At 39.0% G+C, this 144,179-nt stretch overlaps 7 protein-coding genes across 20 annotated transcripts; 4 read left to right on the forward strand and 3 right to left on the reverse strand.

Moving 5' to 3' along the window:
- Positions 1-555: 555 nt before the first annotated feature.
- Positions 556-4,130, forward strand: zgc:193505 (uncharacterized protein LOC559113 homolog). Its single transcript, XM_066679842.1, has 3 exons — positions 556-682; positions 2,032-2,337; positions 3,758-4,130. Exons 1-3 carry the CDS (start codon positions 640-642, stop codon positions 3,799-3,801), a joined length of 393 nt encoding a protein of 130 aa, XP_066535939.1. The 5' UTR covers positions 556-639; the 3' UTR covers positions 3,802-4,130.
- Positions 4,131-5,149: 1,019 nt separating this feature from the next.
- Positions 5,150-25,116, reverse strand: glud1a (glutamate dehydrogenase 1a). Its single transcript, XM_066678879.1, has 13 exons — positions 24,429-25,116; positions 20,160-20,240; positions 20,010-20,065; positions 18,904-18,967; positions 17,517-17,611; positions 15,453-15,632; positions 12,570-12,707; positions 11,813-11,950; positions 11,470-11,550; positions 10,513-10,636; positions 8,899-8,990; positions 6,711-6,773; positions 5,150-6,181 (listed from the first exon to the last, which is right to left on the reverse strand). The coding sequence occupies exons 1-13, from the start codon at positions 24,820-24,822 to the stop codon at positions 6,062-6,064; spliced, it is 1,626 nt and encodes a 541-aa protein (XP_066534976.1). The 5' UTR covers positions 24,823-25,116; the 3' UTR covers positions 5,150-6,061.
- Positions 25,117-29,829: 4,713 nt separating this feature from the next.
- On the forward strand, positions 29,830-37,389 carry shld2 (shieldin complex subunit 2). 2 transcript variants are annotated; one of them, XM_066678697.1, is made up of 9 exons: positions 29,830-30,023; positions 30,476-31,804; positions 32,424-32,531; positions 32,703-32,897; positions 33,516-33,662; positions 33,827-34,033; positions 34,128-34,365; positions 35,062-35,177; positions 35,493-37,389. In XM_066678697.1, the coding sequence occupies exons 2-9, from the start codon at positions 30,544-30,546 to the stop codon at positions 35,666-35,668; spliced, it is 2,448 nt and encodes an 815-aa protein (XP_066534794.1). In that variant the 5' UTR covers positions 29,830-30,023; positions 30,476-30,543; the 3' UTR covers positions 35,669-37,389. The 2 variants fall into 2 exon arrangements, with proteins under 2 accessions (XP_066534794.1, XP_066534795.1); XM_066678698.1 differs by lacking the exon at positions 32,703-32,897.
- Positions 37,390-38,882: 1,493 nt separating this feature from the next.
- Positions 38,883-51,394, forward strand: nfkb2 (nuclear factor of kappa light polypeptide gene enhancer in B-cells 2 (p49/p100)). 2 transcript variants are annotated; one of them, XM_066678695.1, is made up of 24 exons: positions 38,883-39,070; positions 40,158-40,223; positions 41,946-41,988; positions 42,397-42,472; positions 42,622-42,662; positions 43,489-43,587; positions 43,823-43,974; positions 44,133-44,245; positions 44,652-44,810; positions 44,912-45,016; positions 45,423-45,511; positions 45,741-45,879; positions 45,986-46,132; positions 46,431-46,607; positions 46,723-46,864; positions 47,232-47,346; positions 47,486-47,693; positions 47,909-48,078; positions 48,209-48,311; positions 48,683-48,906; positions 49,000-49,081; positions 49,174-49,337; positions 49,890-50,001; positions 50,756-51,394. In XM_066678695.1, the coding sequence occupies exons 2-24, from the start codon at positions 40,195-40,197 to the stop codon at positions 50,818-50,820; spliced, it is 2,754 nt and encodes a 917-aa protein (XP_066534792.1). In that variant the 5' UTR covers positions 38,883-39,070; positions 40,158-40,194; the 3' UTR covers positions 50,821-51,394. The 2 variants fall into 2 exon arrangements, with proteins under 2 accessions (XP_066534792.1, XP_066534793.1); XM_066678696.1 differs by lacking the exons at positions 38,883-39,070; positions 40,158-40,223 and adding an exon at positions 41,725-41,742.
- Positions 51,395-51,525: 131 nt separating this feature from the next.
- psda (pleckstrin and Sec7 domain containing a) lies at positions 51,526-108,560 on the reverse strand. Of its 5 annotated transcripts, none has more exons than XM_066678692.1 (17): positions 108,394-108,560; positions 99,080-101,530; positions 97,778-97,895; positions 95,834-96,377; positions 94,419-94,859; positions 84,587-84,772; positions 84,350-84,430; positions 82,873-82,985; positions 81,468-81,526; positions 81,252-81,341; positions 67,147-67,190; positions 61,891-62,081; positions 60,996-61,066; positions 60,730-60,887; positions 57,335-57,479; positions 56,879-57,022; positions 51,526-56,349 (listed from the first exon to the last, which is right to left on the reverse strand). In XM_066678692.1, the coding sequence occupies exons 2-17, from the start codon at positions 101,357-101,359 to the stop codon at positions 56,116-56,118; spliced, it is 4,899 nt and encodes a 1,632-aa protein (XP_066534789.1). In that variant the 5' UTR covers positions 101,360-101,530; positions 108,394-108,560; the 3' UTR covers positions 51,526-56,115. The 5 variants fall into 5 exon arrangements, 4 of the variants coding, with proteins under 4 accessions (XP_066534789.1, XP_066534788.1, XP_066534790.1 ...); XM_066678691.1 differs by having other exon boundaries at positions 57,305-57,479; XR_010804045.1 differs by lacking the exons at positions 51,526-56,349; positions 56,879-57,022; positions 57,335-57,479; positions 60,730-60,887; positions 60,996-61,066 and adding an exon at positions 66,046-66,139 and having other exon boundaries at positions 61,967-62,081.
- A 4,242-nt stretch (positions 108,561-112,802) lies between these two features.
- hnrnph3 (heterogeneous nuclear ribonucleoprotein H3 (2H9)) lies at positions 112,803-119,062 on the forward strand. Of its 2 annotated transcripts, none has more exons than XM_066678226.1 (10): positions 112,803-112,874; positions 114,487-114,600; positions 114,763-114,918; positions 115,030-115,173; positions 115,640-115,778; positions 116,254-116,444; positions 116,898-117,103; positions 117,193-117,328; positions 117,456-117,512; positions 117,632-119,061. In XM_066678226.1, exons 2-10 carry the CDS (start codon positions 114,513-114,515, stop codon positions 117,703-117,705), a joined length of 1,191 nt encoding a protein of 396 aa, XP_066534323.1. In that variant the 5' UTR covers positions 112,803-112,874; positions 114,487-114,512; the 3' UTR covers positions 117,706-119,061. The 2 variants fall into 2 exon arrangements, with proteins under 2 accessions (XP_066534323.1, XP_066534324.1); XM_066678227.1 differs by lacking the exon at positions 112,803-112,874 and adding an exon at positions 113,379-113,522 and having other exon boundaries at positions 117,632-119,062.
- A 434-nt stretch (positions 119,063-119,496) lies between these two features.
- On the reverse strand, positions 119,497-136,271 carry rufy2 (RUN and FYVE domain containing 2). Of its 7 annotated transcripts, none has more exons than XM_066678221.1 (19): positions 136,138-136,271; positions 134,926-135,088; positions 130,959-131,132; positions 130,282-130,399; positions 128,855-128,956; positions 128,130-128,253; positions 127,757-127,821; positions 127,536-127,601; positions 127,347-127,416; positions 127,156-127,257; positions 126,833-126,949; positions 126,400-126,567; positions 126,197-126,294; positions 123,062-123,181; positions 122,655-122,784; positions 121,906-122,000; positions 121,730-121,778; positions 121,555-121,635; positions 119,504-120,503 (listed from the first exon to the last, which is right to left on the reverse strand). In XM_066678221.1, the coding sequence occupies exons 2-19, from the start codon at positions 135,062-135,064 to the stop codon at positions 120,360-120,362; spliced, it is 1,962 nt and encodes a 653-aa protein (XP_066534318.1). In that variant the 5' UTR covers positions 135,065-135,088; positions 136,138-136,271; the 3' UTR covers positions 119,504-120,359. The 7 variants fall into 7 exon arrangements, with proteins under 7 accessions (XP_066534317.1, XP_066534316.1, XP_066534318.1 ...); XM_066678222.1 differs by lacking the exon at positions 136,138-136,271 and adding an exon at positions 135,210-135,371; XM_066678224.1 differs by lacking the exon at positions 136,138-136,271 and adding an exon at positions 135,235-135,364.
- Between the last annotated feature and the right edge of the window lie 7,908 nt (positions 136,272-144,179).

A 144,179-nucleotide genomic window follows, 5' to 3' on the forward strand; every position in this document is an offset into this window, starting at 1 on the left:
CAATGTCACGGCAGGAGAATAATGAACCAATCAAAAATATCCAGCAATGTCCTGTGACCTCTGATGAAGGACTAGAGTCTGACTAAAACAAACTCTGCAGCAGCAACACACAAGCTAATTTCTCTGAGAGTACCAAGAGGGTGTGTCTAACACAGCAGCCAGGGAGTGGCAGTGGCAAATGAGCTGAAGTCCAGACCAAGTGAAAAGGCAAAGTACAAATTTAGAACTCATGACAATGACATCACATCTTATAAAAACCCATTCTTGACTCCAATCCAGAGAATGAAACCTTTATAATCATAAAACAAGTTATTTTGTTATATTATATATTCTTTGTATTTTTCGTAAGGATTAAAAGTCTCCAGATGGGTGGACTGTTTATATACCCGCAGTTAGGGATACCAGTCTGTTGTTGTGATGACACTGTCCATGGCTTTAAACAAAACTTAACGTCACAAATAGTTTGATCCTGAGAGAGCTCTAACCTGTGAAACCAGTCCGGCTCGTCCCAGACAGTGAGGATAGTTTCTGCTCCACCCGCCAGCCATATATACCTGTATATACCTGAGCTCAGCTGAGCCTCCACACACTGAAACACACTCACACTCTGCTACTGGACTGAGGACTGAGTAGAGCATCATGTCTCTGAATAACTTTATTGATATGGCCGTGGACAAAGGCGGTAAGTGATTGAATGTGTGGGTTGATGGGTTGATGAATTTTATGGTAAGTTTTCTGATTTTTGAACACATCACAGAGAATTCTGTTGGTCCATACGTCATGAAATTAACACAATGTCAAGAGCAGTTAGGTTTTGCTTTAATATGGAGATATGATTATTTTATTCGACCGTGAAGGTTATTGAATTGGTAATTTTGGACCATTTTGTTTGGTACATTTATCATGACATTTTAACCCAATGTAGGGCAAAAAAATAATTCTGAAGATTAAATATCAAATGACAAAAATGGAGACACAAGCTTTTGTTCTGACATCCATTATTTGCATTTATGCCTTTGGCAGACGCTCTTATCAAAGCATCTTACATTTTAATGGTAATGATGTTACCATAGCTAGTGAGTGCAGAGGTAGAATATCACTGTCACTGTACAAGATCACTGCAAACTTTGTTTAAGCCTGTGTTTAATTGTATTCCATTGTTAAAGTTCTTATCCTTTTTTCTAAGAAAGTAATACTGCTGATAGTGATTTCAGATTCTGAGGTTAAAATTAAGCTTGGGTTGGGTTTGAGTGTCGCATGCCATTTAGCTACAGTCATAAAATAGCCAGTGTAGCAATACTTTATCAAATCAGACCATTTCTGTTGATTTCAGTTTGAATAATGTCTTTGAAAATCAGTGGGATGTCAAGCATTTAATTTTAGAGATGTCTCCAAATGGTCATTACTAATCTAGAGAAGACAGACGATTTTGGCTTTTGACGAAATGAGTCAACAGATAAACACAAGGTGGCTTAATCTCAGCAGAACATTATCTTTTAATTTGAATCAGAAGGATAAATATTCTCCACCCAATAATAAAACTTTGACTTTGACTTTGTTTTGTTAACCACACTGTCGCTGTCAGGACAAACTCTTGCAGCTTTACTGGACAAGGAAAACATTCTAATCTTATAATGAAAATGAAACAAGAATTAGATTGTATTTTCCCAGTGCTTACAATGTGTTTTCCGTGTACTTACAGTGTAGCATGCTGCATTTTAGAGTGCACTTTCCCAGTACTTATAGTGTAATTTTTCCATAAGAATCAGTAAATATTACTGAGTGGTTCCTACTTGTATTAAGATTTATGTACAGTGAGCCACAAGAGAGGAACAACTGGGGTCTTTTGATTGGTCTTTTGACCATTTGATTCCCTTACAATATAACTTCAGTTACATACAGAGAAAGAACAACCTAAATCATAAAAAGTGTTACTTGATTTTTTTCAAGTAATTTTCGTGCGGTTCTCTGGTATACTTCTCTGGTATTTACCAGAGATTCTTATGACTGACATTTTCTCTTTTCCTCCAGCTCAGGCTGCTAAAGCAAAGCTGAGGTCTGTTACATCAGGTGGAGATGCGAAGAAGCAAGGGAAGTCAGGTGGAGGTGGAGGTGGAGGTGGAATAGGAGGACTGTTTCCCTCTGCTTCTGGAGGAGACCAGAGCAAAGAAAAGAGCAAAGGAGGAGGACTGATCAATATGATCTCATCTACACTCAAAGAACAACCAGCAGGTGGAGCGGGTGGAGCAGGTGGAGGGGCTGCAGCAGGTGGAGCAGCTGGAGTGAGTGGAGCAGGGAGTGCAGGAGGACCAAGTACAAAAAATGAAGAACCACAAAGTATGTTATTTGTCTTATTCAAATATACATTTACACCTTAATCTCTAATTTCATGTACATACATGTGTATATGTGGACACTGAAGGATTACAATTATAGACAGTAGGCCATCTGTTGATGTGCCCCCTGTTCTTCAATGGTCAGGACCCCCAGGACAACCACAGAGCAAATATTATTTGTGTAGTTGGTATTTTTTTGTTGGCGCACTGTTCTCAGTCCAGCAGTGAAAGTGAGGGGTTTATAAACTCCAGCAACACTGCTGTGTCAGGTCCACTCATACCAACAGACTACCACATCAGTCTCACTGCAGTGCTTAGAATAATCCACCACCCAAATCATACCTGCCCTGTGATAATATGACCACAGAAAATCAGGGAGGATAGGAGCCAAAAATATGCAGAGCAACTGATGGACTGCGTTCTTTAACGGTTTAACTAGAAAAAGTGCTCTTGTATGGTCAGTGGAGCTGAGAGAATGGGCAGTGAGAGTAGAAACAAGAAGGTGGTCATAATATTATGGCTGATACCACACACACACACACACACACACACACACACACACATATATATATGTTTATAGGATCCGCCTGCAGCTGAAAGGGTTAACTACAGTAGTGCTCATTCCCAACGCCGTGTTGAGTTTGAATCCAGTGCCTTAGAGCAGGTAGAGCAAGAAAAGTCGGATTCTCAGATGTTATGAGAGGTATGGTTACTTTTACCTGAGTGCTGGAATTAAGATAACCTGAGTTTTATGACTGCTGCAGATTGTTACCAAACAATGTTTAACACGCTCCAGTTGCCTTATTTATGGCTGTATATCTTTTTGATTTCATCTTTAAAGCCATATGATCCCTATTTGTTTAATATAAAAATGTTCAGAACCATCTCTCTGTAATGAGGCCACTCACTGTGGAATGAAATATGGCTCAAAAATCAGATTTGAAAAATTCTTCATATCATGATGGGCAAAAATTAATTGATTACATATGGTGAGAGTCCAATGACATTTATCTGGCAGTTAACAAAGAGATTTATGCATGGAATGGATATACACTAATTTAAGATTTACAGCACTTGGCAGACATTTCACCCACAATATAATTTGAATCATGTTTCAGATGCTAAGGCAATGTTGGGAGTCTTGCCCAAGGATTCATTAATATAGTGTTGTATTCACTAGTTGATCCCTAGTCTGCCAGTTGGAGGACAGTGGTTGTATCCACTGTTACCCCGACTACAGAAAATTACTTTTTTGAAAAAGCCACATTAAAAATGTTTCTCCACTGACTGGTTCTTCTACAGCATGGGACAAAGAACCCTGTCAGGAACTATTATTTTTAAGTGTACTGTAAATATACATTTTCAATATTTGTGTATGTATTTATAGACTGCTGTTTTAAAACACTGTAATTTACCTCCAGGTGAAGACTTCAATTCTGCAATTGATGAGCTCAGTGGAATCTGAGTGGAAGAGGGGGGTGATTGAAGAGCCATCCATCCACATCACCAAGAATCAACTACTGTTTCATTCATTTATAGTAATATAATATTTATAATGTTAAAATTCAGTTTAACTTCTCACTGGAGATATAGACTTAATGCAACAAAAGCATTAAAGCATTTTCTGTAATGCAACATAAGTGAAACCAACCTGAAGGCTTACGAAATCAAGATGAAATTTATTTTTTATCTACTAATATTAATTTCAGTGTTAACAAGGAATAATAGAAACAGAGTTTGTATATAGTTTACACATTCAAACCATTAATAAAAAAGTAACATGAAATTCCCAAATGCCTTTGATATTTTTAAATATTGTTTGAATATTTTCTTGACCACTATTTTAAAGTTCTCACATTAAGACATTTGAGTTGACCATTTCTCTAACACATTTTTGATGTGATTAATACTGTTTATATATATATATATATCACAATAAATAACTTAGAACTCTAAGCTATGTAGAACTCTGTATTGTATCATGTAGGTAGCTTGGAGCTAAAGTTAGCTTTTGCCTAAAAAAAATGGAATTAAATATATTGTAAGGCATATTTTAGCCACTCTATTTTGTTTGATATGACTAATAATGTATTGACATATTTTCTGTTGGGAATCAAAGTAAATAGTGCCTTGCATTAAAACATTGTACTTATGAGACATGTTAGCTTATGAGCATAGCGTATTAGCCTGAGGCTGGTATAGCTTTCTATGAGAAATGGAAATATTAACATTAATATTAGGCACATTTTAGCTTCTCATATCTAATCTGTACTGTATCAGATTACTACTACATTGAATATGAGTAAATTATACATGGCATTTCCGTTGTTGGGCGGCACGGTGTCGCAGTCACTACTTCGATTCCCATGTTCGATTCCCACTCCGGGTGACTGTCTGTGAGGAGTTGGTGTGTTCTCCCCGTGTCCGCGTGGGTTTCCTCCGGGTGCTCCGGTTTCCTCCCACAGTCCAAAAACACATGTTGGTAGGTAGATTGGCGACTCCAAAGTGTCTGTAGGTGTGAGTGAATGTGTGTGTGTGTGTCTGTGTTGCCCTGTGAAGGACTGGCACCCCCTCCAGGGTGTATTCCCACCTTGCGCCCAATGATTCCAGGTAGGCTCTGGACCCACCGCGACCCTGACTTGGATAAGCGGTTACAGATAATGAATGAATTTCCGTTGTTGTATATTTTCCAATGGAGACATACAAACTATTTTAAACCAAATGTGTATGTACAAGTGTCCTGGATCAGTTCAGTATAAAACATATAAAACAAACAAACAAAAAACAAAACAAAACACAAGACCAGACACGTTTTTTACAGTTTATTTGGTTTTATCTTAAACAAGGCCATATAAATTCACTCTCCCCCTTTCCCTAAATTTCATTCTCAGTGCTGATATTCATTTATTTATTCATTCATGACACAGTAAATAAACGCTTCCTTAATATATTCCCTTCCATAGACATACAGGATGCATAAGTTCAGCACAGTATTCATTAAGACCAAGTTCATACCGTTTAGAACAGAAACATTTGCATAGAGCAGTGAAAGGGCTCCCTATTAGGCAAAAGAGCATCAGAAAACCATTTGGTTCTGATAATAAAGTGATAAGCCCTCAGGGCAAAGTGCTGCAAAAAAAGAATGCGTTTTCTGTGCAGTTTTTGTAAGACGTGAATTGCCTGAGTAATTCATGTCATTGCTTTCATTGTATCATCTGCATGCTGCATTTTGCTGAGTGTTTTTGGTGAAGATTAGGAGCACAGATGCACTGGTGCCTTACAGAGTGCTGCTGTGGAATTAAGGCTTTTTAGGTCTGTGTCGGATTTGCACGAAAAAACAGCTGGTGTTAAAACTCCCCTGAATACCACCTCCCAGAGTAGAGTGGAAATTTAACATGTGCAAGGTGCAAAGGCTAGCCATTTCTGGTGTGTTTGGTAAGGTACTAAGTCAGACTCGGGCAGTGGTGGCAGCATCGATGAGGGAGAGTAGCAGCTTTGGCTTAACGGCTTGTATAAAAAGCCGTGAGTAACTTTAGAGAGTAAAAATAATAAATGAGGTCAAAGCCATGTGCGTATACAAACAATACAGAGTAATATGATATGTAAACTCTTAAGATGTGAGGGTAGTATTTGGCCTAGGGGAAGGAGGAGGCAGGTGAGACGTACAGGGTCTGTAGAGATGGACGGACAGACGTACAGACACACACACGGACTGAGGCAACTGTTTATGTGAAGGTGAGGCCAGCCTCGTTGTAGACTTTAAAGACTTTCTCAATGGCGTTGACGTAGGCTGCTGTCCGCAGGTCCAGCCCCAGGTTGTACTTGTTGGCTGTGCGCATGATTTGCTGAAAAGAAAAATCAAAACAGAACAATGAAATAAATATGTTTTATAAGTTAATAATATCTTAATTTATTAAATTTTTTATATTCTTATATTAATGATATACATTATTACATTAAGAAGGACACAGCATTGTGTGAGTGTGTGACAGTGAGTCACAGCATTGTGTGGGTGAGGGAGTGAGTGAATGATTGTGAAGAAGTGATAGTGTCAGTGAGTGTATGTGAAGGACTGAGTGGGTGAATTTTTGAATGAATGTATAGGTTGTGTGTGTGTGTGTGTGTGTGTGTGTGAGAGAATGTATGGGTAAATACATGCATATGCCAGTGGGTGAGTGAGCTCCTGACTGAGTGAAAATGTGGGTATGTGAAAGTGGAGTTGCGGAGGCAGTTACATGCCAGTTCATGAGTTTCAACTCTACAAAAAATAAATAAGAAGCCTTTTGTGCCTGAAACTGGATACAGACTCATATCACTCCAGCCTTTGGAGTCTAAAGCCCAATAAATGACTAAGCGTCTTTCCTTTGTACTGACCCTGGCAGAGCGCTCCATGGTGTACGCCAGTCCAGAGTGCACAATGTCCTTCTCAGATGCTCCCTGTAAACCAATACAAAAGACACTGGTGAAAATGGACTGAAAAGACATAATTTTTACCTCCAAAAAGTAGCAAACAATGTATAATAAAGGAATTATTGGTGTCTTCATGTGTTTTCTACAAAGCTAAACCAAATTAATAATAATAATAATCCATTGCTTTGCAGTCCCTAAATGTACAGAGCCCCTAAAGTGACTGGGGGAAGGGGGGGAAAAGAAGAGGGGGAAAAAAAATAATAATAAAAAAACAAAAAAAAAAAACTATTGATTTTGCGTTCCCTCGCAAATAGTTTGTGGGCTCCGTAGTACTGTGCTTGCTGTTGATTATGTGCTTGCTGTGTGTGTCAGGTGAACTATGGAGCAGCTCATTGAATTTTACTTTGATCTTGGACTGAAAGACATAGCATCTCTTCTGAGCAGAACACATGGATATGTTATTGGGGAGCGCCAACTGAAATGTTTGTTGTTGTGTTGTTAACTGCTATGAAATGAGGATGAGAGAATTTAAAGTGCAAGCGCATGGACAAAGGTTACGTAAACAGTACAGAGATACACACAATGAACACAGTTTCCAAACTGTGGGAGAGAATGGAGATTGAACACCTGAATAAATGTGTAGCTATTGGTAGTGTATTGGACTAATGTGTGTATGTGTGTAAAAGTTTCTGGCAGAAAATGGTATCCTTTTTACTGCAGCTTTAAAAAAAAGAAATCCTCGATAAAACGAAATGCATGGTGTAGCGAACGGCTCGCGAGCTCCACAGCCGTGTCTGGAGTCATCGCGCTGAGCAACGTCTCTGTAAAAATCAGTCTGCAGCATGCCCTGAGATCTCTGTGTGTTAAGCTACTACCTTACACCCTCCATCTTGTTATTGAATGACCGGATTTTTAAGAGTCTTTGCTTGGTAAAGGTTTTTCGTTAAGATTCTTAGCTTGACCCCTACCCTAGTCAATTAAAAATAAATAAATAAAAAAAAAAAATAAAAAAAAAACCGCCGTCCACACTTTTACTTTATTTCACGAAGCCGCCTACGTCTCATACACCTGTTACTATGGAGATACGTGGAGCTACGGCGTTCTGACTTGCACATGTTGTTCACAACTTCCTCTGATGTTAGGCAGTTCCTTACAGATGTATGAATGATTCGCACTGGCAACAAAACTGTGTGTTAGTAGGGATAAATGAATACATATATAATCTCTGTTTCAAGTGGCTGAATTTCCCTGGAAACTGCAGTGTCCTGATGTGTTAACTGAGTCACGAAGACAATTGTGTATCAAAACATTTGCAAATGAGCGCAGTGCATTTTGCGAGGGAACGTAAAACGTTTTGCGAGGGAAAGCAAAATCAATAGTGTTTTTTTTATTTTTCCCCCCAGTCCCTTTAGGGGCTCCGTATAAAATGGACTAGTCCTTGAAAATTAAAAACATAGTGATTATGAATGTATCATATTAATATCTTTAAATGGAAGAAATCAATGCAAATCAAAGCACTTTTCCTTGATGGAATTCATAACGAATGCAGCGACTAATAAAATCTTTTCAATTCCCATTTTCAAAGGTTTTTTTTTTGCATTTTTAAATGGACAATTGTCATTTTTAATACCAAGCATCAATAATCATAAAATGGAAAAAAGAGCAGGAGATTGTTTACATTTTGTATTACAATTGTGTGTTACATATGGCAGCATGGTGGCGAGTGTGTTTTACACACACACAAGGTTTAAAATTTATTTGTATACATAATACGATGCAGGTGTGCTACACTGGTACTGGTTATGTAGCAGGCTTTGGTATAGTTCATTAATTTATCCCGGAATCACTGAACAAATGCGATTTGAAGAGCTGTATTATAAATTATATCCTAAGTTACTAAATGCTGTCAAAGCTGCATTGGAGTGAACAAAATATTAAACTACACAATGCTGGGTTTCAGCGCTCTTGTGTATATGCTTTCCGCATATCTGGTTCCTTCCCTAGCCCCAGGGAGAAGCAGATCCAATAGTTATTCACACTCTGCAGGTGAATGTGGAAAATCATAGGTCTTATTTGATTCATTTAAACTAAGGAGACCATATCTCTATCCCGAAAAGGTGCAGATGCAAATTATGTGTGAATATGCACTCACAGCAATCCTGGCCTGGAATTCAGAGGTGGGGACCACAGGGATGGCCCCTCCATGCTTCCCAAACTTCCTCTCCAGACTTTCCTGCACGGACACTGAGAAGGGGAAAAAAAAGTTACAATATTAGGCAGTCCTTTTAAAATGTAAAGACCAGTTCAATCTTTAGGCTGGGTAGTAAAAAATAAAAACAGACCCAAGTTTGAACCCCCCACATTTCATAACACATTCCTGAAAAGGCAAAAACAAGCCATATGAATGGAAGTCCATCCCATATATTCAGTATCATCTGATGCAAATTAAGCCACGAGTCTGAGGCATCAACAACTGCAGTTAAAAGCCTTTCATTGGAGACTGCTTAATGAACAGCAGGAGAGTTTCCCCAGAGTCAGAGCTTCAGCTTTTAAAAGCTCACACTTTCAGCACAGAGCAGTCAGATGAACTGGGAGAGAGCAAATAGGAAAATAAATAAATAAATGCAGCAGACACACAAAGGCAGAATGGCCAGACACAATGTAGACTGTCTCTGCCTAGACTTCCCGGAACAGCTCAGTCACGTGACCAGGGGTAGTACAGGAAAAATGTGTGTGAGAGATTACTTTTCAGCACTTCCAAAAATAAATAAATATATATATAAAAATATCAGGAAATACTGATATTATGTAAACCGAGATTACTTTACAGTAGCATGATATACAGTATTATATCTAGGAAAGGTTCCAATTGTGTCAGAGGGTGGCAACTCAAATTTAATGGGACACTGGGTAGAATTTTTACCTTAAAAATACAACTTCAAAATCATTTTGATGCTCCACTGACCTGTAATAGTGAGAATAGAGCCTATGTCATTGTCCTTGCTACGCACGGCATAAACTACACCATGTATATTTTGGTGGAGGGTAGGGTACAACCTTCCCTTTCCCCCTCCTCCTGATTTCAGCTATTAACCTGAATTTCACTCTTCAACTGTAGTGGGAGCCCAGGAGCAATAATACCAAGTTTATGATGAATCTATTCATAAAATGTATAAAGATCTGGTGATCTAGATGTTTTCTACACATTAACCATGGATGTCCAACTGAGGAAAATATGGGTGGTCTTGTTTCAGTTTGTGGGTTGGTAGGGTCCAGATAGACAAGTTAATGTGAGCGTGGACCAAAAATAATATTATTTATTTTCCTTTCCATATGCCCAGTTTATCAAAACAAAACCTACTTTTTATATACCACCCCCAGAATGGTTTGTGACTTTGAGACGGCATGAGACAACTTCACTGTGGTTAACACTCAATTTTTCCATCACATGTTTAAAAAGAAGTTGCAGTTTGTAAAAAACTTTTTCATCTGAAGAGATCCCATGATGACGATAAGTTGAATTAAATTAAGCTGAAAACAGTCCAGCTTCTGATGTGGTTATCTGTGTATCATCATAGCACTGTGAGTCACTGGCACAACAGGCCACTTTACTTTAGTGAAGTATGGATTGTTGAAATAGTCTACTGATATATCTAGTTCAAACATATAAAACAAACATGGAAAACATGCTTGACCTCATGTCTTGGCGAAACAAGGTAAAAACAAATGTGTGTTTGCACAATATATGTATATAATTTGGACTTACTGAGGAGGTGGTAATTGGAGTCTCTCTCGTATTTGAAGGTCAGTCTTCCATAGCTGACATGGTTCAGGTTCTTAAGCCACTCAAAGTAGGAAACGGTCACACCACCAGCGTTCAGGTACATGTCCTGTTCGGTATAACAAATTAACAACCACTATTCACTGTGCATAACCCAACCCAGCAGACACAGCATCATGAAGAGTACCTTAAAAACTTACACTAAAAGAGGTCTTCAGTGGGGGCAGGAAAAATAATCAATTCTTAAATGTAAAAAATAAAATTAAATAAATAAAAAAACTAGGTGCTGTTAGTAGTTTTGTTATATAAAGAGAATAAACATTCAAATTCTGTAACTGATTACTCTTGTTCAGACTCGGGGTAGGTCCATATCTCACCTGGGATCACTGAGCACACACATCAAAGAACACACCCTGGATAGGGCACCAGTCCATCACAGGGCACAACACACTCACCCAGTCACTAACATACTCACACTCAAGGATAACTTATTTGCATGGCCAATCAACATGTGTTTTTCAATAGTGAGAGGAAACCCACACAGACACAGGAAGAACACAACTCACTGACAGTGGGTTTGAACCCACAGCTCCAAAACTCTTCCTGTTGCACCCCCATATTGGCCAGATAAAGTTTTTTTTTTTTTTTTCAAAAATAGATAATAATTCAGTATTATATTACTTGACTTTGTTTCCATAAAATTCTTGTAAACCTGAATATATATTTTATTGTCTAAATTACTACATTATTATACACTGTCTATAAAAATCTTCACTAGATTTAAACAAAGGAAACTGCATCAAAACACAGGGCCCACGGAACTGAAAGCTAGACAATTCTGAGGTGATTAAAGATTCTTCTTCTACTCTTTGGTAGATGGTAGCTCTCCAGGACAGATTTTATTTTATATATATATGTTTCTCAAAAGTATGCTTAACTTACAGGAATCACCATGATGTTCCTTTCAAGGAATATCTTATCAGCTTGAGGGGTGGTGGGGCCATTGGCTCCTTCGGCAATGATCTATTATCAGAGCAGTAGCAACAGATATATTCATTATTCACAGTTCACACATTTTGTTTACATGTTAAGTTGTTGAAATAGTAACAAACTCAGGACAAACGCTGGCTACATAAATCAGCACAGATTTAAAGTATTATCTATGGAATGTTTCACACATCTACGCTAGAATTAGCAAGTATAGAGTTAATGAAAATCACTGGAAAGTGTAAGCATCATTAGCACATGACATGCAGGCACAACTGGTGAAGGTAATGAGGTGGACCTTAGCCTTGATCTTGTGAGCGTTGTTCTTGGTCAGCTGCTTCTCGCTGGCAGCAGGGATCAAAATATCACAGTCTGCCTCCAGGATGCTGCCTTCGTAGGGCGTGGCATTAGGAAAGCCCACAATAGTGCCATGAGCCTGTAAGAAGAGAGGGAGAGAAGTTTTTAATACTGTTATTTGTGCCCTGTAACTGTTTTTCTCTAAAGTGTCCTTGAGTATACTTAAAGGTGCATAATATATATATATATATATATATATATATATATATATATATATATATAAAAAATATAAATAAAATAATACACACACACACACAAAGACACTCTTGTCCTTATGAAGCTGTATGGAATATGTTGCTGCCTTAGGTCAAATCATGAGACGTTATCATATTCTCCACAGAAAACAAACTGAAATGTGATGCTTTTCTGAAATGTTTATTTTATCAGTTTATATATATTTTTTTAATTAAAAAAGGGGCCAGACATTTTCTACAGCCCATATATTGTGTTTTGAGTCTGTTCCCTTCAAGTTTAGTAAATACACACCAGTTGTCTGCATTTTGTCTAAGTTTACAAAACTAAGACCACTCACTAGATGGCAGTCTTTCATTTTGAAAAACTGTGACACTCTTTGAAACAGGACTGACTCACCGTTTAAGGTTTTTTCGAAGACAGATGCACAGAAGCTGCAGTAATATTCCGTTATTAATAGTTGAATTATTACAAATTTCAAACAACAAAGTTATTACAAGACTCACCAGCTTGTAGTCCTCCAGCTCTTTAGGGTCAATGCCTTTAGGGTTCCAGATGCTTCCATCCAGCTCACCCACTCCCACACACTTCGCCCCGAAACGATGCAGGTATCGCATAGAGTGCAGGCCCACGTTACCAAAGCCCTACACCACGAAACAAAAGACAAGATTTCAAAAAACAAAAGTTATTCCGCATTAAGAGCAGCGGTCCTCAATCTAAGTCTCAACACACACCATATTTTCCCATTCTGGTCTTACATTTGCCTCAGCACATAACAGGCTTGAGAAACATTTTTTCGAGGACGTTAGAGCGTGGACAAAGGGTCATGAAATGGCGTACTGAAATGACTGGGATCAGCATTGGGCCCATTTGAGCAGAAAATGCTGGAACTAAGAATTAATTCAGCCCAAGCCTGTCACAAATCTGTACCGAAGTAGCACACACACACTCTCAAACTGTGTGATGTGTTGTGGTTAGCTGTTTATTTCTGGCTGCGGGGTAGTAGACTGTGAGTCTTTTGAAAATGACTGCCCACATTTAATGTTTGTTTTGAATGACTCACTTAAATTTAGGTCGTTTAAATGCAAATATCATTATTATTTTAAGTTTTAATCCTAAAATCCATTAATAAAAAATGTGTCCAACCACAAACACGGAGAGGGATTTTCTGGGACAAAATTGTACCGAATAAATAAATAAATAGTATATAGCAACAAGCAAGTAATAGCTTAAAGTAATTTTTCTACAAAAATTCAGAGCATACATTAGTAGTACAAATATACATATTACACACACTGGGGCCATTCCCCCCCCAAACATAAATATGTTTACACGCAAATTTCAATAGGTTTTCTATTGCCACCTTGTGGTAAAGCTTGAAAAAAAAAATCATATATATTCTAAAACAACCACCAGATTGCTATTAAGAGTAAATTATAGTCACGTGGAACATTTTGGGCTATATTGAACTAGTAATTACACTTTAATTTATTTAACTATACTTACACTCCCAGGTGGGGCCACTTTAAAATATTGGAAATCTTAGCTAACTGTAAAAAAAAATAGAAGTACTTTACTCATTCAAATCAACATTTTTCAGGAGTCAAATATGTGTAGATTAATATCCAAGACTTGCTTGACTTTGAAAGAAAATATGTTTTTAGATAAAACGCTTTTGTTTAAGTAGGTGCCAATGCTACTAAGATTATTGGTGCCACCTAACTTCAGCCACCTCCCCTGCTTGTGACAGTCAAACGAGACAGTTGCTACCACATTCAGTGGTTTTGAGAGGTTCACAATGAGATTACGTTTGTCCTGTTTTGGTATCTGTACTCTACATGTAAGGATTACAATGGCAGTAGATTTTCCCCTCAGAGAAAAGGAAGCTAACCGGTAAGCTAACTTTTACACTGAGGGAAATATCTGTCGCGAAATGGAAATGTGTTGTGTTCCACATGCAGTTTTGCACACAAAGAATTACAACAATGTTAGAGATACTTAAATATTGTTTAGATGTGATTTTCTTGCAAGACTGGTGTTTAAATGCCCTACTAGAGCGTGAACTTGCGCTTTATTGTTTTACCCAATGTGATTGGCGAAGAGAGAGCGGAATTGCATCATATACAGCAGTGACCGGAATTAGGGGACAGCCGGAGTTAGGGGAAAGACTGCGTATAACACACACATACATTATATATATATATATATATATATAAAATTTTATATATATGAAAATTGAGTTGTATTTGGTTCTAATATGTTAAGCAAATAACCATTTATCACTATGTCATTCAATCGGGATCTCAAATATTTGCCCAGCAAACTACATCTTAAACGAGCTCTTAAAATTGTGAGATAAACTTGGATTCTCAAACTTTAGTCCCGGAGAGCTAGAGCACTGTTCAGTCTAGTGTTTGTCCTGCTTCAAGGCTTTGTTCAAGGCCATCATCCCTCAAGTGGATCCCACAAACACTGCATAAATTCCTATCAGCTATCATTTGGTCACATGGCCCCATCTCAGACACAAGATATGGCAAAATGCCTTTGGGCACTTGTTTCTCCTTTATTACTTTTGAAATGAAGGGTATCAATACGGAGCTAGTGTACCTTTTCACTAGAACAGTGGACCCCATAGAGCACCACCCCATATTTGTAATAATCCTACTGTTAAAGTAATTTGTTACTATTTTGTTGTGGTCAGTAAGAAGTTGCAGTTCTGTATGAATTACAATTTGTAAAACAATTTCCCGTACAGCCTGGAAGCAAAAGACGTTTACATGAGTGTCGGAACAGGATGAGTCTTGAAAACGATACTCATTTTACAAAAACGGGGAGCACAGCAAAAAAAATTGGGAACCATTGTTGGAACATTGCTGTCAGGATCTGATTATTATAAATCTCAAACATTAGTGAGGTGTCGGATTAGTATTTGATAATTAGCTCGGGATTAGGATTTCCATCACACCAGAGAACATAGTTCTTCAGCACCAGAGCCCAGCACTGGGGGCTTTATAACCTTCTAGCCCATGCTTAGCACTGGAAATTGTGATCGTATGCTCAAATGGCTGCTACAGATGAATGGACAGCATCAGAGTCAGCATTAGGGCATAAAATTGGCTCAGGTGTGGCATTATGCCAGTAACACATGGTTACTGCATATGCTTCCTTTTCCTTTAAAAACACGAGTCTATAATAACCAAGTTTTAATTAAAAAGAAGAGTTCTGTAACCAGCTTTTTAATGTACAAATAAAATAATAATAGAAATTTAATATAATTTGCATTAATAGACAATGCATAATCTTTCCTCACAAATGTAATTAAAATACTGCACATATCATACGATATATTTTACAGCAGCATTGAGAGTGTAAGGCACCTTCCCTCATACCTGAATGACAAAGGTCTTGTCTCCAAAGCCAGGAGTCAAACCCAGCAGACCCATGTAAGCAGATTCATTCACAAAATTCTCAATGCCGTGGAAGACTCCACGACCAGTGGCTGAGATCCTGCCGTGGATTCCCCCCTGGCTGATGGGCTTTCCCGTCACACAGGCGTGAGCATTGATGTCCTGAGAAGATATGTAAGCAAAATAGAAACAAAAAACAGAAAGAAAAAAAAAAAAATCACTAAAGGAAGGAGTGAGAGAGAAAGTGTGTCACAGAAAAGGGAGAAATGTGATGACAAAACTTTTCTGTGAGAGCAATGCATTTGAGAAATGTAAAGCACACTCACATAAAAAGGCAGGCTCTTAGTCCAACAAGGTCATTCATAGTAAATAAGAGAGACCCAAACCACAAGGTGGTCAAAAAAACACCTCTTCATAACCATAACTTCAACTGGCTTGTATTTGCTTTTTAAAAATTTTCCACAGTATGAAAACCTCAAATGTTTATGACGAGTAAACCATTATCAAAAATTAAACATTTAAAAATGTAAACTGCACATGGACAACATTTTCTTGTTAAAATCTTCTTTAAAAAAAATAAATAAAAAACAACAGGTTCAGCTAATATTCTGAAAGCTTTCACTACGGGTGTGAGATATGACCCTAAAATATTATCAAAATATGTCTGCCATAATATTCTTAGCGTTATGACAAACAGTATTTTTTAAATTAATTTTAAAAACATAATATTGCAACAAAATAAATGCTTAAATTATATTTTTATATACAGTATATGTAATGGTTTAAAACTTTTAGTAGAAATTTGTAAATGTTATTTTGTAAACAGTAAGTTAAAGATATTTGTATAAAATAATGTAACAAATAAATCTACCACTAGATGCAGAAAATTTAGTACATGCATATAAAACAGAAAACTTAAAGAATTGTGTGAAAAAAAAAATACCCTTAAAACGGCACAGTAAATAAACAAATACACAATAGATGTTAGGCTAGGGTCAACGTCTTTTGTCCAATTGGGTTAGAGCTAACACTAACCGTTTAGTTCTCCTCACTGCATTTTTTATTTTCCTCAAACTGAATTTGATGTTTCTGCCTGAGGTGGTGAAACAGATTAGCTGCGTTTCTCCATTTTGTTGGTACATGCTTTATGTACAGGTTACATATTGCCATGTGTTTTTTTTATATATTTTACATCTATGCCCTTTGTAAAGAAATGACTTGTAAACATATTGCTGAATATGTGCATGTACAACTAACACAGTTCTTTTCCCAATATGGCAATATTTGCCTTTGAATTGTCATCTTAATATGAAACCCAATTATACAGAAGAAAATGTTTAAAATCTGTTAATTTACAGTAAAGCAATAATGTAAGATTTGGTATTTTGCTTCTGTGCTCCTTCTACAGTTTCAGAGTGTAATTCACTTTTACAGCACTGTTCTGAAATCGAGGGGGAGGGTGAAGGGAGGGAGTAGCCCCACACAATTTTAATTATAATTAATATATTATATACATAAAATGTATATATTAATATACAATATATTTATTAATACATATAAAAATGTAATATATTAAATACAATGTATATATGCATATGTTCATTGCTGGGAAAGAGTACACAGGAAGCCAACATTTTTTTGGGTGGTTTTTGTTCCATAACAAGAAAAAAAAAAAAAAAAAAAAAAATACACTCAAAACACCTGCAATAGACTTTCTACACCTACGTTTGGGTTTTATTGATTTGAGCTGTAATTTTTCATGTTTCCCCACAGATTTACTCCACTTAAAGAGCAAATGAGAAAAAAACGGAATCCGCAGAGTTCAAACAGAGTTACAACCACAGCTCTAGAACAGGAGCAGACATTTAGCAAGCCAGAAAACATCATTAAGATACTCATACTGAACAAAATGAGCAACAAGAATTAGATATGATATATAATCCTAAGTTATAGCTGATGTTAGCTTTTGTATAACTTATTATCAGCAGCCAACCCAACAGCCATCAGAAGCTGAATCTACTCTAATTAGCATCTTTGTGCACTTACGTGGTGGCCCATGGTGTTGGCGTATGTGTCAGCAATCCAAGACATCTCCCTCTCTCCAGTGCTCATGTCAGGAGCAGGGACATCAATACCAGGCCCTAAGACAGGAGACAGGAACTGAAAATGTGCCTTCAATGCACTCTTCCACTCATCGATAAAATAAGCAGCACAAAAGTGCAAATGGTTCAGCTTCTACAGCTTAAACATATCAACAACTGTAACCATTCACAAATACATTGTTTGTAAGGGATGGGCTTTCACTAAAAATGAACATATTTCTCTAAATTGTACAGTAATCAGAAATTTAGATTTCTGATCATACCAAATTAACAATCTGTTTGCTGCAAACATACACACATATACATACATATCATTTGCAAGTTTCGCATTTTGACCAATAAAAACAGGGATAGGTGTGACAGTCATTAGTTTGAAAGGGATTTTTTGTTCAGTAAGTCGTCTTCAACCTAGAAACGGAAGTAACTTGAGTTAAATAAAGCCATGCTAAGTCTCCCACACCAGTACAACTTTTAACACAAAGACAGCTACACTGCTACTTATAAGACTTTGGTATGAAATATCTAGACTTATATGGTAAAAATGTGGGCAGGACAGTTCAACAAAAGCTCACTCAGAGCCACATTGCATGGTAATGTATAAAACCACAGTGTTGGGTTGGTACTGTTGCCAGGGTTACAGACATGACACAAATGAGTGGCCCACAATACTCCATATTACTTTCTCAGTAGAAATTATGATACAGCAATTAAAGGACATGAAGGTCCAGCTAAAAATTGCTCACTTTTAGATCAAACACTGAGCAGTCTTCCTAATAACTCAGATTTACATGTTCCCTTCATGATGAAGCTGATATTTCAGGTAGTCACCTTATCCCCAGTGGGGTCAAGAGGGACACCTGTCCCTGTGCATGATGCGTGTTCTAACGTCCAAGTGCAGTGATGGGGACAATGTATTGAATAAATGATGCCTTTTATCCAATGGATAAGATATAAAGCCTAGGTTCTGAATTACTGAAGACATAAAAGATCCTGAGAATTTCCTTGAAAAGAGTTGGGGTGTGTTAGCCCAGTGTGCTGGACCAGTCTACAATTGTGACCACTTCTAACCTCCTAATCTCCCTGGTCCTCAAATTAAACTCTAATGTCCTCTCTAGGGGAGAGGGTTCTGGTGTCAATTGTTGGCCATCACATCTATCAGGCAGTTGCTGCACACTGGTGGTGGCTGATGCGACCTCCTAATTTTCCAAATAATTTAAAGCACCGGGATTGTCTAGAAAAATGCTAAAGAAATGTAACTAACTACCAAACAGATCAATGTCTTTTCCACATTTAACTTTTCTAAGTACAAGCACCCTGATGAATTTCCTCACCAATGAATCCCTTCTTAGCCAGCTCAATGGTGAACCGTCTTGTGATTTTCTCCAGCTCATTGTCCTAGTAGGAAAAAAAACCCAAAGAGATTAAAGATGCCAGCTTCATTATTGTTTACAAAAATTTCTAGTCAAGCAGATTCACCAGAAGATACCTTAAATCAAAGTATATAATTTTAAATACACTTTATGAATAAATAAACTATATATATTCATTCATTCATTGTCTGTAACTGCTTATCCAGTTCAGGCTCGCGGTGGGTCTGGAGCCTACCCGAAATCAAGGCAGGAACATACCCTGTAGGGGGTGTGAGTCCTTCACAGGGCCACACACACTCACACCTACAGACACTTTTTGAGTTGCCAATCCACCTACCAACGTATGTCTTTGGACTATGGACGGAAACCTGAGCTCCCGGAGGAAACCCACGGGGTCACGGGGAGAACACACCAAACTCACAGGCAGTCACCTGGAGTGGGCCTTGAACCCACAACCTTAGGATCCTGGAGCTGTGTGACTGCTGCTCCAATGTGCCCCCCTAATCTAAAAATATTTAGGAATACACTCTATGTTTTAAAAGGTTTGAGACTCATTTAATAACAGTGGATTACTGATCTTTTCTGACCCCTTTTGTAAACCCTGATCTTTTAGAACTCAGGTTGTGTTCTTGTCTGACCATCAAAATTAAGATTTGACTAACGTGGTAATTACATTTGGGTCATAAGTCCTGGACCAAAACGGCCAAAACCTTGTTCCGATCCTCTTTTCCAGATACGAGTCAGGGGTGGGAGTTTCTCAGCTGCAGAAAGTGCCCGCTGATGACTCCACGACTGTAATCTAAACACTTTCTGCCAAGACTAATAGACCAGGCTACTATATGCACCACTGCGGCAATTGGAAGAGAAACTAGTCTTAGCCGTCTAAACATAACAGGAAACAAGGTCTAAGTGGCTAATCTACAAGGCATTGATACTGACACGAAGCATATGATTATCTCTGACATTAAGCCTAGCGTCATTTTACAATACTAATTGCAGTCTCCATTGCCAATACAACAAATACTTTTCTAATTTGAAACTCAAAGAACTCCATAAAATCAACTCACTGAATAATTCTTGGTATTGATCTTCACTCCAGCTTTCGCTCCTCCAAAAGGCACATCTATATAAGGGACAGTTCATTTATAACATGGGGATTCACACTGAAAGTTTCAGATTTAAGCATGAAGAAAATAAAAGTACAGAGAAACACTCACCGACAACGGCACATTTGTATGTCATCAATGAAGCCAAAGCTTTTACTTCATCCACAGATACCTCTGTGCTGTAACGGATGCCTGAAAGAAAATGCAAAATAAGAATACATGGTAAATTTGCATTTAAACTTACTATACATATTATTCTAACACAAAAAAGCAATTTTAATAAAAGCATAGCACACATCAGTCATTTCAGGTAACACATATCAAATGCAAGAAGAAGAATTCCAAGGCTCAACATTATCGTTTGTCTGCTTGTCCAGGGCAAGTGAAAGATTGTGTCAGAGAAGAGGAGGATGTGTGTTTACTTGTCTGAACTGGCTGGAGCTAGAGGAGATGGATAAAATGGAGGACTGAGTCATTCTCTTTTTTATCTCTCTCTCAAGTCAAAGAAGTATGAAGAAATGGAACACAGTTATTTTCTCACGCTTTTTCACTTTCTGTCTCTCACTCAATACAGCGTTTAGTGCCAATTGTGTCAGTTTTACTTATTTTTATTTGAAATTAAACTTTAATATCAAGCTCTTATGTTCATTCTGAAAACAAAGGGCAATGCCAACGTACACTCTCTCCAGCAGCCTCTCCAAAGGTGATAAAAACACACTGGATCTGCTCAAGTCTGATGCATCAAAGCTTTAGGAGACTAGGTCTGCAGGACATGTTCAATAAGTGTTTTAAAATCATTCAAATATTTTTCCATTGTTATAAATGTGCCTAAACTGTGCACAAAATGAAAATATCATCTGTTTAGGCTCTGGGTTGCTTGGTAACACTTTAATGCTTTAAACAGTTTCAGCTGTACAATGTTAGAGATACCACAAAAGCAGAGCAGGCGGACAACCAACCGACATCATGACTCACTCTCTCCACTATTTGGGAAAAAAGAGAAAAAGCAAGGAAGGCTTGAAACTAGGTGTGGCTGAAGAAAAGGCAAACCTTTTGGCTAAAAACTGGTTAAACAATGTTCCAGCATAATGAAAACTATTTTAGTATTTGAAAATCTTGTTACAAACTGAGAGGAATTGTGAAGAATTAAAAAACACAAATAGTATTAATACCCTTCAATTCCCGAATACACTCATTCATAAAAGAATGAAAATGTTTGTAAAAATACTTAATCTGTAAAAAAAAACATTAAACACCACTGAAAATCCAAAGGCTACAAATAGCTTTTTTTTTTATGAATACATATACATACATATTATATATTTATTTAATTTACAAATATATAGTCTCCATTCATGGGTGAGGTTGATTTAGCATCATCAAATACAGAACAAACACAGCAAAAGGGAGGAAAAGAGACTCAGAAAAACTTGCTGAGGTGCATAAGGAAATGTTGTTACCCTTCAACAATTAATCAGGGTGTGATAACACCAGACAGGTCACGCAACCAGAGAGAAACACAACATTAGTGTGGCTCAATGTCTGTGTCTGCCGGGAATGCATCAGTACAGTACAGTAGAGCTCCAACAACATGGCAGACATCCAGTCTTTCCTACCGTTCTGTTGCTGAATCGCCACTTCAGCTACTGCTCTGTAACCGTTTTATAATTGCAACAACTAAAGTAATATAAATACTGCTGTACACCAGTAACAGCAACAAGGCCTTTCACAAGAGTTAGTGTGCAAAGACCTTTGCACAAGATTTTCCAAGTTAAGCTAGAATAGGCTTTCATTTATGTCAAGCATAAGGCAGCCTTTGTATTTAAATGTGAAGACATGTGGGGAGGTAACAAGCATCTGATGGCATTAATGCCCTGCACCCATCAACTCTTCATGAAAGCATGAATCAGAAAATGAATTTTGAAAAGTTAAAAAGCTGGAGTTATAACATCGTACAGCGCTTTAAAGAAAATATGAACTGATTTAATATTAAAAGTGTTGTTGGAAAAACTGGTAGAGAAAAAAAGAATGATAAAAGCTGAGAAATACACAAAGGTAAAAGACCAATGGCCCTCTTTAAATCCTTTGCAGTTAGAACATCTTTCCAACCAACCAATGAAAACAAGAGCAGCATAAACATAATTAGGCCACATCATTCGGATTTAAATAAGAAACCAAAAACAACTTTGCACAGAAATAAATGCAGGGCCGACAGGAAGGCCCAACTGAACTCTCATTCATTCATTCATGTACCGTAACTGTTTAGTCCTGATGAGGGTCGCGTGGGTCTGGACCCTACTCAGAATCATTGGGTGCAAGATAGTAACACACCCTGGATGGGGCACCAGTCCATCACAGGGCATCTCACAAATATACACTAACATCTGTGGGCAATTCTGCATGGCCAAACCACCTACCAACATGTGGCTTTTGGACTGTAGGAGGAAAGAAGAACATGTGAATGAAACCCACGCAGACAGAGGGAAAACACCCAGTTTACAATAAAATAAATAGATCCGGCAGAGAGCTGGCACACATGAACATGGCCACCAACTTATTTATTAGCTACATATTTAACTTATGGGCAGCATGGTGACACAATGGGTAGTTTCGCTGTCACACAGCTCCAGGGTTCTGGTTGTGGGTTTGTGGCCTGCTCCGGGTCACTGTCTGTGAGGAGTTTGGTGTGTTCTCCTGGTGTCTGCGTGGGTTTCCTCCTACAGTCTAAAAACACATTTTGGTAGGTGTGTGTTTGTGTGTTGCCCTGCGATGGACTGGCATCCATTCCAGGTTATTTTCTCACCTTGTGCCCAGTGATTCCGTGTAGGCTTTGAACACACTGTGAACCTGAACTGTTTAAGCAGTTACAAACAATGAATAAATTAATACTGAACTTATATACAGTAAGAAATTTATGGAAACAACCGTAATTTTTGTATTAATAGCTATAACAGATACAGTTGGACTTTGGCAATATACAAATATTTTGAATAAATATAAAAAAATTTATTGTTATATTGATGCATTTTGTTAGTGTTAAACTATATATTTTTCCTGAGAATATCATTAGATTCAAGAACAATGATCAACTGCACATTATTTTACGGAGAGCATAACTCATCCTGCTCACTGGATTTAATGCCACAGAAAATGTTAAATAAATAGTAGTAGGTAGTTTTATGTGTTTCCGCACTGCTGGTGCATTTTCCATATTGTCACTGTACAAATGATGTAGTAAACATAGTTTTCCTTTGAACACAGCAGCTGTCCTTCATATTATCTGAAATTTATGGACCAATAGAAGTGTTCCAAAGTGACTTGGAATACATTTTTTCCCTTTAAGTTTTTGTCATCTCCTATAAACCTATTAATATGGACATACATTCATTCACTCATTCATTCATTCATTATCTGTAACCGCTTATCCAATTCAGGGTCGCGGTGGGTCCAGAGCCTACCTGGAATCATTGGGCGCAGGGCGGGGAATACACCCTGGAGGGGGCTATGGACATGTAAAGTATTTAAAAGGTACACTATGCAGTTTTACCAGAGTATCTGTCCGTTATTGTACTTCCCCTACCAAACCACCAGTAGTCACAGATCCTGATTCCCAACTAGTGCAGTGTTTCTCAGCTTCGGTCTGCACATTTATTGCTTTCCCCTCACCCAACACATCTGATTCAACTAATCAGGTAACTTACATGTAATTTCAGGTTTTGTGGGGTGTGTGCATGTTAATGAAACCACAAGGATGCGTCCAGGAAAAGAGTTAAGAAACACTGCACTAGGGCATTAGTAAAGATTCAGGACATGGCCCCAGCGGTCAAGCAGGTGAACTGCAAAAACACACCAAATAAAAGTCCTTAGTGGGTTTTCCACACAGGTTTTCTCAGGCAGGGAATACACTGTTGATGCTTTTTTTTAAATATAAGTACTTTTAAAATAATATTTATTCATATTTTCGTTTATTTGAGCTAGCTATAAAATGAAACCACATCGCCTTTTGCACCTTTAATTATCACGATGTGCCGTACTAGTCCACATTGCCCACCCTCTCTAGCACAAACTGCACTGAATCCAATGTAACTTTACATGCTGTTGACAGGCTTTAGCTTTAAACTTAGTATGGAGGTTGGCAGAGAGGGTAAACCCTAAAAAAAATATTGGGTATCTTTATAATTGGCTTAGACTTCTTTAGCAAACTTTTCTGGCGTTTTTTATTTTCACGTTAGTTTACGCCAGCCCCCTGAGCTTTACTCTCACTGTAGACTGTTTATGTTGTAGCTAGCTAGCCTGCTAGCACAGTGAAGTCAGGCTGTTCCCCGAAAATCATTCGCCTCCGCGGTTCTGCTGGTCACCGCGTTGTTTCTCTAAACTCACCTCCTTTGCAGGGCGTCCGGTGCTGACTATGCTGGGCCCTGTAGCCCTCGATAATCTCCCACTCTCCGTTATCGCGCTTCAGAGGGAATGAGACGGCCAGAACGTGGTTGCATGGTTTGATAATTTTCAGAATTCCCCGGACTCTGTGTCTTTTCTGCTCCGGAGACTCTCTGGTCTTTAGATCTTCCACCAACTTGTCCTCCACTATGGCCGCTCCCCGGTCGAAGAAGCCTTCCACCATCCTAAAAAAGTTGGGGTCGTCCTCCTTGTCCACGGCCTGGCTGTAGCGCCGGAGCAGAGTCACCGAGGCCGGGAGCGCCGCGTCCCCGCAGCCCGAGAGCAGAGCCCCGCTGCCTGCCGTCCTTGTGAGTAGTTCCCCCACATACCGGTACATGTCTCCGGCTTTAGAAAAGTCACACAGCCGCTGGGTTCTGAGCTGCTGGGCGTGTTCGTAGCAGGAGGATAGACGCAGGGAACTAACACACCATCAATAGAGTGAGTGGTTGGCTTTTAAAGCAGCGCATTGTCCCCACCTCACTCTGGGAGGTGGTCCCTGAGGTAAAATAACAACTCCATAGCAAACAACACTCCCTGGATCAGTAGGTTTGGTTTTGGAAAATAAAAAAAACTGAAGTAGTATGTTGTACTAAAGCAAATTTCTAATGCGAATTAATTAAGTTCTTAAGTTGAAAGCTTTCCTGTCATTTCGCAAATTTGAACATAAATACAGTACTCTGTAGCATAACGGTCAGAAAATTCCGTTTATTTCAGGTTCCCAGCAGATGTACACAGTAACCTCAACAACTTAATAATAATAACAATAATAATTTTAAAATTCCACAGTCCACCTTTTATTACATATTTTTCTTTTTTTTTTTCAGGAGACTTGTTTTTTTAGCATCTTAAAGAAACATACATAGCTTTTTGGCAGCTCCACATCCTTTGAGGTCCACAGTGCTGAGCTGTCTTTTTGTCTTTTTCACACTGAAAAGATGGAGAGTAACCACTGTGGATGTCTTCTATCCTGAAACATTCATGGAATTCGATTTCTCTTGTCTCTCCCAGATGAAAATAGCAGCTGTTTATCAAATTGTGATGGTGCTAGGAGTCAAAGATGGCACTCCGGTCTCCTTAATAACATTTAAAGTCCCTGTACAGTGGAAATCAAGTTCATAACCTTATTAACACACATATGAGGTTTTCTTTTACCTATAGCCTATCATGCAAGAAATAAGTAGTCGGTTCCTTGGCTGATATTTTCCACTTTGAAATCGTAAGCCAGTCTCAAACACGTGATTTCAGACAGGGAGGGTTTCTGATATCATAAACCTAAGGAGCAAATACCATCAGCTTTAGAGAAGGGTTTTCAAGCTGCAGGCAAGCAGAGGAGGGATAAGTGGATATAGAGGTGAGGAGTAATAGGATATGCATAGATCTGTGCATACTGAATGATGGCAAAAGTATAGAGTTAAGTCTAAGCCACTTATAAGGCATTAGGGGAATATTTATTCTTAAATAATAAATTATTAGTGTGTCATTTCATGAAATTTTGGGGTTTTAAATGATGACCGATTAGGGATTTTAACAATTTTTATCTCCAGATTTGGAAACTCCAGGTTTCATTTATATTTTGCTTATGTTTTTGTTGTTCCTTAGAGTGGAATTTAAATTAACGAAATAAATATGATGGGTGCTCTGTGACATTTACATAGCTTTCTGTCATTGGCAAGTCAGTCATTCCTAAAGCATGTACTCTGAAGGTTAATGTGAAGGTAGGGCTTTAACAAACGGTGTTCCACTTAGTGTGAGTGTGTGTCACTCTGCAAAGGACAGGTGCCCCCTCCAGGGTGTGTTCCTGTCTTGCGCCCAATGATTCCGGGTAGGCTCCGGACCCACCCACACCCAGAACTGGATAAGCGGCTTTAGACAATGAATGAACAAATGTTTCACTTAAATATATTTGCAGAGCTATGGATTAGTAATTGCCAGGAAGTGTAAGCTTTGGAAGCAATTTTAGAACTGCTGAGTTTTCCAGAGAAATTAACCTTAATAAATAAAGCCTTGGGTAAATGTAAATAAATAGATAGACCAGACTCAAATTGGACAGACATTAGTATGTTCAGTGGATTTTTCAAGTTTTATTTTTCATTAGAAAATAGTGACCAGTAGTGTAAATATTATCACTCTAAACCACAAAATGCTGCAGAAATAAACAAGAATCGTTGCATCAGTGTAGTCTGTTATCTTTCAAGCCTGTGGTCAAGTACTCCCAGTGACATCAGTTGTCCACCTCTGTTTTTAACTCTTTGGCTTTGTGAGGTCATTTTGTCCTATAGGGCAAATATTGGGTTTTCCTTTGTTTTCACGCGGATGATCTGAATTGTCCTATATGGCAAGGTTGAAGCAGATCACTGACCCCTTGTTCTGTACACACTGTTGAAGACAGATAAGACTCTGACCAGATTATTCTTTGGTCAACAGGGTCCAGAAGTGTATCTGTTGCTTTTTCACAGATTTCATATAATGATCAACTCAAATTCTTCACACTTGAAGATGTAGCATGGGGTTTATCACGTTTTCTTGCATCTGCCTTGTTTGTAGAGTTATCCAAGTTACCTTTTGGTAAATTACAATGGAGATTGTCTGTTTCTACTGCTCTCAAACACTTTAAGTGATTGTGACATCTTGGCTCAGGGAGGCCAGTCCATATTTCCTGCAAAGATTCTATGTAGATTTGCAAAGTTGGTTGTTTTATTTATTTTCTTTTTCCCCAGCAATTCCTACTTGACAGCTTCGCACCCTTTCAGACCCATAGTATTGAGATATCTGAGGATACTGTGAAAAGACAGAAAAAGGCCTAATTCAAAAATGTCTATATATTTTCTCATTCCTCCCAAAAGTGAAATAATTTAAATATTATGCACTGAATGAACTCAAGCAGCACTGCTTTGTCTGATCTTCTTGTACCAGGGCAACACACCCCACAAAGTGCTCCTGTACAGCGCCCTCCATAATTATTGGCACCCCTAGTTAAAATGTGTTAAAAGCCTTAAAATAAATTATTTTTTTAAATTACAGAAGCATAATCTCACTCTGAACAAAATGAGGAAAAAAGCAACCTTCAACTCAAGTGAAAAAAAAAATAATAAAAAATATTAAAGAAAAAATCCTGACTAAGAAATAATTATTTCTTATAAAATGACCTGTTCCACAATTATTTGCACCCTTAACAATTTCTTGGAAATAAATGTATTTTAACCATTTATGTCATTTCTACTGTAGTGTATAAAGTGGATCAAAGTATCTAGGAACCTTTAATTAGTTATTCATCACTTCCTGTTTCCCTGGGGTATAAATATGGTGTTACACAGAGGCCTATCCCTCTTACTCACTCTTAAAGATGGGGAAGACAAGAGAACACACTATTCAAGTAAGGCAGATGTGTATCATAATTCAGGCAATGGCTACAAGAAAATAGCCACTCACCTGCAGATCTGGAACTGTGACAAACAAGCCCGGAAGAGGACGCAAGTGTATCTTGCCTCCGTGCACAGTGAGAAAGATGGTAAGAGAAGTAAAAAGTTCTCCAAAGCTCACTGTAAGTGAATTGAATCAAATGGTAGTATCTTGGGGTTATGAGATCTCCCAAACAACCACCAGGTGCTATCTACATGCCAACAAGCTGTTTGTGAGGCATGCACGGAGAAAGCCTTTTCTGAGTTATACTCATAAGCGTAAACGGGTGGAGTTTGCCAAGCGGTACTGGGATTTTAACTGGGACCGTGTGCTTTGGTCAGATGAGACCAAGATAGAGCTTTTTTGGCAACAAACACTCTTAAGTGGGTCTGGCGTAACACCAAGGATGAGTACACAGAAAAACAGCTCATGCCCACTGTTAAGTATGGGGGAGGATCGGTGATGCTGTGGGCCTGTTTCTCCTCCAAAGGACCTGGGAACCTTGTAAGGATACACAAGATCATAAATGCTTTGAAAGGAAGTTGTATAAAGTACAAACACCAGGGGTGCCAATAATTGTGGCACACATGATTTCATTCAACAGATTTATTTCTTAATGTGTGATTTCTCCGCCCCCCCCACCAAATAAAGGCACTTGAATTAAAGCTTAGATTTTCCTCTTTGCATTGTTGTCCTATATTAAAAATTATTATTAGAAGCCAAAGAACACTTCTTAACCAGGGGTGCCAATAAATATGGAGGGCGTTGTATGGGCAGTAAAATGGACAATGTGTTTAGATACAATATAGGTGTTCTTAATCCAGTGATCATTCAGTGTGTTATGTATAATATAATATTTTATGTATAGAGGAGGATATATTGTAAAAGAAGAGCTCTGTAGTACAAGTTCAAAGGTATAAAACTAGTGCAATCACTTTAATGGAAATTGTCACCATAAACCATGACTGACATGAAGGCCATCTGGCCAGTTACATGCATCACTGATTAGGTTTGAAGGGATTTGGAGGTGAACTTTACTATGTCCAGTCTCAGAGATGTCAGAATTATAAAATCGTAAAGCATAAATCAGTGGCTTTTTCTAATTAAATCAAAAGCCATACTTTGCTACTGCTAAGATTTTTATACAGTATATACACTAGGTGAATCCAGTGCAGAACTACTGTATCTGCATTGTTTCCCCTCCTTCCTCACTAAAAAAACAATCCCACAGTCCTCCACCCCACACTGGTGTTTCCTGTCTGCTGTAATACAGTAAATCAGCTGCCCTTTTAACACACACAGGCCTCTGTTTGTTCTGTCTCATTTGTGGCAACACATCATTGTGTGTTTGGTGAAATTATGGGATGTGACGTGTTTAACCACTTTTATTTTCCTGCTTCCTTCAAAGTCATTGCATATCAGAAGTCTGTAAATTAAAATGTTTTAGAGATTGTTCCCAACTGTGGGGTTCTGTTCTGGGGTTATTTACTAAAACATTCTCTGTCCTGTTTTTCTGGACACATAAAATCTGTATTAGAACTACAACACTGACACAGACACAGCAGTGCTGCTGGAGTTTTTCAACATTTTGCTCACTCACTGTTCACTGTATTTGACAAATCCTGTTGGTCCACCTTGTAAGACCACAATGTTGGTCATTATCTAGTCCTTCATCAGTGGTCACAGGACGCTACCATGTGTTGACACTCCAGCAGCACTGCTGTTCCTGATCCACTTGTATCAGTGCAACACACACAATCACAGCAGCACAACGCCACTGTCACTACAGCACTGAGAATGATCCACCACCTAAATAATACCTGCCCTGTGGGTGTCCTCACCATTGAAGGCCAGGGTGAAAGTGGGTAATAAAATAAGCAGAACAATGGATAGACTAAAGTCTTTATTTGTAGAACTAATATGTTATATGTATTGACAGTGTCGAAACAAGGAGGTACAGGCGGCACGGGTGGTGCAGCAGATAGTGTCAAAGTCACACAGCTCCAGGGACCTGGAGGTTGTGGGTTCAAGTACCGTCCCAGTTGACTGTCTGTGAGGAGTTTGGTGTGTTCTCCCCGTGTCCTTGCGGGTTTCCTCTGGGTGCTCCGGCTTCCTCCCACGGTCCAAAAACACACATTGGTAGGTGGATTAAAAAGTGTCCGTGTGTGTGAATGTGTGAGTGTCCTTGTCGCCCTGTGAAGGACTGGCGCCTCCTTCAGTCCTTTCTCCCAATGAATCCTGGTATCCCACCGCGACCCTGAACTGGATAAACGGTTACAGATAATGAATGAATGAAACAAGGAGGTCATTTTGATATTATGACTGATCTGTATGTTTTTTTCCTGTTATTCATGTTTGGTTTAAATCCAAATGTGTAACTTACTTAATATGTATTATATTCATTACAGCTGAAAAGAGGTGAGTTTTTTTTTTTAGTAATAACTAGAAAAAAAATAACTAGCCTAGTCATTGCTAAACAATGCTTATTGCTCCCTGTATTCTAGTAGAGAAATGAGGCTCGACTAGTTTCTGAACAACGTCTCATATGTTCTGAGATTATTTCATAACACGGATGTGATTTATTTCCACAGAAACATATCTCATTCACATGAATGTAGTGAATGAGGAGAACTGAACATTAGCACTTTGAAAAAACACCATGATGGCAAATAAACCAAAGATCCATGTGTTTATGGGTGCCCCTCATCCTTCATCAGTGTCTAACAAGGCCCTAGAAAAAGAGTCATTTCAGTGGAACACTCTAGAGCTTTGCTGGAGTCAGAAAGGTCTGAGGCCCAGGACAGAGGCCAGTGAAGACCAGTCACATTTTGAGTGTGATGGACACACCTCAGATGATCAAGGTGATTATGTTGAGAACATTGATAAGCTGAAACCCTCCACAGTTAATGAGAAGCAGAGTTTTTTAGGTTGTAATGACGCTAGCAAATCAGCATCTGAAAATGATTCTACACCTTCAATTTGCACATCCTCAAGGGCAGAGCAGGCACATCCAGAAAATGACTTTTGCCCTGGTGTGGTTACTGAATACCTGGACAGCTGCTTCCCATCACCACAACCAGGTCCATCTACTGACCCTACTATCACACATCCACAGTCAAACTCTGCCATCTCTGTGGAGACTGAATATTTAACCATCTGGACGAGGAGCCAAGGTTTACTCCTGAGAGGGGGAGTGGTTAAACAACATGAAGTTGGCTCCCTGGGAACTCCTAGATCTCCCCAGGCCTCACCAAAACAAACACATTTAGCATCGGGGACACCTAGATCTCCCCAAACCTCGCCACAACAAACACCTTTAGCTTCTCTTAGTTCCCCAGACCTCTACAGTCCAGAGGTCAGCCCAAGTCAGAGAGGTCTTGGGGGAACACTTCAAGGTTCAGTTGAACTTTTCAATACAAGATGGAGTCATAGACACCAAGAAGGAGGTGTGGGTTTAGAGAGCACACCTGATGGGATTTTGTGTTCTCAGACCAACCCTCCAGGCCGCACTGAGGCGGCTGTGGAGCAGGAAGATCCTGGACTACCTGTTAGCTCTCCAAACTATTCTAAGAAAACCTCTCCAGCTCCCAGCAGCTCTAAACGGGCAAGAACATCTCCAACAGCTACCAAAGGGCAACCCAAGATCGGACAGAAAAGTGTGATTCCACTGTGTGGTCCCACCACACTTCTCTCTCGGTGTAGGAGTCATGGTGTACGTTATTCCATCTTGGTTGCTGTGGTGCACCCCTGCCACCTCAAGGAGATCAAGGTGAGGGCTGGAGCATCTGCTGGATCCAGTGTTCCGCTGGCTTCTGTGATCGTTACAGACCAGTCAGGAGTGGAGATGAAGGTGGTGCTGTGGAGGACAGCAGCCTTCTGGGCCCTGACAGTTTATCCAGGAGACATAGTGCTCATCTCAGGTTAGAGGCATCACACAGATCTTGAATTTAAGTTTGATATTAAAGGCATTATCAGATATATTTTAAAAACGTGAAAAAGCTGGTACTACAGATTTGTTCCACTGATCTGTAATAGTGAGAATAGAGCTTCTGTTTTGCTACTCTGTGCTCAGCACTGCAGAAACACTACTATTAGCCCTTTTACACCAAAAAGCTCATAAAGTCATACATAAACGCATAAAGTCAGAACAGAGTCATGGTTTATCCACTGTTAACAGCAAGTTCAGATCATAGTGATATATGACGCATGTGTAAATGAGGCAAAATTGTGAGTGGTCCTGCATCAGAAAAAGTAAAAGAACTTGACTGCCGTAGGCCACAGTCATTTTCCAGTTTCAAAACGAAAAGTGTACACAGTGTCATTTGGTTCACTGGTCTTTTACTCAGCACATCAAGGACAATATAGCAGCAAATGAACCCATCCAGCTCCATTGAATGATAATGATTATTATTTGAGGTTTTGTGTCGTTCTGGAGGTTCTTTAGCTCGTAGAACAGTGCGGTAAAATGAAATACAGTCTGCAACTATAGGGTAGAGCCCAGGAGAAACGCTTTTTAAGCACTGTGTTTTACTTTTACAGATGTGACGTTGCATGAAGATAAATGGCGAGGAGAAACAGTACTACAGTCTTCCTACATCAGCCGGCTACTGAACCTGGGCCAGGTCACTCAAACCCATATTCCACAAGGTAGAATAAAGTAACACATTACTTATTAATCATTACTGTGGGCTCTGCTGTAGCTGCGGCTGTCTTTCTAGGCGCTGTGGTGTCATGAGTTTGTCTTGGTATGGGTGGGTTTTTTTTTTGTCTGATATATGTTATAAATGCTTTCTTTTCCTAAACACTGGTTATATTCAGCCCCACAGAATGTAAATATTCACACTCTGCGCGCATTGTGCAATCATCTGTATGAGAAGTGCCCTCTGCTGGTGTCTCTTCCTCCTCATGCTGGGCAGGACCTGGACTCCGTCCCCTTCGTTCGACTCTCCTCTCTACGGCCTGATAAAATCGTTCATGCACTGCTCAGAGTCAAACATGCCAGGACGATTGCAAGTAAGTAATTCAGTGTCTATTCACTCAGAATGGCCCGGTTCCCACCTGGATTTAATATCAGATTATGGTGGTCAGATCTTCATCCAGTCAAGACATATTACATACATTTCATTTCATATAAATTGAAATGAAACATAATTTTTCATGTTACAATGATCCAACTGAACTGTACAGAGGTTATATTTTAATCATTTAAAGACTGTAATGTGCAGGAATGCAGTAATGATTAAGGAATATGTGATATCCCAGTGCAAAATTCAAATTAATCTTTGTGGTCCGTGACTGCCATCCATATTCCCCAGCAAAGTTTATACAGGGCCTATGCCTAGTGCATACTGTCCAGTGCATCAGCCTGCTGTATGGATTTGTTTGGAAGAAATATGTTTTGTAACCTGCCCTCAAAGACAAATGACCCATGGCAGTTTTTTTTTTGAGATACCTGTAGAGGAGAGTGTGTACCTGAGGGCATCACGTTTTGCAAGAAAGCATATACCTTTCTAAATTAAATTTGCTTTCTGACTCCATAGTGTTACTTGTGTAACATTAGCAGCTGACATATACAGTCAGTGTTTTAAATGTGTAAAAGTTTTAATGTAAGTATGTGTTGTTTGTCTCTAGCCTGGCGTGATGGGGCTGAGGGTGTATCTCGGACAGGCAGTGTGTTGAAAGCTGTGTTGAATGTGGAGCAGGGAGACAGCATGCCGGGTGCTGTGGTTTTGTGGGGCTCTGCCCTGGCCTGGTTACAGCGTTTACACAGCAACAAAGGTATAGAATGTTACTGATTGTAGGAATAGTTATTATATAATTTTAACTGAAATCTTAATTTGTGTAGTTTTCCATTCAGCTCAAATTTGGATCCACTATAATTCATGCAAAAGGAACCCATGTAAATAATTTGTAACAGTTTAGAAATAACATATTTCATTTAGATGCTATTTGGGAGTTCCGCCTGCTGCTGGTGAAACAGGATGTGACCTCAGGCCTAATGGAGCTTCACTCCACTCCATGGAGCTCCTGTCAGCCTCTCTTTCCAGATGACCCACGATGCAGAGAGTTCTACAACAAAGCCTTCGCACACAGAGGCAGCAGTAGCTTTGAGATTGACCTTCACACTCTCCTGTCCCAGAAGTACACAGGTGAGGAGATGGTCCATATGGAATGCATATCAAACATGGTTCTCAGAGCCATTCTTAACTCACAGCTGATCTTTCTGCTCTCTCTACCCATTAGGTGATGTGGAGCTGAAAGTTCAAATCTCTGCTTTCCGGTTCCAGAGCAGCCCGTCCCAAGACACAGTGCAGCTACTGGATCAAAATACTCCTTTGGAAAGGATTCTGGAGGTTGTCTGTGGTGATATCACTTTCCCTGGCTGTGGCCTGTGCTGTGCTGAGCTAGACACAGATGAGAACGGAATCTACAGACCCTGCTACCCCTGCTTGCCTCACACAGGAGTACGCCGCTATTACAGGTACCAACCATTTCATAGGCATCTCTTTCTCTGTGTAAGTCTCTTTCTGTTTTTCTTTTGATATTCATCTGTAGGCTTATTAGGGACTGCCTCTAATCTCACAATTCATTTTCAATGAATCAGATTATTCAGCATTCAATGAATCAGAGGGCAGCATGGTGGTGCAGCAGGTAGTGTCACTGTCCACAGCTCCAGGGTCCTGGAGGTTGTGGCTTCAAGCCCCGATCTGGGTGACTGTCTGTGAGGAGTTTGGTGTGTTCTCCCCTTGCCCACGTGGGTTTCCTCTGTGCGCTCTGGTTTCCAAAAACACACGTGGGTGGGTGGATTGGCGACTCAAAAGTGTCCATAGGTGTAAGTGTGTTTTGCCCTGTGAAGGACTGGTGCCCCCTACAATGTGTGTTTGAATTTAAAGTTTTTTTATTTTTCAGAACATATTTGATAAAGATATATAGAGACAATGTTAATCCTTATAAACATGCAAGACCTGGAAGAGCACCAGCATTTTTAACATCAGATAAACAGTAATTGAAGCTTTCATCTTTGAGGTAAAGGATGCAAAAAATAAAGGCTTAACTAGAATTATTAGATAGTTGCATATGTTATTCATGTACTTTGTTCCATTCGTGGTTCATTGAGGAACCCTTGGCAAATATTTCATCATCTTCTCTCACATGAGTTCCATATGTGCATTTCTAGGCCAGTTGTCCTGACTGTGAAAGAGGGAGAGCATCAGGTGTGTGTGCAGGTTCCACCCATACTCGTACAGAAGATCCTGCTCAACACCTCACCAGACAAGCTTAACAAGTCAGTAGGTGAGGCATCAGAAGTACAGACGTGCAGCTCTTCATCTTTCTACTCCTCCTTGAGCATCTTTTACATCTACATGCAGTGTATTTTGGTCTTTAACAGGAAATAGGGTATTACCAGTTATGAGCAAGCAGAAAAATTCCCTTATGTGTGGAGTTTATACTTTTATATTTTGTATACTTTGTGTGTGTGTAAATTTAAAAACATATGTGTTACTAAATATTTATATATAAACACATTGGAAACGCATAGCAAAATGGAAGCAATAAATCTAGATTTCTAATGGTTAAATGTTTTTCCATACTAATGTCTTCCCACAGCTCCTGCCTCAGAGGAGAGGTTTATCCATATTCTAGCGAGGAGGATCCACTCCATACTTTCCAATCCAAGAACCACATTCCACCTGACTGTCCGAAGTCATTTTGAATGTGATGAAAACGGCATTCCTACTGCTCAGAATTTCTTGTTGTTAGATTTCAATTCACAGGAAGCATGAAGACATTGTTGTTTGATGCAGTGGCTTGCATCATGAAATTCATTTTTCTTATATTTATTTAAATATGATACTCACCTGCAATCAATTACATTTTCAAATGATTTATATGCTGAGCCTGTATATATGAATTTCATGCATTAATTTTGCACTAATAAGAAACTACATTTCCAGAAAAGTTGGGATATTTTGTAAAATATAATAAAATATTTGATTTATTAATTCTCTTACGGACAAAAACACAACAAATATATCCAGTGTTTTTGCTAACAACTTGTGTTTCGTTAATTTAGAACACATTTAGAATTTGATGCCTGCACCACGCTCCAAAATGTTGGGACCGCTGTGTTACATGACCTTTCCTTTTAATTATATTAATTAATCAAATGGGAACTAATGATGATTGTTAAAATTTTGCAAATTTTGCAAGTCTCACAAGAACTTAGCTGCTTAAAACTCCTTTGCCCTTGCCTGATTCTCCTGTTCATGATGCACCATAGGAGACAGGTCTGGACTGCGGGCTGGTCAGTCAAGCACAGACAATCTGTGTCTAAAAATGCATGTTGTTGTAGCACATACAGAATGAGGCCTGAATGACTGCTGAAATAACCATGGACTCTTCTGAAAGAGACGTTGCCTTGATGACAGCATATGTCTCTAAATGCCTCTCTAAATAGCTGCCTACACAAGAATGGAAGGTTCTTAAATATGAATCACCCACACTTTGGTCACTGATGCACCCCCACCATATCATGAGAGATGTTGGTTTTGCACCTATTTCTGATAACAGTAAGAATGGTCCATTAATTTTGTCTGTAGCACAGAATCTGACATTTTTTATTAAAACAAGCTGAAACATTGACTCTTCTCACAACAGCATGTTTTCACTGTCTTTTGGACAATCTGAGATGAGTCTGGGCCCAGAGAAATCAACAGCTGTTCTGTATGACTTTCCTCTTGCATAATAGAGTTTCGGGTTTTGTTTCTTAAGTGACAACAGCTTTTTGAAATTCACCCAAGCCCATTTGGCTATGTTTATCAATGCCATCTGGGGGCTTGAAAGTCATGCTCATTCCATATTTGTGTCTAACCTTATGCTACATGGACTGGTAGTTCTTAAAATTTCCTGTATCATTTCACAATATTAAATATGGTGATGATATGACGTAAATCCTTTGCAATCTTGCATTTTAAATTGTTACTTTTGTACTTCTCTCATGAGATGGCATAAAGTGAAGAGCAATTTTGCTTGCACATACTGATGATATGTTGAAATCTCTTTTTAATACATTTTATATTCAACTGCTTACAGTGTAATGGTTCAATAGTGTGACACAAATTTATTTTACTCTTATTTTGCCCGTCCTAATTTTTTTGGGGTGTGTTTCAGGTGTCTAACTAAAATTAGTCTATCTTTACAAAACAATTGTACTATTTTTAGGTAAATAATAGTTGAAGAAAATTAAGAAAATATCACTTCTTGTTGTGTTTATTGCATGTTCCAACATTTCTGAAAATGTGGTTTGTAAATTGGCTCTGCTCTCATGTTGTTTAAAGAGTGTTTGATATCTTACTGCACAGGAAAAGTGTGAGGTTTCAATTCTGCCACTCTATGTTAATGTGACATAACCTTCTTTGAAGTAGTAAGCACTTTTGCACACCTTAAAAACTGAACTGACTCCTGAATTTATAAGATTGATGTTTCATGTGAACTTAAACTAAAACATTGGTTTGTTTGATTTGCATTAAAATTTTATTCTAATCTTTAAAAATGTTTTGTTATTAAATATTTAAGGCAGATCCATTTGAAAAAAAAAGTATACTTCTGATATATATGTGCAGGAAAACTTTGTAAAATTAACAAAACAGTTTCTGTCTCTGTCACACATCTTTATAGTTATCTTATTTCCACATGATGTGCTCCTAAACTAACTGAATCACACCCCACACCCGCTAACCAAATTTTCTTTGGAAACCAGAAAGCCTGAGAAGGATAACTCCAAATGTTATTTATTTATTTATTTATTTAATGAGTCACAAGGGAAAAAAAATAACAGTGGCTTGCAAATTACAGCTACTTGCAAAATCTGTATAGATTTTATGATCCTATGATAGCCTCTTCTTATGTGTCAGAGCAAAATGTAAATGAATAGATTCTACTGGAGGTTGTTGTTAGTGCTTTGTGTTGAAATGCAAGGCATGATTTTTTTCATGGGGTTATTTGTTGTTATGTTGCACTTGAACCTTTTGCTAAAGATCCCTTAAAGAAGTTTAGGGAAATAAATATAGTGAAGTCACTGTTCTGTAGCTTTATGCTAATGCTAATGAAATAAACTGTGGTGATTTATCTAGTAGCTGCAAGTCAAGACAGATAGAATACTTGTAAAGTTATAAAATTGATTCATTGCCTTGAGGATTGTCAGTTTAAAAGACATGGCTGAAATTTGTGTTTAACTGTAGCTCTTATGGTGGATGTACTTATGGTTTCGGCGGGAGAGAGCCTATATGTATTTTACACCCCTCCACTGGTATTTTGCATTGAACATAGCTCTGTAAAGTTCATATGCAGGTGAACCAGACCATCCTGTTTTAAATTTCCTGCATCACACTTGCACACAGTGGGTGGCACATTAAAAAACTCTCTTCAGAAAAATGACATATTTATAATTTAGTTCAAAGAAAATAATTTGTCTATCAAAAAAAATCACTTATCTATCAATACACAAGTATTCCCTGCCTCAATCTCCGCTTACACCTCTGCAGCTCTTCCATAGCTCGAAAGACATCCCCACACATTGAAAGGATTGCTGTCAATGCTATGCATGCTATTTCTTCTTGCATGTTTTATTTATTTATTTGTTTTGCTTTGTTTTTTAAGAAAAAGTAACATGACCTATTAAAAGGGTAAAACTTGAGTTTCCCAGTAGGAAGTGACCTAGATAAATTCCCAAATTATAAAGGCAATGTACACATTTTTGTCCAATATCACCAATGCATAATTCTGTGAGACTTTCACATTAAACTGTACTGAAGAAGAAGCCACATTTACACGTTATTGCAGTAGTAAACATACTAGGAGAAAAAACAGCAGTGAATTTCTGCTAATTTGAGTTTACAATCGTATGCAAATGACCTTCATACATGCCGCTCTTTGCGGGCCAATCAGAAGCGCTGATTTTGGGCCACGTGACTGCGGAATTCCCCCACAGTGCGGGGCTTTCCAGCGCTTATGGCAGCGTTTGAAGCCACACGTCGAAAACAGCCAGAATGAACACGGAGCTTCGAGTTTTCTAGACTGTGTTTTCGTCGGTTTTTATAACTCACCGTTTTTAAAAAACTTTTCTGCTCGTCTTCTGTCAGGGTGGCGGGCGGTGACTCAGCAGTCGGCCTTTTATTTTCTCAAAGGTAAGAACAGCAGGTTTAGTTAATGTATGGGTCATTTCAACGTTATTGTTGCATGTTTAACACTCTCTCAGAAAACATATTCCACGTACCACAAACAGGGTCTGTTTGGTATTATATAATGTAGCTCTCTTCTTAAATGCAGCTTTATTGGAAAGGCTCTTACTGCAGAATTATATTAAGGAAGACTTGCCTTCAGTGATGAACCCAGATGAAGTCTCTATTTTTTCAGACAGGACGTTCTGGACAGAAGTGCTAAATAAAGCGTATTAAGTGAATTAAACTCTCAGCTACCTCCAATACTACACAGTAATCTAGTAGTAAAACGACTTAACTCCCCATTTGAACTGCAGTAGAAAATCCATCATCTGTCAGTAAATTAATTGGATTAAGTTTCTAGGCATTAATCTTTTTTGGGGATCATTTAAATCTAAAATCAATTGCTCAAGCTTAAAATTGAAAGGAGTAGTCATCACCAAAGCAGCTCATTTGCATGACCACTTGCATAAAACCTCATTTAATTATTTATTTTAAACACTTATGAGAGAAATATAAAGTTGTGATAACAGTATTTTTTGCAGCTGGCAAGTGCCCAATCCTACATATCTAAATTACATTTTTCTAAATTCACACTTAAGTATTTTGCTAAATAGAATGTATTCAGATCTCCAAACTAGCTTAAGAGACCACACATTGTGAAACAACAAGATGGTATTTATGCAATGGACTAGAATTCATGCAAGTGAAGAAATGTTTAACCATTTGAATTTAAGTCTGAGTAGAAGGCACAGATCTGCATTTATGCCACACTCATTGTCATCTCGGTTATTTGTAATATTTATAAATGTTTAAAATATATAAAAATGACTGAAACTTTGCTCATGGTGGCTGTCTGCAAACACTGAGGTCAGTGATGTTTTCGGGCAGTTTGTGATGAGCTGTTCGAAGGTGAAGCCTGGAAATTCCCACCGAAAATCTGCTGCATTTCTTGGAGTTAACACGCTGTTTTCTTGAGCTTACTTGTGGGGCTGAAGGGGGAATCACATCCACAGGAAGAAGCATGAGTTCTTAAAGTTTCTTTTAATTTCAGCCAGCTCAGTGTCTCCAGGCTCACTTCAGATGACCGTATGTCTTGCAGCATGGCTGGAGCTTTGAGGTAAGCCACGGCGCTCATTACATCAGATTTAAACATCTCATACCCTAAAATGTTTTTTAAAACTCTGTCTCTAAGACGTGTAAAGATTTCACACTTATATCAGCTGTAGAGAATTTTTAACGGATCTTTAAAAAGAATTAAATGTTTGTTTTCAAAAAGAATAAACAAATGTCTAGTGCTGCATCGATTGCTAACTATAACTTAACCCTTGAAGAATCATTTTTTTTGTTTTTGAGTGAACAGTAAACTCTGGTGATGCATGAACTGTATCAGTATTATAAGTTATTGCAGACCTTAAAGAACCTATTATAGTCTGCTAGCATCTTTATACTGCTAATATACCTGCAGCACACAACATTGGGAGTGAGTGGGCACTTGGCTGGATATGTGTTTTAATCCATTTTTATCCAAAGCAGTTGATAGCATACGATTTTACACTGTATTAGGGACTGTGTTATGGCTCGTTATTACTGCAGACTTTTGCATATTTTGGACAGATTCAGGGGTTTAGTTCATGAAGAGTCATGTGATGGTGATTTGCATAGAAAAAGCACCTAAAATCAAATGTTGACGTAGTATGTTACCTGTAATGTCTGGAGGGAAGACAGCAGTTGGTTTAGTGCTCATTCAGAGTGCTGAGAGACTTCCCCATTCTTGTCAGCATCGCCTGAGAAAGAACCTTGTGCAATCCCACTTTCCTGTGGCAAGACGTCAGAAAAAAAGAACAGCTCATTAGAGTGTACACTGTGTACTTGACCTCTAAAGACTAGTGAATCTGAATAGAAACCTTGGGAAAATACTATTTTTTTCTTTCCATATGAATCACACAAAAGTGTCAATTAATTCTTAGTATCACAGAGTAAGTCATAAAAATTTTTTTTGGGGTTTGGAGTTGGGTAAGCTGCCAAAATATTGGGGGGCAGTCCCTTCAACTTGTGTTAGTTTTATTTTCTACTCACCCTCAAGTTGCAAACTGACAGATCAGTCTTCAGTTGACTAATTTAGTGAGACAGAGCCTTTCATTCACAGAGAAAGAGATTCATTTGAATAAATTCCACTTAAGTGGAGTTTTTTCCGTGCTTCCTGTTAAAGTATTCACCAAGTATTTGGTCCATTTGTTTGCTGTACGCTTCTCATTAACTTCAGCCAAAACTCCCTTCAGGAATTTTAGGTAAATCAAAACTGTTGTCAAGGAAGTTGTGGGAATATGTAAAGATGTTCAACCGGAAAGTTTTGTTCATGAGGCAGCACAGGCTTTGTGTTATGGCTCTGTGTTTGTGTAGGTTACTGCATCTGACATCAGAGGCAGCAGAGAGCTGGTATTCTTGGGGCTTTCCTCGCTGTTTGTTCACTGCCCCACTTCCTGGAAGTAACGCAAGCAAACGCGAGCCAGAGAGAGGGAGAAGGAGAAAGAGAGATAAACCACTATCACAACCGCATATCCTTGTTCTGTCTGCTGAAAGAGAAACTAAGTTCTTTGTAAACCTGAAAGCAAGCTTGTCTCCATTTTGTTTGTCAGGTACACCGAGGCAGCCTCTCTTTTTGTGTCATTGCTTAGAATAGTAAGATGGGGGAAGGCAGTAGGAATTTTACTGTGGCCTGAGCTCACTCTGAGATTTCTGATTCACTGCGATGACTGTATTAAGCTCATGATCTCTAGGGGTTTTCAGACTCTCGGTTTAGTATCTTTTACTAACTGCTGAATCTTCTCTCATGCCACAGCATGGACGAGACGCAGTACCCAGTGAAAATATTTGACAATGAGGTAAGACTATTATTTAGAATCTAACTTGCTACTTCATCTATGTCGTAAGGCACTGAGGCTGTTACTCAGAATGTGGCAAACTGAATTTTAAATGTGACTGCCCCAACTGTTTGATGCAAAATTGTTGCAGCAAGTAATCTGCCCATAGACAAAAGCATACCCATTTATTATTGTTTGGACCAAAAACATCATGGCAGCTTATGGCTAGATTTTATGTTGTTTTTGATGCTCTCAGATTTGGGTGGTTTTTGATGACTGACGCATGTTGACATTTTATTATGCTCCATTTCTCTCAGTGTGCGTCAGTCTGAGAAACAGTCTGCAGTTTATACACATTGATCTTTATTGCATTCTGTCAATGTTTATACAAAAATAGTCTTATCTTCACATTGAAATGATCTCTTCCAGTTCATGATGGACATGCCCTTCCAACATTTGATGCAGTCTTTTGAGATTAAGAGTGAGCCCTATGTTCCAGAAACAGGTGAATTGATCTCGTTTGTGTTTTTTTGCAGGAGCACTATAAAATGTAAAAGGAGCAATGACATTTTGGTTAAATGTGTTTCAGTGTGATCTGTATGGTCTAATTCTTCCTAGACAATGTATGATAATGGCATTTTGTTATTATTTCAGTTCATGGACCTTATTTACAAATCATCGAGGAGCCTAAACAAGTAAGTTAAGATCAGTCTTCTTAAAGAGAAGTACAGCTCAACCAGTCAGCGATTGTGGTATAAAATTAGGCCGTTCAGAGTGGTTTGATGTCAGAAGCAGCATATCAGGCCAAAATTTAATCTCAAAACTTGTGAAACACTTTTTCAGGCATCAGCCATATATTTGTATGTAAATTATTACCATCTCTAAATTGTTACCATCTAACTTTAGAGGATTTGTAAAACTGGGATTGTCATGGCCATATTCCTTTAGATTATAAGTTTGGCCATATTTGTTATTGCTTTGCTGATGAAATATTTCGTTATTACCACAACAGGAATAGCTAGTCTAGGACCAGTGTGTGACTAGGTTGTTTCAGTAAAACATGTGACAGATTTACAGTGTTACAGAAAGTGCCTTGTGATATAAGACAAGGATGATATTGGCTTAAGATCAGGGGAAATTCCAGTGCTTTCTTAGAATGATTCCTGGGCATCACCTTTAACCCTTAAAACTGTAAGGACATATAGTATGTGTGTAGTGACGTACATTATATGTTCCCACACGCATCACATTCTAAATATTAACAAAAACATGCAATTTTGTTTACTATATTTTAGTTTTTTTATTGCATATCATTCTTTAAGTGAGACCATTGCTCACAGAGTAAACTTATCCATTTTTAAATGAATGAACAATGCTGGTGTTAAAATTACTATTGAGAAATTAGTTGTACTTTCTGTATTAAAATAATACTAATAACATTAGAATACCTAGAGATGTAGGGAATTAGTATGTGAGCATACTATAATTTTACTTATATGTGCCTATGTGTTGCGTTAACAGAGAGGCTTTCGTTTTCGTTATGAATGTGAGGGACCATCCCACGGTGGTCTTCCAGGAGCATCCAGCGAAAGAAACAGGAGGACATATCCCACTGTTAAGGTCTGTATTCACAGCTCATAGATATTATACGCATTGCTGTCACCACACAGATTGTATTCAGTTTAATTAATTTCTATGTAATTTCTGGCAGGGTGCACTTGGTTGATTCTTAGTTTTTAAACCAATACCAGATTTTAAATCATAAAAATAAATTCTGGCTTGTAGTAAATAGCATTTACTCAGATGATTGAGCAGAGCCTTTGTGTTTTGAAAAGTGTCATGTCCCTTTTTTTAGGTGAGTAACTATGTGGGTCATGCTCGTGTGGAGGTACAGCTTGTAACACACACCAATCCACCTCGTGTTCACGCGCACAGCCTGGTGGGAAAACAATGCAATGAGAATGGAATGTGCAGCATTGACGTTGGTCCCAATGACCTTACGGCACAGTGAGTCTAAAGAGAAACGTCTTTACTCTGAACTAATATTAATATGCAAAGACATGTTCAAAATTTTCATTATCACATATTTCCATTCTAGCGCCATTAGCTGGTCAATAACATTTGGATTATTATAACGTGAATTTTGTTCCTCTGCCTTTCTGTAGATTTAGCAATCTGGGGATTCTCCATGTGACAAAGCGAGGCGTTGGTGATGTACTGACAAAAAGACTGAGAGAAGAGAAGAAGAGGATGAAAGAGCCTGGATACCATTTCACTGGTGAGATTCTCAGCTTCTATTTGCGGTGAAACGTAATTATTCAACTGTGACTTTCCCTTTTTCTTCCTCTTTTCATCTCTCACTCTTAAGTTATTTCAGTTGCTGTTTTGTGCACTTTAATGCACTTATAAACACAAGAATACTTTTAAAAAGTGTCTATATCTGAGTATATATTTACTGAAGTCAGATAATTACTGAAAATGCTTTTGCTTTGCAATCTTGAGTAATTTAAAATAATAATATTATCAAAGCAACTAAATATATAGCAACTAATCTTGGTCATCATACGAGTGAAATGAAGAATGTTGTTAAAGCAGAATTATTCTCATGGTCAAAAAACCATTGGTCTTATTAAGACACAGGCAAATTTACATGTTAATGTTATTCTTGATTTTAAATCTCGCAGATGCAGAGGAGCAGGCTATTGCAAGAGAAGCAAAAGAGTTGGGAAAGAACATGGACCTGAACATTGTGAGGTTAAAGTTCACAGCTTACCTTCAGGACAGCAATGGAGGGTTCACCAGAGCTCTGAAGCCTGTCATCTCCAACCCCATCTACGACAGCAGTATGTTTCCTTTTTCTTCAGTTTAGACTTTAGTAACTGAAACTGACCACACTACAGCTCAGTGTTTGAGGAGTAACACTGAAACACTTCATCCTTTCCAGAATCTCCCAATGCATCAAATCTAAAGATCTCCCGCATGGACAAAACCTGCGGCACTGTGATGGGAGGGGACGAGATCTTCTTACTGTGTGACAAAGTTCAAAAAGGTAACGCTGTTGGAAAACATTCAGGGTGTTGTTGGATACCAAAGAGGGTATTGAATGTCTAACAAAGGTTCAGAATATATAAGGATTGGATTCTAATAGGTTCAGAAATTAAATGGGTAATAAAAATATGAAAACGAAAGGGTAGAGTTTCAGACTGTACGTTTAAACTGAAAATGGCATGGCATTTTGTTGTATTATGGTTATATATATATATATATATATATATATATATATATATATATATATATATATATATATATATATATAATAGTAAAAATAGATTTTACTTTCATCTAAATCGTTCTTTTTATTTTTTGAGCAGAAACAGATGTTTTATTTTATTTTTGGTAAATCTGTTATTCGTTCAGTTGGTGCCAAATCAATCCCTGTGCCTTTCTGTTTCCAGATGATATTGATATTCGTTTCTATGAAGAGGATGATGAGGGAGGCTGGGAAGCATTTGGAGATTTCTCACCGACAGATGTTCATAAACAAGTGCGTTTCCACCAAAAGAATTCATAGAACTGATGTTTTTTTTTAATGTTTTTCTGCATATGTCATTATTAATGCCCATTTATTATTAGTCATTTTAAAAAGAGGGCTAGTTGTGACCAAGACATACTTCTAGGTAGTTTTTAATTTCATGTTGGAAAGTACAGAGGATTATCTAGTGTGTTGCATGAAGCCGATGACTGATACAGGATCTGTCTCCTCCCTCTTCCAGTATGCCATTGTTTTTAAAACTCCTCCATATCATAAAACGGAGATCGAGCGTCCCGTCACAGTGTTTCTGCAGCTCAGAAGGAAGAAGGGTGGCGACTGCAGCGAACCAAAACAGTTCACTTATATCCCACGGATTCAAGGTCAGTCCCTGAGCTCTGAAGGCCTGTAGACGACGGATACATTAATTTTACACCTTTCCTTTATTTTCATTTTATTTTATACTGATGATGTTTGTTTTCTACTCAGATAAAGAGGAAGTTCAGAGGAAGCGGATGAAATCTCTGCCTCATCAGTATGATCACTGGCGTGGTCCACAGGGAGGGCCAGGGAGTATGGGGAGAGGAGCAGGGGGCTTTGGGGGTCCTGGAGCTGGTGGTGGAGGAATGGGCGGAGGTAAGAAAGCTCATTTGGAATTTTTAACTAGAAATGAGTTATATTTTAATATCTGGAATAGCTGAAATTATTTTTGAAGATATTATGTTTATTTTATCAGCATAGTTAAAACCCATGAAGCTGCATATCATCATAATCATTGTATATATTTACTTGCTGCCACATTTTTCTATAAATAGTTGCCACTAGATTTGATTTCACTGAAAACATTTCTTCCAAAATCTAACATATAGGTTGGTTTTGTCATGCTTTTTGAAAGTTTATTTGATTGTACTTTGCCTTGTTAACTCTGCTGCAGGTTTCCCGTTTAATCATCAACTGAACGGGTCAGGCTTCTACCCTGGGGCCTGTGGGGGTTTTGGAGGAGGGGCACAAATGTCGGGATCTTCTCCGCAGGAAGGAAAAGCTCAGGAGCAGCAAAGTAACACACAAACTTCCCCAGCATCAGCAGAGCAGCAGCGTATTCTTCAGATCGGTAAGTAGAGACAGAATAAATGGTGAAGTGAAGCTTGATGCATAGCTTAAGCACTGTATATGAAATTATTGCTCTATTAATTTTCTACTGTCATGTTGTTTCCCCATGTGTTCAGCTGTGGCCCTGCAGAACCGAACCACTGCAGCAACCAAGAGAAGTGCCAAGGTCCTGCTGGAGTTCTGCAGCACGGGGGATGTGCGTCTCCTGCTGGCCATGCAGAGACACCTGTGTGGGGTCCAAGATGAGAACGGAGACACGTGAGTCTCTTCATACCTCTTCAGTGACCCTAGCTTTGATAAGTCAATAATTTGAGCTGTTTTAACTGTTCGATTACAGTCGTATTCAATGTTTCTCATCACTGCAGATTTTTAAAAGAATAATTGGTATATTATTTATAGCAGTACCAATGTCTTGCATTAAATTATTTATTTTTAATTAATTTGTTTTTCTAGACTTTGCAGTGTGGTTGATTTGACCCTTATATTCACTCAAACTTGTGTTCCTGGGTCTCCAAACATTTGGATACAACTTCTCGATTTTCATAATTGCTTTGCTGTAAGAAACAAAGGAGTTTAAATCGAGTCGTGCAGGTCATGATTAATTTTGTGTTTACTGTGTTTTTAGACCTTTACATTTGGCCATTATCCACCAGCACTCAGCAGTGGCCCAGCAACTCATTCAGACCATCATGAACACCTCTCAGAACAAATTCATCAACAGTTTCAACCACCTCAGCCAGGTACATACCATTTACCAACTACAGAATTCACAGTAGATTCTTGGTATTTTAAGAATATTTATTTATCCAATTATTATTTTTAAAATCCTTTTTGTATTCTGAACATTGACAAACAAACTCTCAACTCTCTGCTGTCCAGACTCCTTTGCATTTGGCTGTGATCACAAAACAGCTGAAGCTGGTGGAGTTGCTACTGAGGGTGGGTGCTGACCCAAGCTTGCTGGACAGAGATGGCCGGACGGCTGTGCACCTGGCCGCTTACACTGGGGACGAGACCATGCTGAGGGTACTGCTGGGCATGCTGGGAGAACACCTTGCCCACCTCGTTAACACCGCAGACTTCTCAGGTGAGTTTTCAGCTCCGGATGTAGCTTCTTGGTTTCTTAATGAGAATTAGAAATCAAATCATGAGACCTCTTAATATTAGAAAACTTTTCACAATTCATAATGATGAATGGACCAAGGGAAATGCCCAGTATTATATTTTTATTGTCAATAATTTACAATTAAACAGTCGTCTTCTGAATATGAATCTGAATATGTTTTTGCCCCTTGATGACAGGCCTTTTTCCAGTTCACCTGGCTGTGAGAAAGGGAGGAGAACGGTGTTTGCGTGTTCTGGTTGAAGCTGGGGCTAAGATCAACATGCCCGAGCAGAAGAGCGGCTGCACTCCGCTGCATCTCGCTGTGAAGGAGAACCTGTTCAAAGTGGCCTGTACTCTCATCACTGAGGTAACGACTGCTCCTTCACTCGCTAGTGTCTTTCACAGTAATAGTATTTAATTTAAAAATGAAAAAAAGAATACAGCTTTGAGTTTAGAGCAGCAGCTTTGGCTGGATTCTGACCCTCTTTCTCTTGCAGCTGAAGGCAGATGTTAACACGCGTACATTTGGAGGAAACAGTCCTCTCCACTTGGCTGCCAGTCTGGGCTCCCCACCTCTCTGCTCTGTGCTCATAGCAGCAGGTTAGTGCAGATGTTTCACTTTCATTCTCCTATTATGAAGTAGAAAATATCAAGGTTTTAGGGGTGAAGCAGTTATGTTTTTAATGATAAACAAAACATGTTGTGATTAAATTTACTTTCTTTTAACAAGCAGGGGACATATATGACATTTATTTAAAGTATTTTAGCAGCTGTTATGTGTGTTTTTTGTACCGTGTGGTGGCAACGCTCCTTGGATAACCTTACTATTGTGATGCATTTTATAAATACCATGGTAATTCTTAAAAAAAACTGAGTCTTATATTGGTAGGTTACTTTCATTCCTAACAGTTTCCTTTCATTTTGATTTGTAAAATGTCAGATAACTGATACCTAATCTGTTTTCTCTTCAGGTGCTGATAAGCGTCTAGAAAATGATGAGCCCCTCTTCTGTTCTTCATCCTCCTCTGATGAGGAAGAGATGGGTGAAAGCAGAGAGGATGAAGAAAGGCTGATCCAGAGAGATATGGTCAAGCAGGTACAAGAAATGTCACTATCGTCACAGCCATGCAGAGTGAACCCACGCAAGAGGCCAGCGGCTGGACACACTCCCTTCGACCTGGCTAACTGCCAGAAGGTTAGATAATGCTTACACAAAGTCTGGATACAGGTCACACTGACTTAGTGAAATACGATTTTTATAACGAAACCGATCCACTATCCCACACAGGTTAAAGATCTATTGGACGGCAGAACGAGTCCGAAGCCAAGTCGCCATTCAACCAAGAAGACAAAAAAGAGCCATGAGGATGGTAAGCTAAGTCTCCAGCATTAGCTGCATTCCAGTCATTCTTAACTAATCGGCTGCTTAATCCAAGCCTTTTGTGTTCATTTGTGTGTGCAGTGGGCCAGTCTCTGGATGATGAGATGGTCAGCAAACTGTGTGATATACTTAACCAAAGCCAAGTGCCCTGGAGAGACCTAGCAGAGAAATTGGGCATGCTCACGCTGGCAGATTTATACCAGGAAAGCTCCTCCCCGTGTCAGAAACTCCTAGAAAACTACAAGGTGAGAAATTCTGATGGGTTAAGAGTTTCTGTTCACTGTGTCCGAACAAATAATCGACAGATGCTCAAAATATCTGGGCCATCAGGTCTTGGGTTGAGACTTGGGTTAGTGTTAGGTCACTCGCTCACAAACAGTCCAGCCACTTAGTGTCCATAAAATGTTTCTTAACGTGGTGAAAAATCATTTTAATTCTGTTATGAGTTGTTTCTTACAATATAGAGTGTAACACTGCTACTGAATATGTTCAAAAAATAATATTCCAGTTACATTTAATACATATTCAGCTGAATGTCGGCCTGAATTTGAGCATCTTCATAGCATCTGTAATGAACTCTAAGTGTTACTGAAAACTGGTCTTTTATCCATTTAAAGTTCAGATTTCTTACTCTGATTTGAGAATAATGATTTAAGTAATTACTTTTGTCAATTTATTAAGCATAAGTATGAAACATATAAATGAATGAATGAATATACAAAGAATTCCAATTGCTTTTACAGTGTGGGGATGTTGTTTTCTGAACATGTTTCTGATGTGTGTGTGTGTGACTCTAGATCAGCGGTGGTCCCGTGGAGGGGCTGGTGGAAGCACTGCAGTCACTCGGACTGAATGAAGGGGTCACACTTCTTAGAGCAAGCCAACCCAGAGAGGACAAACATAGCACAGGTGAATATCACAGTGAATGAGTTAATCCTCCCTGAATCATGTCTCCAAGTACATACATTAATATTGATATCTGTCACGCACCAGAACATACAGTCAGACAAGTCTGTAAACATGTGGTGATAAAAAAAATTAATTAAATTAAAAAGAAACAGGAGCGGCACTGGTGCTGCAGGTAGTGTCACAGTCACACAGCTCCAGGGGCCTGGAGGTTGTGGGTTCGAGTCCCACTCCTGGTGACGGTCTGTGAGGAGTTGGTGTGTTCTCCCCGTGTCCGCGTGGGTTTCCTCCGGGTGCTCCGGTTTCCTCCCACAGTCCAAAAACACACGTTGGTAGGTGGATTGGCGACTCGTGTCCATAGGTGTGAGTGAATGTGTGAGTGTGTGTTGCCCTGTGAAGGACTGGCACCCCCTCCAGGGTGTATTCCTGCCTTGCGCCCAGTGATTCCAGGTAGGCTCTAGACCCACCGCGACCCTGAACTGGATAAACGCTTACAGTGAATGAATGAATAAAAAGAAACATGATGCACCTTTTCTGAACAATCTAACAGAACATCAGACACAACATCCTTCATGTTACAAAGCTAAATTTCTCACGTTAATTTTTTACTGCTTGTTAGAAGAAAAAAGTCAATTTCATAAAATAATAAATAAAAGTAACAGTTTTAGGAACGTATAAATTTTTGTACTTGCATTGTATCTGTTCATTTGAAATGGCCACTATTTTCTGTAGGACTGACTCTCTTCTCTTCTCTTAGACACGACAGTGGACAGTGGCTTCGGTAGTCAGGAGGCGGAGAGTCCAGCTATAGCCAACCACTGACCAGCTTGATTCCAGGGCGAGAAAGTTGAAAGTTTTGAACTTCTTAGAGTTGATGCTTGGAGATCTTGGACAGTTGTTTTCCTTCAGCTGATGACAGTTCCCAAACGGAGACCTGTTTTTTTTTTTTTTTTACTTTCTACGTTTTGGGAGAGCTAAGCTACGTTGAAGACATTGTTAGATATGTTTTACTGCTTTCTCTAAATTCATTCAAGAGGTAGGAGGAAACGTGCAAGTACAACTTGGCTGTCTGAAAAAGGTTTACACCTTGAGAATGGTAAATTTACAGACAAATGAAAACAGGTAAACATCTGTTAATCATTAAACTCGCAGTATGAAGAAAGCTAATATGAACAACATGAAAAGCAGAGATATGAGGGTCTGAATGATGACATATGAGAGAATATTCATTTTCATTCTCAGATGCAGTGTCAAATAGGCATATTTCGTGTTTGTCAGATGATTTATTTTGTTCTGTTGAATTGCAAAAGCTTATTTAGAATATTACTAATACTGTGTATTTATGACATGCTGTGCAATAAATCTGTGCTTTGTGTTTTTGATAAATTGCGCACTTATGCATTGTTCTTCCTCGTCATTATATTTTCAAAAATATTTGCCTCATCTGGAACTGTGTCGGACCTCAGTGACAGCTCAAAAAACTTTGGATGTTCGCTAACAGTTGTTTTAAACTTTTATTTTGATACCAAGCTTTTGAAACATACAAACAATAGAGCATTTTTCTTACTGAGCAAATTCAATGTAATATCCACAGTATGTACAACTAAGCAATAACACAGCTAACATTTTTTTTAAACAGTATCATGTACAGAGGCCATGTTCCCTGTAAAAACGGTACATAAATCAATACATTTCAGTCATAAACAAATACTTATCAAGACATGAATTATAAATGTCCAAAATATATAAATAACTCTCTTGTCTCATTCGATAAAACCTACAGAAGTATTACCCAAAGTGCAATAGGTCATGATTGAAGTGCTGGAGATGGGATTTGGATCTCGTTTGCTCTCTACTCAAACAGAGCAGCAGTTTAGAGATTAGTAGCAATGATTGAAATAAGTCTGAACTGTGTGAACGTTTGGTCTCCGTAAACTTTCCTTTATAAGATGGCAGTGCTAACAGTCGGTGTAGATCTGCATGACCTATTTATGCATTGCTGTGCTGGTTAAGGGGGAATTCCACTGCTCTTCTCAAACGTTGGCATACTCACAGTTATAATCTAAAGTCATTCAGAGTTTTTATATGAAATATGTTGCTCTATTTACAGTCCAGGCAGGGAATTAGTGAAGGAGGCTATGGTTCACCAAAAGGCTTCACCACAAGTCAAAGGTCAGAATTGTAATCAAAAAACACTTTTTTTTTATAAAATTCAGAATATGTTTCCTCACCATTTGCTATCTCGCCGATCTGTTTGCGTGCTTGAAACCGATCTAATGTGTTTACGAAGTCCCAGTGTCTGTAAATGAGTGATGAAAAATAAGCGGGCTTGATCCGGTATGCTAGGCTTTCTCTCGCTCTCACTCTCTCTTTTTCTGCTCATGGCAGAGGCATCTGAAGTTGTTTTAGACAACGGAGAGAACACCAAACATTCAATAGCACAAGCCGTAATGAGGACTGCTCTAGTCCTGCTTCATAGGTGGGTAATATTGACTAACATTTGCTCTTCCAGGTCACTTAAAATGGAAATGTCTCCAAACACGGCTAACCGCATTTCTGAAAGTGCTACAAAACAAAACAACTCAAGTTACAAATGAGTTTCTGTAGTAATTCTATCATTGAACAAATTTCATTCACGTACAAAACACACACCGTTCCACCTAAAAAAAAAAACAGCTTAGAACAAGTTGGGTCCTTAACCTACACGGAATCATAGACGCACGGTTGGAACACACCCTAGACAGGGCGCCAGTCTATCACCGAGTACCACAGTCTCACACAGCTGTGGACGTCACATACATAGACCAAAGTGTTTTTGGATGTGGAAAGAAATGTATATTGAGGGACGAATATGGAGACCCTGGAGAAAACCCAAGCAGACGCAAAAAGAAGGTAAGAAGCTACACAGACAGTGCCCTAAGTTTAGGATCGAACCCATAATGTCGAGACCCTGGAGTGTATAGGAATGCCAGTACCTGTAGTGCTGGCACTACTTTTTCAGTTTTAACACTATTCTTCCATTATTTACATTACATATTATTGCTGTCCAAAGAAAACCATGCATGTCTATTTTCATGGATTTTTATTTTATTTATTTTATCATTTAAACACAGCAGTTGTCTTTCACATTGTGTGAATTATTCATTAAGAATGGACCAATAGGAATGCTCCAAAATACTCCATTGAAAGAAGGCCTTTTCCTGTACTATTCCTGTCCTAGTCACTATTTTGGAGATATACGTTTTTCTTTGGACAGCAATGATATAAAAATCTGAAAAACTTTGTAGGTTCACTGGCAGGTTCTGGATGCCAAACAAAATGGGCGCAATGGAAATTCAGCTCTGACACCAGGTTCTTCTACCCATTAGTGTAAAGAATGGGAGTTTCTTTACAATGATTCATTTCCCACGAAACCAGCTCTGAGTGATTTACATCTCTGCCACTAATTTCTTCTAACAGTCTGAAAAGTCCATGGAATTCCCCTTTGGATTTTTACAATGTACTGGATTTTGAACTTTAGTGTCAGGTTTCATCCGGAATATTCATGAGGTTATTAAAGCGGTTCAGATTCATACAATTAAGAAATACTTCACAGAAATTCAGTCACATTTAAATGTTTAGCCATTGACTGGCGTCATTACTCCGGTCAACCGGAAGTAACATAAATAGAACGTCTCAAATGCAGCTGAGGTATTACAGGTTGTCTATCTAAACGGATTTGCCTCTATTGCCCCCTCCGGTGGCAGAACGGCGGCATTGCATGGAGGCCTGAGAAGAAAATGGCTTTGCCACGATCAGAGGGATTTTTCCATATCTTCTCCCTTAATCTGAGTTTATCCACACATCCCCCTTTCACTAATAAAGCATCCATTGGATTATATGCACAATGCACACACAAACGCTAAAGCAAACACAGTTTACCTTCCCTTGCTACACACTGTAGGGCTAAGCTCTTTCAATTAAATTTCCTCAGGTCTTTGCCACCTAAAATATGCATTCAGGAAACAAACCTTACTATACGGGTTCTATGATATAATCACACATTTACAAACATATCGTATACGCAGTACTGTGCAGAAACCTGAGACCTTCCTTCATTTACATCCAGTCAAACTGGCTTTTAAGTAGATGCTATACATTTGATCCTTTTTACAAACTGAAACAAAATTACACAGAAACCAGCTGCACAGTGGCGCAGCAGGAAGTGTCGCTGTCACACAGCTCCAGAGTCCTGAGGTTGTGGGTTTGAGCCCTGCTCTGGGTGACACTCTGTGAGGAGTTTGGTGTGTTCTCCCCGTGTCCGCATGGGTTTCCTCAGGGTGCTCCGGTTTTCTCCCACGGTCCATAAACAAACGGAAGGTGGATTGGCTGCTCAAAATTGTCCATAGGTGTAAGTGAATGCGTGAGTATGTGTCGCCCTGCGAAGGACTGGCGCCCCCTCTGTGGTGTGTTCCTGCCTTGCACTCAGTTAGTCCTGGCAGGCTCTGGACCCACTGCGACCCTGAACTGGAAAGCGGTTACAGACAACGAATAAAAATGAATATATTTTACGCATAACACGAAGAACGGAGAAGAAAGAGAATCCGTTAAAAATGGCTAAAAAACAGAACCTATCCTCTTTGCTCCTCACTTCTGGACTCTCACGTTGAACTCGCCGCTGAAACCAGTCGTTCTGAACAGGGGTGATTGGACAGAGGGGAGAATACTGCTGTAATGTTGGATGCTTGTGTCATTTTAACCAAAGCATGTCACAGACATTTCATTAAGACACCAGGACTGTGTTAACTTGTGGAAAAAGGAATCTAATTTGTCACCCTTAATTATAATATAAATATAATATATATATATCAAAGTTTTCATCAATTCATGTGGCTGTTTTTTGCCTTTATTACAGATTCCACTACCTTCAGTTCTATAAAAGGAATCTGTAGATATGTTTTGTGTAAAAGCCTGTATAGGGCTCTACAAGGCAAAATTTAGTTAGTTAAATAATTAAATCATTCATTCATCTTTGTTAATGAAGAAAATTTTGCAAGGCGGACCTTCATGGGTCTTCACACACTCACCTGTGGGTAATCTTACATACTCACCCTTTCACTTAGCAGGAGGGAGAAGTCATGGACAGTGAGGGAAGTAATGAGATGGTAGGGTTTGGAGAGTATGGAATGTACAGGAAATAAAGTTTCAGGACATGGTCCTTATCCCAAATATAAATTATTTTCTAAAGCCGCTTCAACTGATAGTATGAACAATGAGGGCTGGTCTCTGATTCTGCATAGCACTGTAAAATGGTAACCATAGTGTGAAGAAACAATGAGAGCATTGATTGTCTGTACATCACAAGCATGCTTCGAAACATGAGCTCAAAGGCTTTCCAGGATTTTACAGGTTCATTTCCCTATGACTCCCAAGAAGTCTGTGAGAAGAAAAAAACGGAATGATACATTGCTTTGAAAAATCTTGAAATCAAAGGTGATGCTCAGTGCAACGGGTAAATGGGAGCACAGGTGAAATCCAGCTGAGCAGAACACGCAAACATGTGCAACACTGGGGCTGCTCTGATCCTCGTCCTCAAAACTTGAAGGCTGAGATCGACAAAAATAAATACAGCGTTTTAAACAGGATTTGAAAATAAACTCTGATTCAGTTGGAGTCTTGTACTTGGCTTGTATAGGCATCTTGTTGGATTGAACGAAACACCAAAATACGCACAAAAAGCTGTAAGCAGCCTTGAATATGTTCAAGTGAGAGGGAGAGGAGTTAAAGAAAGGAATAATAATACAGGGAGGCCTGCTGTGGTCAGACTCCTCTACCCTCTGAAGATTTGGAGCCTGCTCTGCAGTCACTGCCAAGAAAGCCGGCTTCCAACAATAGCTTTCATGAAAAAGAGAGAGGGCGAGAGAGTGAGAGAGAGATAAATGTTTAAACCCCTGCTGCCATGGTCCCATCCTCCAGCGCCGAATCTAATCCAAAGCAGACGCTTGGACCACTGGGAGGCCACTAATGACGCAAACCGCCACCTTTCCTCATCTCTATACTGGACCCTGACCTCAGCTCCTCAGTCCAGACCTCATCTAGCCTAAAGCAGGTGACCGAGTTCCCTCTTTTGCACTGAGCTCACTGTTTGACGGCTTGTTTGTAGCTTTGTCTCTGGGCCTCATTGCGTTTGCTCTTCTTTGCTCCGCTGCTGGTGCCACTGCCATGGCTGCTGTCCTGGGGTAGCGTAGGGCTGGAGTGGGCTCTCTGAAGACTCCCCTCCACAAACAGTCGAGACTCAAAAGAGGCCAGGTCAGACTCACCCATGCGGATCTTGGCCCTCAGCAGCATGGCGTACGTCCCGTACCGGGTTTTCTACAAGACAAAGATTTGTTTTAAAGCTGTTTTGTTTAGAATAGGAAGAGTTTCAACTATAGAATTAAACACATATATGAATAACTGCTAAACGCACAGATAGAGATCTGTGTGATATGTACATTAGAGATTATGTAAACTCATCCACTAGTTGTGTGAGGAAGACACCTAGTGGCAATTTACAGCTGTCTGTATAATAGCAGGCCAATCAAAGCATTATATTCTATACAGAGGTCAGTTTTTGATTAGTCATCATACCAGACACACACATATATATATATATATACACTTTAATTTAAATAACACTGATATGCCATTGCATACTTTCATTAATATGTTACATTATAAGCTTAAACTCAAAGTATTACCCTGTTTGCTCACATACAACCCAAATTTACTTTATTTTAGATGTGAATTGAAACAAATGAACAAATGTGTATTAGCGTATTTCCAGTGCATTTCCATAAAGCAGTACTGTAATTCACATTCTCTAAAAACAAGTGGTGGTTTTAGACATTAAAGGCCTCACCTCGAAATCCAGGTACTCTTCCCTCTGCTTGCCTTCGTCCTGATCTTTGCCTTTAGGTTTCCGATCCTGAGGAATAGAGCGGAGCTCCTGTAGCTCCGAGGACACGGCTCTGAAGCGCGCCTCATGAGCCTGCAGCTGCTCCTCCTGAAAAATACATAACCAAATGCTACCAAGACTCAGCTGGAGTTTATTGGTTCAGTAACAGGGATTTGTGAGGGTGGGGCACCTAGGTGGCGGGGAGTCCACAAACTGAGGTTGTTTATTTGGTGGGCAGGTGGGTGAAGGGACTAACTCAGTAAATTACAAATGTTTTTTCTGCTCTAATACGTTTACTGAGATGAAAGTGTATTCTTCAGGACGATAGAAGAGAACTATATGGACTAAGCTGGACTAAGTTACTGAGCGTGATTGGGAGCTGATATGTACCTGGATTAGGGAGAGGGGGCTGTTGGGTACCTGGGAGAGCTTGGTGCTGGAGCCTGGCAGCAGAGGTCTGCTGAATCTCTTCTGAGAGCCGATGGCTGCTGGGAAGGGAGGAGCAGAGAACATGGCTGCCACCGTGTTGATGCGTGTGATCCATGACTGCATCTGCTCTGCATTACTGGGGGGTGGGAATAAGCTCAGCGTGAACAACAACTCAAAAACGGTGGTAAATAGTGAATAAAACACTAAAGAATTCCTCAGGTTACTGCATCAGAAGATTTGTCAGGTCGCTCCATTTTAGGTTTTTTTTGTTTTTTTTAGGATTTTTACAACTGGTCTAACACTTACATATAGTCATACATATAGGAGACTGCAATTTGTGACATAATCACATATTTTCGATATTTTGTGCAACATTATGACAATCATAAGTGTATGGGTAATTACCATACAAACACTATGTAACAGTAACATGAAAACTCTTCCTCATTACCGGCGTCATTACTCGTATAACAGAAAAAGGCATAATGCGAATGACATATCAAAGGTTGTTATTCCAACAAAGGCTTAAAATAGTTTTTTATTATACTGTTTCTCATAATCAATGCTTATTATTGGTGTCCTACTTTAGCTATAACTCTAACATACGGTGACCAGACATCCTCTGTTACCTGGACATGTCCTCTTTTTTAGACTTAAAAAATGTCCGGGCGGAATTTCACAAACGTCCGGGATTTTGTTTTTCTAGATTTTACCTAGTACTTCGAGAAGCGTTTAATTCACAAACTAGTCCCGCCCTCCCCTACTCCTTGAGTGAGAAGGGGGCGTGGTGAAGTAGACGGTCTGACTGTAGAGCTACCGTTATTGGTCGATAACCTTCTTTGTAAACATTTAATTGGTCAGACTGAACCCCCCCCCCCTACTCTAACAAGAACATTTCTTTCACTTAACATTATTTTGACCAATTTTCAAAAGGTTAATACTGAAAAGGACATTTCTCTAGCCTTTATTTGCTTCGATATTTTAGCAAATAATTAATTAGTAAGGTTATATTTTCCGTAAATAAAATTAAGCCTGATATGAGTGTTTGTATTGTAATGACCCATACACTTATAACTGTGATATTGGCGCATAAAATGTCGAAAATATGCGACTGTCACGAATTGCAGTCTCCTATATATGTGACTATATCAGGAGTAGGTGTGAGACCAGGTTGTTTTTTTTAGATGTTAAGAATCTGATGGAACTAACTTGTAATTCAATCACACAGTTGAAACCAGAAGTTTACATACACTATATAAAAAGACACAATGCATGTTTTTTCTCACAAAGTAATAAAAATGACTTTAAAAATTCTCTCTCTCATTATTCTGGCAAATATGAATAATTTAGGTAATCCTGATTGACCTAAAACAGGAAGGGTTTATTCTGATTTCATGTCAGACAGTGAGAAAAACATGCATGTGTGTCTTTTTATATAGTGTTTGCAAACTCACTCTCTCATTCACAGTCCCTGGATCACGGTTTGGAATTGCACCAGAAGGGGCTCTATTTCTCGTATACTGCTGTTCAGAGACTGCTCCACAAGGGGGTAATATTGTGTTTCATGTCGATGACACTTGCGTCCTTGTTTGTGAGTTTTTTTTCTGCTAGCAGCACGCTCATTATCTCAATTTCTCCTACATGAGAGACAAATCTGTTACAAATATATTTTACTTCATCCCTTGTGGATTTATATCAAGGTTATGTCTGCAATTAAAGTGTTGTCACATCAAATTAATTACTTAAGTTTCCCACTATCTGCATCTTTTCATACCACAATAAATTAAGTTTCATTGGGCATATTAAAATGCTTGTAGGAGACTACTAACTTGCCTTATCTTTTACATTAGCTAATTAGACTCCTGCACTGATTTGCATTAAGCTCAATGATGAGAAAAACGTGGAAGGGACATATAAAGCTCATGGATTTAATAAAAAAAAAAAAAGAATAAATCTATATATATCATAGATAACTAAAATAATGATTTATAAATACAGATTTAGTGTCCATGGTATTTAAAGGTATTTAAATATGTACTGTATTAAATGCATATGAGTAGGATTTAAATGTATTTATGTATATATCTGTGCACATATAAGTGAGGCAAGTGAGGAAAATATGACTATGACTAAGTGCAAGGATGGGTGAATACCTCTGTAAGTACATCTAAATAAAGAAAGCAGAAACTATAATCAGACATGACATAAAAAATTTAACTATTAAATACAGAGCAAAGGTGCTTAAAAGCAAATTATCAATGGGATACAATGCTGCTGACTTGGCCTTCACTTTGGGTAGCATCTGACCATGCATACTGCATGTCTGGACTGAGCCAGGTTTTTGGTTAGGTCCCCAAATCATGACATCGAGGACTAAAACAAGTGTTTCGGTGAAACAGTTCACTAAAATCAATTGTTGCACATTTGACATATAAAAGCCTCTGTACTACCCAATATACCTTCCTGTAGCTGTTGTGTATAACCCAGTTCTTTTAGCAGTTTTCATTTCTTAAGCCTAGGGCCAGCCCCTGAGCACTGGTTTAACACTGTGCGCATGTTTGACACGCTTTCAGTAACAATGTGGGGCACGATAACACTGGCTCCATGCCACCATAAGAAATAGAAGATTTAGTTAAGTGAATGTTGTTTACAGTGTAGGCGTTGAGTCACAGGGAACCCTCCACACAGGTCACTGGATCATACAACATTATTAAACCATGTAATATTTCTGTTTGATTCACATACTTTCTTTAATTTCCTCCTTAAAACTCCACATACAGCACTAAAACAGTACTTTAACAATATCAAGGCTTTCAGTCTTTACTACATACACATATAACATTTACGAATATAATGTGATGAGTCCTATATTTTGTATGTAGTTACATTCAGATGCTGCCCATACAGAGGTTACTGGTGGGTCAGCAACATGAGCTAGCAATATTTCATTCAGAAATATTGCTTTTGCTATCTTTTCTCCCAGATGCTATAAAGCTTATAAACCAGCATCAGAGAAAATCTAAATCCAAGGCTGTAGTCATAGTATCCACTGGAGGACACAACACTCACCCCGTGTAGGTTTGGCCCCGCCCAATGTTCAGTTCATTCAGGCTTTGGCCTTGTGTTTTATTAACTCGCTTGTTTTATGGCTGTGAATTTTCAAGCTCAACCTGATCAAACCTGTCTTGAGCACCTCACTATTTATGAACATATTCCAAATAATATAGTTAAACCAGTGATACCTCTGTATGACCTTAGGGCGCTGTGCCACTACAGAGTCCTACTAATATGACTCCTACTGAGTATTTTAACCCATGCTTTTCCAAAATGCTGGGGTCCATCCAAAAAAAACATGTAATATTAAGTCATAAATAAATTCGACTTACGGGGCCTGGAAAAGAAAGACCCTCCAGTCAGCAGTACGCAGATAAAAAACATTGGGTCTCTTGCTGTAGTCTGCTGCTCTCATAGCCAGAGAGTGGTGGATGGACACGGCATTCTTCAAATCCTCATCAGACAGCTGCTTATCTGCACGATATTCACCCTGCAGGGCAATCACAGCAGAGAGAACACTAAGCACCCAAACAGAGACAACAGATATTTCATGTTCATTTGTGTTAATAATCAATCGTAGATTAGAGTTTAATGTTACCTTTTGCAGGTAGAGGACCAGGCCTTTCAGGATGCCATAAAACGACTTCCATCCTCTCTTACCTCGAGGGGCTGTGAGATTGAAAAAATTTGGGGTTAAACAAACATTTGGCTCTTTTTTACATTTCCAGTGTAGTGTTAATTGTACTTCATACTAACTAAATGACATTTAACTGTGGGGACATGTGTGGTTTCATGAAATATCATTAAACTATGTTGTTGTTCTTGTGGTTGTTGTTGTTACACTTTTGGACTCTCTTCTGAGGAGTCACCACAGTTAACTTGGAACAGGTTTCATGATGGATGCCTTTCATGGTGCAACCCCACATTCCATGTGGGCTTGGGATAAGCACTAGGAGCGCACTGACCACTGCCACCACCAGCCGCTGGCAGACACTCCACACAGACAGTGACCCGAGGCGAGCCACTTCTATGAGCTATACAACTTGTAAAATAATATTTAGGTTCGTGCAGAGTAGCGGATAACACTGGTGCTTACCATGCAGCAGGCTGGGGTTTCATTTAGGATTTGCAGTAATCATACTACACTAGATCAATAAGAGTCCTTATGCAAGACTCAGACTCCAGGACTTGTATTATGTTATTTTATTTACACAGATCTATAAGGAAAGTTTACAACTATTCATCTCTCCTTCTGGAGAAGGGGTGTAATGTACCTTTAGGGAACACAACTGGACTTTAAAACCACTGGTGTACCTTTAAAAGGTACATTTACACTGTTTGTACCATACTCTTTTTTTGCGAGTGTAGCATGATTAATTAATCAAGTAAGTGACTTGGAATACGAGCATCTCACAAATTCCATAAACGTAAATATCTAAGTTGTACACAGTTTGCTGTTAAAATTTGAGGAGGGAAAGAGAAGGGGAACATACTCTTCTTTCCATCGGGGTCAGCATGGGCTTTGCGTACGAGGAAGCCGTTCTTGTAAACCTGAGCGCTGGACTGCTGAGCCAGACTCACTAGAGGATTCCCCCCGCTGCTGATCCTCTTCATGGTGTGAGACGCAGAGTCGGTCCGGCTGTCGGCCAGCTCCGAGAAAGACTTACGCAGCTCCTCTTCATCACTGGGAACAAAATATACACATAAATAATCACATACAAGAGAACTGTCACCACATGCTGGTCCTATTGTTACTACAGTCCTGATGATATAACACAAACACAACACACCAGCGTGGCCTTCTTTCACACTGCATCCCTGTTGTGACGATACGGATTTTAAATTCAAACAATTAACCTGATCTTCTGAATGCTGTATATTTTGAGAATATTTAGTAAACAATAAATGGCTTTATACAAATATCTGAAATATTTAAAGAAACACTAGGCAAGATTTGTATTCTTTGTTCTTGGGGCTCCTGCTAGTGTCAAAATTTTTTACAGCACTGTACTGAAATCAAAGGGGGGGGGGGTACCAACCCTCCTCAAAATAATACACAGTGCAGTTTCTGCAGTGCTGAGCCCGGAGTTGCAATGACAGAGGCTCTGTTACAAGTCAGTGGAGCATCACAATGATTTTGAAGCTGTAATTTTAAGGTAAAAATTCTACCTACTTTTTCTTTTATACCAACACCATTTTTTAGTTAGTTTAGACATTTAGATATTTTTCTTGATTTACTTAACTGTTTACTTGATTTTGATTGCCTTTTCCCCCCCATTTATTCTGTTTAAATTTCCAAACTTCCTTGAAACGATGCAATTATTGATTATCCATCTTCTTTTTGTATAAATGATTTTAATAACAATCCACACAACAGCTCACCCACAACCAAAGTGGGGCACAACATCCAGGTGATGATCCCTCCCTCCTCCCCCTCTCTCTCTTTGTACTACATAGAAACATTTATGCCCTTCTGAAAGCATGAACCTCTGCTGTGAGCTGAAATGTTGGTCTCTCTGAGGCTTTGGCAGGGTGCCCAGCCCAAGTTCATCCAGCCAGCGGCACACTGGCAGTTCTCTAACAGCCAGACACCCGGCTCTAATCAGGTCAAATGCCCCAATATGGTCCTCTACAATATTTACAGTGCCCTTCATAATGTCTGGCACAAAGGCATGGTTTATACTTATCTGCCTCTGTAGTTCACACTTTTACATTTGTACTCAATTCATGTTGTATGCAACACAGGTTTTAATAAATAATGTTTGACAGAAGTTTAATATGGAGTTTGTTCCCGTTTGCTCCAGTAACAGCATCTACTTTCCTAAAAGGCTTTACACTAGATGCTGTGATCTATATGTGAGGATTTGACTGCATTGTGAAGGTCAGGTACAGCTACACTGCTTGATGCTGGGGGGGCTTTTAACTCCTTTAGCTATGTTGTTTTTCCCTATAATAAAACAGTTCTCAATCTCCAGACCTATTACTCAGTTACTGCTATAAATTGATTAACTTATTATAATCTGTGTGAGAGTAAGTTCCCATTAGTATCATGCTATGAGCATGTAGCCCATGCAGTCATCTCTCAGCATGACATTCTTCATATGCTTATCTCTCAGATATTTTTTGTATATGTGGATACTGCTCCTGTGCTTTTCCTGCATGTGAGCAAAAGTGTGTGAACCTGACTTGGGATTGGAAGGTTTGCTGGTTTGATCCCCCCAACTGGAAAGAAAATTGTGAGTGGGGGAGTGAAGGAATAAAGCTCTCTACTCTGTCAACACAGTCCCGAGCAAGGCACCTAACCCCCAACTGCTCCCTGAGTGCCAATGTTAATATCTAATGATTTATTAAATGCCACAAAATATGAATGAAAACAAATATCCTTTCAAAATTTCTACTGTAGAAAATAGTACAGGGTGGGCCATTTATATGGATACACCTTAATAAAATGGGAATGGTTGGTGATATTAACTTCCTGTTTGTGGCACATTAGTATATGAGAGGGGGGGGAACTTTTCAAGATGGTTGGTGACCATGGCGACCACTTTGAAGATGGCCATTTTTAATCCAACTTTTGTTTTTTCCAATGGGAAGTGGGTCATGTTCTTTCATGAGTTATTTACAAGTTTCTGACCACTTATAAAATGTGTTCAAACTGCTGTCCATTGTGTTGGATTGTCAAGGCAACCCTCTTCTCCCACTCTTCACACAGATAGCAACATCGCAGGAGAAATGCTAGCCCAGGCTTCCAGTATCAGTAGTTTCAGGTGCTGCACATCTTGATGGTATGGTGTGGTATATGGGCTACAAAGATAGTGGGGCCATTCTTCATCAGTGGAAACCTCAAGGCCACTGGATATGCAAAATTGCTACATGATTATGTGTTTCCCTCTTTATGCACAGAATCTGGCACGTTCCCTGAGTTTTTCCAGCAAGATGGTGCACCACCACATTATAGGTGTTAGGTCCGAGCATTCCTAGATGAACAGTTTCCTGGAAAGTGGATTGGTCGTCGTGGGCCAGTTGAATGGCCCCCAAGGTCTCCCAATCTGACCCCCTTAGACTTTTATCTTTGGGGTCATCTGAAGGCAATTGTCTATGCTGCAAATATATACAAGATGTGCAGCACCTGAAACTACTGATACTGGAAGCCTGTGCTAGCATTGCTCATGCGGTGTTGCTATCAGTGTGTGAAGAGTGGGAGAAGAGGTTTGCATTGACAATCCAACACAATGGGCAGCACTTTGAACACATTTTATAAGTGGTCAGAAACTTGTAAATAACTCATGAAAGAATAAAGTTACATTAAAACCAAGCACACCATGGTTTTTTGTAAAATTCCCAATAAGTTTGATGTGTCACATGACCCTCTTCCCATTGAAAAAACAAAAGTTGGATCCAAAATGGCAGGCTTCAATATGGCCACCATGGTCACCATCCATCTTGAAAAATTTCCCCCCTCCCATATACTAATGTGCCACAAACAGGAAGTTAATATTACCAACCATTCCCATTTTATTAAGGTGTATCCATATAAATGGCCCACCCTGTACAATAAATATATTAAATAAACAATAAAAATACAATTAAATATATTATAAAATATAACACTGTAAACCTTAGTCTGATGACAGTAATACATTTTTAAAAATATATATATTACCCTGCATCCCTACTACTTGAGAGCGTAAAACTGAAATGCCAATTCAATTTTAACTTATTTTAAACTGAAATCCCAATTAAAAAGAGTGCAATTCTAATGATAAATATAAAAGATTTTATTTACAGCCCTAATTATCAACATTTCTGCACTTTGTTTTATGTGAGCAGGCTTAACCTAATAATAATAATAAGCAGCATGTGAAGCAGATATAGGTGAGTCAGACCTGTCAGAAGCAACAAAACAAACCTGTCCATGTTTTCTGTGTGCTGTACACATGACGACAACAGCATATACAAGTGGGAATAAATGCCTGTGTTTAAGACTTAAACCAGAACGGCTCAATAGGCTGGTCATCTTGGGGGAAAAATGAGCCTTATTTTGAATTAGAATTTGGAAAAAAAATGGATATTTAAAGGAGCAATCAGTCATTTGCTCCAATGATTCTTCATTACAATGATACACAATGTCCTAAATGCATCAGGGATTCTGTACTAAACCTATTTCAGAACAGGCTGCCCACATATGTGGGATCTGTTCTAAGGAGAATAAACTGGTTCATTCAGGGACTACAAGACATTTTGATCCTTCGTTTGAGTCGCACTTTATAGAATTAAAAGGTACAAATTCTAAACAATCACTTATCACAATACTTTTTTTCCCCTTCAAAATATTGGTGAAAAGAATATAATCCAATACGTTATTTACCTACTTCTCAGTGCTGTGAAAGGAGGATATTTGGGCAGGGGGTCAGATCCCCCGGAAAACAAAAGGGTCATTTAACAGTTAAAGGGCAGAGATGTGAAATGGCTCTCTGTGTTTTTCTCTCAGTCCTATCCACATAGCCCAGTGGCTGGAGTTGAACTCCAACAGCACTTCACTGCATCACAGCTCTGGCGGCACAGCAACCTAAGAGCCTGAAGGGCCCCTGGGGCATGTACCTTTAAATTGCTCGCTCTCTCTACTTCTCTCTCTCTCTTTCTCTCACCCTCCATCCAACTGGTACACATACTGTAGCCTTTGCTTCCAAATGGTAATGCTCTCATCTGTTGCTTAGTAACTGCTGGACTCCCTGCCAGTATCTAAGAGAACCAGTTAAAGAGAAAGCGTGTTGGAAAGAGAGAGAGAGAGAGACATGGCAAGAAACAACTAGAAGCAGAGAGAGAGAGAGCGCTTTGACTTTTAACTATCCTTTATTGTAACTCAGTCATCAGTACATAATGATGAGATTGAAATTATAACTATCTAAGAGAATAATATATAAATAAATAATGTAAAGAAACAGTGGAAACCAGCCACAATAATCATCAAAAAACAAGACTATACTCAGTGTAGTGAAAGAGTGTTGGAAAGAGAAAGAGAGAAAGAGAAACAAAGAGAGAATTCAAGAAAGTGCCAGATGCAGAAAGACTTAAGAGAGAGAAAGAGGGAGAAAAATACATAAAAGAGAGAAAAAAACAGAGTACGAGCAGAGGGAATGAAATGAGAGCGAGTGAGTGAATGAGGGGAGAAAGCAAAAAAAAGGGAGCCAAAAATGAGGAGCTTGGGGATGTAGAGAGAGAGAGAGATGAAACATTTGCTGCTGAATGAAAGAGAATAAGAGAAGAGATGAATCTAGTGCTCTCCTCCCTCATTCACAGCTCAGAGGAAACTGCACCAAAACCCTCCTGGAGCCCTCAAGCAGCAGGGAATCTCACTCTCTCTCTCTCTCTGAGTGAGTGTGAGGCTGAGAGTGTGTATTAGGCAGTGAGAGATTTCAACCTGTAATTACAGTGAGGCAACTTGGGAGCTGTAGCCATGGCAACAAAATCTGAAAAGCCAAAGTGTAAATCAGGGGCATCGCACAGCTTTGCCCAGGTTAGAGACGTCTCGCCTCAGAATAACACCACCATTACTCCCACATCACATAACTGCATCTGCACTTATTCCTCATAGGCAGCCTGCCCTCTTTTATCAGGGCTACTGCGCAGCTTAGTGCCTCATCGGTCAGAAATATTTAGGATAAGACTCAGACGTGACCGCTCTTGCTCTTATTTCTAAGAAGCTGATTGGAGGCTGGGCTAAAAAGTAATAAAAATGTCAGACTCACATGGTCCACTGCAGCTTCTCATTCTTGATGGAGTTGTAGAGCGCCTGGAAAGGACAAAGAAAACAAGAGAATAACACAACTGTGAAATAAACCACTGCTTATGAACATCTTTTTGAACTGGCCCAAGTGGCCGTCATTTCTGTAGTCTCATTTGCTTTGCTCTCTGTATAATATAATGACGTGTCTCTAATGTTGTGCATGTATTTGATGCTACATAACTGAACGTAGTCTAACAATGCTGTAAATTAATGGATTATTATAGAAATATCCATTGTCATTTTGAAAAAACAAACTAGAAATAGAAATATACTTATCATATGAATTCTTATAGTTAGTCTGAATAAATAAAACAAGCGCTTACAAACCCAAACATGGTAACACACAGAGAGCTCTAAATCTACTCTGTGATATGAATGTTATATATCTGTGACATACTCTGAACATGCACATGCCATAACTCCTCTATCGGTTTATTTAAAGGGGACCCCTACGATTGTGGGCAAACAATTCTCTCTGGATGTTTCACATTCAGGATCTCCGCATCTTTTAAAAGGTGCAATGGTACGAATGTGGCTGGAGTTTAATTTGTCTGTATGTTTATTTTTGTAGCACATTAAGTAATGCAGTTAGCTGTCTCCTGAGTTTGGAGATACAAAACAGCAAATATGTCAATACTATCCACCTATGGAACAGGAACAGATCAATATCCTGATATCAATTCATGCTTTTGAATGTTAGGAGTCCTCTATTTTGTCTAAAAAAAAACAAACAAACAAAAAACGACAGGTGCCTTTCTGTCCCATTAGCAGAGCGAGAGATAGCCTAGCATACTGGATAGAGATCAGTTTTTTTTATTTTTTTTTATAAATAACTTACAGGCACTGCGGATTTGTAAACACATTAGACCAGTTTCCAGCTCACAAACAGAAGGAAACCTCTTCTGAATTTTAAAAAAAGTTTTTTTTTTTTTCACCTTTAAACTAGAAGAAAAAAAAAATACAAACTGTGCAAGGCAATCACAAGAGGGCATGCGGAAAAGTGATCGCAAGAAACTAGGGATGGGCCGTATCCACTTTTTTCCCCCCACACCGTCTCAAAAATATTAACATGTTATACAGTATGACAGGGTGGCAGTTCAGCTCAGCACAACTACTATGAATTAGGCTAAACAGCACAGACCGTGTTCCAGCTAACTGAGACTCAAATCACACAAGTTTAGAGGATAAAGCTTCATATCTATCTGTGAGCACAAGGTGGGCTGAAAAGTCTTCAACTGGATATTATTATATATAAACTCACAACTATGGCGGGCTATTGTGTTTGTTTGGGTTTTTTTTTCTTCCACAAGTTTGTGCAAGAAATCACCAGTCAGTGATTTCACACAGCACCCTCTCCCTGTAGCCCTCACAAGTGCACATGAATGCACAAAAGTTTGAAATGAACTAGCTACACAGGCACAGAACAGGGACACTGCACATCAGACACGGTAGAACTTTGAAATACTGCTTTCTTTCTTTTTTTTTTTATTTCACGATATACAGAATTACTGTTAGACTGCCCAAACCTATGTGGAAATAAAAGGCAAAAAATACTTGGGTGCGTGAACAATCACTTTTAAGAACAACTTTAAACTGAAAAGACTTGCATTCATCACCAGAATAATTATACAACATATGCATCCTTTAAACCCTTATTAATCTTTATAAAGTCAGGTAACCAGTAGTGCCATTACATAGTATTTTCATGCACTAAAAGTTATTCATCAGTTCAACCTGACAAATTACACCATGTGGTAATATTTACTGAGTATGTGAGGTAATGAGGCTGTAAGTGTGGCCTGTCCCTGCACTTGCTACCTTCTCCTTCTTCTTGCGGGTCTGTGGGTGGTTCTGGCCGTCCTGCACTTTGCCGAGCAGGTCAGGGAAGGCCAAAGGTCTGAGGGACCGTGAGCGAGGGGCTTTGGTGTAGCGGAATGGGTCCATGACGCTGAAGTCCCGGCCACACCTGACCGAGCAGAGCGAGCGAGAGCGCAGCCGCCCTGCAGAGTGAATACTGTTCACCCCAATCATGTTGTACCTCCAGCCAGACTTTAAGAAAAAACAGAAGGAACTTGAGGAGCCCTGGAGTTGCTAGATAGGGTCTGAAGCAGCTAAATGTAAGGGTGCTCCTTGAGCCCTGGTTTCTCCACAGTTTGAGATTTGTTTATGTTCTGTGCTTATATTATTGTATATTTTTTTGTCCATTGGGCACTCAACTTTGTATGGTTTGGCCAGTGTGCCTGTGCAATAGTTGCATTGTCTTAAAGGGGATGTGTAAAGTTAAGAATGTCTGTAGGTTTTCTTTGGCATAACATTAAAATAAACTGAAACCAAGCACTAAAGTTTGTCTAAATGCATTCCTGTCACAAACGTTATTGAGCTCCGACGTCAGCTGAGTAATGCCTCAGTTTTCCACTATCTAGGTCTCAGAAAAATCCCAAAGCAACTCCTCAGAGCCTCTCCAGACACTGCAGCTCTTTCATTATAGATCCGGTCCTATTCCTTCTTGTCCGTGGTATGTCAGACTCTCGTGTTTGAATGAGAGTGTGAGGATGGAGGAAGCGCTGGGGCTGCAGCTCTCCTGCTGACCCTGTGCTGTTGTTTACATGTGTGCATCCTCCTATTTATTCCGCCTACAGCACACACGCTCTCAGGTGCTCTGCAGATGGAGGACAAATCACAGGAGAGAAAGGCTCTAATTAGTGGTGAGAGATCTATACATTAAATACTGATGGAGGAGGAGTGGGGCGCTTTGATTCTCACTTGCACTCACACTAGCATTCCAAAACTCCCTCTTGATGTGACGTCACCACTGTGTTCCCCTTTCGGGATGGAGGAAGAGGCAAAAGAGAGGTGGGACAGCTGGAGTGCACACAGCAGAATACAGAGGATACACTGTCAGGAATATTAATTTTGTTGATGTTATATATTGTATCACCAAGATCCCTAAAACATTTTCCAGGTACCACAAAATGCTTGGTTCTGAACGCGAGTAGACACTATTAAAAGTCTTTAACACATCTGTTCTGAGTGTAGAAGTCCTGGGCCCTGAGAAACCCCCCCAATTAACACTAATTTACAATGGAATCTATGATCCAATGGCATCATCCATGGCTTTTCTCCTCCTGAACAACCAGACAGAAAGGGTTGTGTCCATCTCCTGATGGCTAATATAAGGTGGACTGTAAAGGCATCCCACTTCTCCTTGTATAGTCCCTCCTTTCCTCCGTATCCCTCTGTTCCACTGTGTATCCTCTCTCCTGATGCTTTTCCTTTCCCACCTTCTTTATTGCCGTTCCTTTCTCATGCGCCACAGAAAGAAAAATGGATAGAAGCAAACATGGACTTAGCGAGCTGATCCTTCCTCGCTGCACGCTTTCCTCTCCAGCCTCCTCCGCCGTGACTCTGACAGAACTGAATCACAGTGAGGACGAGAAGTGACGGAGGAGGAGCGCTCACCCTCCCTCTCTCTATACTGCTCTCTCAGTTGTGCCTGCCTTTGCACAGAGACAACCAATCACAGGTCTCAAATCCCCTCAGGCCACACCCACCGCCAAACATCCGTCAGATACAAAGCTCCTGACTTCCCCAGCAGAGCTTCTCCTGAACGAGAGTTACCTCTAAACCATCGCAGTTGTTTACAAACTTAATGCTTTTACAAGCAGGTAGCTGCAGATCTGAAAAACTGATTTCGCAGTTTTATCAATGACCAAGTTGAATCTGGTGCAGTGTGGGGGGCATTCATTTTGTAAAAATATGTCAAATATAAATTACAACAATAGAGTTAAAATGCTAGTACTTTCTTGAATTTTTGGAAGGGAGATAAATGTGTAGTGTGAACTGGTCTTTTTTAATTTATTATAAAATCTCAGTAGTTTTGGTGCTTTTTTTATTAGAGTCTCAATTTGTTGAGTAGGATTTTTAGGGGGAGATTTAGAATCTGACACAGACACTTTAATAATAATAATAAAAAAAAAAAATTTACACTACAGCGCAGCTCGTGGCTCAAATGTAAAATCAGGAGTATCCCTCTCTCCCTCTCTATGTGCGCAAAAGAGAGAAAGACAGAGAGAGAGAGAGAGAAAGACATCAAATACAGATGTTTGCAGGTTGAGAGTAAAACCTGTTGCTGTGTTTTCATGAGTAAGAGACAGGCTATATTAAATAGCGCCATGGAATTAGTTTCCTTAGCGACTATGAATCAGATGGCAGCAAACAAGTCTTTCGTTCACATCATCGTGAACCCGTAAGAGCTGGAAAAGCGGTGGCTGAGCTGCGAGTGCACAATCAGGAATAAATCTCAGCAGCAGGTTCATGAAGTAATTAGGTCAATAGGTCCACTGACAAAAATAAAGATATGCTATATATTCCCACGTTAGGCCTGTCTTTCTAGAGCTGTTGTCTTGATTTTTTCTTTATCTCTTCCCTCTTTTTTCTGCCACCCCCCTTTTCTTGTGCTGTTTATTTCGCTCTCTCCTTGTCCCTCATTCTGTATTCTCTCTATATATATTTTTCTCTCCTTTGACCCGCCCTCTGTTACCTCTCTCTGCTTCTGACTCTACCTGACCCATGCTTCTCACTCTCTCCCTTCCCCCCCTTGCTTTTTTTCTCTCTCTGTACCATTTCTCCTTTTCTCTCTACATGACCCCAGCTCCTCCCTCTACCATGTTGTCTCTGACTCTCACTCATCTCCTCTCTACCTGCCTTCAGATTTTCTTCTCTTTCTCTCTGCCTGCTTTACTCTTTCCCTTCCCCCCTTCTCTCTCCCTCACTCCCACACAGCCTGAGGAAACTGTACATCTCTTTATTTAACTGTGACCTGCTTCTCTCTGTTCTCTGTCACCGGTCTGCCCTGTCTGGTGCTGTGTTGCTCTGTCGTCCGGCCAGGAGCTCTGGAATGTCCTGATCAGAAGAAAAAAGCATCAGAAAAATCTTAAATGTAGAGTTTAGCTTAGAAAAATAAAGAAAATGTAAACAGTATTAAAACAAAATGAATAGTCATTACCTAGAACTATTCAGAGTTAAGTTCTGACCCCTTTCACAGAAGCAGTAAAATGCTGTTTTTGCATGTTCTGAAATGGAAATTTGTCTTAAGTGATGAGCAAGCATGTCTTTAATAAAAGCTTGTTTTATCGCTGTACATATTTCTTTATGAAAGAAAGCTGCAGTGTGCTGTATGCCATCTCAGCACAGTCAAAGTTATGTCTACTTTAACCCCTCATTGCTCACTAGAAATTAGATTGTTTTTAATAGAAATTAAAAATAGCACAGTCCATTTCCACTAGTGAAGGGGGCAAATGGGGGGCCTGTAGAATGATGATACAGCACTCTGGTTCCCAACCACAGTCTTAGAGTGGTTGTATACAGCCTTATATACACCAGCCATAATATTAAAATGGTGTCCTTGTTTCTACACATACTGTCCATTGAGGTGCACATGTTTTACCATTTCATGCTGTAGTCCATCTTTCCCTCTGTATAATTTGTAATCCCCCTTTTCACCTTGTTCTTCGATTATCAAGATCACTAGTGAGCAGGTATTATTTGGACTGTGGATCATTGTCTGCAGTTAATTGACACTGATGTGTTGATGCTGTGTTAATGTTTGTTGCACTGCAACAAGTGGATCAGACACAGCAGTGCTGCTTGAGTTTTTAAGCACTGTCCGCTCCTTGAGACACGTCAGAGAAAGTAGCTTTTCTTTTGCAGTGCAATTTGTATTGGTCATCAACCAGTCCTTCATCCATGGTCACTGGACACTGCCCACCGGATGTGGTTGGCTGGAGTATTCTCAATCAAGCAGTAACACAGAAGGGTTAAAAAAAATCGAGCAGCACCGCTGAAACACTTGGACTACAGTCTGTAGTAGAAATACAAAATGCATCTATATGGTAAAGGGAGCTGATTAAAGGGACAGTGAGTGAAGAAACAAGAGGGTATTTGAGATATTTTGGATGATGAATGTTCATCTGAATTTTTTTTTTCAAAATCTGATGTTTACTCAAGTGCAGATCAGATGGAATGGACTTCCAGGGATACTCGAGAAGCAAGACTGGATACCCAACAACCAGTGCCTCTTCTAGCACCTGAATGGAAAATGACAGTGGTATTTAGAATTTATTTTAGTCATCACCGGTGCAGCTCGGTTTCAGACTAGTTTATAGTAATTCAAGTGGAAAAAAAGAGCCAAACGAGGGAAAAAAAAAAAAAAAAAAAAAAAAAAAAAAAAAAAAACTTCGCATCGTTAGCTATTTTTTTTTAAACTAAACCAGAATATGCATTGAAGCATGTTTTTAACATTCAAATGAAAGCCATTGCGGTGGTGAAAAAAGCCTGCTTGGCAGCCAACAAGGGCAGCGTGGTAATGTATGCAGAGCTCTCCACTTATATTTACATATCCTGCATAATCTCAACCCCGGAGACAGAGAGAAATTATACTCCCCTCGCAATATAGTATAAGAGGAAAACAACTTGTAAATTGAGAGAGGCGATAAAACATAACGAGATGAGGGAGAGAAAAAAAACAGAATGGGAGTGAAAGAGAGGGATGAGAGAGGGAGGAAAAGATGGAGACAGAGGGAGAGAGAGGCTTGCAACGCCTTTATGATAACACCATGACAAAAGGCTCATCTCAGCAGGAGGTTGCATGGCAGCCAAATTCCCATCTGCTGCGAGCCTCTGTCCTCCCTCCTTCTCCACGCTCAGCCTCTAAGTGAGCTCAGAAGGCTGGCAGATCTCTCTGCGGCTGAGCTGCCCACCAACGCAAAGCTTCACCTGTTGCCTCCCAAACATCTCAGCACCTCTCCGTCCCACACGCTGTGCTAGAGTATCTAAAAAAAAAGGTGGAGATTAAAACAATAAAGAGTTCTTTACAGCCTTGGCAGAATCCACTTTTAGCTCTGTATAGAGGATGCCAATTGCCTTTTACTTCGAAAGAAGTAGAGCCATAAATAAACAACTGTATTTTTGATCAGCTTTGTTAACACGTATTTGCTTCTTAAATCAAGTGTTTTATACGCAGGTGTCAAAACAAGTTTAAAGTGACTAAATCTGATCTGTATGTTCAGAATGTGGTCGCCACATTGATTGTCATGGTAACGAGGAAGGCGTGGGGGTGAAAAAGCAAGCAAATAACCAACAGGGAAAACTGCTTGTGGATTACGTTTCATTTAAAAGCAATCCCCAGTCATAGTTCTGAACTATTTAGCCCAGGCAGCAATGAGAGAATATAATGTATGCAGCATATGTCATGTTGGTTGCTGCAATCATTGTGAGCAATACAGTCAGGGAAGGGATTTGGCCTTGTAATGACTAATAATCATCAATTTCCCCCAGCTAAATTAGTTTCTACCTTTGCAGAATGGCAGAAGCTCTGCCTAAACAAATTCAATGGCCTGTTTATAGACGGTATATTTGCCAGTTTTGGAGACATCTCCACAAAATTCAAGCTTGCCAATGCCAGTCTATTCCGCTAGTTCTTAAATTAGGAAAGTATACACTTAGAGGATCAACTAAAAAAAATTATGAAACTTGGAACCCAGCGTTAACCCATTTTGAAAATACACACACACACACACACATTATATATATATATACACATATACATATACATTTATATATATATATATATATATATATATATATATATATATATATATATATATATATATATATATATATATATATATATATGATTTTTTTTATTTGTTATTTCCCAGAACAAAAAAAAAAAAAATATATATATATATATATATAATATGATTTTTTTTATTTGTTATTTATATATATATATATATATATATATATATATATATATATATATATATATTTTTTTTTTTTTGTTCTGGGAAATAACAAATAAAAAAAATCATATTCAATGCTTGTATGTCAAATACCTGTCAAACTGTCAATTTGTCCAAAAAAAAAAAAAGAATAGTAATGACTGGTGGGGGCATGTGATCCAGGGGACTTTTGGCTTGCTAACTGGCTATCGAACTTTAGGGCACCTTCTTGGAGTGGCAAAAACCACCATGGTGGGGCTTTCCTCAGTATGCGGGGAAGTCACACAATGGGGAAAAAAAAAGCAGTCAGCTTTCAAACCACCTAGAAACAAAAGGCACATTTAAGGTGTCTATCTGTCATTCATGTTACACAAAAGATAAAAATAATAATAATAATAATCTGTCTTGCCATGGGAACAAAGCGTGAGCAAATTCCAGATGGTTATTTATAACACCTTTTCAAAAGAAGCTCATGGTAGAACATGTCCTTGAAATTTTCTTTAAGAACTTGTTCCTCTATGAATCAATAACATAAAGCTTCACATTTTTTTATTACTGTACTTCTGTATTTACAGTATTCCAATCACTGTAACTTCCTCCAGTGCACTTCTATCAGGGACTGAGGCCCCATGCAGACTCTGCCCACACGATGATGGAAAGTTTGATACTTTCAGAGCCTCACTGTCAGGATTCTGCCAGTTGCATTCTGACTCTGCCTCCTTCTAGACATCAGGTCAAAATAGCAGAATTGGTACTTTTGCGTGTCATTCAAATTCCTTGTCCTGCAGTAGTAGGCGATCTAGGACAGGTTAAGCTAGAGAGTCTGGCAATGAAGTTTTAGACAAAGTTTAGACCAACACCTCAGACCCAAATGCAGCTTAACTTTCGACCAGTGGTACTCAGTAGTGAGGCTCAGGTCCAGACCAGTAGTTCATTACAGACCAACAACAAAACATCAAACTTGAAAATAACTTGCCTTGCAATCCAATTTAATTTTCTGTAACCTCCATACATTTCTCCAGGTCCAATCATAGAGCTTGTATAACTATAACTATCAATGACACCTGTGACATCACTCATCAAGCAGTTAGTTTGTCAACTTGTGAACACTCAAATCACAGTCACAACAACAACTTCACTAAATTAATCTCATAGTCATATTAATCTATTTCATCTTTACATTCTCATTCCATTATTTCTCAAAATCAAGGATTACAAATATTTCCCATACTATATAGAATTCTGAACACTTGACTGAATAATACCTGAATAATGCCTTATAGAGTATGAAATTTATGAAGCGAAGAACGTGAACCACTGCCTGCCTGGAACCACTGGTGTGTAGAATAATAAACTTTCAGTTCAGTCTGAAATTGTGCAGTTCACAGAGAGATTACTATATTCATGAAAAAAAAAAACATTTATTAAAAGTAACATCATCTGAGTTTTATTTCATTTTATTTTGGTTATTTATTAATATATGTGTTATATTTTTTTTGTAATTTTTTTCTGCTTGTGCAGTAGGAAGTTGTTGTGCCTGGAGCATTAATAATAATAATAATCTAAAACATAACATATTTTTCTGTGGTTGAATTACAATGCCAGATAACAGAAAAATTTCCTTGTTCATTATCTATAATTAAAACTCTGAGCACAAAAAACGTATTTAATTTCATGAAACTTAATTAAAAGATGATTATATAATCTGTTAAAAAAAAACAGGTTTCTCTGCTAAAGAACAGGTTATCACTGAGACTGACCAATGAAGTGCAAAGTGTGCTTTAAGCACACCCACACATCCCATTCATAATAATGAACCGTGTGTTCAAACTGAAAATTATAAATAAGCCATTTTTTGTTTCTCTCATTCGCCATTCAGTCCAAGAATAAACTAATAAAATGCAATCGGACCCTGCCGCCACCACCAGTTCAAAACAACCTGCAGCAGACCACGCATGCACACCCTACAGAATCGATTAGACATCTGCTCGATGCATTTTGCCTGAGTCCAGTGACGTATTTTTGAATTTTTAATTCGTGTTCATACCTAATATAATTCAAGTTGTAAGGACCTTTATAATACCATATTTTTTAAGTTGTATTCGTACAAAACAGACTTTTCAGTACAACTTAAATATTTATGTATGAATGTAGATGAGCATGCACATGTTTATTTTTGACAGTAATCTTACTCCACAGTTATATACTGGTTGGCCTGTTCAGCATACTCCACAAGCTACCCAGATGTGTTTAATCCTTGTAACGCATGTACTGCAAGCTACCCTCCACTCACCATCACACCTACAGGCCACCCCACCCGAGGTGTTTCGTATAGTGAGGAAGTTATAGTGAGCACTCAGAACTGACATGAATGCATTAAGTGTGAACACACACGCACACAAAAACAAACTGAGGTGCAGGGAGAGAAAAGGAAAATGGAGGCCAGGATGATGGCAGACAAAGTGTGAGTGGTGAACTCCAGAGGATTACAGAGACAGCCCTAAACACAGTTCAGCAGTGCTCCACAAGATTACAGGGTGAAACAATGAAGATGATGGCAGATAGTTTTAGAGCTTGCGGGGGTTAGAGGAGGGAGGGAGGGTGAGAGGGAGATGGAGAGAGAGAGAGAGAGAGAGAGAATGAATACCCTTTGTAACCTCTCACACTACAGAACCCCAACACTAAACAATTATTTTAATAATTCCAAATGTATATTATTTTTCATTAGTATAGTTAGAATTATAACAATATTTTTTTTTATTTTGAAGATAATGATAAACATAGTATTATCTAGATAGATATTATTATTGCTATAGTTTGTTACAGTTTTTCTTAAACTATTATTGCTGTTATTATAATGCTTTGGTAATACACACAGACTTAATAAAGCTAATAAAGTTGTTCTGGAGTGAACTGAGAACTGAAAAGAACAGAGAAAAGAGAGAGAGAGAGAGAGAGAGAGAGAGAGAGAGAGAGAGAGAAAGCAAGTGAGAGAAGGAAAAATGCAAGACGCCTGAATGCAGGGGGAGTGGGAGGACAACACTAGAGAATCTCACAGTGATTTAAAGGCCTGTATGGTTCAGGTGCGGTCATGATGTGTCTATTCTTCTTGTGCAGTGAGCCCTGTGATCCTGCAGAACTGATAAAAATAGACAGCCATTTCACCAGCACGGCGAAACATAGGAGGTTAAGCGACATGCTAAATAAATCCTTCCTCTCTGTCTCGGACTGAGCCCGTTTGAACTGTGTCTGCACACACACTACATATCAGACCATTTTAGCACATTTATAATTAGTTTCAAAGAGGCGGGAATCACCAGACTGAACAGTTATATCAGCCCACTTATTAACACATCCATTTTTTTTAACACATGCCTACGCTGTTAAACACATTAACAACCTGCCATCAACAGTTTGCTAATGATGCCACACTAAATGTAACAATTAATAACAAAGAAATAACAAAGGGGTCACATAAAAATACAGACTGATAGACAGTAGTGATAAAAAACTGCAACAGAATTTTTCTAATTTTCAAAGTTTTCTAAGTTTAAACTTATCGTAATTTGAACAGAAGACACAAGTGTAATGTATTTCATAATTCAAAAGGGAACACCTATGAATGTGGGGAGCTGCTGTTCCCTCTGGTTTGTTTACTCATATTTTCAGAAGCTCTGCACCTTTTAAGGCAGAACGGTATGTTTGTAGAAAAAAAAGACTGTTGTTGTAAGTGGCTGAAGCTTACATTAAGTTTTTATTCACTGTTTGAATTACCACAGAATCTCATTGGTAAGTTGTTTAGTTTTGTATCATTTCAGTCTGTTTACTTTCATGTAGTTAGCAGACTCCTGAATTTAGAGCAGAGAGAGAGAGAGAGAGAGAGTTAGCCTAGCATGCCTAGCCAAGACACTTTTTACTTGTTTACTGACACTGGGGCTTTGTAAACACATTTAGACCAGTTTCCAACATGCAAATAGACTGGAGAGCTAACAAATGGTGAGGAAACTACATCTGAATTTTATAAAAAAAAAAAGAAAAAAAAAAATGTTTTGGTTACATTTGCGAACATTAGGTAAGATTTGGCGTTTTTGCTCTTTGTGCTCCCACTATCGTAATTTATATTTACAGCACTGTACTAAAATCATTGGGGATTTCATAGTGCAGTTTCTGCAGTGCTGTGCCCAGAGGCTTTATTTCTCCCTAATACAGGTCGGTGGAGCATCACAATGATTTTGAAGCTGCTGATTTAAGGTAAAATATAATGTAGTGTTCCTTGAAAGATATTCACAAAATGTTAAACATTTTATATGAAATCTGAAAGAACTGTGATCAAAATAAGCAATCTCTCTAGCAGAAATGAAGCTTACAAGTGAATGTTTTGATGGTAAAAGCTTTCACAAATTAGTAGACAGTGTAGAGGCCCTTGTTTTGAATGACTTCAGCACATTTGCACCCTCAGGGCATCACCAATTTATGACTTTACTCTGGTATGATTTCATTGCACTCTGAAAAGTCATATTTTAGCCATAACTTTGTCTGAAATAGTTGTCCAGAGATTCTCAATCAAAGTTCAGCTCTGTGCTGGACATTTTATTATTTCAATCTTAACAAATCAAATAAGTGCTTTTACTGTTCTACAGTATAACAATGAGCACTGGCTGACTGAGAGATGTTTACTGTGAAGGATCCAGATGTGCCAACATGTTCTGATATTCATTTTGCATTCTGGCACAGATCGTGCTCAAGAAAACATCCATCCACAGAACTTGCCCTTCAGCAATGTTTTTTTCTTTCTAGCTATTTGATTCTTTCTGCTGGTGAAAGGCTGAGATACTTCAGTCGGTTTCAGTCTGAATACTCTCAGATGGACAGACACTGTATGTAGAAAGAGAACCTCGCTCATTCAACACTGAATTGATGGTCAATTCCAGATGTAGTGTTGAACCAATTCACTAACAAGAGTTTCTGTATTATCCTGTTCTCTCACACATTTGTCATATGTGGACAACCAGCATATCTTGGAAAATTGAATGAATTAATGTCACTGTAAAACTTCAATAGTCTAGAATTCACACTCTTTGAACAACAAAAACATCATCCTTTTTTAAGCAGCCATATGAAATACATGCTCACAGTTCTTCTCTCAGAAGAATATATAATACCTCACCTACACCCATTCTATTCATAGGGAACGATATGAAAAACTTTAAATTGTGATTTGCAGTGACTGGAAATTTAAGAAAATGCAAGCAAGCAATCAAACTGGACCGAACGTTTGAAAAATATGTGCTGTTTATGGTTTGTATTCCTAATTTACAGAAGTACAAAATGGCTACCAAAAAATGCCACACAAAAGTCTAGTAACCATAGCTACTTTTAGTATATTTTGGGTGGCACAGCTGCGCAACAAATATTTTCGTAGCCACACTGTACCAGGATCCTGGTGTCATGGGTTTGATCACATATTAACAGTGCACATAGAAAAGGCATCCTTAGTGGTCACTGGGAGGCACTGACCGTAGAGGTCAACAGGAGGCCCAAATATTCTACATTAAAGTTCACCCATTGTGGATACACACATTCAGTTAAGTACATAGCTTGTATAATTTCCACTGGAAAACACAAACCAAAGTGAATGGTCTGGAGCAGCACCAAATGAGCTTGATATCCCCATGCTCTATGCAAAGCATGATCTAGAAAAGTATAAAGAAGTGGCGAGACAACACTTGTTTGGGTTTCCAGATATATCTGGTCAGGTTGTTTCAAAGTGATGAGTGTAAATGCTGCACTGGGACTCTGGAATTAGCTGTGATAATTGCTTGGTATTGCACTTATATTTGTATTCCTCTCTTTCTAGACATCACTGACTCCTGTATTTAGTGGCATCATTATTTTTTAATGGCTTGGATTCATTCTCTGATTCGACAGACAGCCTAATGTCATTAATGTAAAAAAATAAAAATAAAAAGCAAATATTACCCTGTACATGAAGCTGTGTTGCTACAGCATATCTGCAAATTATATTGGAAATATGAGCATGTGCTTACTGCATGACTCTCATAGCACAGTAAGTCTTTTTGTATAAGTCAGTGTGCCACAAAGAGGATATTTCTAACATGGCCCTCAGGCCACATCATTCTATTAATAGCTGCAAAACTAATAGCCAAGAAAACTAATATGATTACGATTGTAAATTAATGAAGATGAGGGGAAAAAAGGACACAGATTATGAATGTGCATTCAGATCTGAGTATTTTTTTTATGTGTGCGCAGTTTATTTTCACACCTTGAGCAGATCTTTAGGGAAGTCCTGGCCGTCATTTAATCCCTCCAGATTCCCAACGAACTGTGTACAGGACATCCTCTTCCCCACGTTCTGAACAGAACAAAGAGTTTTTTTTTAACCTGTAAATCTAATCCAGTGTCTGTCAAATGGAAATATTTTGCAAGGATCTCCATCTTAACACATTTTTTTATTTATTTATTGCAGTGTTATACTCACATGGCCATGAAGGTCTGTGTTCAGCAACATCAGAGCACATGTCAGTGTGTGGACACTATCTGAAACACAGGCAAGAAAATAATTTGCAAACTTAAGAGAAAGAGTGCCATCTGGTGGCAGATGCTTTTGATGCATCATGTTATTGTTACAAGCTAGACCATAATTTCTGAGATGGTGCACAATTTCAGCTCCGTTTTAGCTGTCCTGGCTTATTATCAAAAAAGTGTCCCATATTTAAAATATGGAATAATGCATATTTTTAAGCACTGTACCCAGTCACTATTTGTTCTAATAGACATAGCCAACTTGTTGGTCCATGAAGTAGATGCAAGTCAGAGACAGCAGTTTAACTGTTGCTGCTGAATGTGTTATTCATCTTCCCCTAAGCCTTTCATCAGTGGTCACTGGAAGCTGCCAACAGGACACTGTTAGCTGGACATTGTTGGTTGGTGGACTAATCTTAGTCCAGCAGTGACACCAAGGTGAGTAAAACTCCAGCAGCACTGCTGTGTCAAATCCACTTGTACCAACGCAAGATAAACTAACACATTACCACAAGGTCAGTGTCACTGTGATCCCCCTATAAAGTAATGCCAGTTCTAAGATGGTCCTGTGGAGGCAATGAACAATATATAACAGGCTAAAAGGACACTAACAACATATGCTCAGCAACAAATGGACTGCAGTATTAAACTACAGAACGACAAAGTGCAGTTATACAGAAAGAGGAACTGATAAAATGGAAAATGAATTAAGAAACAAAGGAGTGGTTTTAATGTTTTGGCTGATCTGTGTATATTAGCTTCATTTTAGGTGCTGTGGCTTATTATCATAAAGTGTGGAATAATTCATATATTGCATATTGAAAACAGACATGATTAATCTATTGAGAATGTCTTATAAATGAATCATTTTCCCCAATCACACCAACTCTTTGTAAAACCAGTAATAATAGGTAACAGACTATTTGAAATCTGGCCAAATCACTAAACCCTTCCCAAGTTTTTTTTTTATGTATTTATATTTAATAAATAGAACAGCTATATGTTTAATCTAATGAGGACCCTTAGAAAAAAAATATTTATCCTGTCCTAGTAATTTTAAGTTGACACCACTGCTATTTATTGATAAGGGATTTCTATTTGTCTGTTGATTTGTCTAGTGTCATTTCACAGAAAATCTGACAACTGTTAAATAATGATGGGTTTCTGCATCTCATCTATGTAAAAGAAATGTTTCAGATAAAAAATTATGCAGTCTACTAAATTATATACAACATCATTTTAAATATGTAGTCTGTTATATTTAATCATTTACAGGTTCCCCACTTTTTAGCAGTCAACTAGCACTTCCTTCCTCTCTCTGTCTAACCCTCTCTCTCTTTTACACATGCACACAGAATTACCTTCACTGGGAATATTGTTGGGGTTACACTGTAGGTATCTTCTGGAGAAATGAGACAACACCCGTTCTCTTTCCTGTGTCTCTCCCATAAGAGCAAACTCTCTCAGGAAAACTCTGAAGATGAGACATTAATCAATATCTACAAAAGCATGTACACATGACTACATAGCCCTCATAATAGAGAGAATAGAAGAGAAAGAAGAAAAGTAACAGGCCATGCAGGTGCACTTTGTTTCTACAATTACAGGCTGAAGTCCATTAATTGTGTTGCATACTTTGTTTGCCCCCTTTCACACTTTTTTTTAATGCTCAAGAACACCACAATGCCACCAAAGAGCTGGTACGATTTGGGGGGTGGATAATTCTCAGCACGGAGGCACTGACATGGTGCTGGTGTGTTAGTGTATGTTGACAAACACTAACACACCAGACACTGAAGTGTGCAGGAGGTTCACTGTTGGTCTAAAAATAGACCACAACCAAAAACCTCTAGGCAGCGTCCTGTGACCATTGATGAAGTGCTAGAGGATGACCAACACAAAATGTGTTGTACAGTCTGTAATTGTGGAACCACAAAGTGCACCTGGTGTGTGGATCTGAAGAAATGGAAAATGGGTGTAGAATAGTGTGTGTGGGTTTTTTTTTAGCCAAGCAATGTACATTTAAAAAGGTGAATTACTAGCAACACATAAATGTTATATATTGTTACAGTTAATTATATAGTTACCTTTGACTATCACTTAAGTAAAATTGATTACATGAAATACACATTTAGAAAATTCTACACTGTAACATGTCAGAGCACTTCCATCTCTTATATCCCACTTTTTTAAAACCAGACAACTAATAATTAAAAACTAAAAAATTAGTGGTCAGAGTCCTGCTGGTTATATTCCTTCATAATAAAATTAAGGCATGCAAACAACTTAATGGATTTGGACAAGATCCTAAAACATAGAAACAATATAAGGCATGGGAACAAGATATTTAATGTGTCAGAAATACATGCTAATACTAGTACTTAGATGATTAAGACGTTGCAGTCACATCTAGCATTAAGGGCTACTGCAATTCAGAACAAGAGATACTTGATCCATATGCTTAGGTTGTCAAGCTATAGCTAAACCAGATGATCTTCACACACAATAAATCATTGTCCTCTTACATTAACACTCATTCCCTAGACTTACTATGTTGTTCCCATAACTTAAATATGTTGTTCTCATGCAGTAAATAATAATTCCCATGCCTTTAATAATATCCAAGCATTATGATCCTGTACCCAAGCATTATGAAGTCATTCGCACAACGTAATTGTATCATTAAGTGATGTCACCAGTAGGGTCAAAACCTTAACAACCACTTAACAATGAGTATTAGTTTCCATTACAATATTATAACATTAGTGCAGAAACAAAAGAATCATACTTCAGCTTCAAACCATCACAAGTTCTGAAGGCTACATTAAGTGCACTTACCTCAGAGCCTGATCCACAGTCAGTCCGGAAAAGTTGAAATAACTTAGATACTCCTCTGCTACCATCTGGCTAAATTCATTACTGCAAGGAAAGCAAGGGAAAACAAGAGATATTGAAGGATAAGATTTGTGTACCTGTCTTAACTATGTATCAATAGTGTTTAACAATCCTATTACTGAATAGCAGATGTGTACTGCAGCATTATATATATATAAAACTGATAAAAGGTCTCCTCACTTTTTGCTGAGGTGCCGGGTGACGTCAGACCTCCTAAAGCCATCCAGGTTGTAGAGGCGTTTAGCCAGTCGCTTGGCAGCCTGCAGGTCAGCCTTGTTGCCATTGGCGATGGGGTCATTGCTGCCCAGAGCCAAGTGCTCTGCCTCCTCAGGGTCATACTGTGAGACGACCCGAGATGGACGCTCCCTGTGGACAGAGAAATAAAAACAGTGATTACTGTTCAGCTTAATGACAAACATGTACAGTGCGGTGTGGTCAGATTTGGTTAAGTGTCATGAAGAATAAGAGGGGGAAAAAATGTTTACTTCTTTAACATGGCTCAGCTTACATTAGACACTGTGTGTAAGCAGTGATCTATTTGCATGAGTGCATGTGTGTAAATCTAATCCGTGCAAATGCTCTCTGAAGCCTATTTTAGTATCATACTGCCTGACAGATGTCCTGATATGAATGCAATGATACATGAGAGTTAATAGATCTTTCACGGTCATAAGTGAGATATACTGGCAGGAAGTGTTTTAGGACAATGCACAGCAGAAGTAGTACAGCAGAAACTTCTCATGGTATTCATAGAAAATGTAACCTAAATGTTGGCTTCACCATTTGTTATGTAGAAAAACAGCTGACATCATTTTCAGAGAACAGCTGTAAGAGGTCTGAGCTTATACTGTAATCATGACATGTTTGAGACCTAAACAAAGTCACCCAAGACTCACAAGAGTTTGAATAAAACACAGCTCAACTTAGGATTTTCATAGACAGCATAGACTTCTACAGCCCTAATAACAAAAACATAGACCCATTAAATCAAAAGTAAAGATCATAAGCATATAAAGTGATGCACAAACATGCTGGACGTTCAGTAGTGGTAACAGTGACAACAAATAAATCAAACCCCTCTTCGAAGTTACAACCAGAATGTAATGCATGAGAACAAACAAATACACTTAATTCCTTGACTCCAATACAGCTTATGAGCAAAAGTGCCAAACATGATCCCCTTACCTTAAAATCACCATCGCACCTCAGCGTTCACACTCCACTACCTCTAAGAACTGTTCCTGCTCTCTACCTTGCGCAATCTGACGACCTAGGGACTAAAAGCCACGGAAATGAGCGCCCCTCCTTATTGTCTATTTTTGGTTCATTCCAAATGCCTCTGTATTCACCTCTTTTCGTGCAGGGGAGTGGGAGGAGAGAGAGAACGGGAGGGCAGTTTGTTTATTCCTCACACAATGGCTTTGTGATCCCCTCTCCAAAGCAGACAAAGGAGAAGGAAAAGTACAGAATAGAGCTCTTTCTGCTAAGTCTTACTGGGTGTGGAGAGCACTCTGAGAAAAAATAATAATAAACAGCATTAACTGACACTCCTCTGCCCTACAGCAGCTCCCAGACAACTGGAATATCTGGAATAGAGTCACAATGTTGTCATTATACAGCATGGTTTAGCAATTAGAGCACACCCACAAACATTTTTAAGAGCAGTTAGTCCATTACGGTTTAAATGTTTGTAATCACTTACTTTACTGTTATGTCATCTAATAACACCTACTGTGTGTATCCACTCCATTTTAACAGCTCCACTGACCATACACAAGCACTCTGAAGTCCATCTGCTTTTTTGCATACTTTCGTATCCCCATTTCACCCTGCTCTTCAAATGGTCTGGACTCCACAGGAACACCACAGAGCAGGTATGTTTTGGGTGATGGATCATACTCACTGACGTGGCCGTGATGCTGTTAGTGTAGGTTGCGCTAGAATGAGTGGATCAGACACAGCAGTGCTGCTTGAGGTTTTAAACATGGTTTCCACTCACTGTCCATTCTGTAAGACATACCTACCTCATTGGTCCACCTTGTAGATGTAAAGTAAGGAACAGTAGCTCATTTGTTGCTGCAGTTTGTGTTGGTCATCCTCTAGTCCTTCATCAGCCCACAGGAGCACTGCTGTGTCTGATCCAGTCATATCAGCACACCACCACCACATAAGTGGTGGTCCTGACCATTGAAGAGTAGGTTGAAATGGGGATAAGAAAGTATGCAGAGAAACAGGTGGACTACTGTCTGTAGTAAAACTAAGACTGGATTATCACTTTTAAAACATAATATTAACTTTGTAGTTCTAGACATTACTCTGGATACAGCTGAAAGGTATAGAACAGGACCAGTATGATATTAGAAAGGTATTTTTTTTAGTTAACAGTGATTCCAAACTTTTGAACAGCAGTGTACTTGTCACTGAGGTATCACTTTTCACAGATTAACAGAAACAGCATTAATTGTGCTATGAATCAGCTCAGGGGAATGAGGTCCTCTCAGGTTTCGATGGTTTCAGTGAAAAACAAAAGGGCGTACGGTCCCTGGCTGTTTCACGAAACCACCTCAATTAACACATTCCACACTCACCGAGGAGCCCTCACACACCCTCACTTCTACTGGTGAAAGTGAAAGCAGAGATGTCGTGCTCTAATTTAAGGTCAATAAAAAGGTTTTGCAGATGCCAAAGTTATTCAAAGCCACTGACAATGTTGGAGCAGTGTCCACATCGTCGCTGTCCAAGAAAAACAAGCGTCTCCAAAATAGTAACTTTAGAGAAGAAAAAAAAACATTCTTATTTTCAGTGTAAGTAAATGGAAAAAAAGATTTTATTAAGAAGTCCTTTTGCAACATATTAAACTAATAACAAAAAATTACTTACTAAGATTAAACTGCTCAGAGTAAAGGCAGGCTTTTATTTGTGAAAATCCTCAACATAACTCTGTTGCAGAGAGCCACTGAAAATCATGAAAGAATTCTTCAATTCTGAGTTGAAACCAGTGGTCTTTCACTGTCATATGTTATGTGCAGTAGCAGATATGAGGAGTTTGCAACCCTAGAAAACAATCTAAAAAGAGTCAAAATGTTTTGAAAGAAGACTAAGGAATCAAAAAGTCTTTGTACTTGCAAAACGTTATTAAGAATTTCATTGAGATTTGCAGTTTGCAAACATTCAGTTTACAAACAAAACTCTTGTGCTGTATGTGTGGTTCTATAAAGGTCAGCATAAAATTATGTTCTGGATGTGTCAGCAATGTTGTATCAATATTTCATATATATAAATATATCAATATTTCATAAGGTAAAGCTGTTACCACAAAAGTAACAACACAAAACGTTTGACAGCAGCTTGGAAGGACGCAAGCAGAAAATTCTCTTTTTCTCTCATCAAGAGTTAATCACCAAAAGATAGCAGAGTCTCATATTAGCACACAAGAGTTCACAAAGTCTGTCAAAGAATTTGGCCCAGATTTCTGTTACAGCAACACCTGCAGTGTAACATGCAGGAACTGTATTAGACCACTGCTTTGTTTATAGTGGACTTAAGAATGTTGTTTTAATATCAGGCTAAGCCTCTAAATGAAATTACTAATAATAATAATTATTTTTATATCTTATAAGGAAACTCCAGACAAATGTCTTTCTGTAAACAACAGAATTATACAAATATATTTTTGAAATCCCCCCCCAAAAAAAAAAAAAAAAAAAAAAAACTTATAAAGCTCTGTAGTATAACAAAAAATAAATAGATATTATTATAAGTAATACATTTAAAAAAACATCAGTTAAAGGATGTTTTATCAATTTTTATAAATCTTTTAAAAATTAATTTAATGTAAATCCTAGTTAATATGGGGCATTAACTAAATGTATAAAATGTACATATACAGATGAATCCTTTCATTGATGTATCTGTCCATCAAAATGTTATTAACATTCAGTGTGTGTAAAACCACGGGAATCGGCACCAAATACCACATCTGAGAAAACTGGAGACAGAATTCATCCACAAGTTGCTTCATCTTATTCAGTTTCTACTCACCGATAAATGGCTGGCAGAGGAGAGTACAGGTAATGATCGTCCAGGGCCCCGCCTCCACAGCAGAGCAGACATTGAGCCATGTCATTAAAGCTCTGTTGCAACAAAGCCTCTGTATGACAAGTTGAAAAGCTCCAGCCAACCAGCATGGAGCTCAGATATCTTCATCAGCTCTACAGTAGCTGCATGGGAGTGAATCCCACAGATTGGGGTTGAACTAAGGGTTTATTCTAATAGGGATGCACTGATATGAGCACTGTCATACAATGACAATATCTAATCATTTTTTTGTACATATATCTTCCGATGAAGTAAGGCGGATACATATACATTTCGAAAATATAGAAACCTCGACTAAAGATTCTTGTCTTCTGGGGTATAATACATACCTCATCAAATATTAGCTTGAAATCTTGGTCAAATCTAAGCATGATTTAAAGCAAATACCTGCTGCAACCAGCACAAGACGTCCACCTTTATGCAGCCCTGTCTTCTAACGTATACACCCATTTTTAAAGCCAAATTCCATGTCTTCTTGCTCTTCCTGTCCAGACTTTCACTGACCCCTCGTCTCGGTTAGTCCCAAGCTGCTCAGCCCCTCTCTCTCTCTGCAAAACTTCTATGACTTCTTCATTCTGAGGACTAGTTCTGAATGACTGCTCCTCATATGTGCCTCTGTTCCTGCCTCTCCCACTCTCCTTCTGTCTCCCTCTCTCAAACACTCCTCTCCAGTGGCTCCTCTTTCCGCAGTCCCGTTCGTGCGCCTGTGTGTTTGTGCTTCTCAGAGTGAGTGCTTCCCTCGCCAACTGGGCTATTTTCCGCCTCTAGATATGGTATGTATTTCCTTTCCTTGAACAGCTCACCCCCTTTTCCCTGCATATCTTCCTGTCTTTGTTAACACTGTGTCCCTCCCTCCACTTAGATCCTTCCCACTCAGCTTCTTTATCAGCCTCTGTCTTGGAATAATCAGCCTGTAATCATACTCTTACAACATTAAGGAGCAATTAAAAATGAGGATGAAGAGGAATCAGAAATAGATCTCAGATATCACCACCTTAGTTTGCCTACTGAAACTCAGCAGAAGCATATCTACGCATATTTATGACAGTACTTAAAGGAACACTAAGTAGTACTGTTACCTCTAAATTAAAGCTTAAAAATCAATGAGGACCTCTGTCATTTCTACACCGGGCTCAACACTGCAGAACCTGCACTATGTATCTTTTGAAGGAGGGTAGGAAACCACACACCCTCGCTCCCACCCCTTCCCTCTCTCTTGATTACAGGAAATTGCTGTAAAAGGGAATCACATGCTGCAGCTGCAGGGAGAGCCCAGCATCAAAAATACTTTAAAGGAACACTACAGAATATTTTAAACTTAAAATTACAGGTTCAAAATCACTGTGATGCTTCACTGACCTGCAGTAGGGAGAACAGGGCCTCTGTTGTTGCAACTTTGGGCTCAGCATAGCAGAAACAGTAGTTTCAAACTACTCTAGGAAACAATCCCCCTCCTCCTTCCCTCATTGTTTTCAGTACAGTGCTGTAAATATGAGTTATGCTGGGGGGGCCTCAGGAGCAAAAAAAACTCAAACTTTACCTAGTGTTCCTTTAAGTATTTGTACCTCTATAGTGCAGTCAAAACACAAACACACACATACATACATATACAGGGGTTGGACAATGAAACTGAAACACCTAGTTTTAGACCACAATAATTTATTAGTATGGTGTAGGGCCTCCTTTTGCAGCCAATACAGCATCAGTTTTTCTTGGGAATGACATATACAAGTCCTGCACAGTGGTCAGAGGGATTTTAAGCCATTGTTCTTGCAGGATAGTGGCCAGGTCACTACGTGATGCTGGTGGAGGAAAACGTTTCCTGACACGCTCCTCCAAAACACCCCAAAGTGGCTCAATAATATTTAGATCTGGTGACTGTACAGGCCATGGGAGATGTTCAACTTCACTTTCATGTTCATCAAACTAATCTTTCACCAGTCTTGCTGTGTGTACTGGTGCATTGTCGTCTTGATACACGGCACCGCCTTCAGAATACAACGTTTGAACCGTTGGATGCACATGGTCCTCCAGAATGGTTCGGTAGTCCTTGGCAGTGACGCGCCCATCTAGCACAAGTATTGGGCCAAGGGAATGCTATGATATGGCAGCACAAACCATCACTGATCCAACCCCACACCGTAACTCTCCCGGATGTGGGGAAAACAATAAAGTTGGACTCATCAGAGAACAATACATGTTTCACATTGTCCACAGCCCAAGATTTGCACTCCTTGCACCATTGAAACCGACGTTTGGCATTGGCGTGAGTGGCCAAAGGTGTGGCTATAGCAGCCCGGCCGTGTATATCGACCCTGTGGAGCTCCCGACGGACAGTTCTCGTGGAAACAGGAGAGTTGAGGTGCACATTTAATTCTGCCGTGATTTGGGCAGCCGTGGTTTTATGGTTTTTTGGATACAATCCGGGTTAGCACCCAAACATCCCTTTCAGACAGCTTCCTCTTGCGTCCACAGTGAATCCTGTTGGATGTGTTCTTCTTGGTGGTATGCTGACATTACCCTGGATACGGTGGCTCTTGATACAGCACAAAGACTTGCTGTCTTGATCACAGATGCGCCAGCAAGATGTGCACCAACAAATTGTCTTCTTTTGAACTCTGGTATGTCACCCATAATGTTGTGTGCATTGCAATATTTTACCCTCTGCTAATTAACCCTTCACACTCTGCTCTTACTGGTGCAATGTGCAATTAATGAAGATTGGCCACCAGGCTGGTCCAATTTAGCCATGAAACCTCCCACACTAAAATGACAGGTGTTTCAGTATCATTGTCCAACCCCTGTGTGTGTATATAATATATATATATATATATATATATATATATATATATATATAGTGCAAAAGTTTTAGGCTCTAGAGATTATGAGATTAAACAACCTATTTATCTGAGCAAACAAACAAACAAATAACAACAAACGCCAACATTAGAATAAAAACAAACAACATTATTCCAGTAAGTGTGATATTCTGTGTGTAAATGTGTTGGTTTAACTTTTTCCAAATCTCTCCTCGTGGCAATCATCCAAAACCTAGTTTTACCGGTTAATAAATAATGATTTTAAATAATGTGTGCTGTTGATTTAACAAATTCACGCACTCAAGGAGAATCTGAACAAAACCTATGCTACTTACAAAAATATCATGTGATGTCATTTTTGCACTAATGTAGCTTAAATAAATAAATAAATAAATAAAGGCTGGAATAAGAGACATGGTTCAGTTGTTGCCAACACTTCAACTCTCTATTTAAAACCCTCAAATCACATGGGCCTGGAAGCTAATCTCCTATCACCATGGAGACCAAGTGTGTCTGGCCTTGATCTAGGTTTGACTGGGCAGAAGTAGGAGTGCAACTGAGGATCCAGGTGTCAAAGCAGACGGGTCAGGTTTCAGCTTCTATCAGAGGCCACAGCCAGGCAAAATAGCATTTAGCATACAACACACAACACTGTCTTTCTGCCTAGGCCTATTAAAATTAGAAACACACACAGCAAGACAGCACAAGAAAGAGTTAAAAAAATGTCAAACTCAGTCCCTACAGATCTCTTGCTGTGCACTAAGGATGTAACCTGCAGCCGCCACTCTATATTCAGCTCTCACACTCAGCAGGAAGAAGACTGGTTGGGAATGACCCACAGTATCTCAAGCCATGACCTCAGAAGGGTCTTCAACAGAAATTCCCATGGAAAGCTTCCTAAGCTGAATCACTTTCAGTTTGCTTATTAAAACTCCACTGCCTAGGAAAGCATACTGTGAGAAAGAGGGCTACTGTAGGCACGAGGTAATATTCACTAAGAAAAATATTACAATAATATCTTGTATTATACTGACATTCAACATACAGAATGAATGAAGTTGCAAGCAATTTGATATACTGCCCATGTAACTGACTCAAATTTCACCAGTGCTGTTTGTATATGGCATGTGGGAACTGCTGCTATTCCACAACATACTGTTTTTAATCATGTGTCATCATAGGTAGGGTAATGGATAGAAGGCATAGGTAGGCAAATGGATAGAATCTATAGTAGTCTTTCCCAAGGAATATTAATGCTGTAGCTTGGCCTAAAGATTAGACAAGCAGGCTTAGAACCGAAGGATGCTGGTTTGATCCCCTGAACCATCAGGACATAATGTGCGTAGGAGAAACTAAGGAACAGCGCTTTCCCCTCTCTCAATATCCATGGCTGATGTGCCCTTGAGCAACCTAATCGTAAATTGTTTTCCATTGCCAAGGTGACTGGTTGCCCCTCCAGGTGTGTGTGTGTGTTTCTGTGTGTTTACTGCCACAGATAGGTTAAATTAATACAGCAAATTTCAGTGAACTGATATGAATCTCAATGAATATAAAAGCAAGTTCCCTGTCCAAGTTAGGGATCTAAAGCTTGTTTAAGTGGCATTACACACTTTGTTATTCTAATTACACACTTGGATTCAAATGATCCCAATACACTTGTGCAACACTGTACAGCGATATTATTGGGCTACGCACATTCAGAGCTCATGTTGTAGTGGCATTCATGATCAGTATAAAGATAGGGTCAAATTATCCCAGGAATGAAAAACAATAAATGGGAAGCTAAACACATGATGTATATTTACTATTCACTTCTATTAAGTTACATATAAGAAAACCATCCATTCCATTATCTGTAAGCGCTTATCCAGTTCAGGGTCACGGTGGGTCCAGAGCCTACCTGGAATCATTGGGCACAAGGCAGGAATACACCCTGGAGGGGGCGCCAGTCCTTCACAGGGCAACACACACACAAACATTCACTCACACCTACGGACACTTTTGAGTCACCAATCCAACTACAAACGTGTGTTTTTGGACCGTGGGAGAAAACCGGAGCACCCGGAGGAAACCCACGCGGACACGGGGAGAACACACCAACTCCTCACACAAAACCCACATTTTTCAAAATCCCTGGAGCTGTGTGACTGCGACACTACCTGCTGCACCACCGTGCCGCCTGTAAGAAAACCATGTTCACTAATGTACAAACCACTCAAAGGAACGAACAAGCGCTACATGCGTCTTTCTCCAGAGACCTCTCCTGGAAGTTTTATGAAACCATAAAAAATTATTTTTAAAAGAAGTCCAGTATGTACTATTAACAGGAGGCTGTCCAATATCATCAGAAAAACGTATGCAAATCTACCATAATGCAGTACTGAGGGTGAAATAAAAAGAGTTCACTTTTCATTATAAATGTCAAATATCAGCAATGTGTCTATTTCATTTCAGAATTTAGTCCAGCATTCAAGCTTAGTGCGCAGATGACATTGGTCTTCCACAAATGATAAGAAAACAAAATTACAGACAGCATAAGTGCCATCTGCCCTAAGACATCTGTTCCTGAGCCACATATAAGTGTGTGTGTGTGTGTGTGTGTGTGTGTGTCTGGGAGGCCAGCTGTGACTCATCTAGCTGAAAAGTTCCATGTGGGAAAACATAAATAAATAAATGCTTATTAAAGCAATAAACACAGAACTTATTACAGAGAGTTTAAAAGTAATTACATATAACTGATGGACTGCATTCTTACCATATGGCACACATCTTATCCTGTGGAGTGTAACAATGCATTGATGCAAGTGTTGTATTTTATCACTGCAACGTCATCAATTTTAGAAGGTTATAATTAATATTAGTACATTGTAATGCGTTCAATAAGAATAATAACAATATGTATGTATGTAGTTTGTATTTAGCATATCTGCCCATAGGGCCACATTCATGACTCATGAATTCATGATTCATTCATGATTTATTTTAGGGACATTGAGGCTGCCTCAATAATAATAGTAATTTATAATAACAATTTCTAAAATAATCAGAGAGGCTCATACACTTTCTTGCAAACTGTGCTCTAAATGGTCACTGACCTTACTACAGCATCCACATCAGACTCCACAGGTGGAATGTGGTTCTCTGAGTGACCACTACTGGATTCACTCTCCTCCTCAGACACACTGCCCTGGACCTGTGACACCTCAGAGGCACTAGGGCCTGAGAGACTGGGGGCTTCAGGACGGGCCAGAGGGGCAAAGCTCAGCTCGATGATCTGCTGGGCACTCTCACAGATCTGGCTCTGGATCTCAGGGGTCAGTGTCGGGAAGTCAAAGGTGAAGACAGGCGGGCCGCTGGGGGTTATGTCCACGCTGTCCAGACTGCTGTAGGATGTGCCTTTTGCTCGATGCGATTCTATAATGCTCTCAAAATGGCGGCTGAAGGAGTCCAGGCCTTCCGTAGAGATCCTGCGAGGACTGCCAACAGGTATGGGGGACTTCAGAGCATTGTGGCTGTCTGACAAGCAGTTGGGGGATCTACAGGAATACCAGCAAAAGAGTGAGTTCAAAGAAGGAGGGAGGGATAAGAAATGTTTGTTGATCAGCTTTCTATGGTTGATTATAAATTATATATATTGAGAAAACCACAGACCAGGTATGATTTGGGGTGGTGGATCATTCTCAGCGTTTATGTGTTTTTAAGTGGATCAGACACAGCAGTGCTGCTAGAGGGTGTAAAGCCCTCAGTGTCACTGCTAGACTGAGAATAATCCACCAACCAAAAAATTTCCCAGCCAACAGCATCCTTTGGGTCTTGTGTCCACTGATGAAGGACTAGAGGATTCCCAACACAAACTGTGCAGCAACAAATGAGCTACTGTCTCTGGTTTTAAATCTACAAGGTGGACCAATGAGGTAGGTGTATCTCACAGAGTGGACAGTGAGTGGACACAGTATATAAAAACTTGTGTTGTGTCTGACCCACTCATACCAGCGCAACACACACTAACACACCACCACATCAGTGGCACTGCAGCGCTTAGAATAGTCTACCGCCAAAATCATACTTTCTCTGTGTTGGTCCTAATGTTCATCACTACTCGATTATGGCCCAGTTCTATATTTTACTCTATATTAAACCTGAATCATTTTTAATCTTTTGTTAAAACTGGTTAATGTTATTCATTTATTTATTCATACATTTTCTGCAATCACTTCCCTCTGACCTGTTTAAAAGTGGGTTTGGATCCTACCAGGAAACAAAACTAGGCAAGCAAACTCAACTTTGAATGTACGTATGTTAGCATGGTGTTAACCAGATATGTAAATGTATGTCGTGGCACTATTTTACAATGCAAAATATTCTGGAAACCTTGCTCAAGTCTATGCAGGTTGGAGAAGGCTAAATGCCCAATAGGAACTAAGGCTGAGTAAGACCTGTAGTGTACTAATCATGCTTTGTCTCTAAAATATTTTTTCCTCACAAATCAAAATGTGTTTCTTCAACTTACCCTCTAAGTAAGCGGCTGAACACTTCATCTGCGTCTTGTGAAGCGTGCTGCCTCTTCCTGTCACCATGCATTCTGACGCTGGCCCAACTCACCACCTCCTCATCCAGTAACTGCTCATCCTCCTCCCCATTTGCCCGTGGACACAGTGTCCCCTCTACTGGGCTCCCACTGCTGGTGGCGGAAGTGCCCAGTACGCTGCGATCACTCCCAAAAGCTGAGTCCACTTCCTCCTGCTCGGCTAGTATCACCTCATCAATATCGGTCTCTCTGTAACAGCGCAGTGGTACAGCATCCAGGTCGGTTTCGGAGTATTTGATGGTGCGTCTGATGATGCCAGTCTTAGGAGATGAGCCTGAGGATGGAGGGGTATTGAGCAGTTCCACGTCCACCTGCTGAACGTCATGACTGGAGGCTTTCTGGGACTCAGACATTGGCTTGTGTCTGGACTGAGATGCTGGAGACTTCAGAGGCAATGAGGATGGAGGAGCTGGTGTAAGAGAATCACTGGAGTAGCCACTAGAAGGTGTAGTTGAAGACAATGGACCTTGTTCAGCAATCAGGAGAAAAAGAAATATAAGTTTAAAATCAGTTATCATCAATTGTTAAAAGAATATTTGGGCAGCTTTGCTGTGGGCACTGGAGACAGTGTCCTGACAAACTGTGCCACCTATCAGTATGCCCTACTTAATGGCTCTGCACGTGCTCAGACCTACATTCTTTAACATTTTCATGTGTTATTCATGATAAATCTGTTTTCCTCTAGTACATTACGTAATCTTAGCTTAGTGTTGGCATTTGCTTGAGTGTTCCAAAACTATACACAGTGAATCTAATTTCTAAAAATTATACAACAATTTCTTATAACTGGAAATACCTTATAATAACCTTATTATATATATATTTTTGGTTTTTTTGGTTTGGGGGGGGTTTGCTATCAGCTCACAAATACTTTTAAATCACAAAAAGGTGACTCTAGGTTGAACATTAAAAATTTCACAAAGCATTTTTTAACAATACTGATCACCAATGTTGTTCCATAGCGGATCACTACCACCCCGACCCAATAAAAGCACTACAGGCTTGGCTCAAGTGTTACGCTGCTTACCTTTCCTAAAGCAACCCTCACATTTCCCTCTGTGCTTGGGACCAGCACCAGGAAAAACTAATTCAAACCTAGTGATAAAGGGTGGCAGACATGGCAAGAACATACCCAGGCCCCCATGGCCTTAGACAGTTGTCAGATGGCTGCTGAACTATCTGTTTAATTTGTTTATATACCTTTACTGAGAATTATGAATGGCAATTATTTTAAACATTCACAAACTTTTGACTTGAAATTATATGTCAGAAACAAAACTTGTTTTAAAATATTTATGCAATTAATACTAAATAAAACAGTCAAGAGTTTGAGTGACAGGTATGGAATGAATCACTGTCTTAATATCTCTGACCATGGTGCGTAGTAAATACCTTCTTAAACAACCCTGACTAACAACCGGGCCAGACAATGACTCACTGTATCTAAAAATAATTTAATCAACACCCCAGAGTGTGTGTATGTATATTTAAAACTAGCTTAATGACAACCAGAAGAAAGCAACAATATATGACCAAACTATGCTCAAGTAAATTAACATCAATTAAGGAACAATGCAATTAAGTGACAGAAATAAATGCTTGAAAAACAAGGGACGGAAAGTGTTAGCCAATTTTAACAATGTTTATAGTGACAGACTTCCTGTGACAGACATCCTGATGTCATGCTTCAGTGGCTCAACCCCTTCAGATAATTGGATTACATGTTCATTGTGGGGCTTAATGCTTGTTTTCAAGAAGAAGCAGATGAAAGGGAGAGATAACCACAAGCGAATGAGGGGAAAGTCTTCTGAGGGCTCTTTTAATGGTGACAGGGTGTGTATGGGTGGTCCTCATGAATGTTCTTACCTTTTACTCCATGGTGGTCTTGGGGATCAGGAGGCTTTCCAAACAAGAACTCCCATTTGGCACGAGCAATTTTTTGAGAGTGCAAGGAAGGGCCTAACAGAGATGATCCAGTGCCCGACTAGAACATACAATTAAGTTAGCAAGCATTACTGTCAGCAAACTTAATTCTGCAAGTCAGATAGTCAACCATCAAGATGATTTTATATGTCTGACAAAATGGGTAAAAAACACAATATGTCCAAACGTTTGTAAGATAGATGGATGGATGGATAGATGGATACTTTACTGATCCCAGAGGGAATCAGTCCTCCCTTTACTGCACAGTCACATCTATTCTTTTAGAACACCTTTCATATTATATGGAAAATTGCTGTGAGAATTTGACTGCATTCAGCCACAGATGCTATACTGAGGACTTATGATGTGCGACTAGGTTTTTACAGAGCTGCTTACCAAACAAATCCGATACCAACCTAAGAACATGTTGGATGGTTCTGTCAAAATTGAGAGCACACTTGCAGTGCTCAAAATACTATCCCTGTGTGGCTTTTTAATAATCTAGCAAAGTCATGACACTAGGTATGCTAACCTTAGATATATGTGTGACTGTTCCCAAGCATTCCATCTATATGTGCAATATAACATTATATATTTACTAATTAGAAGGGGCGCTAGCCAGTTTATATAACCTCAGAAATACTCCATATTGTTGTGATACTTGTTTGGTATTGTGAAGATATCTTTACGTATGATAATGTTGTTTCTGTCATATCACTCAACACATCATTCCACAAAAAGTTTAATATAAAGCATTTTACAATAACTGGCAATATATCATACTCTATTATATTAGATTGGTATTGTACATTGGCTTCAGTACATCTTTAATGTACTGAAGTGTGGCAATGGATGTATCATTTACAAAACTCAAATCCTGTATTGTTTATTGCAAACAGTTCATTTCAAATTACTTAAAGCAACACTAAGTAAGATTTGCTATTTTTGGCCCTGGTCTCAACACCCCACCCCCTATCCCTTCAGGTGCATTGTAATTACAGCAGTGTACCTTTAAAGCAGTGTCATGAAATCAGTTGTGGGAGTTTCCTACCCTCCTCTAAAAGTTACAGAGTGCAGTTTCTGTAGTGCTGAGCCAAGAGTTACAACAACAGAGGTCCATTTCTCTACATTACAGGTCAGTGGAGCATCACAACAATTTCGAAGCTGAAATTTTCTAGTAAAAATACTACCTAATGTTTCTTTAAATCAGGAATGGGGCATTCTTACCATATACAGATGTCTCACCTGTATACCCATGTTCCCCGTGTCGCTGCTCCTCTGACTGCTCTGGCTGGATTTCTCTGGGGAAATAAAGTCTCTCTCAAGAGGAGTTCCATGAGCTGGGCTGCCTGTAACGCCACTGGTCGTATGGGACACAGCACTGCTCTGCTCCCCATCTGAACGACTCTCACCTCTTGTATCTCCAAGAGGTGGTACCCTAGAATTGTTCTCCTGACAGCTCAGCACAGCTGGACCACTCCTTGTCAGTTTGCCCAGCTCCTTTGGAGACGTACCTTGGGGACTTCCAGCATGACACGAGTTGCCCTTACTGAAGTCTTCCCTAACTTTGCTGGAGTGGTCTTCTCTCCAGCGCTGCTTGGAGGTCTGGCCCACAAAGCTATTGGTCGTAGGTCCTGTGCAGTGTCTCTTGTTGCTTTCTGTTTTGTCTCTGGAACCAGAATCATACTGTGATTCACAGTGTCTATGCTCAAGCCCCAGAGAACAATACTCTCCAGTGTACTGGGGAGGCCGATGCCGATATAAAATTGGACTCTCTTTTCTTGTAAGCTCCGCTCTCTCTTGTTGCGGATCTCGAATGGGAGATGTAGACACCAAGTCCATACGATGCAGCACAGAAGGAAGTGCAGGGGACATGTGGCCCATGTTAGATGTAAAATTGGATGGCTGACCAGACTCTTGTCCTGTTTGAATAGGCTCCTCTTCCCAGTGACCCTCCTTGACAGGGAAATTACTATCAGAAGGTCTTGCTGCAGAACCTTTGATGTTAGCATATAACTGTTGTGATTCTCTAGAGCTGCGCCCTGACCTTGGGCTGTCTGACCTCACAGTGTCTGACAAGGATGGAGTGGGAGAAGGAGACCTCCTACCCTCCATAATAATGGAAAGCTTTGTGGCTTCTTCTGCTAACTTACAGGCCATCTCAGGGCTTGTGGCAGGGCTTGTGCTCTTCCTACCACTCTCTTTATTAACTCCCGCATCTGACGGATTTAATGAGTTGGGAAGGTTGAAATTGACCTTGTGGGGTTGCCGGGCACTCTCACTTGTGCTGTGTTTTTCTTCACAAGGTGCTTGAGTGATGGTCATAGAAGGAACTTCAAGTTGGATTGAGGTGGGCCTGCAAGATGGCAAAGGTGGGCCATGCCTGTACCCCTGCCTCAGATTCTCATCACACTTCCAGACTCGCTGACTTGGCACCTTATGAGATCTGGCATTAGCAGGGGGGGACATAGTGTAGTAATGTTGGCCAGCATGAGCAGAGAGATGATCAGTTGCTGGACTCCTGGGAATACCATGCCATGTCCTGTGTATATCTGGATTTATTAGCTGTGCATTGGAGGGCAGAGTTCTGGAATTCCGTGGCATGACTGGAGACCCGGACCATGACCGACAGCGAGGCGGATCTATGTGCAACAAATCACTGCTTCCTTCAGGACTTCTGGCTGCAAGTCGACGTTTTATCTGTGGAGAGCCAAACTCTTTCAAAGCACGAAGCGTGGCCTCTTTTGCAACTGAGTCTAGGGTAGCACGACGGAGGTTGGGGCTACCCCTCGGTGTATTCAAGGAGCCAGGTAAGGCATGCTTTGTGTTGGACTGACCAGTTGATTCCCAGCCATTGGACCAAACTGGGTCGCTCAGCCTTTTCCTGAGATAGATGGGAATGGATTGATCATCCATGTCTCTTCTGAAAGGATTCTCTGGTTCATTTTGGCACAAAGGGCCCTCCATAGACTTGACATTAGCTTTCTCAATGTAACTGTAGGTCACTACTGATCTTTTCCCTTCCTCTTCTCGTCCATAGGCTCTTCGAACACCACTAGGAGTAGGAGGTGCAGTAAAATGTCCAGAGAACCTAGAATCACGGCCATAGACTGGCTCACTCTCAGATGAGCGAGTTCGTACTAGGGTGCGACTACCTCCATTGGGCCCTGGTTGAAGTGCAGACAGTAACTTATTTATTTCATCATAAGGCAAGCTCTGTCTGTGATGAGTGGGTGGGTGTGGTGGTGCATCCCCTGGATGGAGCTGAAAGCTGACAGAGTGTCTAGATGGAGATTTAGTGGAAGCTAGGCTCTGGGTGCTACTTGCCCCTTTATGCAAGACTCCAGGTGGGGGCACTAGGCCTGGTGGGACATTAAGGGCTCCACTCTGTGTTTTCGGAATTATGTCTGGCCCCTGTAACATGAGGGACTTTGTCTCTTCGGTATTTCCCAGCTCTTTCCCCTCTTCATTTGGCACAGATCTCACCTCCACATACAGGTGGAGGACTTTACCTGACTGAGCCATGATCCCTGCCAGCCAACTTTACAGAATACTACGCATTAATCTGTCCAGGGACACCTGCTGTGCTGTTTCGCAGAGATAAACATGACAAAGTCACTGTTTGTTGAAAGGGTAGGTGTCCACTATGGGAAACAAGCAGAGAGAGATGCCCAGGTCATCTTCAAAATCAACTGTCTGAGAAGAACAAGAGAGAGAAACACAAAAGAATCCTTTAGAGATCAGTGTTTTTTCAACATCTTTCTTTGTCCATGCCTAAAATATTATAATCTTTTACACATCTAACTTAAGCACCTTAATTTGGACATACTAGCATTACTATATGCAATATGAAATTAGCAGTATCTGCACCACAGTGAAGAGGTTATATTCTGAGGTAATAGTTTGCCATTTTAATAAAAAAAATATATTATGTTTAGAACTTTCAGATGATATTTCCTTGCCATTTGCTAGCTCTCCATTCTGTTTGTGTGCTGAAACCAGTCTAATGTGTTTACAAAGCCCCAGTGTCAGTAAATGAGTTTAAAAACTGTCTCTGTCCGGTGTGCTTGGTTTCTCTGCTCATGGCAGAGGCATCTAGAGTTTCTTAAAAAACAGAGAGAACTCCAAACGTTGAAAAGCATGAACTGAAATGAGGATTGCTCTATTCCTGTTCGATAGGTGGGTAATATTGATTTATTTTAATGTGGATTTCTCCAGCTTGGGGGATTGCTAACTGCATTACTGAAAGTGCAACAAAACTAAACAACTCGAGTTAAAAATGAGTTTCTGTGGCATTTCAAACAGTGAATAAAATCTTACAGACAAGTTAAACTTCCGTGTACAAACAACAAACAATTCTTCTTCTGCTTCTTCTTCTTCTTATTATTATTATTAGTACTGTTGTTACACTTATATACTGCAGTTCACATACACAGTGATGCTTTACAATGAAAAGAAACTAATATATCATCAAAGTATAGCTGGAAATAATGGAAAAAATCTGCAGTAATTCTTTAACTAAGAACAGGTAATTGAGTGTTAATTCTGATGTCAGTTTATTAATGACCTATATAAATGTATGCACAGTACTATGTAAAAGTTAGAGACCATTTATTTTACAGTCCAAGCAGCCTTTACATTCAAGTCTATCATTTGCTTCATATTTTAAATATAGTTTTGAATTTTATATTTATTATTTTTTTTTATTATTTTACATTTAACTTTGATTTATCTAACATTTATACTGTATCTAATATCTTGAGAAATATTACCTAAATATTGAAAAACTTATTAAATGTTAAAATATTTATTACTTAAACATACTAAATTTAAATAAATGTAGGTTGGTCTCTGAATTTTGCACAGTACTCTACATAGCATGCTGATGATTACAGACTACTGCTGAATGCTAAGTTTCTGTGATTCACAGAGAGACGAGAGTGGTTTCAAGGCTAAGGCTGGAGGTCTGCCAGACGTTATGCAGAAGCATTGCTTTACACTGATACATCTGGCCAACAGCACAGCAGCCACTGCGGCACGAGAGGGTGAAGGGGAGTGTGTCCTCTTTAGTAGACCACAAACATATACCCCAACCTCCTCATTATGTATCTCTCACACTGTTTCATAAGCGTGGAAAAGTAATGTACTAGATTAAATGTGCACATCATTTTAAGATTAATGATCAATGCTCATCAGCATAAAGATCAACGCAACAACACTCTGTGGATGTTATCCATACCATGCATGCGGAAATGATGTACACATCTGAACAACATTTTTTGTTTTTCTTTTTTCAGAATGATAACGTATATCTCTCAAGCAGTAATGCAAAACGCAGCCAAGGCTACCACATTTTTTTTTTACAGCAAATGAAAGGCAAGGTCACCTCAACCCAGCACAATAGAAAGATAGGATAGATAATTCCAAAAATAACTGCACTACATCTAGCTTACAATGCTGCATGGCTCTTTGCTCCAGTGTGTGTCAAATCAGCCTGTTGAAACTCAGAGAAACTCAAAGCCTGCTTAATCACCAGCAGCACAGCAGACCTGTTCTTACTGTCCAGCCCATTGCTTTGAAAGTCAGCAACTTCCTCCTATTGACTACTGCATGTGAGCCACTTTAAAGTCATGGTCGTAACCCTATCTGCTCAACATGCAGCAAGGTAACCAGTAACGACCTGAAACGAACGCCTCTTTAATTAAGTCTTTGGATCAGGTTTCTCACGGAGGCGAGCACGTCACAAACAAAACAATACAGTTTGTGTGACGTTTGTCTTTGGCTGTAGCCTTCGGAATCTGAAGTAACTGTCTGGCAGGTAGATTTTTTTAGATCCATTAGCTTTTGCATTAATGCCAATGTCTGCAAGCAAAAGACTGTCCATGTGAAGTTTGTTATCCAAAGGTGTAAACAGTGTATATATATATCCTCAAAGGAACAACATGATGCAGCTGTCTACTTCAACATTTTACACAGTATTCAATTTGAGTTTAGACAATCAGTACAACTTCAAAAATGTAGCTTAAAAATCTTGACAAACAAGGAGTCTAATTTTTAAAACTTAAACAAAAACATTTTGAATAGACTTTAAAATAAAAATCAGTTTCTAAAATACATTCAGCAATGATTTGAAACAATATATGAATCTGTAAATGTCTTCATGTCAATAGATACTGACACTAATGAATAATTAATATTTTAAAATATGTTAAATATTCTGTTCAATAATATTGTCCTATACTGTAATGTCAGGACACTTAAAACTTCGGAATATAATTAGCAAAATAAATAAATAGGTCAATGATTTGCTACTTATAAGTCACAATCAAACAATTTTTAAAAGCAATTGCTGGCTAATTTCAAAACAAAACATTTGCATAGTCACTAGTCCTACATCACTAACTTAAATCAAAGATAACTCCAACTCAGATTTTACACAAACATAGTAAAGCTTCTTTTCCAGTCGCACTAATACTTATACACATAAACCTCACACACTATTAAGCAGGGTATTTAGGCCTACCTTTTTTGTACTCTAGCTAATAGGATTCCCCCACTCCCCGTCTCCTCCCCCCTTATAACTATTACAGCACATCTCCTGTCACACAGACCACAGCGATGAACTCCGCTTTACCTTATGGCTTTCATCTCTCTCTCATTCTCCTACTGTCCTCTATGGAGCATTGGAGAAAGCTCTTTTTCTGAATATCATCCTTGAATCTTTCATAAGTGTGGGTCTGTAGTTGTCTCTCCGGCTCTCTTCCTCTCTTGCCTGCTCTGCTGGCTCATCCATACTGGATTTATGCCTCCCACACGACTTAGTGTGACTCCTCTTCCTCCTCCCTCCACCACCCCCCCACCCCATGCAAACCTGTCTTACGTCCAGTAGAGCTCCTTCCTCTTCTTGTGTGTCACTCAGGGCCTTAAAGCCCGCCCCTCATCCAGGAATTAAGCCAATCTAGAGCCGGTGTGTGTGTGTGTGTGTAGTAAAGCAGTGCACTTAGCCATAACAGTGACAGATGGTAAAAGGTTCAGCCCTCTGTGCCAGAGGGGGGTTTACAGGAGAGAGGAAAGACCCCATCCCTTATCTTGACAGATAAAGCGAGAGGGGTTGAGGACGCTTCAGCGAACGTCCACACTGAAAGGTGAATCCCAGCTTCTGCACGTATATAAATACACACACACAGGACTGAAGGCTTATTTAGTCTTTGAATTAGCTAGCATGAGCACTTAGACCTGCAGCTAGTCTAACCAACTATAGCCATTATATAAGAAATGCCTATATCATTTAAACTGGTCATTCATAAGTGTAATCAATAGGTGTGATTACTAAATGAAGCTCATCTATTACTATTAAAGTAAAGGAACCTCCATAGGGATGACTGCTGAATAGACCTGTCAATAACTAACTATTAAATTAGAAGCCAAATGTGGGGAGATTAGCTGAGTAATCATCTTCATAACAGCAAATACTTCCAATTGACAGCAGACAAAGATATAATTCTCCCTCCGATCATCAATTATACCTCTAAGAACTCATTTCTGTTAATCAGTATGTGTGGCTCTATAAATGTGCACTGAGTTACCACTACAATCTCAGCTTATTTGCACCACAACCTGCCAGGATTGGTTCCTTAGGTTTATTAAGTAAGAAACCCTAGCTGTGTGAATAAACCCTACTAGATGTGACTCAGGGTGAAGGCTGCAGCCAAGGTAGGACAGACCTGTTAGTACTGGTATAAAGGCTCTTCTCCAGACTGCACCAACAAAGCTAACTGAAGTAAGTAATGCAGCACTTTTGTTAAGGGCATCAGTTGAGTTTGCGATTTCTCAGAAATGAAGCATGCATCCCTCAGTTCCATTTAAAAAGCATCCCATACAACAGAACGTCTTTCAGGGAAGTCAAGGCAGTAAAAACCCATCAATTTCACCAGTTTTTTGGTGAAATTTTGGTTATGCTGGTGATTCCTGAAGAGTAGACACAAAAGCACTGCTGTGTATGGTGTAGGTCAACCCTAACAACACTTTGTAAATCAGTGTCTGTACATTGTCTGTAACCTCTTATCCAATTCAGGGGCGCAGTGGGTCTGGAGCCTACCCAGAATCATTGGGCACAAGGCAGGAACACACACTGGACGAGGCACCAGGCCTTCACACTGACACATTCACACCTACGGACACTTTTGAGTGGCCAATCCACCTACCAACATGTGTTTTTGGACCATGGGAGGAAACCAGAGCACCCAGAGTAAACCCACACAGACACGGGCAGAACACACCAAACTCCTCACAGACAGACAGAGTGGCAGACAGGATCCTGGAGCTGTGTGACTGCGACACTACCTGAGCTCCATTTCTTTATTATTTAGTATTTCAATTTGAAAGTATCTTGATATAGGGAGGCACGGTGGCACAGCAGGTAGAGTTCACAAATAACAACACATTGTCTCTTTCATTTAAAAAATGTTAATGGATGATTTGCTAATATAAAAAAAAAACTTTTACACACAATTTAACAAACATTTTATGAGTGAAGGACAACACTTTTAAAGACATCATCAGAAACCTGCACCCTGGGATGGATCTAAGCAAATCCCAGCTGGAGCTGGGAGGGGATCTGGATGTCACAAATTACAGGACAACCTGTTCTAAATATACATATATTTACAGCAATTTTAACAACAATAATCCTTTCTGGGAACCAGCTATTGCTGCAGTTCTGCTGTTAAGATTTCTAAGAAATCTCATTTTATTACAATACTGCATCTGACTTTGTTTCTCTTGGATAAACCACTTATTAAACCAAATTAATTCTAAAATAAGATCTGGAGAAACTCTTGAATGTGAACAGTGCTATGTAAACAGTCTATGTTCTTGAATATATATTACAACCAAAAATATTCACAGCTGCAGCTCTAGTCTCTTTTGCTGAGTCAGATCTGCTACATGAATTAACTGCATTATTAAAACCAGACACATAAAAGCACTGCGCAGGTTAAAACGTAGGTTTGAGAGTAAATGAATGGGCCTACCTTCACACTGCACCTTCAGAGACAGTGAATGCATGCATGTCTCCATGCAGAGACAAGTCGATCAGCTGCATTCTTAACCTGAGTGCCAAGAGCTCGATAACAGTCTGAGGAGCAAAGTGGTGCACTGCACTGTGGTTATCACCACATCAATCCATTCAGTGGCTATGCAGCACACTGTGTGTAATAATATATAGGAAGTTAGACACCCTAGTCCTATTTAAGATAACAGTGGGCATTATTGTGGAATTATATACACAGATGTCTCCGTTCTCTACAAAGCACTTGGAAAGATAGACTTTGAGCAGACTAGTCGCGAGAGACTTGAGCTGCAGTACACAGATATTTCATGAAGTCAGCACATGATGTGCATCTTCAGCTACTGGCCCTGTGCCTGTCACCTCAGTCTTACAGCACTCCCACTGCAAATGCAGCCCCTACATAAATCGACATGGCCAGAATGAGGGGCTTGCATCAGAGCCATGAAAAACAGTGGTCCTGTGTAGAGAAAGATGAAATGATGCTGTAGTATCAACATCGCCAATCCTGACATTTCATTTTTTAAACTCAGGCTTCCCCCTAATTTGGTATAATTACTGTATGTTCCACTTACTAGCTGATTCTACACAATTCACACAAGGCTACCAAGCCATAAGGATAAAACTATGCAAAGGCAAAACCATGCTTTCTGTAAGACACCTGAACCATGTCACCACTTTATTTCACACTGCCACTATGCAACCTTACTTGAAAGATACTTTGAGGGGACCACGAACAGCTCAATTCTGTTATGGCAGCTAGCATAATGCTCACTGATAGGGAGAGGTAGAAAGGGCATCCTCTCCAAAAAGAGCAAGGCACATTATGCTGTCTTGCGCTACCAGACACACATGGCTGTGACGTTTCTTTTTAACCACTGATTTTCAGTCAATATGAGAATATTGTTTTCTTAAAACAGTAAACTGAAAAAAAGGATATATAGGACATTCAGGTTAATTCAATAAATAAAATAATTCTGAAAGCTTTCTACAACTCCTAAAAACTTTCTCTTACTTTTTACAACTACAAATTTCAAGCTTTTATTAAGCTATAAATAAATAAACCTGGTAATAATATTCTCATGTGAAATGGCGGACCTGAAAATTGTTGCGCGTTAAAACAGTCCCCAAAGAAACTTTTCTGATTCACTAATTTGCTACTATCAATTTTAAATTATAAAAACAAAGAAGAACACGTTTGTTGTTGAATATTTTGGACAATAAACAAAATGAATATATTTGCTTTGTGGGACCCGTTCACTTTGTTTATATCTCATCGCTTGGAATGTGTTGTTGCTTTAAAAAAATTAATTCCCCTTTAATGAAGAAGCTAACTGACTAGACTGCAAACTCAGGCTTCAATACCTACCACCATCTTATGAAAATATTCCTGTTTCATTTTTTTTAACAAGTAAAATAGACACTGTCAAGAGAACCGTCTACTCAATGTAAGACCGTTAAAATAAACAATGCTAGCAAGTTGCTAACTCACCTTTGCTGCAGTCTCTGGCGCTGGACCAGTTTCCACAGCGTGAGAACACAGGATCCAGGATGAGAAAACCTGAACACACTAAAGCCGGTTTCCATGGTTCTTCTGAGGGAAACCTGCTCCGTTTCCAGGCACATCCATTTTCGAGAGCCTGGTTAAAAAGCTCAGCGGTGACACCGTCTGTTTTCACTCACCTGTCCCATTAAAAACCTCTCTCTGTCTGTATTTTAAGGAGCCTGACTGGTTACACACCTTCAAAATAAATTAAGGCGTGTGAATGGCTTAATAATACTGGGGAAGACCTAATAAGGCATGGGAAGATTTAATTTCATGTTAAAAGTTATTTCCAATAAGCAAATCCCTCAAATTCCCTTTCATACATTGCATGAGGTTCGAATACCCAACCTGTTCTTGTGTTTCTATCAATTGCCTGTTTGAAATCCACGTCCTGCAAATTGACAGGATTGGATCCTTAAGTTTATGACATAAGAAACACTGACTGTCAGAATTTGCCCATTTGAGGGTGTCTTTGGCCATTAAAATTTCAAAGCAGCAATGCTCAGAGACATTGCTGTGTTTTGTGTTTAGTCATTGTGTTATGCTGAGGTTAAATGAACAACACTGAAACACTTTTTTCACTTACCCATCCCATAGAAACCCTGTCTATCTGTATGCAGCCATGTTTCCTCATTTTCACCCAATGCTCTCAATAGAGCATCACACTCTTTATGAATATATGCTGTCTATCAATGAAATAAGAATAAGGTCTCACTTATTCTCACTGTGGACAATTTCACACAGCCAAGCCACCTACCAACACGTGTTTTTTGTTTTTTGGGAGGAAGCCAGACCACCCATGGGTAACCCACAAAGGCAATCTGCACAAACAGTTCAGTGAAGCAAGGAATGTACCTGGGATCCAGAGACCCTGGAGATATGTGGCAGTGATTCTGTACCTGCAGCACCACCACCGGGTTTTTTGTTTGTTTGTTTGTTTGTTTATTTTTGCTTATCATAATTTTGATAAATGTCTCACTGACTTTAGATATTTATTTATTTGTTTGTTTCTTTATGAATACTGAATTAAACACACACTTTAAAATAGCTTCAGATATCTGGCCTTACCATGTGATGACAGCCTGATTTAAAAAAATGTAGAAGTTGGAACAATAAGGCATTTGATCCAACCAAATTATGTTAATCAGTTCATAAAGGAAATATTCTTTTATATTTGAGCCAGGGAAACAACTACCACAGCAGTAAAGTAGTGAACAGTTATGCTGATAATCTTTTCACTAAAATGGTTACAACAGATGAAACATAAACTGCAATAAAATACAGGTGGTGTGCTATTATTCAAAATAGAGTCAGTTACTCCTTGAAAAATGCAATAATGAAACAGCTTTATAATTAAAAATGTAAATTAAAATGTAAAAATCAGCTGATTTATTAAAAGATTTTGAAAACTTCTCAAGCATTTTGGACTTTAAAGAGTCCCCATACTTTTGACAGGCAAATGTATAGGTGTACACCTATGTATCACATGACCACAACACAGAAACAAGTCAATAATGTGTTTTCTGAGAAAATATAGAGACATGTTTTAACCTGGATCACTTGAAGGAATCTGGATGAGATCCACAGAGCTGTAGGCAACAGCAATCAATAAAACCTACTGAAGTCTGCGGATTTACGGACACAAGAGCTAGAATTTGCCTCAGGGTTTTATGCACACAAAAATAGCTGTTCAGAGAATAGGCTTAAGACAAAAAGTTGTCAGACTGTTTTACAAGCAAACATTGTAAGAGTCATATGAAAAAGTGAAAGCTGTCTGCTTTAGTATTTCTTTACCATACCTTCGAAAGAACATTACCATTATATTTACAGTTTCCAGAGAAAAATTAAGTCCAGTAAAGAAGATAACTGCAACTCTGTACTAAAATAGGGCATGTGCTCAAGATTTTAATAAGTGAATCAGGCCTGTATTTGAAATGAAGTAGCAAAAGTTGCCAAATTGAGAGGGTAAAGGCTAGCACATGCCTCCAACATAGCACCACTTTAGCTTAGCATGCTCCAGAAGAACACTAACTGCCCATTTCTCTTATTCATTCATTCATTCATTATCTGTAACCCTTATCCAGTTCAGGGTCACAGTGGGTCCAGAGCCTACCTGGAATCATTGGGCGCAAGGCGGGAATACACCCTGGAGGGGGCGCCAGTCCTTCACAGGGCAACACACACACCTATGGACACTTTTGAGTCGTCAATCCACCTACCAATGTGTGTTTTTGGACTGTGGGAGGAAACCGGAGCACCCGGAGGAAACCCACACGGACACGGGGAGAACACACCAACTCCTCACAGACAGGCACCCGGAGCGGGAATCGAACCCACAACCTCCAGGTCCCTGGAGCTGTGTGACTGCGACACTACCTGCTACGCCACCGTGCTGCCCCCATTTCTCTGTTTTTGCTCCTCAGCAGGAGCTCAGACTGTAATCCTCCCTTCAGTATACATTGCTTGCACTTGCTAAAACTCCACCATCTAAAACATGCACAAAAGTCTTGTATTTCAAATAGAGTCCGTTTTAAATCTGATGTTCTGTTATAATGTTACCAAGTTCTGGTCCTGGAAGCTAGTGTTTTATCTGCTCTTTACACACTCTGTCCAATAATCCTCTCATTAATAGGCCCTTACTACTTTAAGTGGGTGTGTTAATGCAGAGGTAACACCAAAAGGATCAGGGTTAAGAAACTGTTCTATTAGATACTGCACCTACTTATGTTAGTGAGCTAACAGTATAGCTCTGAGACAGTTGCTATATTATTGCTGAAGTCAGTCAGAGGTTATTAATATATGCTTCAAATCAGTTATTTGAAGCTTGGGCGTCTACATAGAAACTTCCAGCGTACCAGAACATGTTTCTTCTTGTTTAAAAAGACTTTTCTAAAAGTAGATCTGACCTTCAAGTGGTATTGCACTATGACTCCAGAGGCCTCAAACATAGCTTTAATTAAGACAATGTAGCCTTGTTTGTAGACTATGTTAAAATCTTTCCTTAACTGGCAAGTAAAATCTCAGCCAGTGGTTTTGATTGTAAATCAGATGTATTAAATAATTCTGCAGTTAATATAACTGAAGGACAACAGCAATCTGCAGTTTTGAAATTTGCTTCTTGTGATATGATCTACATTACACGTTAAATAATATTAATTCATTCATTGTCTGTAGCTGCTTATCCAGTTCAAGGTCCTGGTGGGTCTGGAGCGGCACCAGTCCTTCTCAGGGCAATACACATTCACACCTATGGACACTTCTGAGTCGCTAATCCACCTGCCAATGTGTGTTTTTGGACCGTGGGAGGAAACCAGAGCACCCGGAGGAAACCCGCGCGGACACTGGGAGAACACACCAAACTCCTCATAGACAGAGTGTGACTTGAAAACCTCAACCCCAGGATTCTGCCGCTGTGTGACTGCAACACTACCTAGATTTTTAGTCCCATTCTTGTCATAGATAAACTCCATGAATTGTAGCCTATATTTAGGAGTTATTTCCACAGAAAATTGCTTTAAAATGCTGTAATGCTTTAAAAGTGGTTTAGATGTAAGTCTATACCTTTGCCTCCATTCAATATTAGCAGATCTATAAAAATTCAGTCACTGCATCTATCTGCACTCACACATCTGCCACTCACATGAGGTTGAAAGCCTTGCAGGCTGACAGGATTGCTTCATTATGTATGTGACATAAGAAACCCTGACTGCCTGAATTCACTCATTGGAGAATGCCATTTAAACACTGCAGTTCCAAATGCTCAGTCATGGCGTTGGCTGTTTATATCACTCATGATGTGTCTTCTTCCAGCATAGTAAAACACCACACGGACACAAGGTAAAATACTTGCTTTTCACTACTGGAGGTTTTAAATAAGGTAAGATGGAATAGTGAACCAAAGTAAACAATTTGTCAGTTAGATGTACAGAAGTTAGTGGAAAGGCAATTTAATTCCATGTCAGAGAGCTGAATCTGAGTAGATTAAAACTCCATGTACAGTATTCTGACAGAGAAGTGTGAGCCAACCAATTTGTTCAACTTGTGCATGAAGTTTACCTCAGTTATAAATGACCTTCAAAGTAACCTAATGTCACTCTACATTTCTCTACTACTCATTAATATATAATTTACTGTATGTTCAGCTTTTCATTACTTTCGTTTCTGTACACCTTGCTGACATTTGTCAATGGACTTTGTGACCTTTAGCTCAGAGTTTACCTCACTTTTCACAGTGTTTTTCTGTGGAATGCTTTGGTGCAATAGAGCACCTGTCAGCAACGGGTGCATAGTAACGTAAGGTGGAAAATCCTCTTCAATTCAAACGGGGGTTTCCATGGAAGAATCTGGCAACCCTCGTTGGTTTCTATAGCCGACTGCTACCTGTAGGGGAAGGACACGCAGGGAGCTGACGGAGAGAAACATAGCAGGTTTGAGATTAGTGGCATTATTTTACTTTCATCTGTTTTTACTCGCATTTAGCGCGTCCAGAGAAAACGTAAGGATATTATTTGCGGTCTGTGGGTGTCTGAAGATGATAGTAGCTGCTATGGAAGCTGTTTGGTCTAGTTTCATGTAGCTAACGTTAACAAGCCAGCTAACGACTTTGACTTCTTCTGTCCTCGGTAATGTGCTCAAAGTAGTCAATTATTTTCCCTGGGTTGAGTTCGTTTCACCGGCCTGACCGGATGAAACCGGTTTGCCTCCTTAGAACGGGACTCGTATCGTGGCACTGTGAGTTTGTCAGTATGACATTAGCTACGTTGCTATCTTGGGGGAAGCTTAGCTGAGAGGACTAATGGTAGCTTCATTGGAGCAGCTCAGTTGGAGGTGCACTAGACGATTTTATTTCCGATTGTAACTGGTAAAAATATGTAAAATATTAAAAACGCGATTTTAAATAACTCTTTTAAGAAAGATATGTTCATTCTGTATCCGAGAAAATTTGTTTGAAAAGTTGTCAACTCTCAGAGTTGCAGTAGTTGTTGTTACCATTTACCTGCTTGGCCACTGGAGGTCGCCTTATCTAACGCAGTGGGGATGGTCAAGATTTGGGATTCGTGACCACTGGAGGCTGGGTAGGTGAATTACAGTAAGACAGACTGCACCTTTAATCAGTGTCTTAATACATAGAGTTATTACTGTGTACAAGTCAAGGACCTCCTTCATTTATGTATGTCTATGTGTAATTTCACTCTCTTATTCAATGATTAGGACGTGCAGAGGACCTTGATATTTGTGCGGTGAATCATTCATAGCGCTGCAGTGACACTGACATGGTGACGGAGTGTTAGTTTGTGTTGTGATGGTTGGAGGGGATCAGACACAACAATACAGCTGGGCAGTGTACATTGATCACTGATAAAGCAGTAGAGGATGACCAAAACAAACTGCAGCAACAGATGAGCTACTGTCTCTGAATTTACATCTATGAAAGGGATCAACCAGGTAGTTGTGTCTAACAGTGAACATTGTGTTCAAAATCTCCAGCAGCATTGCTGTTTCTAATCTACTCATACCACCACCACAGTGTGACTGCAGTGCTGAGAATTATCCACACCACAAATCATACTTGCTCTGTGGTGGTTCTTTGAGGGTCTGACCATTGAAGACTTTCTTTGAATACGCATCTGAAAAGATATTTTTTCAAACATCTGATATTCAGTCTCATACGTTGTTTGGATTCATGGTGAAGTCTGGGTTTTGGGTTTTTCAGTACAATGTCTTGGGAACATCAGCATATTTATTTGTTTTGCAGGTATTAAAGTTTTTTGTGTGTTTTCATTTCTCAGTAACATCTACTTCACACCCTTTCAGAACCATAGCAATGTATTATTTTGGATATGGTTTTATTTATTTGATCTCACATTTAGAAATATTTGCTGAAATATGAGTAACATATCCTTAATGTCCAAGTCATCATCTGTAACAGATTCATCTGGATTCCTGTCTAGAATCATTAGCACAAACCATGAAAGTACCCTGGAGAGGGCACCTGTAACTGACACCCTGACAATCATGTTATTATTGTATTTATTTCAGTTGCCTTCCTGAAGACAGGACTAAAGATGTCTCACAATGATGAGGGATACGTGGTACGCATTCGTGGTTTACCTTGGTCATGCACACAGGAGGAAGTGGCCTCTTTTTTCTCTGGTAAGCTAATAACTAAGTTGATTTTTATTTACTCTTGGGGCAGGTATTTGCAGGCGGTGCTCCTATTTAACTTCATACTAAAATATTTGCAAAAACAATGAAAATAAGAGTCTCTGATCTATTTTTATAATGACAAACAAATGGTCTTTTTTGATTGTGCAGACTGTGACATTGTAGGGAAAGTGAATGGAGTGTGCTTCACCTTCTCCAAGGAGGGAAGGCCCAGTGGAGAGGCATTTATTGAGCTAAAAACTGCAGAGGACTTTAAAAAAGCCCTTGCGAAAGATCGCAAATATATGGGCCACCGATATATAGAAGGTAATAAAGACACCTTATCAGTGTTTTGTATGCTGGCAAGGCAACTGGTGCCATAGTGATGTCTTAAATTGTAGTACACAAATTAGGATGCAGTCTCTGATTTCCATACAGTGTTCAAGTCAAACCGCAGTGAGATGGACTGGGTACTGAAACGCTGTGGCCCAACAGACTATGACAGCTGTAGTGGCTGCATGCTGAGGCTAAGAGGGTTGCCTTTTGGCTGCAGTAAAGAAGAAATTGTGCAGTTCTTTGCAGGTATGTTTTTTTGTTTTCTCCCCTGTTCAGGTGTTTAATTTAGTAAGTTAGCTTGCATATATTTGTTTAATTGCAGTTCTTAGAGATTTGGAGATTTGTTTTGTGAAAGTTTTCCAAAGTCAAACATTTTTAACATAATCTTTACCCATGCATTATGTAAAAACATAAACATCTTTAATCTTATCTGTGACTAACATATTTCCACTTAACATATGTGTAAAATACATATGACTGTTTTAATCCTGAGTCTTTCTATTAAATTGAGAACATCCCCTGATGCCCTGTTGTACCTTGTTCAAAAAACTTAGTGTTTGATTAAGGAGAATGTTTCTAGTGGTGTGCTCTAGGGTTTTTATTGTGGGGGATGATGTAAGGGACTAAATTGGGGGGACTTTCTTTTCTACACATGAGAATGTTGCTATTTAACATGTCCCCCCCTGTGGGGTTATTTGTCCTTGGGTTAAAGGGTTGAAAATCGTGCCAAATGGGATTACATTGCCGATGGACTACCAGGGGAGGAGCACAGGGGAAGCCTTCGTGCAGTTTGCCTCAAAGGAGATAGCAGAAAAAGCTCTGGGGAAACACAAGGAAAGAATAGGGCACAGGTGGGGCCGGCAAAACTGGGCTGGGTGATAATGCTATCTTTAATGTGGGGTTGGGGGTCATGCATCTTTCTGCTTTAGAAAAAGATGGTGTGATCATATTGTTAAACTTGGCTTTTATCTCATTATGTTGTCATAGGGGAAATGTTAAAATAAGCAGAAGTAACCTGTGTAATTAATATGTGGGGGAAAGTCACTAATGAATTTGCATTCAATAGAGTCTATTTAACACAGGCACTTTTAAAAAGCTTTTAGATCTGTTCATGCTAAAATACTGCAGTGAGGGTAGCACTATAGGCAATTTGTCCTCCCTCCCTCTGGTTTCAAAGCTTTGAGTCATTTATGTTTTCTGGGGTAATTAAATAAATCGTGGGAATTGGCCATTTGACTCACTAAGCTCTCCTCATTGCTGTGAAACTAATGCAGCAGCTAAGTCTGTATTTTTGTCGCTAACAATCTTCATTTCAAACAAACTCAGGTATATAGAGATATTCAAAAGCAGCCGGAATGAAATTCGTGCATACTATGACGTGCCCAGAAGAGTGATGGGACAGAGGCCAAGTCCATATGACAGACCATTAATGGGTCGTGGGAACTTCTTTGGTCCTGGACCTGGAAGGGGAAGTGCTGTTATGGAGCAGATGCGCAGTGGAGGTGGCTACAGTGGTGGTAAGTATGGTGTGCGGAAAGCCCTGAATCGATTATTTGAGCACCTTGGAGTCACTCGTTTCAATTGTTGGCAAATGTTTCATAGCGTCGAAACACTTCGAATAGTCACATTGTGTGAGCATGTCCTGCAGCATGTTTTAAAAATAAATTACATTAAATAAATTCAAAATGTAATATTCCTTTCATAATTCTATATGTTAGCATGTTTTAGAATGTAACCATTTCTAATGGTAAAATATTTAAAAGTTCATGACAAAAATTAGGCTTTTTTTCCCCTTAATTTATTGGACTAAAACCAGACAATTGATCTGATTTTCATCCACTAAAATTAGACTAAAACTAACATAACCACTAATATCAAACTATAATAATACACATTACAATTAAATGATTAATATTAAAAATAAATCAAAATCAGCTGCCAAAATTTTGAAGTTGGGATTTGTTCCACAGGTTATGGAGGCTTTGACAACTACAATGGCTTTAACAACTACTGCTTTGGCAATGGAATGTTTGAAGAGCGTGTGAGGGACAGAGGAAGAGGAAGCATGGGAAGTCATGGCTATAGCTCAGGGGATTCTGGCTCAGGTTTTCACAGCGGACACTTTGTCCACATGAGAGGCCTTCCCTTTCGTGCAACAGAGTCAGACATAGCCAACGTAAGACTTGCCTCAATGTCAGCTTGCTGTTCCTCCTCAGGATTACTGTGATAGTAAAATATTTGCTCCGTTTGTGCTGTTGACTCTAGTTCTTTGCTCCGCTGCATCCAATTCGGGTGCACATTGATGTTGGGCCCAATGGCAAGTCCACTGGAGAGGCGGATGTAGAGTTTGGATCTCATGAAGATGCAGTAGCAGCCATGTCAAAGGACAAGAACCACATGCGTACGTTGAATTTATCCATTCCATATTTAATCCACACCATAACCCTCCCATGTTCATGTAGATAATTAATAACTTGGTGTCTGGATTTATGTAAATTCCTTATCTTCATCATGGTCTTTCCTCATAGAACATCGTTACATAGAGCTGTTCTTAAACTCAACCTCAAGTGGAGCATCTGAAATGGGTTAGTTTAAGCATATACAGACACTTTCTCAGTTTTGATGCATTCAGTTGAGAAATTCAATCAGCTGAACTTAATTTCTCCTTTTGTAATATAATGTAATATATTTGATTGTTAAACAGGTCGTAGCAGTGGCTTCTATGGCAACTCTGGAGGCATGGGTTCCAGAGGAAGTGGACTGAGAGGAATGTTCTGAAAAGAACATGCTTTGCAAGAAAATTCTGCTGAAAGTTGGTTATTTTCTATTGAAATGTATGACATGTTCATATAAAATGTAACCAAGAATTTTTCCAGAGAGAAATTTAAGAAGTACTGAGTATATAAATTATATATATATATAATAGAGAGAGAGAGATTGACCAGCAACTGTACATTTTGCTTAGTAAATTTTATATTCAATTCTTTTGTTTCACTTTCACTCCCCCAACCCTTTAATTTTTTAAAAAATTCTTGGCATCTATGTAGATCAGGGCGGCACGATGGCTCAGCAGGTAATGTCGCAGTCACACAGCTCCAGGGGCCTGGAGGTTGTGGGTTCGATTCCTGCTCCCAGTGACTGTCTGTGAGGAGTTGATGTGTTCTCCCCGTGTCCGCATGGGTTTCCTCCCACAGTCCACGTTGGTAGGTGGATTGGTGACTCCAAAGTGTCCATAGGTGTGAGTGAATGTGTGTCTGTGTTGCCCTGTGAAGGACTGGCGCCCCCTCCAGGGTGTATTCCCGCCTTGCGCCCAATGATTCCAGGTAGGCTCTGGACCCACCGCGACCCTGAACTGGATAAGGGTTACAGATAATGAATGAATCTATGTAGATCTGCAATTTCAGACGTCAGTGTGATTGGCTGCCATCTTTTTTGAATAAGATAAGTGAGCCTATTTTTCCCAGCAATTACTTGTTTTGGCTGTTAACTGTTTTTCTGAACTAGTCACTTTAACTGCACTTGATGTTCAAGTGATGATTGTCCATTTAATCAGAAGGTTCAAATTTAAAGATGTTCTTTGCAAGATAAACTTTTTAAGTGTTGACAGGTCACTACAAACCATTTGTAATTCAGAGTTTGAGACTTTTGCTATATTTCCAAAATACTGTTTTGTTTTAATTTGATGTATGTTGCATTTCAAGGTATTTCATACAAACCTATGTGCAAACAGGAATGTTTCTGCTCAGTTAAATGAAGAATGTTTAAATTACTTTAGAAATCAAGGTAATCACTAAATAATGTCCCTTGTGAAAACCACAACTACACAAGTTATGTTAAGGCTGGAGTTCAGATGTATTGTCTGTTCAGCTGAAATTTGTGAAGCACCTCATGGAATTGGCTTTTAACTCCCTCATAGTTAGGAAATTGCACCTCAAGGGGTGCTACTGTGCTTCACATCAATGATACATTGTGTCCTTGTTTGAAAACTATATCTGGACCATAGATGTTTTACATGAGGACATAATTCAGCCAATGCCCCTTGATTTACCCAAAGCAATATAAGCATTAGAAATGTGGGATGTTTGTGTGTTTGTATAAAGCCAAAATATTACTTGGAGAAGGACATTTGAAATCTATTTCACTATAATTATTGAATGCTTTGAATATTATTCTTGAAACCTTGAATAAATGTTTTATAAACTTGCAACTTTTATATTATTCAAGCTGCTAGAATTTGAATATCATCACTGTCCAAAGAAAGAAATGTATCTCCATTTTTTTGGATTTTACTTCTTCATTTGAACACAGCAGCTGTCCTTTGTGTGAAAATGTTATGACGAATGGACAAATAGGAAAGCTCCCGAATTTTTTACCCTGAATTCCGAAGTTAAGGTTTTTTCCTTCTCCTGCAAATTGACTATTTTGGAGATACATATATATCTCGGAACAGTGACAATACATAACACTCTTGAATGTCTGCTATCCGAATGTCTCGATTATCAGAAGTATATTCTTACCTGAGAAGATGAATTAATCAATGAACTGGAGTACTGAAGTATTGTCAACTTTAGTCGTTAAAGGCATGTGTACAGTTGAATAGTGTTTCACATTTGAAACCTTTTGTCATTTGTTAACTGTTTTTGTAACAGTTTACACTTTAATACAAAGATTGCCATAAATATTCACTGTGAGGAGTGTTCCAGTTCTGCACGTAAAAAAAAACAACACGCACGTCTTGGCATATGACTACAACCAGTAATGTGCTATAGTGTGAAATAATACTTTTGTTAATTATAGACTGGAAATACGTCATCTCGTTATTTTATGAGACATGCGAGACTGTGCTATTTCTTGCATCCATTGTTTTTTAAGCAGCATTGAAAGCTTTAGTGCTTAAAATTCATCTTGAGAAAAGACCCTGCACACATTCACTTAAATACAAAATTAAACTAAAACAAAATCTCCACAGCAGTTCCACAGTACCATCTTTCATTTCTGTATCGTAGAGTGTATTGTTTACCCCCATCTCTGTGGTCTTCTTACAGTACAGGCCTGGAATGCTGTCTTGAATAAAAGCACCCAGCTGGTTTGGAATATTAGTATGCTTTAGTGCTGCTTACATGTAGTGCACAAAACATCAAGTGGCTATCTGATCACCTCTGAGCCTTTATAAAATTAAAGAAGCAATTGAGCCACAATGTGGCCCATGCCCATTTCATTCTCTGGGCACTTCATGTTATTGAACAGCTTCACTGTGTAGGTGCTGTTCTGAAGCAGCTCAGAGGAGCTCCTGTTAGAAATGTAAACTTTGAACACTGAGGAACAGGTGCAGCCATTTTGGTCACTTTCATTCAGCTTGACATGATGCAGGACAACACGGTGGTCAGAATTAAAGCCAACACTGGCCGCTTTGGCAGCTTCTTGTTTGTGTTTTATGTGGTGTTGGAGGAGCAGCGCTGGAGGAGCAGTGCATGGCACGTGTCACAGACTCTGACTGGTTTCGGCGAAGCAGGGAGTGGTAATTCGTTATCTGAGCAGGCGTTACAGAAGATCTCCCCACAGTTCCTACAGTGATGCTGGGAAGAAGAAAGGGAAAGATGAGCATATAGCAAATCCTTTAATGCTCATTGTGTCAGACAGTGTGGATTGGAACTTGTCCCTGTTTAAACCAATCCACACTGTCTGACACTCCCACAGAAACACTTACTGCTCTGAAAATAACTCCTTTATGAAAGATGGGCTGGAATCAGTAACCCAGTTAGATCAATAAAAGGGAGGGAGGGGGGCTTTAGAACAAATCTTGTTTCCTGTATAGAATTTAACATTTGACCCAAGCCCCTGGAGACTGGATGGATAAAGGACAGAGAGGACTTGCTAAAGCCTCTCATATGGGCCATGCAACACACTGAGTCTGGGTGCTACCACATGAGTCTTTTTGCTCTCTTCCAGCCCTGACTACCTTTAGGCACAAGCTCAATGAGAAACACATGGAAAAAGTGGGCCAACAGGTGTAAAAGGCTAGGGAGAGAAACACATTTTGTTTTAAATGTATATTATATTTTATATAGTTTGGTTTTGTTTGATAATGCCCACTGAGCCCATGCTCTCTTAATGTACATCAAAGTCAATGTAAGATCACTTCACTCCATGTTATGGGATAGGATGTGAAAATACTCATCGTGCACACAAATAAATGTTCTTTGACTGCACAAGGTAAGAGGTTTGTTACAATTATATGTTTATATTATAATGAATAATCATTGATTATAATAACCTTCGTAATCAGTACAATATAAATAGTAATGATATAATTTTAAACTACTACATTTATTTATGAGAAGTGGTGATAAAAAAGTGAAAGAAATGGACTACATCATTTAACATTTATTATCCCCATAAGTAAAATGTTGCAAAAATATTTAAAAAGCCTTTTGGTGATGAGTTTATTAACATTAAACTTTCATATCAAACCCTAGTGTATGATATTTTTTTAAATAAATATTAATTTTCAATCAAATTCTAAATAGTTGTGTTCAGGTATAAAACACAAAGATTTAAAGGAAGATATTTGGTGAAATATACTGGGACACAGTTCAGAGAAAGTGAATTGCTGTGTGTGGGCCTAACCTTCCTCCTGGAAATGGAGAACTCTTTCTCACAAAGTTTACAGTGTGTGGCATCTTTGTCCTTAAGCCACACCTGTCCACCCTAAAGTTTCAACATACAATTAACAGTAGTTATAAAATAGCATTCGTTAATTAGATCATAAATAATTTTTATTAACATGAGACAGGGAACATACCTGAAGTGCTTTATTGGCCTCCTTTATGTCCTCGATTTTCATTTTTGACCTGATATCAGAAAAGATATGGACCACATCAGTGAATACTGATAGAACACTGAAAACAACTACACTGCACACAAAAAAACCTAGAATCAATCCAGAAATTAATCTGATGGGTATCTGTGATAACTCACTCGCTGAGTTTGCAGCCGAGCTCCTCCAGAGCCTGCTCCTGCTCCTCACAAATCCCCTTCAGCTGTGTGTTTTCATCCTGTAACCTGTGAAACTCCTGCCAGAAAACAACACGACAGTTTCAACAATGCAAATCTGTGAGTTTGGCTGGACAATAATTTAATATCAATATATATCACAATATAAAATATTTCAATAATAATGATATGATTTTTAAACACATTTTCAATATTACATTATATATCATTTACAGCATCTTTCATTGACTGACGTTTATTGCAGGGCACAGTGCAATCAATTTAAGATTTGGTTTAAAAATATTATAATTGACAAAGCCAATAGTTTTTGTTTGTTGGTAATGTCATGTTTCTTGTTTGATTAAATAATTAATAAAATAATTAAGCATACATACAAAGAGATTTGTTGAAAAAAAAAAAAAAAAAATATATATATATATATATATATATATATATATACACACAAATATTTACATTAAAACACATATTTAATAAAAAATAATAGCTATTTCATCCTATTACTGGATTTAGCTCAGACATAATATACAAAGAACCCTCTGAAAAATAAACACATATATATTCTGGATTAAAATATGCAGATGTGTTTGTATTAAGTCTGTGCTCCTATTTTCTTCCTCCTAACAGTAGCATACAAATCTATGTGTTGTTACAAATCTATATTACCCATCTATATATATATATATCTAGAAGAACATAGACGATATCATATTCACTTTTTTGAGTGCAGTAATTTGCTGAGCCTCTGCACTCAGCTGGGCCACGGTTTCTCGCTCTCTCTCCAGGTCATTCTGTAGGGTTTGTCTCCATTCCCGCTCTATTTTCAAGTCTGTTTCCAGCTGCAACCTGCAGAAAAAGGAAATAATTCACAAGTAGCAGTTGAGTAATCCACAGATTCCTCAGAATTTTGACAATGGTTCAATAGTTCATGCCCATTATTAAAAGACAATATTGACACTAAACAGTTCAAACAATTCAAGTGATATTAGAATCTGAGCTGTGCCTAGGTCTCTGTTTAGAAGCAGGCACTGCAAATAATACAGAGCAGAAGAAAGAGAAGTGGGAAGACGAAGAGTGTAAACGGACTGGGTTGAAAGTGAAGTACAACAGCTTCTTAACTTACATCTGCTTCTCTCTCTGGGATATCTGCTTTTGGAGGCTGTCTGCTTTGTTGGCGAAGTCCTGCTTGAATCGGCGCATTCCATCCTCAGCGCTCAGACGGTCCCTCTCTGCCTCCTGCAATCTGGTGTAATTCAAACCAACTGGGTAAAACTGAGGCTCCAATCACAAGGGAAAGGTGGGGGGAATGGAATGGAACAAATGACTGAAATAAAAAGGGCCAAAATTCGACAGGCAAGCTGCCTCATGATAAGAGCGGCAAAAAATACGCAAAATAGCCAAACAAAAGAAAACTGAGCTGAACTGAAAATTTAGGAGAGGTTACGTCACAGTAACACTGTATTTGTCTGAGATTGACGGAAACATTTGGACAAATATCTTTCCCCACAAGACTGCAGTACAGTATTACTAACATTGAGCATAAGTAAAGGTGTAGTGTTGAAGATACCAAAAATAACCATAAAGACATGATTAGGAATATTTTAAAACATTTAAATTTATTGATGATCTGGATAAAAGACACAGTATATTCAGTGTCTTGTCTTGTTAAAACCGTACAGTCATATATATGCCATGTTACAGTACCACGAAGGGAGAACTTTGCTGGAACCACTAAACAATATGTGGAAAAACTTTATCCATAGTCAAACAAAAATCTAAAATTAGGCTAATATATAACAGCCAAACCCATTACTCTCACCACATCGCATACTGCCAACCACCTTGTGTTACATGACAAACAATAGTCTTTATCTTAATATCAGAAGGAAATATCTTTGACGAGTTTGTACTGATGTTCTGTATCTGTACTAGCACATTTAACAAAGGACATAGCAAGAGTCCGTGTCTGGCTGAGTAAATCTTTATCACTGTTTTTTTTGAAAATGTGAGTTTTGAATATCACAGTGCAGGGTAAAATGGTGGTTTTAACAAAGGGCAAAGGATGAGGAAAAAAAGCAAAAGGGAAGAACAAAAAGGGAAAGAGGATGTAAACATCAGTGAATTTCATCCAAAGCTTTGAAAACTTGTTAAGCAATGCACTTGTTAAAATTATCACAAATAAGATGGCGGTAAATCAATGGAGAAGAAAGGGAGGGATGGTGTGTGTGTGTGTGTGTGGACATAGACATGAAGCAAGCCTGACAGCACCACGTCACACAATCCAAAAACACAAAAACACTAACGCATGAGTGGCCAGGTGAAATAAACACATTCAGGACATCTACCAAGTAACACAACATGCAAACATGCTAGTCTGCTGCAGCATCATAGCTCCAGTCCCATTAGGCCTACACTGACTTTATTCAATGTGAACCCAAAACACAAACATTCCCAGAGGTGCATTCAGACTGGCAGTTGCTAAACTTTTCCACAAACAATGGTCTGAATTTGTTTTTGCAACACTCAAAAAGATTTTTGGATATGGTGTATTAAATTAAATACACTTGTCGTCCAAAACATTAATATTACCTCCTTGTTTAACAAATTATTTCTCATTTATTAGCCCCACTTTCCATATAGGTGCAGTGTAGTTGTACAATTACAGCCTGTATTTAATCTGTTGCTTGGCATAATTTTTTAGCCTAGTTCCAGCCTGTTCTTCAGTCTTCGTGACACCCACAGAGCAGGTTATTTTTTGTGTGGTGGATCATCAGCACTGATATAGGGATGAGTGGATCAGATACAGCAGTGCTGCTGGAATTTTTAAAACATCTCTGTGTCACTGTTGGACTGGGAATCCAACACCACCAGCATCCTCTGGGCATTTAAAAACTCCAGCAGCACTGCTGTATCTGATCCACTTGTATCAGCTCAACACACAACATGCAAACACAATGTCAGTGTTTCATTGGAGTGCTGAAAATGATACACCACCCAAACAATATCTGTTCTACGGTGGTCCTGACTGTTGAAAAACAGTGCTATATTGTGCTAACAAAGTATGCAGAGTACTGTGGGTCTGTGTAATCTCTAAATGTAGAACTACATACTTCAACTATATGGTCAGTAGGGCATATAAATGTGTGTAGAAACAAGTAGGTTATTTTAATTATATGGCTGATCAGTGTATATACCCACACATGAACAAAACCATATGGCATAATGTGGCAATACATACAGTAAAATCAAATGTGACCAAATAATATACAGTTTTATCTATGAATTATTTCAAAGACTTTTCTGGCCATATGAAACATGCCTTGAAATCCAACCCATTTTCACTCAACAACACTGGGTAGTGTAAACGTTCTCATGACTGGTTTACAGGTTTCAGCTCACTGTTTATGTCCAATTCTTTTGGGCTGCACCAGCTAATTTACGCTAATTAAAAGGTAGGCAAATTAACTACTACATCCGTATCTAACCAAATAGCTACCTTCAGATCCACTCCGAAGACCGTCAACACAATCCTGCAATAAATGCTTAACATGCTCGCTCTAGCTATCACAATAGGCTACTTATTAGTATGTTTAAAAAACATGACATTTCTTCCAGCAAATCGTCTTACATGCATTTAAAAATACATGCATCTTCACAGGAGCTGTGGAAGTGTATCGTAGTGTTGGCTGTAAATGACAATTAGATTAAGTTAAAAATAAACCAGACAGAAGCGTTTTCTAAAGAAGTAGTAATTTACTCTAAAAAAATCCTTCTTCACATACTTCAGTTACGGAAGGTGAATCTTTGCAAATTACTCCAAGATATCTTTGCATTTCTAATGGGTGCAAATGAGAAGGTGCATTTCACATTGCCTGTATGGAACTGCACAAATGCTTTATAGACATACACATTACATTTTTTTTTTTAACTAAATATTATTTAGAATAATACTTAGCAATTTAATTTGTAGTATTATTTATTTATTGCCACATTACGCCATATATTCAATTATATATTTATTTAAATCAATTCGACTGGAGTGTGGACAAAAATATACACAAACACATAGGGGCTGGGAATGAACGTCTATAAACATCTGGTTATGGGTAAACATTACTGAAAAACTCAAGTAGACCTTTTTTTGTTTATGCTTGCAGGAGTAAACAACTGCTCACAATAAACTGTGTGCACTACTACTCTGAATGCATATCAGGAATATAGCTTTGCATTACACCAGGCAATACTGGATATCACCCACCTTTGCTCTAGTTGCCTCATAGTAGCGGTTATCTGATTGGTCTTCTCCTCCAGTCGTGCAATCATATCATTTTTCTGTTTCATGCCATCATCAGAAGACTGTTGATAATGAAAGTAATAATATAGTTGTGTCTTCTTGGTCAAGCATAACATTTTGTTTTAAAGGGTTTTGGTTTCAGGATGTAAAACTGATAGCAAGGGCACCTGCATTTTTTGGTACATCTCCACGTTGATGGCCTTAACCTCATCTAACTGTTGCCGGAGTCCAATCAAAGTGTCCTGCTTTTCATGGATATCCTTCTCCAACAGCTTCATGGCCAGCTCCATCTCCTGCTTCATGCTGACCTGCACGACTAGCTCATTCTCCACGTCCTACAAACATATTGATAATTTAGAAGTTAAATGTAGACATCTACTGATGTATTTTGAAATATGTTACAGTACAAAGATCTCTCACTATGATTTATTGCATATTAAAATCAGGGTCATAATATTTGTCTGTTAACAGTGAAGACAGGAAGGTGTGTCTCAAGGTTCAGTGCTGAAACCCTTTAAATTTTCAAAGCTGTAAAAGTTAAGAAACAGTTTATGCCAGTTTAAAAGTAGATGTCTCTATCACACATTACTGAATGCAGACCTGCCGGAGCTGACACTCCTCTCTCAGCTGCCTTCTTGCTTCATTGTACATTTCATCCAGGCCCTGCCTGGACTGCTTATACGTGTCCAGCTCACAGCTCATGTCACCCTTCGTAACCTGCGCAAAGACAGGTTTCATTTGTAAGCTTTGGATTTATTTCAATAAAAATATATTGAAATGTTTGGAAATATTGAAAGATTATATTTAAGAAACTACAACACTCAAAATGCATTCCAACTGCCCTCACTAAAGCAAGTAAATAAATCAAGAACATGTTCTATTTTTGTCTTTGTTTGCAGAAAGAAAATCATGATGTGTGTTACCTCGAGGCGCTGCTGAGCCTTCATGGCAATTACTGAGTTCTCTGTCCTGAGCTGGTGGTTTTCCTCCTGCAGTTTGATGATGTTGTTTTTTGCTATAGCCAACTACAGGAAAGAGAAACAATTACTGATATTGCATCCGGCTGCACAGATCACAATACACATTATTTGAAATTCTTGGAAACCTAAAGTACCTCCTCAATGAGCTTAGAATTTGATTTCTCTAATGAGTCCACACGTCCCTGAAGACCCTGAACAGTGGAACTAGGACAGAAAACAGTAACAAAAGACTTTTTAAAAGACACCTGTACATTAATAATTTAAAAATTGAATATCATCATTCATCTGTTATTTTCTTATGTTAGAGTAAAAGTTAAGCTCACTTGAGCTGTCTGTTTAGTTCTTCTACATAGTTCTTCTGGTCCAATATTGCTGCAATTTGTCCATTTCTATTAAATGAACAATAAAAAAATGTATTATTAGATGGATTAGGTGATACATCATTCATAAGAAAAGCTCCAATTTTTCTCCGTCAAACCAAAAAGGGGAAATTTCATATACACATTTTTTATTAGCTTACTTTAATAATTAAGCAGACGTTTACCTTTCTTCACTTCGGTAGTCATCAATGTCATTTTTCAAGTACATGGAAAAGTCGATCACTCCCACCTATGTAAAAAAAAAAAAAAAAACACATTATACTAAGTTAACAGACCAAAAAAGCTTATCAAAACATAACAGGCCAAATTTACATATGAAAATGTAATTATCCTTTCTGCAAATTGTGTTTCTTTAAAGTACAGACCATTGGCAGTACAGCAAATGGCCACCTACACATTTTGTAACATTGGACCTAATCAATTAGGCCCATTTTAAATTTTTACATTTACTTTAGATAACACTTTAATAACACAGATCCCCATTACATGACATAATAAAACAAACATTCAGTTTAAATCAAAGCAAATTCTTCTTACCTGTGTGTCCAGGTCTTCACCCTTCACACACAAGTTGGCATCAATTACATTGAGTCCCACCAGGAGACCAACAATGACGGCTCCCTCCTCCTCCAGCATGACTGCAGAGCTTTCATAGAAATCACTGTAAAATGATTCAAATTTAAAAAATAAATATATAAGGTTGACAGTGAACACTGGCTGATCTACAAAAAAAAAATAAAAATAAAAAATGCATTTACATAACATACCAGTAAATTAAAAGGAAGGGAGTGTTTGTGTGGTGAAGTCTCCCAAGGTAGAAACAGAAGTGTAAAAGTGTTTCAGTGTTTTTCAAAATTAACATCTGCTACATCTGTACCGTACACATATTATACACACACACACACACACATATAATAAAATGTAGCCTATAGCCTCAGTAGTTAAACCACCACATATGCCAACATGCTGTTAATAAACTGCCAGTGTTTTTAATTTTTGACAAAATTCTGCAAATACCCAGTGACTTCTATTACTGTTTAGTCAGATTACAAAACTGAGTGAAAGTTCAGGTGAAGATTTATTAAAATTATATCTTGTAGTCATTAATCATAGTCTGCAGATTACCAAATTAAAACATTATATAAATATGCAATGCAAACACGTTGTACAAAGAAAAACTGAATTAAACCAGTAGCAATCCTAAACTAATTTTAAGATCAAATTGTCCCCATCACTGTGTATAAAAACAATAAGTTCCTCACCTCAGTATGTCTTTCCTGGTAATGAGAACACGCAGGTAGTCTGCTAATCTCTTCTGCATCAGTGCCAGTCTGAGCCATGCCCTTGCTCTGCCCAGTGGAGTCCTAACCAACACAAACACACAGTGTGACAAAGTGCTCTATCCAAAGTTTCTTAACTGAAACACAATGCAGTAAGTAGCAGGGGTATTTTTGGATAAATCTGTTGCTTTTATCCAAATTATCTAGTTATCATTTAAAGATCTGCACAGTTTTTCAAAATCTGTAAAAAGTGTAAATATTCCTGCAAATAATTTTGGTTAACATCTTATCCACTCTAAAAACATATAAAGCCAGGTGTTCATATCATGACCAAATTCCTAAACCTTAACCACTGTTACCATGTTCATTATACCACTGTTTAATTTTAATAAAGATATTTAAAAAAAAAAAGATTTAAATAATATGTAAAGGTTTTAAAACATTCATTTAAAGTGGATTCACCATTGTACACAATGATGTTTTTTAATGTTCCTGTTTCATTTCCTACTATCAGCTCAACAAATCGCATACCAAGTGTCAACACTGTGTTTGTTCATGTAAAAACAGTTTAAAACAAAGTTTAGTGTGTTATATTGATTAAAAAGATCTAGGCTGACATTAGGGCGACTACAAAAAGAAGCTATATTACAGCTGCAATAAATATCTAAACTCTAATGTTGTCATTCAATTCTAATCATCTTTGGGTATAATCTCATTATTCCTATTTTAAGCTACCTGTCTTTTTCATATTATCCACAATACACAACTTTCTTGACAAATTTAGTTTGTTTGCTTGTTTGATTAATCTCTTTATTATAAGAAGTAACACTCTCCAGTGTGAATCATCTGTATACATCACTTTATAACGCTTACTGGATGCGCAAACTTGCACAGATCACAAAAAGTGCAGTTACAAGAACTTGGGGTGGCTATATTTCAAATCCTCCTCCTGACAATGCTCCAGGGCTACCAGATTTTTTATCAGTTGCAGGTTTCATTTGTGTCATGAAACTTGAACTGAAATTTACACTTCCCCTTTCAGATTTAATGTGTCTGTAAACAGCAGGCGCAAAAAAAAAAAAAAAAAAAAAAGAGTGGAGTGGTGGGTGTTTTCCACAGCTGTGTACAGCTTTCATTTGTGCTTTATGGTATCTTTCATACTTCATGCATTTACAGAGGACAAGATTTGGCAGGTTTAGATAAGGTCTCTATATGAAAGATAGAATTCCAGTTGAGATTCTTGAGGAAGAACTGAAAATAAGACAGAAGACAGTTTTCTGTAAACAAGCCTGATATTAGAAGTATTTTAGAAACAATTACATAAACGGCAATGAACCAAGTATCTCTTAAAAATGCTATAAGCATAATACTGTGAGTATGGCGCTGATTAAGCATGCTTTGATTCGTACTTAAGGCCAGGTAAATCTCGAACACTGGTGGCAATCTCTCCTGCCTCTGGACACAGCTTCTCCACCATTTCCAAAGGACCCCACAATGACTTGTTGTATCCAAGAAAGGTCTTCTTCACTAAAACCAGAGAACAGTATGACATTTTTATGGGCGTGTAGCAAATGAGTCATAAGTAGACAGTGCAATTATTTATTTTATTTATTTTGACCGAGGGTATTCTGATCATTAACCTACTGCCAAATATAATAATGAAACATCGGTCGGTCAGCGCTAACATTTGAGGCGATTCATTTGTGATTCACTAACTTTACTGGAAAAAGTGAATTCAAAGACTTCAAGGGAGACGCTGCTACTGGTTTTAGCTATGCAATGTACTGCTGTCTATTTTTACAGATAGAACTATTGTAAAATGTTTGAAACCACAACACAAGTCCATTTTGCTTACTCCTAAGTGTGCAAAGCAAACTTACCAAAACTAAAGCTACATTTGAGCTAAAGGTTAGGGTGAATAAATATTATTCTTGGCAAACGACTGTCATTTTCAAGTTCAGAACCGCTTCTTCTTGGAGAAAACCCTATTACCCGTAAGCTCTTGTCCACACTGAGGCTTAATCATTATATGGAAAAGTCATACATTACACAGGCAGCTGAAGGCACTTAGTGCTGACTGCTGTACCTTTGAGGCCATGCTTCAGACAGTGCTCCATGACAACAAAGAACTGCTGTAGAGGCGGGTAGTCAGAGTCCAGGGTCCGCCCAAAGCTGAGAGCCGACTCAATCAGACCTTTAATGCTAAGCTTGGCCATGTTGAGCAGGTTGGCTCTTTCCATTGCCATAGGGTCACGGAAGGCTGGAAGACAAAAGCAAATAAAACTCTTGTTGACAGAGTAACAACTGTGTGGTTCTGAAACTCTCGTAAAGGTTGAAGCTAAACTGTTGTCTAGTGTGACAGAGTGTAATTAATATATTATAAGTAGTTTTTAAAAGTAAAAATGCACTAATACAAGGCAGTGTAGTTATTCACACACACAAACACACACACACACTCTTTGAAACACTTGAAGCAAAACGTAAATGAGCAATGAGAAGGTAAAAGCAAGCTCAACTTCAACCAGTGAGAAGTTGAAAGAACACTTTGTAAATGTGTGTGTCGTTATACATATTAATAAACACACATACACTGGGGAACCTAGCAGTGACAACTTCCATTTGGCATCATATTTCACATCCTTGTGGTTTTGTTCATAAAGCCTACAGGCAAAATGGCGGTTATAAAAGAAAGTCAAACAAACATCCCAAACAAAGGGGAAATTCACCAGTTTTTAAAAATGAACCTAACCGTTGCAATGAAACTTAATCCAGTACAAAACCTACAGTGGTGATAGGGGTCAAAATGCTTAATGCACAAATAATACTTTACTTTCTATACAAAATAAATAAATAAATAAATAACCCTACATTTATTTGTACTATTCTTAATGGAAAAATATTGCTGAATCTTAAAAAAAAATTAACTAATTAAAAAAAAAACGTATTCAAGTTATCTTTGAGGACTGCCTTAAAAGGTCGAAATGTACCATTTGATGTATCATTCATTCATTCATTCTCTGAAACCACTTATCCAGTTCAGGGTCACGGTGGGTCCAGAGCCTACCTGGAATCATTGGGCGCAAGGCGGGAATACACCCTGGAGGGGGCGCCAGTCCTTCACAGGGCAACACATACTCACACATTCACTCACTCACACACACACACACACACCTACGGACACTTTTGAGTCGCCAATCCACCTACAAACGTGTGTTTTTTGGACTGTGGGAGGAAACCGGAGCACCTGGAGGAAACCCACGCGGACACGGGGAGAACACACCAACTCCTCACAGACAGTCACCCGGAGCAGAAACGAACACACAACCTCCAGGCCCCTGGAGCTGTGTGACTGCAACACTACCTGCTGCGCCACCGTGCTGCCCCTTGATGTATCATGAAGTTATTTAAAAAAGAAAAAGCACAAACTTTTTTTTTTTATCAAAAAGACATATTCTCATTTTACATTTGGATGACAGATTCCTATCAATGCACCATTCTGACCAACCCCCTGCATCCATTTATATCACACCCCTATGAATGAGTGTTTACATATTAATCACCATCAAAATCGCACATACTGAAGAAACAATTAAGATTGACATTTTCAAAGCAAAATTTCTCAGTGTTGTTTGCTAGGGTTATAATTGCGCACTGATGTGGTAATAAATACCAGACATGCAAACTGTTACATAATTAATTCTACTTATTGGTGGACTGGGGTTGGTCTGCAGCCCTGTGTCCAGCTGTGACCCTAAAGGACAGTGGTTATACACATAGCATGAGTATTTAACACCCTTTCTGACCCTCATTAAAACCATTTTACCCGCTACTCTTGATAAAAATAGCCCAGAAGCCAATGACATCATTCCAAAGGGAGGATAACAAAACAGCACACGAGAACCAAAGAAACCCCCCACAGAGCCGGGTCCTAACGGAAAGAGACAGATGAGTGGGCTCCTTTTAGTGGGGAACTGGAGAACCTGGGTTTGGTTCTACATTTTCATTCAGAAACAATGTAGAAATAGGAGCTGCATCAGTGAGGAGGCTAATGGTGTTAGATATCAAATAATTCTGATTATAATAAAATATGAGACAAACAAACGTTCTCCAGCTCTTCTAAATTTTAAACCCAATTCCAGACTTGCTTTAACTGTTTGTTTTAATAATAACAAAGAAACCCTGTGGATATTTAATCATTAACAGAAAGCACGAAGCTTAAAAAGGCTCCTTATTCCAATTTTACGTTCCACCTTAAATTATGTAACTTTTACAAATTAACGGCTGCACAATTTAAGGTGGATGTGAAAATCGAGCGAGACGTCAATCTCAGTCTGGAACAGCGGCAGGTCACAGCCGCACAACGCGGATAACGATCAGGCGAAGCTCCGAGGAGCTTCTGCACAATTTAAGGTGGAACGAAAAAATAGAACACGGATAATGTGAAGCCAACGTCGGCTTCACAGAATTATATGATACTGCTCCATTTAAGATGGAATAGGCAAATACGATAACAAGTGAACTGAACAAAGCCCAGCTCTTACCCGTACCGCTCCATTCGTGAGGAAACGTGGAGGTTTTCTGCTCCTTGGGGAGGCTGTGGATGCCTCCAGAAATGGTCTCCGACGCTTTCCGAGCTAAAGCGAAAATAGGCGCCTGCCATCTCCCGTCCGCGGGTTTCGCAGCGCTCTTGTCCCCGCCGCCACGGTCCTCCTGCAGCCGCAGGATCCCGAACACATGCCGCTCCTTACTGCCCTCCGCCTCCGACAGAGAGACCTCCGGCTCCGCAGGTGTGGCCATGGCCGAGAGACGGAGAACAGGCCAATCTCTCCCGTTCACTTTCACCTGACAACCGCCACCGCGGACATCTCCCAAACAGCGACCGGAGGTACGAGGAACGCTCACTCTCAGATTCACGCCTAAAGTCCTCGGATAACGACTCTTAAAATCCCAAAAGACGTGTGAGTTTACACTAAACAGCAGCGCTCCGAATAAAGCGCCACATCGCGGGTTTGTTTACAGCGGAGCCACAAGGCTAACGTCATAGAATTTACACAGGACCATCAGCGACATCTGCAGGCGATTTAAAGAATTACACCTCAATCCACATCCAGTCCAACAAAACCAAAGAAAGAGAAATAGACAGAAAAACAGCTAAAAAGACGAACACATTCTCCATATCTTCATCCTGATCAAGGTCGCGGTGTGTCCAGAGCACACATGGAATCACTGGACTCAAGGCATGAACACAGCACGGACCGAGCACCAGTACATCACAGGGCACTACACACTCACATATTCACTCACACCCATGGACACTTTTGAATAACCAATCCACCTTTTGAACTGTGGGAGGAAACCAGCACTTTCAGAGGAAACCTACGCAGACACTGTGACAACACACCAAACTCCTCACAGGCCCAAACCCACAACCACAGAACCCTGCTACCCGCTTCTCCACCTTTCATATTCTCTTTACAAATGATACTTTTTACCTTGTTTTGTCCAATCCCATCTTTTTATTCCAAAATGTGTTGTAGGCATCTGTTTAAAATTTGTATACATTTGCAAAATACAATCAAATCCTTCATCCAAATAATAATACAAAATATTTGTATGTACTTTGTCAGTTAAATAAGTTTAATACAGTTAGCAAATCAAAGATTCTTGCTTTAATTAACATTTTATAAAATATCCCAACTTTGTAACTGTAAATGTTCACAACTGATATGCAAATCAAAAGTGATATTTGTTAACAACTTATGGACATTTTGAGCAGTTTTTTTGACAGAAAGGTGCTAGATCGCAGTGCATTTCACAAACCTGGTTTTGACATTTCAACAGATTTAAGACTAAAGTCAAGTATGTCTAACAGAAGAGAGCTATCATGTGTAAAGTCATTATTAACTGTAAATTTTAGCCCACGATGACATTGCATTACATTATATTATGCTTAAGGTTTTTTAGATATGTCTCAGTTTGGTCTAATGTTAAACAGTTAAACTGAAAATTCCTGCTTTGTAAAGAGCAAACCCTAGCAAACTGCTGTATCTTACCTTGACAGTAGGCCAGACGCTCCATGCTCTCGCTGTGGGTGATGCCCCAGCGGTGCAGACTCTGAGGGGAGTACATTTGTGCTTGTTCTCCTTGTTCCAACACTTGGTCAGTCCTGTAGCCTGACCTCACCCTTTGCATACACTACACTGTATATGTGCAGACCTGAAGCACAGATTGCAAAGATGGTATTCTTCAAATCACTGCAAAAAAAGCGTGTTATCAAAGCAAGACAACTGAAGCTAAGGGGATATGCAAATGACTGAAATTACATAACACGCCCAACCTTTTAGTGCTACTCCAAATCATACCGTAAACATAATAACTGTGAAGCTGCTATACACATGGACTGACTTGAATCCATTTCCTAGCTGGATTTCCACACTGAGACCCCTGAGACTCCTGCGTTCTTGCTGCTGCCCTGCCCTGTCAGTGTCAGGCTGTCTGTCATATGACTGTTATTTCCTGCCTCTCTCTTCCCCTCCTGTTTGACAGTCACTCACATGGTGGGGATTAGCATGGATGTGAACTCAGGGCAGGAGGAGGGGGGAGGGCGCACACACACAAAAACAAACATGGATGTATTTTTACACAGGAGGAAACCATGCATTAAAATCACCACAGATGTTCAGAACAAGCATGCATATAGTAAAGCTGAAAACAAGGGCTGCATCTGAAATGGCTCTGTACTTCCTACGTAGTACACTTGGTTCCTACATCCAGGGCATAATATGATTAATAATGGGTCATGTGGGAACCAGAAACTTGTTCACGTTTCCCTTCTGAACATAATAAATGTGCTCTATTAAATGCATAAGTCGTTATGTCAAGATTTACATAGTGCACTATGTAGGGAGTAGGGAGCCATTTGAGATTCAGCCAAAGCATCGTCTCTGCTGTGGCACCAGTCTGTGCCATACCATGCACGTGACTCCTTAGAATCAGAGCCAGTCAGCAGATTTCAGCCAAACAACTCACATAGGGTCAGTCTCAAATGGTTCCCTACTTCCTTTATAGTGCCCTATGTAGTGCAGACTCTACACACACACAACAGTGTTTATATATCTAGAAACCGACTTTTATTTGACCATACGCTGTACAGCTGTCTAAAATATAGCCGTGTTCGATGCAGAAACATAGCTTCAAGATATAAACACTATACAGGGAGCAGGGAGACATTTGGGATTCAACCACACTCACACAGATGCACTCACCCGTACGCGACGGCTAGACGCGGCGGTGTGAAGGTGTGGAGGATCATTTGCTGCAGTGAAGGAGATGATTTCTCCTGAAGCACACGCGCACACACGGTGCAGCAGGAGCAGACACTATTCGGTGGAGCTATACCAACATGGGGCGGGGTCAATACTAGGGAGAGGCGGGGATACACGCGCCAGTCAACCAATAAGAGGTAAGCTCTAGCACTGAGGAAGTAGTGCTGAGTGACCCAGCACTAAAAGAATAAGCCCAAGCAAATAAAACAACCTTTAGAAATGTTGGACACATTTAGTAAAATTATATTGAACTAAATGAAAATAATACCGGCATAAGAGTCTTTGTGCACTGTATTCATCGATTAAACCACCTGTTTGCAATTTTTTATTTATATTTTAATTTTGATTCTAATTGTGATTGCAATATTAACTCTTTAATATGTTATTATTTTTTGCCATAACAGAATTCTGTAAAGCACTTTGAGCTGCATTTATGTATGAAAAGTGCTATACAAATAAGGACTATTATTATTATCATTTATTTATTTATTTATTTATTTATTATAAAATCCCATTGTTATTTCCAAGGAAATATAGATGTAACTACACTTTCATTGGCCTCTATCTCCACATACTCTACAAGTTGATGGGGTTAGTCATTTAAGTTTATGGCCTAAGAAACCCTGGCTGTCTGAATTTTGCCAGACTGCAATTTCAAAGCAGAAACACTCAGCTATGTATCTGACTGTTTATTTTGCACATGATGTGTCCCTTGGTATATAAACAACAGTAAATGGACATGTTAACAAAGTGAACAAAAATTGATGTTCACAGGAGGAGGTCTTAAAATGTATCAACATTTACAGGAATATAGTATGTGTGCATTTATTGAGTTAGAAAATCAACAAAACATGTCTAAGAGAGCCCAACATTTTTTTCATATAAATATAGTGCATTAAAATCACTATTTCTGATTTAAATAAATTAATGATATCCAATATATTTAATATATAATTCTTGAATTGTTTACTGGGTGTGTATTATTATTATTATTATTATTATTATTATTAAGTAACATTTTCAAATGTGTATGTACTTAAGTCACCGCGAGCCTGAACTGGATAAGTGGTTACAGATAATGAATGAATGAATGAATGAATATGTACATAAGTGTTTAATAGTTAATGTTTGTATTATATACTTTCAGTTTATGACTAACTCCATAGAGAAAGAGAGAGAGAGAGAGAGAAAGAGAGAGAGAGAGAGAGAGAGACTGTGGTACATTACCGGCTAATACAGTTATTTATCCTATTGCTCTTTGGGTGCGGTGGCATTTTTCTTCCATAAGATGGCGCTATTAGACAAAATATTTGATGTGTCTATTCATGCGCTATCTAGAGTGACAGCTGTGACTTTTTCTTTAGAAAAGGTGGTCTGTGAGATGTGCAGGGCACTAGGCCATTTATTTTCATTAAAAACAATCTGTCTCAGGATACATCCACATCCCAACGGCATAACATTAAAATAAACATAAAATAAAGCAAGTCTTTGTGGCAAAAACAGTCATCATAGCCAGGTTCGTATGTATGTACATGTGTTTTCAACTAGATTGAATTAAACATGTATTGTAGACATAAATGTGCTTTTATTGTCATTGGACAATGTACAATGGAAATTATGCCTCCTATTCGAGGAAGTGAACGCACACCCAAGAACATTAGGCCATGACTGAACCCTAAACGATGGCACTTTTCCACTGCATGGTACCTACACTAGTTGATTCTACTCACATTTTGACTAGACTCTACTTGGTTTGTTCTCCACTACAATGGCTCCCACCTGAAATGTAATCAGTGAACTGTGGGAACTGCTAGCTTTGGAAACCACAACAGTGGTGGCAGTAACATTGAGCATTGTTTACTTATTTTGTATTTGCATATTGTTTTTGGGAGTGAACACTGCTCTGAGCACTATATTAAACTTTTAGATTAGAGTTCATTTGTTCCTTCTTGCATTGTCCAGCTCTAGCTGGTTTCATCCTTAAGCCAGCAATCCAAGAGATGTTTGTACCACTTCGTAATTTTTCGAGGTGCCCTTTTGAGTTGGATTCAAACAAACCCGATTACTACTGTACACTATAAAAATTTCAGCTTAAAATATTGAGTTAAATCCAAATAGAATGACTATTTCAAGTCATAACTTTGAGTCAAGTTTGGCTTTGAATTCCTTTCTGCAAGTTGATTTGACTTTAAACTGCTTGTTATTTCAATTAAATACCTACGTTGAAAATTATGCAGTTATTGCATTTCACGTGGGTATTTAAGTTTACAAAAAGCAAATATTAACATTTCTTTTTTATTATTATTATTTAATTATTATGACAACCAGTATCAAAAACTACCTGGCTACTTAACTGCCTTTAACACACTTTGTTAAAACTCTCTGAAATGAACATCAGAGAATAAGACCAAGCAACAATTAGGTACAGCCTATAAAGATAATCAGCCGGAACCTCTCCAAAGCTGCTGTGTTTCAATCTGAGGGTGAGGCCTTGTACAAAACACAGTTCTTGCTGCAAAGAAAGACCTAATTGTCCCAAACACCAATTACCAATTACATAAACACATCCCATATATTACTCCCACCCCCACAGCACACAACAATGAAGATAAATCCCCAAAATAAAGCCTAAAAAGGTGAACAAGCTGGGCCCGCCGTGCATGCTGGGAGCTCTTCCTGAGCCTACCAAAGCCCGCCCACAGCCATAACTCACCATTTCAAGTTAATTTCACTTCGTCAAATTTCCTTTTCATTGGAGCAATTTAAAAACTTGAAAAGTTGAAAACTCATAAAATCCAGTTGAAATCACAAAACTTAATTTGATAAGTTAAAGTAAATGACAAAACGTTGTTGTCATGACTTATTTGTTAACTAATATTTTCCAACGCTGCTTGGAGATTTACAAATGGCTGGATTTCTGCATTTCCTTGTGACTGACAAAACTCATTTTACATGTCACGGTTTAGTCCCTGCTCAGTTTGTTTGGAACTATGAGTCAGCAGATGGCAGTAGGATAGGTACCATGCAGTGGAACACCCCCATTAGATAACAGTGTTCTTGGGTGCTGATTGATCGACATAGTGTAGTATGTACTCTGCCTACGGGTCCAGAACCTGGATCAACGTCCTTGTCAGGAGTTGCCTGTTGTACTGGAAGTGGATGCCTGTACCAGCATACGCAATTGTCCATGCAAAGTCATAACCACTGGGCTATGCAACCTAAATATCATGTGACATAATAGATACCTGGCATTGAATCTGATGTCATCATCTGATGCTAAAAACCTCTCCAAGTTTCAGTGTGACCTCATTCAATGTATTTCGCAGCTCTTCTATCATCAGCTGCTGGGCCTCTATTTGCTCACATGGTGTATCCAAAGCTGATAGTTCTAGTTTTGCATTATAAACAAAGCAGTGACCACAATACTACAAGCAACAATATAAATGTATATTTTCCTCTTTAGTTAATTCATCATCTAGCCATTGTGTTCCCTGCTGGCAGACAGTAGTTGTTCCTGGCAAACATCAAAAACTATTCAAGCATTGTCACCCACTTTGAATGACATCCATGCAGACAAAATATCTACTACACTCTTTAACACTTAATTTGATCACTAATAGTGTTGGTTTAACACAGATGGATTTGCTGTGTACATGTAGTGCCACTGTAACACCTTCCAACATTTTCAGAGGTAGCTCTGTCCAGGGTGTGTTTCTGCCTTGCACCCTGACTCCAAATAGGCACACTGCAACACTGAATTGGATAAGCTGTTATAGACAAAGAATTAAAGAATAAATGAATGAATGACAGTATTAGTTTCAGCTAATGTTATGCTATGTATGTTTACCTATGTCAATCCATTCATTCATTATCCAGTTCAGAGTTGCGGTGGTTCTGGAGCCTACCCGGAATCATTGGGCGCAAGGCACATATACACCCTGGAGGGGGCGCCAGCCCTTCACAGGAACCCATCCTTCAGAGAAACATTATTCCCACACTCTGTGCCTTTATTCACAGAGCAATTTTTCTTTGTATTTCACCTGTAGGGTGGCAGACGTTAAAGTGAAGAGCTATTGATTGAATGGACTTTCACTAAATTGACTCAAGAAATGGCCGTCAGTGAGAGCTCCATCAAACAGTGTTGTATTCATGAATGTTTAATACTGGTTGGACTTATTGGCTCCCTGACTTATTCATGTCCTCTTTTCAAATGCTGGAGAAAAAAAAGTGAATGGCAAGGTAAATATAAGAATAATATAGCAGTAGATTATTTCAGTAGCATTCATATTGTTCTTTTAATAAATTTACATTGACATTGACATGGAAAGTGTCAGAAGTGACAGAAGGGCAAAAAAAATTCAAATAAAAAAATAAAGTCATTACATAGGGTCTGATGTAAAATGGTACATTAGAGAAACGTATCAGCTATGATTTCCGTATGGTATTAATGGCATTATCTGCAGTGTAAATATAGCTTATTTAATACCCAAAATGACAAATGAAGCTACTTTTTGTAATGTGGTACTTGTTTTCCTTTGGGCAATATTTTGCCTTAAACCTATTTCCTTCTGTCATTCATTTATTTAAAAAAGAAAAACCCACAGTGTGTTTGATGCACAGAATAATAGCACCTCTAGCCTCAGTCCTTAATAAGTGATTATGTGAGAAATAGCACCCCTTTTGGTATAATTCCTAAACATGAGTGAGTGAGTGAGTGAGTGAGTGAGTGAGAGATTGAATATATGTGATGACACTGATGAAGTACCACTGACAATGACAGACAGACAAGAGGCAAACTTTCTGAGCTTTTGAACACAAGGAAACAATACGAAGCCAGTGTGAATTATCTTCCTCTAAAAAACCTGATAATTCACAGGATTGGGGCAGGAATAAGACAGGGAACTTGAGGGACAGAGGGAAACCACATGGAAATAGGAGCAGCAGAAGTGCAGGAAAACACACAAGATGGGCGGAGCATTCGAATTTCACACCTAAACATTTTGATATAGTACTTATTTTTAATTTATAGACCTCCCCTTTATTAAAGCTTCTGGGTTGTTTGGCTTTGGTTTACAAAAAATCAGGAGACAGTCAGAATTGATTATTGATTGATTAAGTCTGGTTATTGGATGTTTGCCATTTATTCATTCAATCACTGTCTGTAACTTCTAATCTAGTTCAGGGTCATGGTTGGTCCAGAGCATACCTGGAATCACTGGGCAAAAGGTAGGAACAAACCCTGGAGGGGGTGCCAGTCCTTTGCCAGGCGACACACATTCACTCACACACTCACACCTATGGGCTCTTTTCAGTAGCCAATGCACTTCCAAATGTGTGTTTTTGGAAGGAAACTGGAGCAACTGGAGGAAATCCACATGGACTATATATATATATATATATATATATTTGCTCTTCAATATTCAATTTCAACATGTGTTTCCTGTTCTCTCAACAATGATAAATGTAGTGCTGGATCGGGCTGTAAAGATATGCCTTCTGGTAAATGCTGGAAATATCACCTTGAACAGACGTCGTAATCAGGAAATAAAATCAGCGCTGCAGTAACCAATTTCTTGTGTAATTTGGAATAATCATGACCTTATTGAAGCACGTCCTGGACAAGGTCCTGAATGAACAGGAGGGGTCTGTTTTTTTCAGGCAACTCATTAAAGCCTGATAGCAGCGCTGTCTTCTGCGAGATTGCTGGAGCAGTCAAGCTGGGCAATTTTACTGACAAACCCAGGCAAGCAAAGCTGCTATGGTGTTTGCTGCTTATTTAATCATATCTTCTGTGTCACTGGATGTCAGCTCAAGGCTGTGTTATAAATCAGAAGAAGCTGGATGCATGGGGACCATGAATAATTATTAACTTCTGTTACCATGAAATTACATTTAATTAGATTTGGAGGGTACTTTAAGCATTAAACCTGGGGCCCACCTTTGATTACCCCACAGTCTCTCAGCCACATTCTTCAAATGATTTCCCACTGATGAGATTCTGGCCAGATATAAATAGAAAAAATATTTCACAAAAAGAAGTTATCAGGACAATTGTTGCATATACGGTCCTTCTGCTTGGTTCCCCTTTCCGGAGGTTGTCTAATATGAAAGTATCCCCAATTAGACACTTGTTTGCCTCATTGATGTCTCTGTGTTTGCTTTAGAGGCTGAGCTTGGTGTGGAGCATATTGTTGATATTTTCTGGATTAATTAATGGATTTCTGAGCAATAGCTGGTGTACTGCATTTAGAAGTAACCCACAACCTCACATCCACAGCTTTCTGCATGTTGAAAGTTCAGCGGCAGCCATTATGAAGGTTAGGTATTGCATTTTCTTTTTTGCATATTCAGCATCTCAGCAGACACACTACCTGCCTCAGACATTATAAAAAACGTCCAAATTCTATATTATTTTAAGAAATAATTATTTATTATTATTTATTTATTCATTCATTGTCTGTGATAATGTGTGGGATCTATTATTTAAAGAAAAGTATCTTTTACCACAGAATTTTAAATCCTAAAATGGAACCTCCATTTTAGCTGTTGAGTGGGAAATGAGCAACAGAAAGTGTTGTGCAGTAGGCTCAGTGAAGGGTGAAACCTGAGCCTACAGCCGTCTCTTGCTTCATTATTCTCACAGCCTGAGGAGGGATTTCTGATTTGTCTATTTAGAGAGCCTGATTAAATTTGGAACAGCAACCCGAAACCTTAGTGAAATCAATTAAGAGCTATAATGGACCATATGGAAGTAGGTTCCAGAGATTTAAAATTTTGTTTGTAACAGCATGACAAGCACATGGTTACAGAAAACAATTTCCTATGTCACCGCTGTGATATGAAACCTTAAACAGCAAAATGAAAAGCTCTGAAATCAAGCACTATACTTCTGAAATGCTCAGTTTAATTTATTTATACTTTGTCTTGAGCAATCGCTACATTCTAACTAGGGATGCAGTGGGCCCAAATAGGGCACCAGTATTTTGCAGGGTATATACAACGTTTCCTAAGTTTCAGTTCTGTAAAATATAAATTGACATTAATCTCAGGGAATGGTCACACTGTATGGGAGGGCTAAAACAGCCCCTTCCTAGCTACAGAAAATGAAGACCTGTTTGGTAAGATACTGGACATGCTAAAATGTTGATATGTATATATGTATGTATGATATATGTACTATAAAATAAGACCTAAAGCAAATTTGTATAGCATAGCTATGGTATTTTGTTGATGTTCATACAGAGCAACTTATGACAGATTGTTACAAAGGTAGGCTAATGTAACATTAGGGGTCTTACCCAAGGACTCATAGGATTGGTACAGAATTGTGAGCTTTTCCAGGTCAACATGAACCCCTCGCTAACAGGTAGATGAACAATGATATCCAATTAGCTATACTTTGCTATACCAGCAGAACATCACATACTCTAAGTTCTGGTGTCTACTGAAGGACTCTGTAAAACAGAACACCTAAAAATACTGCCTATATATCTGTTGAAAGCTGCCATAGGCTGAAATTAGTGAGTATGTCCAGACTTCAGGAAGGCTAAACTAGGATAGCACAGGCTGACGCTTGTGTAAGATTTTTTAAAACAGCCCCAAACTATGGAACTCCTAACTGGCAATGGTTTACATAATGTACTGTGTATAACTGTAATAAATATTAAATATCATAACATAAACGTAGTTTAATGGAGATAATTACATAAATGTGGCACTGTGTAGTTGCCCTGAGAGACCAAAGACGTGCACCTAAGCAGCTTACTTTTTGGCTAAGCTGCCTCTCTGCTTCTGTTTTGAATGCATGAATAGAGTAGCCCATAATTGTTTAAATCTGACCAAATAATTATCACATTGTCAGACCATCCAAACATTTATTATTTTTCAATAGGCATGCCTCCATGGGACACAGAGACCTGACACAAACAATTCATGGTTCCCTGAGTGTAGCATTGAAACTTTGTTACAAAATGTCTGCATAG

This window comes from Hoplias malabaricus, chromosome 8 (assembly GCF_029633855.1).
Source record: "Hoplias malabaricus isolate fHopMal1 chromosome 8, fHopMal1.hap1, whole genome shotgun sequence".
Taxonomy (NCBI): domain Eukaryota; kingdom Metazoa; phylum Chordata; class Actinopteri; order Characiformes; family Erythrinidae; genus Hoplias; species Hoplias malabaricus.

Excerpts from the sequence above, each read along its gene's own strand:
- zgc:193505 (XM_066679842.1), top strand. The coding sequence starts at position 640 with ATGTCTCTGAATAACTTTATTGATATGGCCGTGGACAAAGGCG. Across the intron at positions 683-2,031 it reads TATGGCCGTGGACAAAGGCG|CTCAGGCTGCTAAAGCAAAG; the intron begins GTAAGTGATTGA and ends CTTTTCCTCCAG. Across the intron at positions 2,338-3,757 it reads AAAAAATGAAGAACCACAAA|GTGAAGACTTCAATTCTGCA; the intron begins GTATGTTATTTG and ends ATTTACCTCCAG.
- glud1a (XM_066678879.1), bottom strand. The coding sequence starts at position 24,822 with ATGTACCGGTATGTGGGGGAACTACTCACAAGGACGGCAGGCAGCGGG. Across the intron at positions 8,991-10,512 it reads CTCCAATTACCACCTCCTCA|TGTCCGTGCAGGAAAGTCTG; the intron begins GTAAGTCCAAAT and ends TCCCCTTCTCAG. Across the intron at positions 6,774-8,898 it reads AATTCCAGGCCAGGATTGCT|GGAGCATCTGAGAAGGACAT; the intron begins GTGAGTGCATAT and ends ATTGGTTTACAG.
- shld2 (XM_066678697.1), top strand. The coding sequence starts at position 30,544 with ATGATGGCAAATAAACCAAAGATCCATGTGTTTATGGGTGCCCCTCAT. Across the intron at positions 31,805-32,423 it reads AGACATAGTGCTCATCTCAG|ATGTGACGTTGCATGAAGAT; the intron begins GTTAGAGGCATC and ends TTACTTTTACAG. Across the intron at positions 34,366-35,061 it reads GGAGTACGCCGCTATTACAG|GCCAGTTGTCCTGACTGTGA; the intron begins GTACCAACCATT and ends GTGCATTTCTAG.
- nfkb2 (XM_066678695.1), top strand. The coding sequence starts at position 40,195 with ATGTCTTGCAGCATGGCTGGAGCTTTGAG. Across the intron at positions 45,017-45,422 it reads GTGTGACAAAGTTCAAAAAG|ATGATATTGATATTCGTTTC; the intron begins GTAACGCTGTTG and ends TTCTGTTTCCAG. Across the intron at positions 47,694-47,908 it reads TAACACCGCAGACTTCTCAG|GCCTTTTTCCAGTTCACCTG; the intron begins GTGAGTTTTCAG and ends CCTTGATGACAG.
- psda (XM_066678691.1), bottom strand. The coding sequence starts at position 101,359 with ATGGCTCAGTCAGGTAAAGTCCTCCACCTGTATGTGGAGGTGAGATCT. Across the intron at positions 81,527-82,872 it reads CAACAATATTCCCAGTGAAG|ATAGTGTCCACACACTGACA; the intron begins GTAATTCTGTGT and ends CCTGTGTTTCAG. Across the intron at positions 60,888-60,995 it reads TGGTCCTCTACCTGCAAAAG|GGTGAATATCGTGCAGATAA; the intron begins GTAACATTAAAC and ends ATTGCCCTGCAG.
- hnrnph3 (XM_066678226.1), top strand. The coding sequence starts at position 114,513 with ATGTCTCACAATGATGAGGGATACGTGGTACGCATTCGTGGTTTACCT. Across the intron at positions 114,601-114,762 it reads AGTGGCCTCTTTTTTCTCTG|ACTGTGACATTGTAGGGAAA; the intron begins GTAAGCTAATAA and ends TTGATTGTGCAG. Across the intron at positions 116,445-116,897 it reads TGGAGGTGGCTACAGTGGTG|GTTATGGAGGCTTTGACAAC; the intron begins GTAAGTATGGTG and ends TTTGTTCCACAG.
- rufy2 (XM_066678219.1), bottom strand. The coding sequence starts at position 133,669 with ATGGCCACACCTGCGGAGCCGGAGGTCTCTCTGTCGGAGGCGGAGGGC. Across the intron at positions 130,400-130,958 it reads TCTGAAGCATGGCCTCAAAG|TGAAGAAGACCTTTCTTGGA; the intron begins GTACAGCAGTCA and ends CTCTGGTTTTAG. Across the intron at positions 122,785-123,061 it reads TCCCAGAGAGAGAAGCAGAT|GTTGCAGCTGGAAACAGACT; the intron begins GTAAGTTAAGAA and ends CTTTTTCTGCAG.